The sequence below is a fragment of the Adiantum capillus-veneris genome, chromosome 22, assembly GCF_014529385.1.
Source record: "Adiantum capillus-veneris isolate H3 chromosome 22, ASM1452938v2, whole genome shotgun sequence".
NCBI lineage: Eukaryota > Viridiplantae > Streptophyta > Polypodiopsida > Polypodiales > Pteridaceae > Adiantum > Adiantum capillus-veneris.
In genome coordinates this window covers 20,397,946-20,542,124 of record NC_140952.1, presented here as the reverse complement: position 1 = coordinate 20,542,124, position 144,179 = coordinate 20,397,946, and the positions used below count along the sequence as shown (strand labels likewise).

At 43.1% G+C, this 144,179-nt stretch overlaps 1 protein-coding gene across 1 annotated transcript; it reads right to left on the bottom strand.

The window, feature by feature from the left end:
- Positions 1 to 38,514: 38,514 nt before the first annotated feature.
- On the bottom strand, positions 38,515 to 141,450 carry LOC147429005 (CMP-sialic acid transporter 5-like). Its single transcript, XM_086494934.1, has 14 exons — positions 140,791 to 141,450; positions 113,449 to 113,565; positions 113,123 to 113,179; positions 42,249 to 42,326; positions 41,341 to 41,385; positions 41,157 to 41,216; positions 40,731 to 40,850; positions 40,574 to 40,651; positions 40,425 to 40,494; positions 40,058 to 40,165; positions 39,814 to 39,947; positions 39,659 to 39,723; positions 38,968 to 39,016; positions 38,515 to 38,894 (listed from the first exon to the last, which is right to left on the bottom strand). The coding sequence occupies exons 1-14, from the start codon at positions 140,971 to 140,973 to the stop codon at positions 38,841 to 38,843; spliced, it is 1,218 nt and encodes a 405-aa protein (XP_086351060.1). The 5' UTR covers positions 140,974 to 141,450; the 3' UTR covers positions 38,515 to 38,840.
- Positions 141,451 to 144,179: the final 2,729 nt, after the last annotated feature.

Sequence of the window (144,179 nt, the reverse complement as noted above, 5' to 3'; positions counted from 1 at the left end):
ACATTGCAAGACTCTCCTAGGTCGTGAATCTCGCTCTTCAGACTTCTTTGCTTGTCCCTTTGGACCTACAGCTTGTGCAAGGTGAATTGACAAGCTGCTTAAAGATTCATTTAACTTCTCAATCACTTCCACCGTTACCTCAGGAAGCTCCCTAGATGTCGATGCTTGTGACTTACCTTTGGGTCTAAGACCTTCTATTGGAACCTCCCCCCTTAAGCACTTGAGTTTCCTATATTTCTCAGCAGCCCTAGTTTCAGCTGCTTCAAAGGTAGCAGGTGCACCGGCCTCAACTTTTATCTTAAGGTCAGGAAAGAGTCCGGCTATGAACCTCTCCTTCTTTAGGAACTCTGCACCATCACCAGGGTTAGCAACATTTCTCACCCATACAGCCCAAAGACGTAGAAACTCTTGCTTGTACAAGTAGTAGTCATCTAAGTCTTTTTGCTTATGAGAAACAATGTCTTGCCATAGCTTTTGAGTCTTTTGGGGATCAAAGAAGTATCTCTTGAAATGATTCACAACTTCCGTGTAATTCCCTTTAACTTCCTCAGGCAAAAAGTCAAACCAAGTGCTAGCATCTTTCCTAAGGACCACCTCAAACATCTCTACACGTTCTTGATCAGTTACTATCCTCTTGATACGACAAGACATCTTGAAATTTGCTAAAAATAATTATGCATCCTCTCCAGGCTCTCCAAAGAAAAGAGGATATCTGGACATTTGGCGTTGGGCCTCCATTGAATCGGTTTCAAAGTGACAACACGTTTTTGTTTTTCTTTCTTAAAAAATTTACACAATAATGTTTTCTAAATTGCAATCTATTCTACAACAAAATAAAAATATTCACATCAAATGACCTATGATAATCAATAAGAGGCAGGATGACAGGGTTTGGTGATGCGAGAATTTCTCCTACTCTTTAGGCACCAAACATGAACACCATACGTTGTTGAAAATGGATTTTTCTACTAATTGCAATGTTTATTCTAATGTGTGGAGTGAAATGAAAGGGGAAAACCTCTATTCTTGGGCCATTATCCATGGTCTATGCATGACCTAATTCTTAAAACAAAACAAAAATATAGACGTCCAAACTAAGGTTGTACCTAATGAGAGGCAAAATAAAAGGATTTACTGATGCGTTTATCTCTGCCAACCTAAGAGGACCTAAAATTCTACAAATTACACGTTGAAATTGCAACTTAGTACTAACAATTATGTGTACCTTTTGCCTTGCAATGGAAATGAAGGGATCATACAAATTCTCATGATTCATGCAAGCTACTTGATTAGGCTAAAGGTTGAGCCTTCAAAAAAATACACAATCCGTCCTCAGTGGGGGCACCAATTTGGGGCGGTTCGGGGCGGGCAACAAGAAGAGTGGACTCTAAGCACTCTTGTAGGCTCCCGTGCTGCTCAATTGGGTTGGGGTTGGAAAAAACAACGACCACACACACAAACCCGCAACCTAACCCTACACAAATTTGGGGCACCACCTAGTTTTGGATGCGAACTAGGACGCGTAAAGAGAGAGAGAGAGAGAGAGAGAGATAGTGCTCGGGCTGCTTTGAAATGTATCAGCAATGATCAAGCAAACACAATTGTATATGTAAGAAAGAGAGAGAAGAGGGAGGGGGTGCTTGTTGCATTAATACCTTCTTACAAATCTGTCATGACCGATCAAAGTGAGATTAGTATTTGTTCAACATAGCTTGAGTAAATTTCACCACGACACGTCACAAGAAAAGCCACCCCAATCACTATCTTAAGGCCAGGGGAGTCCTCTCCACCCTGTCGCCCTCTTACAATATGTGGGATTTATGGCTAAATTGATGACAACACCCAGACACAAGCTATCAAGAACTAAAAATATCACCAAGACACTTACACATCATTGTTTTCCATTACTTCACGTTGGAAGAGAGACAAAGTATCCAACCTTAGTCCAAATCCACTCTCCTTGATTCAGCAAATGTTGGGCTTACGCTAGTAGGAAGAAAGATAGATTTTCCACTCTCAATTGAATGATCTCTCTCTCTCTTACAATGGCATAGAGTTCCCGTGCTAATCACCCCTATTACAACACATGCACAAGCATACGACAATGAGCTTCCACTCAAGAGATCCTTCTAGAGAGGTTGAGCTTGGCTTCTCAAGCTATAGCATAGTGCTCTTGCTTATGGCTCTCCCCTTGTGCTAGCTACACCCTCCTTTTATAGCAATTTTGAAGGCTAGGGTTACTCCTCTAACCATGGTTGGGTTAGATTTTCAGCACTTATCTAATTTCTTTTGCTTGGAATTATCAAGAAGTTGGTGGGGATAGATGAAGAAGAGAGAGAGAGGAGAGAAGTGGAGGTGAAAGGACTTTTCATAGTAGGTTAGTGTTAGTAAATTAGTAGAGTTAGTTATTTTATTGATTTACAAATGGAATTGGATATTTACAATGGGAGTATCCAAGTAGGATACAAATAAGGAAGAAAAAACTCTTAATAGGTAAGAAAACATGGATTTCTTACAATGTTGATGCTCCAAGTGTCTTGAGTAGGGTCAATTTTGACGCTTGTTGACGTTCCACTAGCTTTGACGGTACGTTTTTTTCACTCTTGACCTTCCTTTGGGAGCCAAGGTAATTGAATATGAGTAATCAATCACCATGATGCTCTCTTTCAAGAGAAGAGGCTGAATTTTATGGTTTTTTGATAGATATGGGTAATATGGATGAGGAAAAATGAGACTAGGTGGTCAATTTTGGAATGGAAGTGTGTGTAGGAAACATGAGTTCACCATGGTTTCTCTTATTCTTCAAGGTTTAGAAGAAGGTGAGTAGGGTGCAGAGAGGAGTGGTGAGAGAGGTGGGGATGATGAGTGGAGAGGTGTGTGTGAAAGAGGAAAATGATAAAGTGGAAGAGGGAGTGTGGCTGCATAGCATTGGCAAACTGGGGTCCACAAATAAAATCCTAGCTCACATATCATAGCTCAAAAAAATATGAAAAAATTTGAGGTGAAAGTTCAGCTCATGAGCTACAACTTTTGTTTATATCACCTTTTCAAATTCGGGGAGCATGTGATCTTTAAAAATTCAGCAAAACCGACTGTTTTTTCCACTGCACAAGGTCCTTGTGAGGTCCTTCTTTGGATGATTCTTTTGAATACCTCCAAGAGTGAGCTCCCCATGGTGCATGCATGCATTCCACATACCCTTGACCTTATTTGGTAGGTCTATAATTGAATATATTGTTGAGATCATGATATAAGTGAATAGTACAACTAAGAAAATCAAATATTGAGGGGTCTAAAAAAATATGTACATGTCAAATATAAATAATATAGGTGGAAAAAATATAAAGGGGTCAAAATAAATCTCTCTCATTATAAGTCTACCATAAAAAGATGAATATTTTTGGTGTTCTAATTTATGAGAGTAAAAGAGAATAGATGTAGGAAGGAAAAATCACAACAGTGAAAAAATATACACATAAATAAAACTAGTCTTTTTGGATTTTTGTTGGGATGGAGTTACACCAAAAATAAGAGAAGCTTGCATGAAATTATTTTTATATGGAATAAAGAGTATGCAAAATAGTAAGAAAAAATATGGTAATGGTGAGTCAATGTACATAGCATAAATAACACACCATAGGTAGAAATATTTAAATAAATACCAAAATAATTATGAAAAATCCTTTTATTTAGGCCCTATATACAATGAAATATTTACACACAAATGGGCCATAATATACTTATATTTTTTTATTTTTTGGCTCAACTAGCCGAGTGACTAGCTAGCTGAGGGTTTTTAAGAAGATATGGGAAAAGTCCCCTAACTCACACACACCTATATACAGTGAAATGGTAGGGATAGCCACAATGTTTGGATGATTTTGGTAGGGTGGGTTAGCTCACTATGGCAATTACGGAGAGCCGAAAAATGACTATCAATATGAAAGTGTAAATTAAAAAGACCTTTTTTGTCCATATAAAGAGGTGGTTGACTTCACATTGTATATTTGTGTTTCTCTACTCCTTTATTTTACTTGCTCTAAATTCTTTGTTTTTAGCAAAAATTTGAAAGAAATAACTAGCAAATCAACTTAAATCTTATAAAATAATTTTTAGAGTTAGTATGTGCCTCTAATCTTCAACCCATTTCTTTGATGAGAATCAACACGGATGCTTTTGGGACTCTTAATGAAAAGAAAACGGGATGAAGAGAAAAGGAAGGGAGGCAAGTGGTGGAGAGAGAAAAAGGAGAAAAGATTTTAATCGAGGTTTTTGGGTGTTAAATTAGAGGTGGGGGTGGTGGTACAGGAGGCAACCAGTGAGGTTGTCGCACGTCGTGATGCCGTTGTGAAACCTGCGAGGCTAGGGTGAAGCCAGTGATCAGGGGCGGTGAGGATGAGCATAGGTCACAAAGGAGGCGTTCTCTCTCTCTCTCGCTCTGTCTCAGATGGGGGGAAGCCAAGACATTCATGCTGTTGCTATCGAACAGTGATCTGCACAGGCCTGAGGTGGCAGGCGGAGCCAGCGTTTTGCGGTGCTTTGTGTACACATAGTGGGGAAGCTTGAGGTCCATGCGATGGTCGCAAGCGGATCAGGCGAGGGGGACTAAGGTCTCCATTGTGGCTCGTCTTCGGAGGGGGTGTGTGCTGACGTGGTGTGGGATTTTACCTTTGAGCTTTTGATTCCAAGAGGAATCTTGTCTTTAAATTAATCAATGAAAATGTAGATTGACCCAGTATACTCTTAAAAAACAATGATAAAAATATCATAATGAGATAAATAGTTTCACTAATTATTATGCTCTAAATAGTTGAGGAGCAAAAGAGTTCAAATCTTGATGTAGCTCAATTTAGAGATAGTACTATCATTGATGAGTCCACAGAGGAGGTCATTGTTTTTAGCAAAAAGTTAAAGGAGATAATTAGCAAATCAACTTAGAAATGTATAAGATAACTTTTAGAGCTAGAATATACTTCTTAAAACCCATGATAAAAGTATCTTAATGAGATAATTAATTTCACTAATTACTATGCCATAAATTCTTTGTTTTTATTAGCAAGAGTTAGAATATACTATTAAAAGCCTGTGATGAAAATATACATGAATGAGATAATTAGTTTTACTAATTATTATGTTGTAACTTCTCTATTTGTAGCTAAATCCTAAAGGAAATAATTATTAAATTAACTTAAAATTTTATAAGATAATTTTAGAGTTAGAAAGTTGGGATAAATATATCTTAATTAGATATTTACTAACTATTAAGTCCAAAATGCTCTATTTGCTACTATAATTAAAAAGAAAAAATTAGGAAATTAGCTCAAAAGAATTAAGGATAATTGTTAAAGCTTAAATACACCCTAAGAAAGCTAGGATAAAAATATATTCCTCAAATATTTAGTTTAGAAAATTACCTTGTCAAAAGATTCACTATTTTTTATTATAAATCAATGGGAAAAATTAGCATACTAGCTATTGAAATTGTGTGTGAACTCTTATAGATAAATCAAGATATTGGAAACCTATGATGATATCACACAAAAATAAATTAACTACAATACTATAGTCCAATAAAAGGCTTAGACTTCAAAAAGAAAATGGATTAGATTAACTGGTGAAAATGCATAATGAAAACTCTTGTGGTAAGTTTTGAATTGTTGAAGCATCCTTTTATAAGGATAAAGAATATAGCCCCCAAAAGAAATCATAAAAGTCAGCAAATGGAGGATGATATCACCACCAAGAGGGCCACTACCACTCATGACCATGAGTTCAGTCCAAGTAGCATTTTGACAGATGAGCGTGTTCATACCCCCAATCCTCAGCAGATCCCGGACCAATCTTAGGTGGGTCCTTGGTCATGAAATAAGTTTATAAGTAGCATAACTTCTTTTAAAGTTATAACATTACATACATTAAAGAATAGATAGGTACTTAAAAAATATTAAATTGGATGAGAATGGAAGGATACCTTCCAAGAAACATTGTGCATTTGTTTGTTAAACTAAGAAAGAAATGTTTTGGCTGGTTTAGATAAACTAGGAAAGATTTGATTGATCATGCAAATGGAGGATGATATCACCACCAAGAGGGCCACTACCACTCATGACCATGAGTCTGGTCTAGGTAGCATTCTAACGAACGAGCGTGTTCATACCCCCAATCCTGAGCAGATCCTGGACCAATCCTGGGTGGGTCCTTGGTCATGAAATAAGTTTATATGTAGCATAACTCCTTTTAAAGTTATAACATTACATCCATTAAAGAATAGATAGGTACTTAGGAAATATTAATGAGAATGGAAGGATACCTTCCAAGAAACATAGTGTGTTTGTTTCTTAAACTAAGAAAGAAATGTTTTGGCAAGTTTAGATAAACTACGAAAGATTTTATTGTCATCCTTAAGATATCTTGTCTTAACGCCAGCTCTGATTCCTTGAAATATTTAAACTTTAGGTAATGAGCAATGAAGACTTTTCAGCCGATGATAAGTCAGTTACCCCCTTGTAAGAAGAGTCTTTACTCCGTGCATGTATATGTCTGTACATATCTAAGATACCGTTATTATCTTAGGCAAGCCACCCACTTGTATGGACAAGTGGTTTGGCGTATGGGCACCCAGACTTTTGGGTGATGTCTTTTCCACCCCGGATTATGAATAAAGGAAAGGGTGAACTTTTTAACCCATGTATGGGTGTGTTTGAGACAAGAGGAGTATTGGACATGGTTTTTATGTCAATGTTTTATTGATAGTACATTGTCTTAATTTTTAAGATGTTTGTTTGATAAAGACTGTTTTTAATGCTATTTTCAATACTAGTTTTAAGGAATTATCCCTTTTATCGGAAATTAAAAGGAACCATTATTTAAAGTGTAAAAAGAAATGTGGTAGTAATTAGAAAATAAGGAAGGGTTCGTATAAGTGGGGATTGACTAAGGCTATTGATTATGGGATGGATGGACTCGATTAGCCGGGTAACTATTTGTTCCCGCGCATTAACATTTAGTAAACTTCTTGAGTGAAAGAGCATTTCAGCAGTGGATGTGCTCTCACTCACATAGAGGGAGAAAAATCATTGAAAGAGGATTTCTTAGTTTATTTGTAGAGGTTATAGGACCAAAAAAGTTTCATCTCTTTTAAATTTTGTCATGTTTTCGCTTGTGAGATAGGACTAGGCCTTTCTCTAAGGCTATAGTCCCAAGCCATTGTCAATGTTAAGGGTCTATTTCCAAGATTTTTCTTACTTAGAGATTCCAAACTTTTATTAGGCCTAGAGGCATATCAAGGACCCCATCATGACTTTAGAGTCTATGGATTGGGGTCCTCTCATATAGCCAACAATTATTGCTTCAAAATATATCAATAAACTCTCAAATTAATGATATAACATGCTCAATCAGTCCAAAAATACCATCTTTATTTTGAAAATAAATGTTGTAATGTAGTTGCATGTCATTTCACTTAAACATGCTATATTACAACCTACTTGTAAATCCTTGGCAAAATCTAGTTTTAGAGTTCACCCAGTGCCCAGTTTTTGTGGAGTTGAACAATATGTCTTCAATAACATAAGTGTGGTTTCTCAGTGACTCTCTCTCTCTCTCTCTCTCTCTCTCTCTCTCTCTCTCTCTCTCTCTCTCTCTCTCTCTCTCTCTCTCTCTCTCTCTCTCTCTCTCTCTCTCTCTCTCTCTCTCGTGCCCCGTCTGTGTTGGCGGGCTACATAACGATGAGTTCATCCCTATCTCAAGCTTCATGGAATTTTGATGATTCAAACCCCGAGGTCCTATTCCCACAGCCATTGCTTACCCATAAAGGAGCACAACCAAGCATAAAGGATAGATTTTATGTTGCTTTGTGGAGGCTTTCCCACATAACAGAGACTTTGGATTCCCTGTAGGATGTAACATTTAATGGCCTAAAAACTTGTTTGTAGCGGAAATTAACATGAACATAGTGGTCATTTCATTAGAATAGATTCCTAATGAGAATTACAAGAGTGCTTGGGTGGAGAGAGCAACAAAAAGAATAACACCTAGTTAGATAGCATCAACAATACTTTCAAAAGAGAGAGAAATTAAGGTATTGACAACAGTTGAAGACCGGATTTGCATGGAGCCGGTCCCCCCTCCAAAAGGCTTCGTATTATGGTTTCTCCCATCAAGAGAGACATTGTACAATACAATTCTTTGTGTTCCTTCAAGACTAGATAGTGCAATGAAGATGAAAGCTTCATGCACTAAGCAAAACACTTAGTAAACACAACTTTAATTATCCCCGTTCTCAGACCCAAGACCTCACACACCTTCGAAGATGGTGAGAGCTAGCAGGGTATGAGAATAGATTGAGAGGAAGAAGGAGTATCTTACGAGAAAGATGTACATCTTCTCACATAATCACTCATATTAGCATAGCTTTAGCTTAGTAATTAGCTTGATAGAGGAGATGAGCATGCATTGAATCTTGGCTCTTGGTTGGATTTGCATCCACAAGCCAAGAGTGTGTCGATGTAGGCTTCTATCTCACAAGCTTGGAGTAGGTGATGAGCTCTCCATTAAAGCTTGGGAAGAGATAGTCTTCTCTTTATTCACACATGAGATTGTGTGAGTGTGTGTGTGTGTGTGATAATTCCTTGCAAAAATCAGCCCCCTCTCTCTCTTGGGCGAGCCCTCTTGCTATTTGCTCTTGCAGGCTCCTCCCAATTGGACCTCCCCAAGTCAACCCAAGCCAATGGCTATTAAGCAGCATAAGTGATAGCCTTCTGACATGTGTCCCCCTTTCCCCTTTTGTGAGAGCTTAATCAATTAAACTTAATTTATTTAAATGAATTAAATCCCCATTGGACCTTTCCCCATTCTGACCAATAGGAATTGAGTAGCCCATTGGGCTGCTCAATTCCTATTGGACCCCTTCACGGGCTGTCCAATAATCATCCAGGAGACTTAATTTTCATTGTTTCTTTTTATTAAGTGTTTTAAAATTAATTAGGCTAAATTTACTCTAGCCTAATTCTCATTGGTCCACTTCAAGGGTCATCCAATAGGAATTGGGTACACCTTGTGGGGCATCTGGCCTAGGGAGCTGACATGTGTCCCTCATTCCCTTTGTGTAAAGGGAGCTTGTGTGTGTGTGTGCCTGTGGCCTTCTCTCTCATCCCCTACTTGCTAGGCTCGCCCCCTCCTATGTAGGGATATTCAAAGACTTTTTTGGTCACACACAAAGCATCCAATTCCCTTAAGGTTGACCTTTGGACACAACCTTTGAATTTTGGAACCTTAGCATTTTGGAAGTCTTAATGGGCTGAACCTTAGGGTCTTTTTAGCCCATTGTTGCACATGGTTATTCTCCAGATGGACCCCCCCTTTGGATCCCTATTTTCCCTCCTTTGGATCCCTACTGTGGCCGGTCTGCTAGCTTAACCAATATTCTAGCTTTTTCTCCCCTGGCACTTCCCCATATTAAATGATCAGTTTAACATGAGAAAATCATTTAGGAGAATTAGATATTACCTCTCTCTTGGAATCATAGTCTTCCTTGACTATGGTGTAGAGAAGATAAAGAATATTCATGAGTCCTTTTCTTAGCGGGTAGAGGATCCCTATGTTACCCTACGACATCATTCCACAATGGATGACTAGTCCATTTGGCGCTTGAGAGCCTGAGGCTGCCGCAAGCATGTCTGCACATTAGTCCTATCAGTCTTCCATAGTAGAGTGACAAGCTCTACTTGGTGTTTGGGAGACGTCGTCTCCGCAAACTTGATCTAAGCATGCATACTACTTCATTTTTGTGCACAATAAAGAAAAAGAGAGTCTTATAAGACAAAAAACTTTGTTCATATTTAACATTTTGTACATTTGCTTACTCTTGGGAAGCATTGTAAGCATTGACAAGGTTTAGGTTATCCTTTAATTGTATGCCTTGCATCCATCTAGCATCTTCAAAAGGATAATTCTTAAACTTAATAAGATATCGTCGGATAGTCTTACCGCCTCTTAATACCTTGTCTTCATGTCGGAGAATGGACTCGGGCTGTAGCACCTCCTCTTGGTCCTCGATCTCCGGTGGGTCTTCAATAGTTGGTTCTTGAGGTGGCTCTCCTTTGTAAGGCTTTAATAGGCTCACATGGAAAGCATTGTGTATGAGCCAATGGGAAACTTGAGTTGATAGGCCATCTCATTGATTGGCCTAAGAATTTGGAAGGGACCATAGTACCTTTTTGCTAGTTTAGCATAGTACTTTTGGTGGCCCGTAGGATTCTTGCCCGTCGTGTGCCTTAATCGAGCCTCGGGAAACTTTAACAAGACCCAATCATTTTCTTTAAAGGCTTGGGCTCTTCTGTGCTTGTCAGCAGAGCAGCCTTTTGCCTTTGCTGTGAGATAGAGATAGCATCCTTAATCTTTTGAAAAGATTCTTGTAGGTCTCTGCTATACTCATCTGCCCATGTACCTTAAGTAGCAAGGGACTTTTTGATCTTCCCTCAATTACCTCGAAAGGTGCTTTTCCCGTGGAAGTATGTACAGTGTTATTGTAAGCATACTCCACTAAGGGTAAGTACTTCTCCCATTGGGATCTTTGATCTACTTTTGTTACATAGTCTTTTAGTAGATCGAGAATTGTTAGGTTAGCTATTTCACTTTGGCCATCCGTTTGTGGATGATAGGCCGAAGAGAAGTTTAGCCTTGTTCCTAAATTCTCAAAGAGACCCTTCCAGAAATTACTGGTCATTCTAGGATCTCTATCCGACACTATAGACATTGGCAAGCCATGGTACTTGAAAATTTGTGAAATGAAGAGGGTTGCCATTTGATGGGCTTTGATCGTCTTTTTGACAGGTATAAAATGAGCTTGTTTACTGAACCTGTCTACTATCGTCCATATTCCCCCATGGATAGACTTAGGCAATCCAAAGATAAAATCCATGGATATGCTCTCCCATGGTGAATTAGGAATTGGAAAGGGTTGAAGAAATCCAAGTTTCTTCCCGCTATCAAATTTTGTCTTTTGGCAAACCACACATTTAGAAACATACTCTTGTATGTTCACTTTCATGCTAGGCCAATAGAAATATGTTTCAATTCCCTTTAAGGTAGACTAATCCCTCTATGCCCCGCATACGGTGGAGCATGAGATTCATACATTACTTTCTCACTTAGTGAGTTAGTAACGCATAGTCTATTGCCACAGAGAAGATAACCATATTGTAAAGTAAATGGTTCTTCTTTCTTCCCTAATGCAAGGGCTGAAATCACATCTCTAAAATCGGGATCAATAGCGTACTCATCTATCATTGAAGATAGATCATTGTGAGTTGCTATGGAAACCGCATTCACTCTTGGCCGTCTTGAGAGTGCATCAGCTACTTGATTATGCTTGCCAGCAATGTGAGCAATATGAAAATGAAATTGCGAAAGGAAATTTTCCCACCTCATTTGTTTGTCGGAGAGCCTGGTCTGCGTCACGAAGTACTTAAGACTTTGGTGATCCGTTCGCAGAATGAAAGGAGTCCCCAATAAATAGTGCTTCCATGAGTCTAAGGCATGTAGAACTGCAAGGAGTTCCTTTTCGTATATGCCAAGAGCTTGCTCAACAGGGTCGAGCCTTCGACTCTTATAGCCTATGGCGTGCCCTTCTTGGAGCAAAACAGCTCCAAGGCAATCACCACAAGCATCACATTGGACCTCAAATGGTTTTGAGAGATCCGGTAGTGTAAGCATAGGTTGAGAGATAAGCTTTTCTTTAAACTTTTCGAAAGCATTGTTCTCCTTAGCAGACCATGTATACCTAACGCTTTTCTTTGTTAGGTCATGTAATGGTCTCGCAATTTGTGAGAACTTTTCTATGAAGCATCTATAGTATGCACACATACCTAAAAAGCTTCTAAGTTCATGAAGATTCCTTGGTTTAGGCCATCCTCTTATTACCTCTAACTTTGATGGATCCATTTGGATGCCATCTTCAGAGATAATATGACCTAAATACTGAATCTCTTGCAAGAAAAATTCACTTTTCTTTCGATTAACATAAAGTTTATTCTCTCTCAAAACTTGAAATATTACCTGGAGGTGTTGCTTGTGTTCATCTAATGAATTAGAGTAGATGATAATATCATCAAAGAACACTCCAGTGAAGGTTCGCTGAGTCCTGAACAGCTTCTCCATCAAGCGATTGAATGTGGCTGGTGCATTGGTCAAGCCAAAAGGCATGACAATGTATTCGTAAAGACCAAATGTGGTGCGAAATGCGGTCTTTACAATGTCTTGATCAACTATCCTTATTTGATGATAGCCACTTTTTAGGTCAATCCTACTGAAGTAGGTCGATACTTGTAGCTTATCAAATAGGTCTTCTACCCGTGGAACGGGAAACCTATTCTTGATAGTGATCCTATTTAGTGCTCTATAGTCGACACACATACGATATGTGCCGTCTTTCTTTTGCACTAATAGCACAGGTGAGCAAAATGGAGATGAGCTAGGCCTAACCATGCCCTTCTCAACTAACTCATGCAATTGCCGCATAATCTCCTCTTGTTGAGCTTGAGAAACTCTATAAGGAGGTTTGTTAGGCGGTGAACTTCCTGGAAGAAGTTCAATTGAATGGTCATCATTACCTCATTTAGGAGGTAGCTCACAAGGGATGTCCTCAATAAAAACATCTTGAAACCCCTTGAGAAAATTGGATAACTCTAATTCCTTTTGGTTGCTTTTATTTTCTTTTGTTAAAGCATTAGGTTCATTTTGAGAATCTTTAACAAAAATCATGTACATGGAAATAGAGCTCTTTATTGACTTGTTGAAAGATGGTGTATGTACAATGGGAATAGTGTTACCCATTTCCTTAGCATCTATATACATGTCTTTTTCCCTGAACTTAAAGGAGATTCTCCTTTCAGGAAATTTAACATCGGTAGCCAGGCGGTCAAACCATGGTGCCCCTAGGATTACATCCTCATGCTTGAGAGGAGAGATAAAGAAGTCCCCTTTGTCCACATAGCCTTGGACATGAAGCCTCAATTTCCCGATTAAGGGAGTGACTGAAGCTTCTTGCCCCTTGAAGGCACTGTCTACAGGTAGGACATCTCCCATCTCGTAGGATTGTATGCCTAGCTTGGTGGCCAACTCTATAGATATAAAATTGTGAGTAGAACCAGGGTAAAAGAACTAGGGTCAAAGAGAATAAAAGCATCATGTTCTCTTACCTTTCCCCAAGCATGGCATAGAGGAGATCCTTTGTGATGAGTTTGGTGAGTCTCCTCCTCTTGGATTTCAACCAAGGAAGCTCTAGGAGGATCTTGGCGGTTGTTCTTTTGGGGACAAGCGCAGTATGCATGCCCTTGTTCGCCGCACTTGAAACACCGGTTATCCTTGCGATAACGCTCAAGCTCTTCAGGAGAGAGTTTGTTCTTACCTTTGTAAACTCCCTTCTCTTTAGCTTTGTTGGAGTTGCCCTTAGGAGACTTTTGGACGTTGTCCTTCCCCTTAGGCTCATTGGAACCCTTGTTTTCCGGGGGCTTATTATTTCTTTTAGCCCCCGTTTGGAAATTGATTCGTGAGGCCACCATAGTATGGTGTATTACCGCCGATATGGTACGTGGCCTTTGGGAGTTGACATACTCCGCCATTTCTTCGGTTAAGCCTGCACAAAATTGTTGCTTTTGCTCTCCAAAATCCAACTTTTTAAAGACAGTGGCTTTGAGTTGTAGGTCCCAAAACTTGTCTACATATTTGTGGATGGATTCATTGGGAGAGAGCTTTAAGCTTCTCCATTCGGTGAGTACTTTGTCTTTGGCATCGGTGGCCAAAAACTGCTTCAAATGGAAGCTCTTAAAGCTTTCCATGTTCGCGGAGCTTCACCGTTGGCTCGTAGGCTAGACCACCATTGTCTGGCGGACTTTTGAAAGTGCATAGCTACATGGCGTAGCTTAGAGGACTCCGTGAAGCCCTCATCTCCAAACACCGCATCAAATTGTTGGATAAAGGCCAAGACTTTGTCCGTAGCACCAAAGGTGCCATCATAGGTAAGGAAAGAGATGCTCTTCCCTCCCTCTTTGAACTTCTTCAGCTTGGATGACCTCTTCCATGCGGCATAGGATTTCCTATGGCCTCTTCTTTTTGATGGTTCAAAGGTTGCACCATCACTTTCTTCAAAAGGTGAAGAATTTGAAGAAGGTGGAGAAGAGGGTGACCTCTTTCTCGGTTGATCTTCGTCGTCTTTACCATCACTTTCATAAGAGGAAGAGGATGAAGAAGATGGAGAAGAGAGTGTTCTCTTTCTCGCCTTTTTCTTCTATTGCTTTTTATCATCCCTCTTTGAATTATGGCGTGGAGAAGAGTGTGATGGTCTTCTCCACTTTGGTGGTGATGGAGAGCGTTTAGCCCACCGTCTTCGTGGAGCCATCTCCGTCGAGGTGGCGAGAGACTCACTTCTTTCTCGTTCCTTCGGTGGAGGCTCTTGAGTTCTCCTTTGGGAAGGAGATGCATCATCAAGAAGTAAATTCTTGAGCCTTTCGTATGGATTCTCTTCTTCTTCCCGAATCGGAGAGAGACCTCTTTTGGGAGTCTCACAAGGAGGCTTCCTAGGTGTTCTCTCGTCATGGTGATGAGCTTGGAGAATCCCATGAGCACGGAGCTGCCGTTGCACTTCACTTTGGAGAGATGGATTGCCCATGGCTTGTTGAAGCCTAGAAATAAGATAGTTAACAAGCACTGAAGCATCATTACTAGCTTGCTCATGAGCAAAATAAAAGTTATCAACATTAATCTCACTCTCTTTACTATTGTCATCCATTCTAACAACTTCTAGGTGTAAACTTTTTAGGTGTACTTTGGCACTTCAAGCCCTAGTTGTTACTCCTCTTTACCCCTTCAGAAAAAGCACTCAAGCTATTGTACCCGCGGCTCGAATACCATTAATTGCAAGGAATAGAAGAGAGGGTCTTTCGACACCAAAACAGCACCGGCTCCTGTCAAGCTTCTAATAGCTCAATAGTGGTTAAGCCGTAGGCAAGCCCCGTAGGACTCCACTATTAAGACCATAACTCTTGATGGTGATGCCCCGTTAACTGCACAAAGGCAGGCGCACTGCAAGGCTGAAAAATCCCTATTCTACTTACTCACGGGCAATTAATAATACCAACCATTTATAGCTAGCTTGAGGACCTCCCTTCTTGAGCAAGAAAAGAGAAACCTTGTGCTCTGATACCAATGTAGCATTTAATGGCCTAAAAACTTGTGTGTAGCGGAAATAAACATGAACATAGTGGGAATTTCATTAGAATAGATTCCTAATGAGAATTACAAGAGTGCTTGGGTGGAGAGAGCAGCAAAAAGCATAACACCTAGTTAGATAGCATCAACAATACTTTCAAAAGAGAGAAAAATTAAGCTATTGACAACAGTTGAGGACCGGATTTGCATGGAGCCGGTCCCCCCTCCAAAAGGCTTTGTATTATGGTTTCTCCCATCAAGAGAGACATTGTACAATACAATTCTTTGTGTTCCTTCAAGACTAGCTAGTGCAATGAAGATGAAAGCTTCATGCACTAAGCAAAACACTTAGTAAACACAACTTTAATTATCCCCGTTCTCAGACCCAAGACCTCACACACCTTCGAAGATGGTGAGAGCTAGCAGGGTATGAGAGTAGATTGAGAGGAAGAAGGAGTATCTTACGAGAAAGATGTACATCTCCTCGCATAATCACTCATATTAGCATAGATTTAGCTTAGTAATTAGCTTGATAGAGGAGATGAGCATGCATTGAATCTTGGCTCTTGGTTGGATTTGCATCCACAAGCCAAGAGTGTGTCGATGTAAGCTTCTATCTCACAAGCTTGGAGTAGGTGATGAGCTCTCCATTAAAGCTTGGGAAGAGATAGTCTTCTCTTTATTCACACATGAGATTGTGTGAGTGTGTGTGTGTGTGTGATAATGCCTTGCAAAAATCAGCCCCCTCTCTCTCTTGGGCGAGCCCTCTTGCTATTTTCTCTTGCAGGCTCCCCATTGGACCTCCCCAAGTCAAGCCAATGGCTATTAAGCACCATAAGTGATAGCCTTCTGATATGTGTCCCCCTTTCCCCTTTTGTGAGAGCCTAATAAATTAAACTTAATTTATTTAAATGAATTAAATCCCCATTGTACCTTTCCCCATTCTGACCAATAGGAATTGAGTAGCCCATTGGGCTGCTCAATTCCTATTGGACCCCTTCACGGGCTGTCCAATAATCATCCAGGAGACTTAATTTTCATTGCTTCTTTTTATTAAGTGTTTTAAAATTAATTAGGCTAAATTTACTCTAGCCTAATTCTCATTGGTCCGCTTCAAGGGTCATCCAATAGGAATTGGGTACACCTTGTGGGCAGCTGGCCAAGGGAGCTGACATGTGTCCCTCATTCCCTTTGTGTAAAGGGAGCTTGTGTGTGTGTGTGTGTGCGTGTGGCCTTCTCTCTCATCCCCTACTTGCTAGGCTCGCCCCCTCCTATGTAGAGATATTCAAAGACTTTTTTGGTCTCACACAAAGCATCCAATTCCCTTAAGGTTGACCTTTGGACACAACCTTTGAATTTTGGAACCTTAGCATTTTGGAAGTCTTAATGGGCTGAACCTTAGGGTCTTTTTAGCCCATTGTTTCACATGGTTATTCTACAGATGGCCCCCCCCCTTTGGATCCCTATTTTCCCTCCTTTGGATCCCTACTGTGGCCGGTCTGCTAGCTTAACCAATATTCTAGCTTTTTCTCCCCTGGCACTTCCCCATACTAAATGATCAGTTTAACATGAGAAAATCATTTAGGAGAATTAGATATTGATTATTATGACATAGGATCGAAAGCTCCAATGTCCTCCTTCAACACATCAATTTTTAGTGCACTCAAGAGTTTTCTTTCGGTGACAAGTGCACCCAGGAAGGATCCTACCACTCACCAAGATACAAGGATCACGGCCCTAGAGGCTCAGGTCTAAGACCTTATTCTAGAGAATGCTCAACTCAAAGAATGCTTGAGTAAGCTCAAGGATACAAAGGCAAAGGAGAGAAAAAATTTTCTTGCAAAAACACATGAAGTGAAAGCTTTTCTCACTGACATTGTCAAGACAGCTCAAAAAGAAGCCCACAAGGCAGTACATAAGAAGATCAACATCAGAATACAAGCATCTTATAAGAATTTTGACTACAAGAAGCCCTTGGTTTCAAGATTCAAATTGGAGGGCTCTTCTCACCATGGTGTAGTGAGGAGGACACCCTCAAAGAATCCATCACCAAGCTCAAGGACATTCTTAAACCAGTTAACATTGAACTCGACATTGTCTCTCGAATCAACGACATGCATAGGCATGTGCCACTTGGTCAATGCATCCACACTTTCAAAAACAAAGAAGAACGGATAAGGTTACCACATCAATCCTATCCCCTCAGGGGCACAAAGCTTTGGATAATCAAGTAATTGACCACAAATCAACTCAAGCTTAAAGAAAGTGAGCTCAAGAAGATGCATGAAGGTTCTAAACAAGGTAAATGGGTAGTCTATTGTGGCGATAAATCCATCATTCATTTCAAAGTCCCAAGCCAGCTTCACCTCCACCTAACCCTCCTTAGGTTTTGTTCTTGTTCTTTTTCCTTTTCTTCAACATCTGATCCTATAATACCTCCTGCTGAGTGGCATTGACTTGCCACATGCCCTTCAAAGTAGCTAGTTGCACATGCACTGGCAAAATTGCCTCCCTATCATAGGCCATCTCAAATAGAGTGAAATCTATAGCTACTTTGTAAGATGTCTGTCATGTATGCCCATAAGCACTTCTCAAGGTTCACCTTCCATTCTGTCTCCTTCTCATATACATATTTTGTCAACATCTTGATGATCTACCCATTGTCCCTTTCCACTATACCATTACATTAGGGATGATAAGACAAAGAAAATCGATGTTGAATGTCCAACTTCTCGACCACTGCAACATGAGCTTTCTTCTAAACCCCTAACCTCTATAAAAATTGAGCACCCAAGACACTCCAAAACGACAATGAATGCTACCAAAAACAAACTGGGCCATTTTATGAGCACGTATCTCCTTCATTGCTTTGGCCTCGACCCACCTAGTGAGGTAGTCAATGGCTACCACAATGTACTTCTTACCACTCATTGACTTAGAGAGTGGACCGATGCCATCCAAACCCCACTTTTCAAAAGAAATTTTGGCTATGATAGTCCCCTACAACTTGGGTATCAATCGTCTTTCACCCATGGTTTTGCACTGGTGGCATGTCTTGCGCCAAAAGTGCACATCTTGCACTATGAAATGCCACAAAAAAGTGGCTCTTAGAACTTGAAATAGCACTTGGTCTTTACCCCAATGTTTTCCCCCTTCATGATATTGCTCCAACACCATGCCAATCTCCTCTTTTTAAAGCACTCTCCTTAGAACTCTGTCTCGGTTGTATGTCCTTAGGTCTTCACCTACCAACGTGAGCTTGTGGGGTTTTGGAACAACTCTTCTTCTTTGCAACTTGGACAGGCCCTCCAGACATTGGCTTCATCCCAAAAGGTCCTCTATCTTTTTAAGAGTTTCTCCACTTGCATAAGTGGAGAAACTTGGACAAGCCCTCCAGACATTGGCTTCATCCCAAAAGGTCCTCTATCTCTTTAAGAGTTTCTCCACTTGCATAAGTGGTTGGTGCCACATATATACTTGCAATATGCACCTGTAACCTACTACTTGCTATTTGATCCACCTCCAAGTTTTTCTCTCTCTTCACATGCTTAAATTGGACCTCTTCAAAGAAATTTAACAGCTTCTTAATGGAAAAAAGCCAGTGCTTCATGGAATCCTGCTTTACCTACCATCGATCTAAGAGTTTATTAATGACTAGCAACGCATCATCTTAAACCACTAGCTTCAAAATGCCAAACTCTACACACTACTTCAGACCCAAATCCACAAAGTGATACTCCACCTCATTGTTAGTGAGGACATCCTTTAGATCATAGGCCGTTGAGAAGATAACTTTTCCTTGTGGGTCATGTAAGACCACACCAACTCCTGCCCTTTGCACCACTCTTTGATACCCTTCATTGAGTCACATCACAAAAGCCCCTTCCAAGTCTTGCTCCTCTTTAGCCTCATCTTGTACCACCCTTAGATAAACTAGAAAACCAGCACCCTTGTTGACCAAAATATCTGCTAAGTGAGATTGGCTAGTATGGTTGATCTTGAACTCAAACTCGAACTCTTGCAGCTCTAGCACCCACCTCATAATTTGCTTTCTGGGTTTTCAATGCAGCACTACTTTTGGCAATAGATTTTCAGACATCAACACCTAAAATTTGCACACAATCAAAAACACTTTAAACTTCCTGCAAGAAAAAACTAAATCCATTAGCCACTGCTCTGCTTTGGTGTAGGTCATCTCCCCATGACTTATTACCATGCTCTCAAAGTAGATGGGTTTGTAACTTCTCCTTACCTTCTACAACACTGCTCCAATAGACATCATACCTACCATCATAGACACATAGAAATTGTCCTCTTGATTTGGAGAACACACCATCAACACTTGACACAGAACTTCTTTCACGCTTTAAAGGTGTCATGTGCTTCATGCACCTGCTGGGCCCTCTTTTGAAGAGGGTACGCATACTGTGAACGCATCCAAAAAAATGCAACAAATACTTTTACTTATACACATATAAAGCCAAACCTTGAGCACTTGATGGCGGCTCCATCAGCACCAAGGCTATCACCTTCTTTGGATCAGCTTCTATCCCATTTTGTGACACCAAATGACCTAACAGTTGAGCATGATGTTGCATCAACTTGCACTTATTAGGGTTTAATTGACCACCTTCTTCATCAAGCCTTTGAAAACACAATTGCAGCTTTGATAGGTACTCCAACCTAGAACTGTAGCACCCTATATCACCCATGCATATGCTGATAAACATACCCAAGTACTGCCCAAAATTCATCCAGTCTTTGAAAGGTATCATATACATCTACCAAACCAAATGGCATCCTGTGGTGGTAAGCAAAATATCCCCATGGAGAAACAAACATTGCAATCCCTATCTAGAAGTACCCTAAAAACCCATCCATGGTTGATTACCTTTCATGGCCTACTACTTGATTCAGGATCTCATCTTGGAATGGCAAGGGGTTGTGGTTTCACCTAGTAGATTCATTTTGTGGCTTGTAGTTGACACACATTCTCCTTTTCCCATTCTTCTTAGGAGTGATGACCATCAATGAAACCCACTTTAACTCCTTCACTGGATATGTGATCCCTGCATCCAACGCTTTGTTAATCTCACACCAAAGGGATACTTTTTTAATCTCCCCTAACTTTCTAAGCTTCTATGCCTTTGGCTTGTACTCATCCTTGAGTACTATCCTATGCTCCACACATTTTACCCCTAAAAAATCTTTATGCTTTGTCGAAAACAAATTGGGATAAGAGTCACACAATTGAACATAGCTCTCCTTTTCTTGCTTAGTCATATCCTCACTTAACATACTAGATACTTCATCCACACTTATACCATGAACTTAAGGTTGCATATCTCCTTTGGCATGAAAAGCTTCTATGGTGACCCCAAACAAATTGGCATCTATCTTCAACATGTTGTCCCCGCTCTCCTCCTCCTTTGTATCAGTGTAGCCCTCATCATAGGATGTCTCAGTCTCATACTCATAACTTGTTTCCATATCATCTTCCCCTCTGCTTCCATAGGATGAAAACTGCTCTCTTTGGTCTTCAAATTGAGCATTATTTGTCTCCCTTTCTCTTTTTTAGGTAAGGTTAACACCCTGTCCTCCCAATCCTACTTGGAACCTACTGCAAGAAGCCATGGCCTTCCCAACATGATAGGGTACATGTTGTCTCCTGCATTCATCACACCAAAGTCAATTAGGAATTCTATTCCCATGACCTTCATCCCTGGGTGATTCGCCATGGAAAACTTACCGCACCACGTAAGTGTAGGGGTGGGGGTTTTTTTCCCAAGTTACATAAGCGTATAAGTTAGGGGGCAGGCCCCTAATAATTTATCTCCCAAGCTTAAAAATAGGGGAAGGGGTATCATATTTAGGGGGGGCGGGGGGGGGGGGGGGGGATGAGAGGAATTTTTTGTGTTTCAAAATCATGGCTTCCCAAAAGAGTCTTCCCTCAAACTTGTGAGTCAACGGCTACAAATATACATGCAAGAACTAGCATTGCTTTGTATCAATTGCTTGTTTTGTGATTATAGTCCATTCGTTGAGGGATAAAAGCTATAAAGTGCTTGTATAGATGCAAATTACATGGAGAACCTAACACAACTTTATAACCATGTTTTTTGAGTAAGTTAGATGGGTCCAAATTAGACGAGTAGGTAGAGTGCAGGCTGAACGGGCACATAGTCTGAAATTCAAACTAAGACACATTGAGGGTACATCTAGTTATCAAAAGAAGTGGTTCCTTTGTACGTTGCCAATCACTATGCTACACGCTCTTTGACTAGTTTTACTCAGTTAGATCATGTGAAACATACATTTTATAAATAAGATAGGGGTATGATATTTTTCTGTATTGATTATCGTATAAGCGTAGAAAGGGGGGTCATATTCTCTAATATGAGTCGTATAAAGGGGTTTTATCACAGTTGTCCACTCGTTCGCAGGTGGCGTCCCATTTTGTATATAGAGTGAAGCCCCCATGCCTTCATCCTCATGTCCTATGACATCCCTAGACACCTCACTTTCACATGGTTGGAGATCCTCATATGCACATTTGACTTGACTATTTCCTTAACACTAGTTCTGTAATTGGACACTTAACTGTCCTGAGACACTAAAGTGTCATGTTTTTCTACCAAGTTTTGGCAATTTATTTTTCAAGCTAGAAAGAAGTTCTTTACACCTTGCTTCTACCATAGATTGGTTATGAGGGAAAGAAAACGTTGGATTTTTCTCCATATCTAAATACAATCCGTATGGAGAGAATTCTAGTAAGTTCTAAGACATAAATTTTAGTAAAATTTCAAGCTGTTTTGCCTTAAAAATCATAAAATTATTATATCTTTTTGTAGAGATGGCCTTTTTAATGTTTATAGAAGCCAAGTGCTAGCACTTAGTGTTACAAAACAATGGAATGCACTTCAAAGATAATTTTTCAAGTAATATGCAAGTTATAGACATAATTTCATACTTGAGCACGTGCTAAATAAGAGCACAATTTTGGTCTTCCAAAGGTCCCCTCATGAAATTGGTACTATTCTAGTGCAATTTGACAACTACAAATGACTTTATATGTTTAAACCAAAGAACTATGTATTTTTTGGGCTCCCTAACTCAATTAAATCTCGTTGCTTGAACTCTATCTTGAATTTTTTATCGTGCAAAAACTCTTGAAAATCTTGAGTTCTCCCTAGTAGCATTGAAACCAAGGTTTTAGGCACCCCAATTGTGTATGTACCGTGTACTTTGATACATTTAGTTGATCTACATGGAAAGTTTGACATTATTTGAGGTTTGAATGCTCATGTCTCAAGAATGAAAATATGAAAGTTTTCTCTAATGCAGTTTTGAATATTTAAAATGATCCAATAATTGTTGCATACCAAAGCCCTTCTACTTGCCACCTTGAGTGCTCAATGGAAAGAGCAAGCAATGTATCACTTTTTAAACTCACAAATACATCAGAAACATATATTTCTTTGTATACAAAAATATGCTTGAAATGACCATATCAAACACATGGAACTTTCCATTATTTTATATACTCCAAAGTCAATTTTTGGCACATGAAATTTTCAATTATCTATAGCTAAATTGTGGAAGAGTCACCTAAAATTTTCTACAAGGTCGCTTCATTTTTGCTTGAGCTTTTAAAGGCGATTTCTTCAAAGCATCAATCGCAGTCTTATGAGAGTCAACTTGATGAGTATAGTTCTTGATCATGATAGATTCTAAAATGCAAGGTTATATTTTTTAAAGACCCTCTAGCTAACATATTTAAGCATATCAAGAGGGTTTTCTTAAATAAACCGTCTAATGCAAGTAGCATTTAATTTAAATTTGCTAAAAAAGGACACTTAAAGTGTCCTGTTTTGGTACCAAACTAGTGTTAACACCCATCTCCCTTATAGTTGCCTTCTTCATAATGTAAACCTAAGCTCCACTATCTATAAAATAATGTACATGCATCCTCCTCATGATGACAACATCCACAACGGGAAGAACATCCACTAGACTTCCCACTCTCTTGAAGCAAATAACTCAATCACGCCGATTCGGACGGTCCCGCAAAACTTCTTCCACTTAATCATTTATTTTTTGCCTAATCCAATATTGTAAATCTTGAACCCGAAAAAGTCTAATTATTTCCAAATATTTTTGTACTTAATGAAGAGACTAGATAGCCTAGTCCATCACATTTTTGAGGTAATTATCTCTTTCTAGCAAAATACCCAATTTTTAACCTTAGGTATATAAGCCAAATTTTGTCATTATTAGAGATCTGTTTATTTGGAGCTCACGTAGTGAAGAGTATGCCTACAATTGCATGCTCACTCCTCTTTGTACGGGTAAACATTGCTGATGAAATCTCTTGTGTTGCTTCCTCATACTCTTGGCATCATGTACATGCTCAATGTGCTATGTTTATGTGTGTGTGTGTGTGTGTGTGTGTGTGTGTGTGTGTGTGTGTGTGTGTGTGTGTGTGTGTGTGTGTGTGTGTGTGTGTGTGTGTGTGTGTGTGTGTGTGTGTGTGTGTGTGTGCGCGCGCGCGCAATGCAATAAGCGGTTTTAGCTCTAGGATGTGTAGTGTGTTTATATGCTTGTTTTGAGTTGTTGATGGTGTTTTAGGTGAAACTAAGCATGGGCGCCTTAGGAGGAGCCAAACGACCCCTCATTCGTCATTTTTTGTGAAGGTAAGAGGTGGCAAAAATTGTGGTTTCTCACCTACCCGATTGTGAATTTTACAGGTTTTGATGTTGAAAACCTATTGTCTATAGCCTAGAGACCCCTAATCTCAAGCTTCATGTCATTTGGAGTTCATTTGACACCTCTACAACCATTTGGGTGTTAGTTAGACGGATCAAGAGACTTAGGTATTTTCCCTTTTAGTTTCTTTTCTCATCAGTGCAGTGCCATTGGGGAATTTCATTCAACATTTCCATGCACTAGTCAAGTCGGCTACATCCTCGGATTGACATATTTATATTGGTTTGAGTTCTCACTATTCTACTTCCTCTTATCGCGAAGGTCCACCAACATTGGCATCATTCCCAGGGACGTAGAAATTACACTAGAGAGTTCACAATGATTTTCTTCTTTACCCAGTGTCCAAGTGTTACAGTTCATTACATTTATCTTTAGGTAGGAGAGCCAGTGAGGCTTGTTGATTTCTCAGGTAGACCAAAGAGCCATGCGTTCTCTTTTGGTCACCTCTTAGGTTAGGATGACCTTAATAGTTGGCTTTATTGCATTGTGCATTGAGTCTGCACTTTGAGTCTTGTTGTAAATTGGGTTGGTAGGCAGATGGGGTGATTTGGGACTAGATTCAAAAATTTTGCTATCGTCTATCACTTCTTTCTATTCCATTTTGTTTTATATTTTGATACTTTGTTGTTTAGGTTAGATGTAGGAGTAGTAGCTAGGTTAACATTACATTTTGGTGTTGCTTAGACTAGCCAAAGTTACTTTTGGATTCCATATTACGACTTTTGATAGTAAAGTGATTGCACAGGCAAGAAGTGTGCATAACTTGATAACGGGTGTGTGAATAGACAAATTCTTGTCTTTGCACTTGCATATACTCAAGGGGAGCATATCTAAAATTTTTGGCCATTATTTGAGTCCTAAGCTATTAGTTAGAGTAGGTTCTACAATAATTGACTAAGTTGGACTTAAAACTTTGGACAAAGGTCAAAACGTGGTCATTTTGAGCGATACATGGTGCCATTGGAAAGCCCAAAAGATAAGGAACCCATAGTAGATGACTAGCCAAGAATCTAACACCAATGGCAGCTATCGTATCAGTTACTGCCACCTGTCACAATTTCACCTCCAGAGTATACCAGTAGGGTCCCCAAGCCCCATACTTGCCAAAACCACTTTCCACAAGTCAAGAAGGTTCAAAAATCAAAATTGCTTAAGTGAACATGCCCCAAGGGAGTTAACTTGACTTTTGACAGGTCAAATTTCAAAACTGCAAGTGAAACATAGGTGCAAAAGACTATACAGGTGATTGTGAATCCACGGGAAGTGACAGAATTCAAAAATCACTCCAAAGCCAGCTATTGCAATAGTTGCCATATGTGCCAGATTGGGACCAAGTTGAGTCCATTTGATGCCTAGTAGTACAAGGACCCCCCAATATAGCCTCCTTGACTCATTTGGACAAGGAAAAGCCCCTATAATCACCCAAAAATTGAATGTCGAAAGGAAAATTTTGATAATTGACCCAACATGCACCAAAAGAGTCAAAGCACTTCATACAAAGTGTCAAAAGGCCCACAAGGTAGTAGCCAACCAACAGGAATTGACTAGGCTCAAAAAGCTTGCCAGTGTCACCAATCATGGTTGTTGCTATTTAGTCCAACTTGAAAATTTGACCATACCAGTCTGTAGGCAATCTTTCTAGGTTTCCATAACTACCTTGGTTGAACCAAATAGACTCAAGAATCACTCTCAAAGACCTTCTTAAAGATTAGGCTTTGATTTCTCAAATTCTTAACCTAGATCTCAAAAAATTTGCAATTTTTTAATTCAAGTGAAGAGTCCAGAGAGAAATTGGACTAATCACCCAAAGGGCCAAGAGAAGAAGTGCTTGATCTTGTGTACCCAGGTATCCATGTTATCGAGAGAAAAGGCTGCACAAGGAGCTAGCTAACCTCACAGGTAAGAGAATGGGATTTTGCAAGAGTGTCTGTGTTTTTTCATGTATTTGAGATCGAGCACGTATCTTATGAGAGATGGTAGAGTAACTACTGACCAAGGAAGTCTAGTGTCAATGAAGGAGAGTCTAAACCAAGCCAAGATAGATCCCTTAGCTCCAATCATAGAAGAGGGTAGTGATACTGACACCTCTTCTGACAAATCATAATCGGATGGCTAAGCAACTAGGAGGCTTCCAACAACAAGGAGCTATAGGGGGTAGCACCTCCCAAAACCCTTTTGACCACATCGAAATACACGAAAATCTTCCTAAAGGGAACAAACTCTCCTGGATTCCTAGTTTACACGGATGCTCAAGGACGTCAATCCATCTGTATTGAAGAGCTTCCTAGACCTAACCTTCATGGAGCCTTTTACATTCATGACAAGAGAGTGGAAAGAGTGGCTACAATTCATGAAAACTTTAGGATCTACAAGCACGGGATGGGAGGGTCGTCTTTTACTATGTTGCATGGAACCCATGTGAATGAATTAAGAAAAGACAAACTCTGATACTTGTTTTCTTATGACACAGCAACAGAAATTAATATCATTTTTGTTGATAAGTATAGAGACGAGAATATGAGCCAGTCCATCGAGGGGATGTAGGAAGAGTTATGACGCCAAAATTGTTAATAGAAGCTTCCAAAGAAAAGAAAAATCCCACACATACCCCTAGAAAATCCACAATTCTCTTCCTAAAGACTATGACACCACATCGCAAACCACTAGATAGTCATTGCCCAACCCTCAAAACCCACAAACCACACCACTATCATATCAAGCATCGCTTGAATAGTATGAAGCACCAAAGAAGAACGCAAACAGAGGTCATTATCAAGCCATACTAGAGCTAGGAGCACCACCAATACCACCACTCCATCAGTAGTACTAGGATGAGAATAGAACAAGAACGTTGGATCCATCGGGAACAAGAACGAGAAGAAAGGGTCTGAGGAGAGGAATGGCCACCTGCACGACCAGCCAAAAACAGTGGATCACTGTAGCATCAAACCATATTTGAGGTCTAGAAGTGGGTAAACAAAAAATATTCTAAAAATAGATATCCCAGGGACCACGTGGTAGCATCTGTGCACATCATTCGAGCTGAAGAAGTCCTAGACTTTCCAACCCAATTCACAGGATTTGGACTTACCCTTGAAGAAGATGCCTCCACCTCGTTTGATTCCATAGAACAAAGAGATTTTGAGTCTATAGAGAAAGTGTTTGACAAATTTATTGAGGAATTTTCTCAAAGAGGAAGAGCTCATAACACCCTCTTGCAAATCCACAAATTCAAGCACAAAGAAGGGGAATATGTACCAAAAGAAGCCTTACGACTGAAGAGATACGTGAAGTTCTATCCAGTATTGCCAACCCAGTCAAGGTTAATGCTCAATTTTATCCAAGGATTGAGGATCGTAGATCTCCAAAAAGACCTACACATGAAAAATAGCCCTACATTGAATGAGTTGACAAAGAAGCTCTCTACTTGGTAGATAATTGTGTTTTTTACAAGGAAGGAGAATACAAATATTAAGATGATGATTCCTTGTGACAGCATAGTGGATCAAAATCTACCAAGTTAATACAAAAATCCAAATCCTCGCTAGATCAAGAACAACTCATACAACTCCATACCCATACACATACCCATACAAAGCCATGAAGCACCATATAGTGCAGACCGTACATAGAACACGTCCATCTTTGAACCCTTGGGGCTAATAGGGGAGCCACCCCAAGACAAAAAGTAAATCATGACACAAGGAAATAACAGCTAAATAGGGAGTCACCCTCAAAAGATACAAAATGATGTAGAAATCTTGTCAAGCTGCCACCAAGAAGTCCTCATCCTTGCAAGCAATCCACAAAACTTGAAAGATTCAGCCGCATGAAGGGAGGAGCCCGAAGCTCCATCATTGGCCACCTCCCACCAAAATAGAAAATACCAGCATCCGATCAGATATCATATGCCCCTCATGCTCAGTTGGGAGAGCACAATCGCAAGACATCTGGCACCATTAGGCCATCAACTTACAACAAGAAAGACCACAATCTCCACCCACATCAGCTCCCTACCATAGATCAACCAGATAGCACACAAGAGACCAGCCCATCAGCAGACATGACCCAGCTTCCGTTGGGTAATCATCCTCCTCAATGCTTCACCGAGCAGCTAAAAACTTCAAAAAACTACCCAAGTCTCTCCAAGAACCACATCCAATAGCAACCAGACTGTCTAAGCAACTGCCAAAAGAACCTACAGTTGTTGCAGGTAACCCATGCATGCTGTACATACCTCCTGTCCCATAGCAACATCGCAAATAGCTCAGTTGTTTCCATCACTCTATGAGAGACCTGTATGCCATTGCAAAACAAGTTCTAACCTTGATGCAACAAAAAGACGAGCCTTTGAACCGCCTCTGCACACCTCTTGCGACCACAATCGTCTGCACACAAACTTGCGGCAAATCACCACAATCTACAAATCTCAAACTCAAATTAGTGACCTACATCCAAGGAAGGAACCAATCCTTACAACCAAGCCTCACATTCAAACTTCCACCCTAAGCATGCACCACACATCCCTCTCCCTCTGTAGAGACAGCATGCAATGGTCGCCTGAATTCCCTCCAAAGAAGGATGCAGAAGGAGCGACCTCCTCTTGTAGGCCAAACAATTGAGTGGCATGCAAGAGCACGAACACCACCCACCCTACCACAACGCCCCCTACCCCCCCCCCCCCCCCCCAAAGCACTTGGGGGCTCACATGCTATAGAGTGGTGAGCAGTCTCGTAGCCCTCACCTTGCACAACCACTCTTCTGGATAATTCTTCCATTCACACCTAGTCACTTTCTATTCACTACAAAAAGTTTGAGTTGAAAAAAAAAAAACGCAAGCCTCCTAAAGGATCAAAAGTTTGAGTTGAAAAAACGAAAAAGCCAAGCCAAGTTTGAGTTGAAAAAAAAATTGCAAGCCTCCAAGGATCAAAAGTTTGAGTTGAACAAAAAAAAAAGCCAAGCCTCCTAAATGATTTGCACCGGCGAAGATTCAAGAGGGTTTGCAAGACCTGCACAGTGTTGATGTTTGCTTTGTTTACGAGAGTGCTCAGGCCAGGGAGGCTCTACAGCAAGGAGTAGACCCCACACTACATAGTAACGTAGCTAATGGAAACACTACAAAGATGGCTCAGTCGGAGGATCAGGAGATCGGCCCAGAGGGGGATTCCCAGCCACTCCTCCCTCAGTTGTGCTTGTTTTTGCAATACTCCTCGGGTGGGAGTTGGCTCGTGGCAAGGGTGGCCCCCATTGTGGCAATAAAGAGCCAAATTCAAAGGGGAGAGGCCCCTCTATGGCTTGATGCATTGTTTTCTTTTGGTTCGACTTTGGAGATGTCCTACGACTTGCAGGACCGGCCTATTGAGGCAAATGAAACTCTCCTTGAGGAAGGTTTGGTTGGTGCTCAATCTTGGCTTGTGCTTTTGGTCAGAGGTGGAGTGGTTTTTGGGTGGCAACTGGCAACCCCTCCGATTGAATCTCCAACCAAGTGATGGCTATCTTCCTATATTTTTTATGTATTACTAGTTGTCTTGGACTCCTTCAACTCAATGTGAGAGGGTCACTGGTGATGGAATCCAATGATGTTAGCTTGGCTTTATGAGTCTTTTAGTACTAGATTTTATGCAGTTCTTTTTGGATTTAATATATCACTCATTATTAGTGAGGTTTGCCAAAAAAACAAAAAAGTGAATAGAGTCTTCTTTTACTCTCTCTCTCTCTCTCTCTCTCTCTCTCTCTCTCTCTCTCTCTCTCTCTCTCTCTCTCTCTCTCACACACACACACACACATTGTATGTAAAACTAGATACACTTTTCTTTTTTAAAGCTCTTGTGTTATTAAAAAAAAATCCATCAAAGGGTTTGCGTTAGCACACGGAGATGTAAAAGTGAATAGAATTTTCTTTTTTAAAGCTCTTGTGTTATTTAAAAAAAAATTCCCTCAAAGGGTTTGCGTTAGCACAGGGAGATTTTTTTTACTATATAATGAGAATGAGAGAGAGAGAGAGAGAGAGAGAGAGAGAGAGAGAGAAAGAGAGGAAAAAATACATTAAACTTAATTTTTTTTACTATACAAAATTGAAGGTCAACTATAGGCAAGAAGTTTAATGAATCATTTCGTTCAACATGATAGACCATTGGAAACTAAATGGGAAGCTTCTAAGAAAGTTATTTGTTTTTGTGTCGAAGAATTCTTTTCCATAAAGCATGTCCATGGTATCAACAAAAATAGATGACACAAAAGGTTGTTTGATAAAGAATGTCAAGATGTTCAAAAGTCATTATAAAGCTTGATGTAACTATGGACAAAGACAACTATCAAAGTCCTTTTCATACATACAAGGCATTGATTCAAAAGAAGAGAAGAAGATGGGAAGTAAAGCATCATTTTTTTCAAGTCCAAGAAAAGGCATGTGCACGTGGAATATTTTGGAGAAACTTGAGGGGCAAACGGGTTGAGAGTTTTGGCAACTTGAACTGCTTTCATCAAAACTGACGAGTTTATTTGCTTTGAGGCCACAATTAAGATGCCGGGTTGATAAGGCACATTATTTGGTTCTTTGATTTCACTCTTCTTGATTGTGTATCATGCATTCTCTAAAGTCGTCAATTCACCAACTTAGCCAACAATCCTTTTGTGACAAATTTGAGCCCGCTACCAAGGCCCACCAAGCTCGTATATTTTTATGCAAGAGTTGTGGCTTCATCTTTGCTCTGAGCACAATGCCATGATTCACATAGACGTTTATGTTCATCTTGAAAATTTTTTATGCACATATTGACTAGTGTAAATCTGCAAGCTTTGCTTCCAAATTCTAATGACACAGACAAGACCACCCTACATTATCTTGTCAAGTACCATGTAAGCACATTGGTGATTTGCCTTTAACTTTGTAGGAGATCAAAAAAATTTGAAGAACTCTAATGCATAGAGGTTGATGGATATTGTGGTGGATGCCAATTGCAAAGGCGTCATTGAAGGTGGCAGGAGTGGCCAATGTTGTGATGTTCCGCTGACTTGTTGAAACTTACACCATTAAAGTTTGTGTATTTACCTCAAGGAGAGTCCGCCTACATGGCATCAACTACTGCAAGTTGCTAAGAGGACTTTGATAGACTTGTTTTCCTAAAAGGCATGCTACATTTGACATGCCTAGCTCATTTTTTAAAATAGAATACATAAGTAGCCTTCCTTTTTTCAAACAAGCATGCTACCTTTGATGTGCCTATCATATTTGCAAAAATAGGATTTATAAGCAGTAATACAATCAAATCTAGTTCAATTGCATCACCTTCTTGTTCAATCTTCTATCTACTTTCTTGATAAATTCCCACATCTTTTTGTAAAAAATCTTGACCCACGCGACATTGTTCTCCTTCTTAGCATGATAAAGGAATTGCAAGCACTCTTTTGTCATCATCCTTGTCATTTGATATAGCCAAACATACTACAAAACCCACTCAAATTTGTTATGAAATTGTTCCATCTTTGCCCATCCAATATGGGACTCTTTGCTTTGCCTTCTCCAGAAATAAAAATTTGGGACGTTTGGTTGACTTCTATGGCACTTTGTTTTTCTTATATAGAAGTTAGAAGTGCCTAACAAATTCTAGAGTGATAAAGTGCTCCTCGTCACCCACCTCCTTCGTCACCCACCTCCTTCGATATGTTCTTTTCATAGTCTGTAAAAAAGATGATAGCCTTTAGGTCCCCTAGAGCACCAAGATCTCATAATACTTCTCAAGTGTAAGAATCTTTAACCAATGAGCATCTCCTTGTCCCTAAAAATTAATTCGTTGAGGTTAACCCACTCAAAAGACACGATAAGTGTGAAGGTGATGAAGGAACATCAAGGAGTGTACAAGGTGCAAAGAGAGAACTCAAAAAATGCACAAGAGAGCACAAGCAATAGACTAGAGAAACTTGCATGCAAGCAAAAATATGTGTATTTATATGAATCTTCAATCTATATCAAGTTTGACCCCACTTTGAGATTCATCAATAGTTTGTTACGATGCGCTCACTTTGAATTGCAAGCATGCATAAGTCTAGCAATGATTATCCTTCCATTGTGATTCAATAATAGCTGAGATCCATCAATAGTTGGTCTCCATGGACTCACTTTGAATTGCAAGCAATTATAAGTCCAACAATGATTATTTTTCCAATTTGGGCCATTAAATGCTAAATGAGGATGAGAGATCTCAAATTTTTTGCACTTTGAGAAATCTTGTCTTTAAGATTTTGAAATCTATAATTGACATCAGCAAGATTAAGTTTACGAAAACTTTTGGCTCAGTGTTTGCCCATTTTGGTGGTTGAGCTTTCTTTGTCGAGTCAAATGGTTGAGCTTGTTTTTGTTTCACCATGTGACTATAGCAAGGTCATAGCTGACATCCATTGGCATGTTTGACATGTACTATTAAGTTGTTTCAAAAAGAAATGGTTGGCACTAACCACTTCATGAATCCAATACGAACCAATCCATCACGAGTGAAATTTATACAACATTAGGTTGATATGGGTGTTAAACAAAATCATTATTGATCCTTCATTTAATGCTTTGATTTTCAAGTGCCAATCAATGAATTTTTTTCTTGATATTTGAACAATATTACCAACCACTTGGCAAAAAATAATTGGAAATCTTTCACTGGCTGCAATTCCAAGGCACAAGACAATGTATTCCATCAAGATCACTACTTATGTGCTATAAGCCAACAAAATAGCATTATACCTAGTTGTTTCCTTTTTCATAATGTCCACAGTACCACGTGAAGCTTTTCTCCCAATTGGTTTGGTACTGCTCCACTACTTTCTTCAATAGACCCTACAAGATATTAATTGAGATTTTTCATGTCCATTGTCTGGCAAGTAGTACATCACTCACTTCTTGTGCACTATCATATGGGTCTAAACCATCTTTATACTCATTTTCTTTTTTAAATGGTACTACATATGCTCACCAACATTATTGGCCATCAAAACTGTATGATGTTTTTTTTCATAAAGAAGTTTGGCTAGTCATTGAAACCCTCAAACCCAAGGATCACATTGGTCTAGGCATTGAAAACTATTGTTGACTCATTGAGTTTGTTGGTTTCCTAAAATCTTCCCAACACTTTCAACACAACTTCGATTGGTTAAATCAAAATAAATTTAGTAAAATGATTCATTGAATAATCACCACACGTAAAGAAAGCAACATAACACAAGAATCAAAACACAAGACACCATATTGGATGGTTGAGTATTTGTCTTCCGCCTCTTTATTCATCTCATGGAGCTTAAATTACAATAGTATAAATATATGAATTAAATTACAATAGTATAAATATATGAAAGATAAGAGAGCAAGAGATACGCAATCGAGAGAGTATATGCCATGATTAAAAGAGAAAATTAGCATAAAAGAGGGCAAAAGTATATATTTTGTAGGTTTATTCTGATGGAGATGTTGATAGCTCTGTTGGCTTCAAACCTCCTTTGTTTTCAAAAGGTTTCAACCTATTTGACATAGCAACTTGAGGCTTTTACCAAATATGAATTTCCACTTGGGTAAGCTCGTGGCCCTATGAAATCAAGTCCCCATTTTTCAAAGGGTCCAAGAAGCAAAATTGGTTCCATATTCCATCTCTTTGCACCAATTGACCCCAAAATGTTGAAAAAAACTTTGTTGCATCTTTCCAACAGAGACCTGCCAAAATCACCTTTTGGGCTTTGGCATCACCTCCAAAGTGTCCGACTCCAATTTTTTCATGGGTGTGATGAAGCCTCACTTCTTGTCCATGATTTGAGGCACATCGACATAGCATATAGTTTTCCATCTATCTATTCAGATTATTCGCTCATTTGTTTTCCATCTATCTATTCACATTATTCGCTCATTTGTTTCCTTTTGTTCTCTAGTGAATGCTTTGGGAAACCTGTGTTTGCATGTATTTGAACAATTCTTTATACCATTCCTTTGGTTGAACAATAATAACAACGAAATCAACATCAATAGATCATACTCAATTCCTTCACCTTGCACACCATTTGGTAGGTCTCGAAATTCCAAGCCAATTAATTGGCAATTGTATAATTTTTTTTGGCAAGCGCATCACTACAAATCCAGCTGAGCATCTCTCTTGTAGACTTTCTATACGTAGAGTTTTCTTTGCCACCATGTACATGAGGTATGAGTGATCTACATGCAAAAATAAATTTTAAAAAATCTAGTAGGTAGTGCTTAAATGTGCTAATGGAGTAAATGATCCCAAATGCTTCTTCTTTGGTAGCTAAATAATTTCTTGGACCTTTGGCTTGCATGATCCACGTGTGACTGCCACTTTTTCCCTTTTACGTGCATTAAAATTGCACAGATTGACACATCTAGTATCCACAAATACATGGAAAGGAAGATTTCATTGACGTGGTTACATCACCGAGGCTTTGAATAAAATCAATTGAAAATATATAATGGCCTTATTACATTCATCATCGATGCCATTTTAGTTGCTACTACTTCAATTGCACATTAAAGGATGATGCAATGTTTTCTAAGTATCTAAGCATTCGGCCATGCCAGTGCACTTGGGAGAGAAAATGTAGCAAACTCTTGATACTTTTTGGATTCTTTGCAATCCTGATAACTTTCACCTTGCTTGGGTCAATTCAAATACCCACAACAAAAACAATGTGTTCAAGCAATGTTCCATTCTCTATGCAAAATGCACATTTCAATGGATTGAACTCAATTAAGCTTCTCAATATTTCATGAAAATTTTCCTCAACAAATGATTGATGTGCTCGACATAGCTACGAAACACGGTGAAATTAACCACATAGGTCATCATGAAGATAGTGTTGAAGGGCTTCAAAATCACTATCACTACTCTTTGAGATGAGTCTTAGGAACTTTCCAACCTGAACGTCGTCATTTAGTAATAAATACCGTTTTCTCTCTATCTGCATAATCCATCTTGATTTGATTGTATCAAGAAAACACATCCAAAATGAAAATTGTGTAGTAGCAAATTGGAAAAGAATCTACCATTGTCATTTCATTTACCTTTTTGTAGTCTATGACTCTCTTTACTTCTTCTTTTTTGGACAATGAATATTCCTAACAGCCAAGTTGCTTTGTCAATTGGTGTGATGAAATCCATTCTAAGTTGTCTTTCAAATTTCTCCCTAAATCTACCAGCATAATTACGGTCCACTCAATATCAATGCCACACAGAACTGGTGTGGCATCCTTGGTGCGGACTATCAAGTGCTGGAAACTTGATCCAATCCTTTCATGCCAGCATAAGACCAGGTTAAAACATCATTAGGAAAGACTTGGACCCCAAAAGAGGCTTGTAAGGAATTGGGTTAGCTTGCTAGTAAGGGAATGTCACTACCACTCTATGGAGACTGATTCTGAGCCAAATTTTGAAATGCCAAACTATCCATTCTCAGATTTAGAAAGAAGATTTTTATAATTGTTTTTATATCTCAGTAGTGTGGATATTTTTTAATTTTTTAAATGGGAGCTTTCTTTAACGCTTTTAATTAGTATCATTTGAATTGAAGTCATGACCAAAGCATTGACTTTGGATAGCCTTAGCATCAATGGATAGAGTAAAGGGAGAGGCTCAAATATGTGGCCTCTTGGAAATAGAGACCAATTGGCAATTGCCTTGTGTCACCCATGCTTTACACCTTATGGTCCCTCAGTTGTATTTATGTAGTAATGCATGGTAGGTCGTATAGTATGCCGTGCACACACCAATTACCCATGCTTGCAACCATCGCAATAGTTTGGTTCAAGTTTTTTTTGGACATGTTTTCAATTGAGATCTTAGCAAAAATACAAGGAAGACTCATCGCTTTTTCCTAGAACATGTAAACATGGCTGAGAGCTAATCTCAAGTTTCTCATATTATTGGAGAGAAGCTAACATGGGAGAAATGTGTGGACTTATGGGATGGAGAATTTCTTTATGGGAAAAGACTTATGGTATTATGTTACATGTGAGCTTGTGTGTCCAAGGGCTGGAAATGAATCAATGAATAACAATATAGAAAGGTCAAGTAGAGACATACAATAAGTGGATGCAAAATTCCAAAAAGGTAATGCATTGAAATCTATTATGTGTCAATGATATTTTCATAAGACTATCTATAGAAGGCTCAATCACCTAAGGAAGCATGGGAGATTCTTACAAGGATGAATAGCTCATATATAGAGCCACAAGAAGCTCATTTGTTGAAGCAAACGTTACATATCGAAACAAATCTATATCAGATTATGTGACAGAGATACATGAATACCTCCAACATAAATGTCGAATTTTTAGACAAAGACTTAGTGTCAATAACATTAAATGGTTTGTGGTTAGAAAACAAGTCTTTGGGTACTTCAGAAAACATGCTAGATTTGTCTATGATTACAAGAAGAGGTTAAGTAGGGCAAGGCAAACCCTTCTACATCACTTAGCAACTCCAAAGATCCATTTTACTCTAGAGCACACTGTGGAAATCAAAGAGGTGAAAGAAGCAACCATGCCTATGGAGATGGTTATTGTAATAGATGTGGTATCTATGGTCATTTTGAGAGAGAATGCTACACACAACTAAATCATAGTTGTGACCATGTTGGAAGAGGTTGAGGTAGTGTTAGACATGGAGGAAATTTACTGTTAAGAGTCCCCATTATGACAATCTATAACATAAGAGGTCAAGTGAATATTTATTTCCTATGGTGCATATGTTAGAAGTATGGTAGAGCCACATCATTTATACGATTGGTATTTGGACAGTGGTGCCACCAATCACATGACATGTCAGGGCAATTAGTTTGACAAAAAGAGAGGTTGCAAGAGGATGAGTTTGCAATTACAAGTGATGATAAAATGCATAAGATCACACATCTTGATTTCGTACCACTCTTGGAGAAAGAATCACCAAGAATTTGGCACAAATTGGTAGATCAAAAATTACGAGCGATTCAATTGTATAGCTACCACCTTTATAGATGGCTTTAGCAAGATGACATGGATTTATTTCCTAAAGATAGAGTCAAAGGTATTTGAAGTGTTTTTGGAGTTTAAAGCAATGGTTGAGAAGGAGAATAGACGTCACATTAAATGCCTACAATCTACATACAAATGGAGGAGGAGAGTACATGCCACATTATTTTGATGATGATTACTTGCATGGACAAAGAATAAGAAGGCAAATTACTTACAAATACAGTTTAAGCTAGACAAGGCAGGCTCTTCTATGTCATGTAGCAATTCCAAAGATCAAGTTTTTACTCTAAATAAGGTCATGGAAATCAAAGAGGTAGAAGAAGCAACTATGATCCTGAAAATAATGGTTATTAAAATGATTGCAATCACATAATCCAAGATACAACGATTACAACCATAGAGGTAGGGGGAGAGCCCAACCCTATGCATGTGGTGGTGTCAGATTCATGCACCCACAAAGATAGTTACTACAATGGATATGGCATCTATGGGCATTTTGAGAGAGAGCTACACAGCTAAATCATGATGGTGGAAAAATTGATTGCAATCACATAATCACAACTACAATGATTACAACCATAGAGGCAGGGCGAGAGCCCAACCCTGGTGTCGCAAGAATCATACACCCACAAAGATGGTTACTACAGTGGATATGGTATCTATGGTCATTTTGAGAGAGAATGCTACACAAATAAATCATACTCATGGCCATAGCAGAAGGCAAGGAGGGATGGACAAAGGAAACTTTCCAAGCTACAATCCCCGTTACAACAATCTATATGGTAACTAGTTAAACGGGCATTTATTTCCTGAGGTGCATGTTGTTGGAAGTGCAATAGAGCCACAGCAACCAGACCATTGGTGTTTGGACACTACGACATACCATGGTGAATAGTTTAACAAAAAAGAGGAGCTACAACAAGATGAGTTTCTAGCTAAAAGTGATGATACAATGCATAGGATCGCACATGTTGGAGAAAGATGGTGCTTATTGCTTTGGGAGATGTTTTATATGTGCCTACTCTCACAAAGAATTTGGCACCAATTGGACAAATGCCGAATTAGGGGTTACAAGTCCGAATTAACCATTACAATTTCTTTTTGAGAAGTTTAAAAATGCCACACCAAGGAAAATATTAACAAGTGGCAACTAGAACGACTGCTTATTCTCATTGGAAGCAAGAGGTCCATGTTTACATAGTGGCATGTATGCAAACGTCAGTAAGTCGAGATGGTTGGGCAGAGTTATGACATAAAAGTATTGGTCATGTCAACTTTACAACCCTAAAGCACGTGCAAACAAGGCAGATTGTTCACGATTTACATAGATTGCCCCCCATTGGGTTGGGCCAATGAATAAGAGTGATCAAGGCCCTTCATCCTCACTGAACCATAACACCTTCCATTATCTAACATGTTATTATTAGGCAACTTAGTAGCTTTTAAATGGATGTCATAATACACACTAGTCACTGGACTTACAGACATTTCATTAGGACTGCATCACATATATGTTTCATAGTTCTTGATCGAATGCCAAAACATGAAAAAAGTAACAAATTGAATATATGAGATAAGATGTACAAATAAGCTCACCAAATTTCAAAATTTCCAGCCTACATCTACAACCTCACTTATAGGTGCGGTGTAATTTGCAGAAGACATGCTATGTTAAGGGAAGAACTGGATTTTGCACCCTCATCAAGCCCTAAGTCCTATTTTCCCCTTCCAGCATATCGAATGCCCTCGACCATGCAGATCTCTCCCCTTATTTAATTCAGCCGAAACAATGCTGCTCGATGGCCGGCTCAGGGGGTCCTTTCTATGTGTTTGTCAATGACTTCTTAATGTCATGTACCAGTAGAACCAGTTAGGTTGGAAGAAGCGGCTCACGTTCATTTCGCATGTTTATCTTGTGAGAGGCCTGTAGAGGAATGCCATTATTTTACATATTTGATGTAAAAATAGAGCTGCAATTTAGGGGTCAGCTGACTTACTTCTTCAGTGGCACCAGCAGCCATATCAAGTAACGACGAATCTTTTGACCTGCATCAAAATTAGATTTTGAGCTCAGACCTCTCTAGTGATCAGCATAATTTCGCAATTTTTATCTTAGGGATTGCACACTCAAGACATTTATATAATAGATGGGTGTACACGTGTGTGTCATCTGAGTATCCACAAAAAACAAAGGACGAGTGCTAGGGGGGAAAAAAGCTACAAAATAAAATAGACTGATATCAGGGTGTGTATGTACATGCATTTGAGGGATGAGAGGGATGGAGCTCTAACTCTAATGGATGCGGAACAATATGCATAGGGGGATACAACCATCATATGCAAGGCACTAGCAATCTCCACCCGGTACCAACTTGGATGTAGTATTGGGGGGGGGGGGGGGGGGGGGGGGGGGGAGAGAGAGAGAGAGAGAGAGAGAGAGAGAGAGAAGAAGAGAAGAGAGTTTTAACGTCGTAGGAAACTATCCCAAGAGACCTTAAAGATCTAGAGAGAGAGAGAGAGAGAGAGAGAGAGAGAGAGAGAGAAGAAGAGAATTTTCACGTCCATCCCAAGAGACCTCAAAAATCTATGAGACAAGTCTTGAACTCAAGACCTGTCATTCAAGAGGGAAATGGCATAACCAATCTACCACACGAGAGAGAGAGAGAGAGAGAGAGAGAGAGAGAGTACATTGTATTTAGCTGGCTGGAGCCTTCACGATGACCATCTTTGGGCTTTGCTAGTGATGAAAAGAACTGCATTAATTGTGGAAAAAAATTAAAATGTTGACGGAAACATCTAGGAAAGCTTAATGAAAGGGGTCTGGTAATTGCTCAGGCTCCTACCTGATGCATTGAGATAAAAACAATTGAAACACCTAGAATGAAATTGATGGTCAAGGTGTGTCCAAACAGAGCTGCAGAAGCCAATCCAGTGAAGATAGTGGCCACCGTTGAGGAGTATTTCTTCAGAATTGTATCTGATATCTCAAGAAAGACTATGTTAGAGATGATGAAAACTTTTAACAGGCTCATTTCACTGAAATTTAATTTATAGCTCCTCAGGAAACAAAAGAAACCAGCTATATACCTGCATATTTAAAGAAAAAGGAAGAAAGTATTCCTTGCGCTGCATTATTGAGAATGAGAAACATGGTGGCTTTGGAATGCCCATGGAAAATATCAAGATGGTTGCCTCCTGAAAACAGTACAAAGCATAGACACAAATGAGAACACCATTAGTAAAACCTAATTGAAAGCATACGTTCAAACATATCTTTTTGCTGGAAAAGTAGGGTTATTAAACTTCCCACGTTCACCGACTTAAGGCCAAATGCTATCGCCATCACCCAAAATTATTAAAAACCCTCCAAAATACACACATTTCAAAACCTGAATCTAACTCTCACTAAGTAAGTCCAATGTGTTGAACAGCAGAAGAGTTGGAAGCTGCAAACCTTTGAAAGCTGTAATGACAACAATTGCAACAAAATTGAAGAATGCCCCATAACCATATAGAAACAAGTTCTGCACAAGGTAATCACCCACTTAGAACATCATAAAAGATAGCGAGAAAATTTCAGGCAGACATCAAAACACAGCTCACCTGTAGATATATGCTGGTGTCAAACTGACTCTTCAGGGCATACTCGTTGAACACAGACGCTAATGATGGTACAGTAATCTAAAATTCAAACTAATGGTCACCCTCTTACTTATTATCACAAAATCTGAAAGGCCTGAAAGATAATCACAAGCCTTACAAAGAGAAGTGTATAGACATAGGCAATTTGAGCTTCTGGGAGGCCAAAGGAAGCGCCTGTAGGTGTAGCTCGCAGTTGATTCACGCTGATTCCAATCAATAACAACCCTAATGCTTCCCACTGAAAATTGAATCATCAGTTAGATCATAAAAGAGAAACCAAACAATGCTCGTAGACTGCCCTCCCCCCCCCCCCCCCCCCCACCCCACTCACACACACCCCACCCGTCTTCCTTGCCTATTTGAACAAATCAAACAACTAAAAAGGGGAAACAAGAAGATAAATTCCAAACTGGGGACACAGATGCCCAGGTCCTTTCCAGTCAATGGGAGTCTCTAAGCCTTCCAATTTGCAAAACTATGAACACAAGGGCACTTCAAGCATAAAATTCAATGATGCTAATTGTAACTGTTTTTAGGCACCCACCTGCATCACACTGAAGCGTCGTCTCATTATAAACTTTAACAGCAAAGCTATCATAAGGACCTGTTTACCATAAACAGAAACCAGAATATACTTAATTTATTTTTTTCGACATCTGAAACAAGGTCTGAGTTGCTACGCTGAAGAAATTTATATCATTGAAGGAAAACAGTTCAGTGAGACTCGCCTTCAAATTGCTGAGCATTTTTGTGGTTGCAGGATTAAAATAGAGCTGCAATTGAAGAAAAATTATAAAGCCCGTATCAGTAAGTATTCCAAATGACAAACCACAAAGCAGGTACCTAGAAACCTCCGAGCAATTGAGTTTTAATGAACCGCTTTTCCAATCAACCAAATAATGTATGTTTTGCATACATTGAACAAATCTGAAGATGGAAAGAAAGCAAGAAAGTAATAGTGTGCTTCGAAGTTCAGTGGTCCAGAATGACTCATGAGATGAAGGTTATGTACAATTATCATGTGGAGTTAATAAACAGCTTTTCCAATAAAGGAAAACATATATGTTTTTCATACGCTGAACATATTTGAAGAGAGAAAGAAAGAAAGAAATTAATAGTGTCCTTCAAAGTTCAGGTGTCCAAAATGACTTAGAAGATGAATGTTATGTACAATTATCATGTCGAGTGGGAGAGTGGGAACAAAAAACTTAACCATGGCATCCAAAGTTTAAAAAATTTAAGAGACAGAGGCAAACACCTTCCAATGAACACAACAATGATACTAGTACAAACAAAAAGAAGAAATGTTGGAATCTATCAAACACTACGTGATAAGACCACAAAATGTTGATGCAGTAAATCGACCAAGAAATTGGGACGCTTTACTTCTTATTTCAAACTCCATAATTGAAAAGAAGTAGAGATAAGGTTCATGACAATATAACGGCATGATAATGTTACCAAGAAAAAAAAAAATCAATCCATCAATGATAACTACTCCAACACATTTGATCCATTATGAATACGACACATTTTACAGATTACTCCAAAAACAACAAACACAAGATGCTAAAGAATTGACTTTACTATAAAGAGTCCGATAACAAGCATTCAAGCAGGACCAAACGAAGCCTACCTGCATGATGAACTTCAGGTAATTGTTGATTGCGTACAAAAAGGCTGGAATTGCAAGTAGATAGTTTGATCGGGCTGCCTGCAGAGCAGAAAACTTTTAAAATGCCCAAACCATACATAACTACGGACGAGAATACACTTCAAAGCATAGTCAGGCACATTTATTCGCAACTCTGTTATTAAATTCCACGAACTCTTGCTGCATTTTTTGCTCATCGACAAGGTAGGCATGTTCATCAGCGACTCAATGACAAAGTAAAAAGCGAAGTAAAAGACCATCCAACCTACAGCAAGTTTATGAGCTAACACAGTTGCTTCCACATGCATACAAAGTTCAATTGCTGCAATTGAAATAAAAGACCAAGGAAAAGAGTGTGAGGTAATCCACCTACAATGAGTCTTTGAGCTGATAACCAGACTACAGGCATCCACATGCATACCTTGATGAGCTGCCCCAACCTAACTAGTTGAGTCCCCATCAATGCCCCAGCCTAGCTCATTGGGTTTCCATCAATGTTTCCATTTTCTATGGAGCTTGGCTGCTAGTTCAGCACATCATGACGTATATATGAGCAATTTACCATGCATACATTCCAGGTGACAAATGAGTGCACATGTTTCTCTTCTGAGCTGCACCTTCCCAAAGCTAGCCTCTCAAACCTGCCCTTCCACTTCACCAGAAACGCTGCCCCCCCCCCCCCCAGCACTGGCTTTGTATGCACTTTCTGTACGCGGGAAAGAAAACTTTTTTTTCGGGGCTAGGGCCTCTTCTACAGCTGGTATATGAACCTGAATAAGTGGGGTAGCTCAAGTTACCTGAATGTATCGAGAATCCCCGCTTAGCATGTCCCATCAGTTGTTGCATGGACTCTGACTTTTGCTCAAGGCAGTAATCTCGGATCTCTTTAGGGAGTCCGCAGCAAAACCGCTCAATCTGCTCTTTGAAAGTGACGACCTTGAACGAAGAGGTAGGTAGAAAATCTTTCCCAATATGCATCCAAAGTGTCACCCTTGGTCATCCGAAGATGGTTCCAAGCGGTTCTCACATCTCGTTCGTACTCCTAGGTCAACTAAGAAGAAATAAAGAGCCGTTTGAACTTAACCACTTGTTCGGGGCTTCTCTCCTCATAAGAAGAGTGGACCACCATGTTCGTGCATTTCCCTTCAAGAACGATGATGCCCTCTTGATCTTGGAGTGCTCTGAGTAGTGCCCTCCAAAGAATGCTATATCAAACTGCTGAATAAAAGCCAAAGCCTTGGGAGCATCTCGGAATCCGGAAAAGGATTCAAATTTCACGAACCGTCCCCCCTCTTTAAATTCCTTAGTCTTTTTGTTCTTATCTTTGAGGAAATCATACTCGTTGGCTCTGTAAAGTGTTTTTTCTTCGCATAAAACATGTGATCATTGGAGTCCGAATTGTCAGAGGATGACTCCTCAGTAGAACTGTCAGAAACGGTTCGGAATCTGATCTTCTTTGCCTTTTTCTTGTTCTTTCCAAAACTTTGATCCTTGCTTCGCTTCTTGCGCTATCTGTCCTCCTCGCTCGAGTCGGACGAGGAAGAGCTAGAAGAACTGTCAGGAGAAGAAGAAGAAGAAGAACTGGGTAGTCCTTCGAAACGTACATGCTTCTCTTTTCGTGCAGCTGCTCAGCTAGGTTGCGACAGCAACAGCTTTAGGGTTTGCTTGCAAGATGCCAACAGCAGACGAGGTCGAGATGGTTACGACAACAACTCAGTTAGGGTTGCGACAGCAGCAAGTTTAGGGTTTGCTCGTAAGACACGCCTCGACAATTTCTCTCTCTTCGACGTATCCTCTTCTCTTCTTCGTCTTGCAAGGTAGCACGCAGGTGTGAAGACCAGTGCTCAGAGCTCAGCAAAACCATGAATGTGCGGCAAACTGCTACTTGACCCAACTGTGTTGTTGTTCCGCTTCACCCTGCCGACCTCGACCTCGATCCAACTACGTGTCGATGCTCTGCCGACCTCGACCTCGACCCACGGGTGTGCTAGTGATCTGCCGACCTCAACCCAACTGCCTTTTGTGTCGATTCTCTATGAATTGGAGATTCCCACATAAGGCCGCTTAACACAGAAATCCCATTCTCACAGAAGCTTGAGCCTTATAACACAGAAACACCACAACTTTTTTGTTCGACCCTCTGTGAATCGATGCCTCCAAACTTTGAGTTGCCTCTTACACAGAAGCAGACTCCCACATAAGCTTGACATTAAGGAGCTTCCTAACACAGAAAAAGCTTTCCATAGGAAAGATGACGACCCCGAAGACCCCTGCAAAAACACGGCCAAGTTTTGCCGCCATTTTAGCAACTCCGAACAAATCCGACCGAATCGAGCGCCTCCAAACAACCCTTGATCGGGTCATGGAAGAGAATCGCAACCTCAAAGCTCGCCTCAGCAAGCTCGAGGCACGATTCGATTCCATTGGATCTCGCCGCCAACAAAGTGAAAGAAGTCGAAGCCAAGGCCATCGAAACCCACTCGGCAACAATCCCGAAGGTGAAGACGTGTGTGACAATAGAGCTTCGAGAACGACGACTCCAAGAAAAAAATGCCCTCAAGGTCCGCATTGGTGGGCTACCTCAAGCATGGAATACGACCGAGAGAGACTTCTCGGCGCACATCAATTTCCTCAACGAAACTCTCCAACCAATCAAGATCGAGTACAACGCAATAGATTGTATCACTTCGGGAGGCCCTGACAAGCCCAGCCGTGGGGACAAAAATCTCCATTTCTAGTGGAGTGTGCTAAGATGGATCCACTTATGGATGAAGAGGGTGATGACTATCGGACTCCACCCAAGGCGACGGCCACCTTGCGGCGGAAGTAGCGGGATAGTGTGATGTCACTGAACTCTACGAGAGCAAGCAAGCTCAACAATATCAAGGATGAAACCATGTATGAAAAGGTTCAGATGATGATTTGGGTTGAACTCAACCTCATGAGAGCAGACATGGAAGTGAACTTGTCAAAGCCAAGGAGGCATGCAAAGTCCAGTGGTATAACGAACTGACATCAGAAATGCTGAAAAGGATGAGGGCAGAAATAGAGGTAGCACAAGTCCTTTGGAGAAAGGAATTGGATGCAACAACCACCACTTTTGCGGTTTGGAAATCAGAGATGGCGAAGCTCATGAATGAAAAGGATGCCCTGATTGAAGAACTCAAGAGAGAACTTGCAGAGTGTAGAAGTAAATCAGAAAAAGCTAAAGATGACCAGCCCAAAGTGATAGAGGAATTGAACAATATCAAAGAGTAGGTAAAAACTCGTAAGGAGGAGGAGCAACAAAAAACACAGGAAGCTTCCTCGTGGGCAAATAGGCTCTTCCAAACGCAGAAGAAGGCGGACGAAGCTGAGAAGTGGATTGAGACTGCAAAGAAAGGAAAAGGTGGAATGTCTACTACCACACCCCCATCTACCATCATTAATTTGACCTTGGAGGAGGAGCAAACGAGGAAGACAATGTTACCATATACTTGTGGTAGTGATGTGTGTGAACACACTATCCCCCGTGCATTGTATATACGCCCATCACTCTAGGGCTATCTATCTTTCCATTGCACACCAAGTAACACACTCTCTATTGTGTGCCTTAAGCTTCCTTCGTCTTCTCCAAGTTGTGTGTGTTTCTCTACAACCCTAATTCCAACAATTAGTATCAGAGCAGGTTACATCCTCCTAGGCTTAGTCGCCAGCTGCTTCAGCACACGCCTGCTCACTTTATCCGATTACAGTGAGGTTTGGGAAGCGTTCGCAGGTCAACAAATATTTCGGGTAAGCTCGTAGAGCTCAGTCTGCTCAGATTTCTGATTAGGGCTCATTTCGGTCTTAATTTCCACTACAGGCAGGTCTGCACAGGCAATTTCGTCATTTTGTACAGAATTTCTGTCAGTGTCGTTTTCTACATAACAGGTGCCTTACAGTCTTCTACTGTTTGTGCTATATAGCACGTGTTGTTCCCACTCCGTTTTTCCTATTTCCGAGCAGTTTTCACATCAGGTGCAACATTTACCATGGCTACAACAACACAGATGTCTTCAAGATGTTTGCTGCTAAGGACAGGTTGGATGGAGACAACTACCCTATGTGGGCTTATATGATGCAACACGTTCTTGTGTCAAAGGGCGTCGAGAATATTGTGCAAGGCATTGATGTACATCATGGTTCTGAGGATGTAGGCGATGTTGAGGATGTTGCAGGTCTTGCTGCAAGGATTGCTACCATTAGATTTGTTTTGCCTACGGGCAGAACAAGCTCGTTGGGATGTAAAGGATGCGCAGGCTGATGCATTGATTGCGTTGTCTGTGAAGCGCACCATTGTTCCTCACATCCGTTCAGCAAAATTTGTAAAACAAGCTTGGGATATTTTGGCAGGTCTTTATGCAAGTCGCGATGAGGCTAAAATTGCTTTACTGCGTAAAGAGCTGCAGTCGAAGATTATGCATGAGGAAGATGATATGGACACTTTCCTTGCTAGTGTCAAGGATATCAATGAGCAACTTATTTCTGCAGGTCAACTCATTTCAGACAGTTCCCTTGTGCAGACTGTTCTTGATGCCTTACCAGATTCTTACCAGACTTTTGCTAGTACTTGGAGACTTATGACCCAAGGAATTCCAGAAGTTGTCAAGTTTGATGCATGATGCACATTGTTGTTGCAAGAGTCACTTTCCGGAAAAAACAAGACTAAACAGTGTGCAGTTAAACAGGCTTTTATTGCTTCTCAAAGAAAGGGTGGTAGCAGCAATACAGTCACTTCTTATGGTTCTGCTGCGAGTGGCAAAACTTTTGTTCCCAATGCATCTACTGGCAGCACATCATCTGGCAATTCTGGTGACAAGGGCAAAAGAAGATGCGTTGTCATTATTGTAAAGCTAATGATCACTTGATCAAGCAGTGTCCTGAGTTAAAGGCCAAAGAGGCTAAGAAGAAAGAGGGTGGTTCCACTGCAAATGCTAGTTCCACTACAAATGCAGCCATTGTTGAGTCTTCTGTAAAAGGAGACTGTAATGCTAATGTTGATGCATAATGGGCTTTTAGTGCAGAGAGCACTTACAATCCTGCTGTCCATGATGCATACATGTCAGTTGCTGCAGATTCACATGTGTGGTATTTCGACAGTGGTGCTACAAAGCACATTACCTCACATCGTGAATTGTTCACCTCTCTCGAGTCTGTCCCTCATGGGAATTCAGTCACTTGTGCCAACAATGCCTCTTATCCGGTTCAAGGAGTTGCAAAGATTGTGCAAACTGATGCTAATGGCAGTTCTTTCAAACTTGTTGATGCACTTTTTCATGTGTCTGGGATCAAGAAGAATCTTTTGTCTGTATCTGCACTTGCTAGACTTGGACTTGTAGTTAAATTTGTGGATAACAGATGTACAGTTCATGATCTCAGTTTTGGTGTTGAAATCGTTGCATCTGGGCTTTTGTGCCGTGGGCTGTATAAGCTCACTTTGTATGACAAGTGTGGACAAAATTTTGCAAATGCAGTTGCAGATTCAAGGGCTATTTCAGATGCAAAACTTTGACATGCACGTTTTGGTCATCTGAATTTTACCAGTTTGCTGCGTTTGCAGAAATCTAATATGGTTGCTTCTTTGCCGCCTCTTGAAGCACCTGTCAAACATCTTTGTGAAGGCTGTATTTTGGGTAAGATGCAGCGTTCTAAGTTTCCAAAGGATGGTTCAGTTCGGGCCACATGCACGTTGCAGCTTGTGCATAGTGATGTTTGTGGGCCCATGCAAACTCCGTCCTTGGCAATTACCTTTACTTCGTGACTTTCATTGATGATTACTCCAGGCATGCATGGGTATTCCCGCTTAAAGCGGAGTCCGAAGTTTTTATGTGCTTCAAACAATTTCTCGCTATGGCTGAAAATGTCTCGAAATGTACTATGGGCATTCTCCGTTCCGATCGAGGGGGGGAGTATATGTCTCATGAATTCAATGCATTTCTGGCTAGTCGTGGGATAAAACACCAATGTATAGTGCCTTATACACCTCAGCAAAATGGTGTTGCTGAGAGGAAAAACAGATCACTTATGGAAATGGCACGATGTATAGTCAAAAGTCAAGCTTTGCCGCATTCTTTTTGGTTTGAGGCCATCATGTGTGCCACTTATGTACTAAACAGGTGTCCTACGAAAGCTTTGCAGTCTATTACTCCATATGAAGCATGGCATGATAGAAAGCCTTCTATTGAGCACATGCGTGTTTTTGGCTATTTGGCATATGCTTTGGTGTCAAAAACACAGCGCAAAAAATTGGATGATAAGGCTGTCAAATGTATTTTTGTTGGTTATACTGTTGAAAGCAAAGGTTACAGGTTGTATCATCCGCAAACAAAACATATTTGTGGAAGATTTTGTTCAGCCCTTGATGTCATGTACTAGAGACAGTAATGTAAGCTCACAGGACATTTATGACACTTTGTTGCCTCTTTTCAGTGGTAAATGTACAGTCTATGGGGGTTTCTGAAAATGTTACAGAACAATCTATACTGGTGCAAATGTACATGTACTTGATGAGGAAAGGGCTGAAAATGAGCAAGCTAGAGGTATGCCAAAATGGCTGGTGCACACTTTGCGTGACAGTAAATTGGATGCACCTTTCTCTAGTCGTACTCGTTCAGGCCCTCGCCATGCATCTTATGCATCAGATTGTTATGCTTTGGCTGTGTCTAGCTTAGATGATGTTGAGGAGCCTCTGTCTTTTGATGAAGCACAGAATTCAGAAAATTGGATGGCTGCCATGCAATCAGAATATGAAGCACTTATAGAAAATGACACATGGACTTTATGTGATTTGCCTCCTATCAAAAAGGCCATTGGTACGAAGTGGGTTTACAAGTTGAAACGCAAGCCGGATGGTGAGATCGATTGCCACAAGGCTCGACTTGCTGCAAAGGGTTATGCACACCAAAAAGGCATAGATTATGAAGAGACCTTTGCTCCCACTTGTCGTATGACTACTGTGCGTTTTCTATGTGCATTGGCAGCTCATTTTGGTTGGGATGTACATCAATCAGACATTGTTACTGCTTTCTTGAATGGTGACATATTTGAGGAAGTTTTTGTAGCGCAACCTCGCGGTTTTGTCAAGAAAGGATTAGAAGGCAAAGTGTGCAAATGTAACAAGGCTTTATATGGGTTGAAGCAATCTCCTCGTGCATGGTATGAGAAAGCTAACACTCATTTGGTCAAACAAGGCTTTCATAACAGTCCAACAGAAAGCACATTGTATGTAAAGCGTGAGGGTGATGCACTTCTCATTGTGGTTCTTTATGTAGATGATTTGTTGATCACTGGACCAAATGAGAGACATTGCTGAATTTAAGGTTGATTTGAATGCTACTTTCAAGATGAAAGATTTGGGGTTGTTGCATCATTATTTGGGCATACAGTTTAAGCAGTGTGATGATGGTATTGACTTGTGTCAGAAAAGTTACATAGAGACATTGCTATGTAAGTTTGGACTTGAGGATTGCAAACCTATTGACACTCCCATGGAAACAGGTTTGAAGTTGAGTCTACATGATGCTTGCGATCCTGCTGATGTCACTCTTTACCAAACTGTTGTTGGCTGCCTCATTTATGTATGCAACACGAGGCCAGATATTCAGTTTGCAGTCTCACAGGTCAGCAGATTTATGCATAGTCCATGGTCTAAGCATTGGCAGGCTGTCAAGAGGATTTTTCACTACCTTAGTGGCACTTTACATCTTGGATTGTTTTATCCCAAGGGGGGATCATTGCCGCCAGATTTACATGCTTTTTCAAACTCAGATTGGGCTGGTTGTTTTGACACGCGAGTGTCCACAAGTGGTTTTTGTTTCATGCTTGGCAGTTCATGTATATCATGGTTGAGCAAGAAGCAACCTACTGTGGCCACTTCGAGTTCTGAGGCCGAGTACAGGGCAGTCTTCACAACTACGGTTGAGTGTGTATGGCTCAGACGCCTTATGGCGGATTTGGGTGTTGGACAAGACACTGCCAACACTATCTACACTGACAGTCAGAGCGCATTAGCAGTTGCGAGGAACCCAGTTTTTCATGCTCGCACAAAGCACATTGAGGTGCATTACCACTATGTCAGGGAGAGGCTCTCAGCGAGAGAGATCATCTTGGCTTATGTGCCAACATTGGACAACCTTGCAGATCTTTTCACAAAGGCATTGTCTCGTGAGAAGCTCGAAGCTTTCTGCAAAGCTTTGGGCTTACTCCCCTTTGTGCATTGATCATGTCCTCAGGGCATGGCACTTCCCTTTACTCATGTGCTAGCTCTCGTTCATCGTGTAACAAACTGTTGACGTGTCGACCTACTGAAGAACGGAGCTACCGGCCGAAGGGCCTAAACCCTAAGAAGAACAAGTAACAGAAGAAGTGTCACAAAGTGATGACGTGGTTGCCCGAGAGCAGAAACCCTAACCCTAAAACTACAGAAACCCTAACCCTAACCCTAAAGGCAGATTTTCCGAAAATTGCGCTGGCTGATGACGTGGCAGGCTATACGGATTTCCGTGATTTACGCTAGCAGCTTTTTGGCTTTGCTTTTGGACCAGAAGCTTTTGAGTTTTGAAGGCTTTTCACTGTAATTGCTTTTGAGGCCAAGGGCCTTTAAATATGAGGTTAGGGCTCATTCTCTGGCATGCTTCTTGGAGAAGGTGCAGAGTCTGGAGTACCGGCTTGTACTGTGTTGATGCAATATAAAGAAATACCGAAAGGGGCGCCAAGGTTTGGGGCCAATACTCACTGTGTCTCTGTGTCGCGTGTTGTCTCTCTCTCACAGTTCAGTTGTTATTTGAAGTGCTTAAAGTTGTTCAGTCTGTTCTTTCCTATGGGCACGTGGTGCCCGCCTCGTGACACACCGCATCACTCCAGGGGGGTTTTGTTACCATATACATGTGGTAGTGATGTGTGTGAACACACTAGGACCGTCGAGGCATTTTTTCCCTCTTTAGGAGGTTTTTTCCCCCGTGCATTGTATATACGCCCATCACTCTAGGGCTATCTATCTTTCCATTGCACACCAAGTAACACACTCTCTATTGTGTGCCTTGAGCTTCCTTCGTCTTCTCCAAGCTGTGTGTTTCTCTGCAACCCTAATTCCAACAGACAAGAGCTCTTCATGTACATGGCACTGGTCTCAAAGACACTAACAATGTGGAAGAAGTTAAGAAACTTCTGAAACGAATGAACATCCTCGAGCCTAGTGGGGAAGAAAGGGAAGGATGGGTCAGGTAGCTCCAAAAAGCGCTCATTATGCACTTTCCGTCTACAGAGATTTCCAGCATCAAGTGGGTTCACTTGTTTTCCTCACAGACATGGGGCTACCACAGTGAATTATGTTTTGGCTCGACCCAGTTTTAGACCCTCTATTCAGGATTTTACAGTCGGGCCCAAGCCTATCGGTGTACCGGTAGATTATGCCCTTCTCACGTTTACCGTCTCTTTTCAGTTCAGCACAGCTCAATTGACACAAACATCCACACATACCCGATGCAGTTTCACGTCAGAGACTGCTTCTGTCTACATAAATGGCATATACAGACGCTTAGCTACTGAGGAGTCGGGACTTCCATTAGAGGAGCTTACCCAGATACTAACGGAGACATTACATGATGCAATAGCAGAGGCATACCCACACAGCCAACCTGAGCACAGACACCGTTCTGGGAGCATGCGCCAGAACAATTGATATGATGAGGAGTGTAGAGAAACGAGAGCCAAACTTCAGAGAGAGGTGTCTTTGGGAGTCATTACTCATAGACAATCACAGATTTCCTTTCGACGGCTTGTGCAACAGAAGAAGAGGGCTTATCTAGCTCAAATAGAGAAGGAGTTGTATAAGCTATTTTTGAGCCAGGACTCAGGTGAGGCATTGAGATTCTTTCATGAGCACTCCCCTCCACTGGCTATCACATCCATTGAGGCTTGAGGTGAGTTGTCACATGCACATCTAACCCTATGTGTACGTGGACAAGCTACTTCATGGCAAGGGTTCAGTTCAGTTCAGTCGGCCTAGATTAGGAAGTGTTCTGGCACTTTTGTGAGTCAGTTCGCAAACCGTGAATGTCCAGACACTTAGATTAGATGCATATCCTCTGGTTAGACACAACATGACCATTAGATTTCAGTCAGAACCTATCAGGAGCATTTTTACAGTGCATAGACCTATTTTCCCTATTTTTGACATTTTTCACTTATTATTTTTAAGTGACTTTTATTGGGAACTGGGTAGGGCAAATTCAGTAAGCCAATATATAAGAAAACCCCGCGCTAGTGTATTCTGGCAAAAGAGGCAGCAGGAACACAGCGTTCAACAAGCACCTTCTCAGTAAGATCCCCCCCCCCCCAGCAGACCCTAGCGTTTTGCAACAAGCAAGGCCTAGCGTTTTTGCATGACAGACCAGCCTTGGCATTTTGCATAGCAGATCAGCTCCGACAATAGCAGAACAGCAGATCAGCCCTAGCGTTAGTAGATTTCCACAGCAAGACAACATTCAACCCTAGCGTTTTTGCATCAGCATAACCATCCAGTGTTTTGCAAATTCTTCGCGACAGAACCTCAGTTAGCATCAGCGTTTTCAGTTTTCAGCAGCTGGACACTGCAGGAGAAGTTCCAAACCTCGCAGATCTCACCTTCCCGTCACAGATCCTCGCCGCATGGTCAGATCCACCGAAGTTTGCAGTTTCAGCCTGGAAAACGCAGATTTCAGCATCTGCGTTTTCAGCGCGTGGTCGTCATCGCCGTGGTCACCAGCATAGAGTCAAAATTCAGCAGATAAAGATTTGCAGATTTCAACCCTTAGAGTTTTCAGATTTCAGCCCGTCTCGTCATCTTCCTCATCGTCGTCAACATCGACGGTTAGATTTGTGCAATCAATAGTAGACCGCTCTCGCCATAGAGAGTGGGGCCTTCGGAGGAGGTTTTTGACAACATTCTCGTGTCGTATTCTTCTCTCTCTATCTCTCAGTCTCAACATCTTCATTCACAACGTTTATCCACTTGTTTGTGATCATTTGCACTCTCTCATTAAAGGAATGGAAGGCTCTCCCTTCCGTAAGTAAAAGGAACCCTTGAGCACAGTTCGGAGCACTCATCTTGAGCAAAGTTCAACATTCACTTCCGTTGCACCTTACATTGGTATCAGAGCTTTGGCAGTGTTCTGTATCACTCAAGGAAAGAACCACAAGAACGACAAAATTATTTTTTTGCTTGTTGCGGTCGCACGTAACCCAAGACCTCTTGGGCGTGTCGATTCCTAATCGTGGTTTTGAAGAGTGACACGAAACCCAAGAAAGGAGGGCTTGTCCAGCCTCCCCTTGCTCTCTTCTCATTCATTCCGAGCGGACCGTGCACTTCGCGGTCGGCCAATCAACGTGAGGTCCGAAAAAACAACCTTGGTGTGAGCGCAAGGCCGCTAAGGGGTGTGCCCGCAAGAAAGAGCATTGCTCCGGTTAGAGAAGATCCTTCTCTAACACAGATTGCAAGCTAAAGAAGAACCTCAAGACCCTCAAGAACCTCAAGAACCCAAGACCCACAGAACCCAAGTTCCTCGGAACTTAAGAACCCAAGACTTCCGTGTATGGTCATTACCTGAAGCGGAATGGATACTTCGCATGGAGGTGATGAGCATGGCAGTGGCGAAGAAGAATTTTCCCCACCAGGAGGTTTTTCTGACCGTCCCGCTTCCCCATCTACGCCACGGATTGCACCAACTCCTATGGAGGCTTTGGTCAAGTCGATGATGGACATGATGGCACAACAACAAGAAGTGAATCGCGTTGCGATGGCACAACAACAAGAAGTGAATCGTGTTGCGAAGGAACAACTAGAAAGAAAAGCAGAACGACAAGAAGCCGTGGAGCGTGAACACCAAAACAGACAAGAAACCTTGGATCGCGAAGCACGCTTGGCGGCCGAGCAACAAAAAGAAAGAAAAGCAGAAAGAAAGGCAGCTATTGAGCGTGAGCGTGAGCAAGCGCGCTTGGCGGCCGAAGAAAGACGAGCGGCCTTGGAGGCAGAGCGTGAGGTGCAGAGAGACCTACGCATGCAAGAGTTAGTCCGACAGGTTCTCACCTCGAAACCCGGGCCGGCCACAGATGTTGGTGGTTCATCAAGTGGCGCAAGCAGAGATTTGGACTCCAACAACCCCGTCACTGAGAAGTTGACTTTCAGTAAATATGATGGTAAGATGGATGCTATTGTTATTCATTCTTGGTTGCATCAATTTAATGCTTATGTTGCGACAACTAAGAAGACAGGCAATAGCAAGGTTTTGACGGAAGCCATGTACCTTGCCGGTGATGCCATTAATTAATACCACGCATGGCAAGAGGCACAATTGGCCGCGCACCTAGAGGAAGCCGACGAAGGCACACCCCTTTCCTTCAATTGGGCCAACTTCCAAGACAAGCTCAAGGCGCGGTTTATGCCCCCACAGTACCTAGCACGGTTGAAAGACGATTGGCACAGTCTCAAAAAATGGTATGCCAGTTATGTTTTTCCCTGATCTTGTTTTGCAACTCGGCACCCAATTACGCAAATCGGATGATGAGCGCAAGGAGGCTTTCATTTTCGGGTTGGAGACTATCAGGTTTGATGTCGAAGTCCTCGACCCAATCGATCTCAACAAGGCGGTAGCGATTGCTCTCGCACAAGAGATGAAGCACAACAAGGGAAAGCCTAAGAAAAACAAGACTTCCACAAGTACCTCTCAGACTTCTCAGAACCACAGAACGGTAATAACAGTAAGAATGGTAAGAACGGTAACTCTTCTAACCAATCTTCCAATAGTCTCTCAAAAAAGAACTCTCCAAATGAACCTAAGGGTAAAGCTAACACAATTGCTAGACCTAAGCTCACTTCAGATAAAAAGGCCAAACAAGGAATTTTAGGAGGATACATCACGTCAGAAGAACAAAGCATTTATTCTAAGGAAGGTCGTTGTTTTCATTGTCACATCAAGGGTCACATAAAAAGAACATGTACTAAGCTTGAATCTAATGAAACTAAAGAACCCACAAAACCCACTTCCTCTGTCAATGCAATAAATGAGAACACGAGTGTGACCCAAGTCTCTCATGATCCTCTCATTGATGAGTCTCTCATTATGTGTTATGGTCATGTGAAGGGTCAACGTTCTGTCATATTGTTTGACCCAAGCAATATGCATGATTTGATTAGTGACTCTCTTGTCGAAAGAGCCCGTTTGGAGGTTCGCAAGACATCTCCTTTCGAGGTGTCTGGCTTCTCTCCCAGTATGGACTCTCTCATCACGCAAGAGTGCCTTGATGTTTTGTTCACTGTTCAACGAGTATCCTTCCGCAGAAAATTTGTAGTCTCTCCTCTTTCAGGATGTGATATGCTTTTGGGCATTCGATGGTTTCATGAGCATAACCCTCTCATTGATTGGGCGGAAAATACATTCATTTTCAATGACAAAAGTGACTCTCCCCTTGTCATTCGTGGAGAGCAAGTTGTTCATTCTTCATCTCTCATTTCAAATGTGCAGGCGAAGATGGCAAAGAATTCGGAAACAGAGACTCTCTCAATCTCTTCTTTTCCAAAGCATTACGCACATGATTTGCATGATAATGATAAGCATGATGATTTGCATGATCAAGATGTGATTTCTCACGAGTATGATGATTTGCATGATCAAGTGTGATTACTCACAAGGAAGATGATTTGTATGACAAAGATGTATTGTTCACAAGGATGATGGTTTAGTTGATATTTTGTCTAGTGAAGCTAACCTCATTGCAGATTCGATCAATCACGAAGAACCGATCTTGGCTCTCGAGTCGAGGTCCAAAGAACCCCCACATGAAGTATTATGTGTACGAATGATTAGTCAGCATGCATTGTTCGAGTGTTTCATTCATGATGCATTCCTGTATTTTAGTCACCATCCTTATGTGATCCCTTTTCACAAGCATGACATATTGCACGATGAACACGACTCACTCATGAATGAGCACGGATTACTCATGAAAAGATAAAATGTTTGCACCCAAGGAATTCACATTCCATAGCCCTTCCTTGGTATGACACAGTATCTGAAAGAGCACAAGAAGGATTGAGCATCAAGCATCGGCATTTCCATTGTGTTTTGCCACAGTTGATTGACTTAGATCTGAAAGTCAAGATTCGACCCCATTGTTTGCGTGTGTTTGATGAACGGTTTGGCACTCCGTCACTTTGTTCATCTGCATTGCATGCACAGTTTTTTCGAAAGAATAGGTTTTTTCCAGTCACTTTACATGGAATGGGTATGTTCATGTTTCTGTGTTGGAAGTGGTTTCACGAATTTTCATCCTCGGAGATTCTTGAAGAAGGTAGACGCATGACTATCGACGAAGTTGAAGCATTGAAGGAGCCACTTATGACTTTGTGTCGCTTTCGGCACAACCCAAAGAAGCAAGCGTTGCAGACCTTTATGAAGTTCAAGTATCGCATGACCCACGCATCACAGTGGGCCAGCGAAGAGTCCTTTCCAGGATTCCAGACGCTGTTGGCGATCTCCCTCGACGCCATACAGTTCGGTACCAGTACCTCACTTTGAAAAGGAGGGGATGTAACCTGCACATCTAGCACTATGTGTACCTGGACAAGCTACTTCATGGCAAGGGTTCAGTTCAGTTAAGTCAGCCTAGATTAGGAAGTGTTCTGGCACTTTTGTGAGTCTGTTCGCAGACTGTGCATGTCCAGACACTTAAATTAGATGCATATCCTCTGGTTGCACACAACATGACGATCAGATTTCAATCATAACCCATCAGGAGCATTTTTACAATGCATAGACCTATTTTCCCTATATTTGACATTTTTCACTTATTATTTTAAGTGATCTTTGTTGAGAACTGGGTAGTGCAAATTCAGTAAGCCAATATATAAGAAAACCCAGCGCAAGTGTATTCTGGCAAAAGAGGCAGCAGGAACACAACGTTCAACAGGCACCTTCTCAGCAAGATCCCCCCAGCAAACCCTAGCGTTTTGCAACAAGCAAGACCTAGCGTTTTTGCATGACAAACCAAGCCTAGCATTTTGCATAGCAGATCAGCCCCGGCAGTAGCAGAACAGCAAATCAGCCTTAGCGTTAGCAGATTTCCAAAGCAAGACAACATTCAGCCCTAGCGTTTTTGCATCAGCATAACCTTCCAACGTTTTTGTAGATTCTCTGCGACAGAACCTCAGTTAGCATCAGCATTTTCAGTTTTCAGTTTTCAGCAGCTAGACACCGCAGGAGAAGTCCCAAACCTCGCAAATCTCACCTTCCCGCCGCAGATCCTTGCCGCACGGTCAGATCCACCGAAGTTTGCAGTTTCAGCCCGGAAAACGCAGATTCAGCATCTGCGTTTTCAGCGTGTTGTCGTTGCATCGTTGTCATCGCTGTCGTCACCGACATAGAGTCAGAATTCAGCAGATAAAGATTTGCAGATTTCAGCCCTTAGCGTTTTCAGATTTCAGCCCGTCTCGTCGTCGTCAACATCGTTGGCAAGTCCAAAGCATTGTAGAGATTTGTGTAATCAATAGTAGACCACTCTCGCCATAAAGAGTGGGGCCTGTGGAGGAGGGTTTTGACAACATTCTGGTGTCGTATTCTTCTCTCTCTATCTCTTAGTCTCAGCACCTTCATTCAGAGTGTTTATCCACTTTGTTTGTAATCATTTGCACTCTCTCATTAAAGGAACGGAAGGCTCTCCCTTCCGTAAGTAAAAGGAACCCTTGAGCACAGTTCAAAGCACTCATCTTGAGCAAAGTTCAACATTCACTTCCGATGCACCTTACATGAGCATGCAGCATCTCTTTACACAGTTCCACGACAGTCGCCTCTACCAGACCCCCCAATGCCATGTCCAGAGACATGTATTTTCTTTACCACTCAGATGGTGAAGAAAGCTATTGACAGGATGAGGACTAAGAGAGTATATGATCACGATGGATTGGTAGCGAAGCACTTTATACATGCCCGAGATATGCTTGTAGAACTTCTAGCACTGATGTTCAATCGAGCCATGTGTGAGGGTTTTCCTGATACTTGGAGTATGTCGACTGTTGTGCCTATTTTCAAGGCAAGAGACCCAATGTTGCCTGGGAACTATCGCACCATTATGATTGGGCACACACTGGCGAGGTTATATGCTTCTATTCTTTAGCAGCAATTGAGTAGATGGGCACAGAGAGCAGGCATACGAGCATCAGGGCAGGCAAGTTTTAGGAGAGGTTTTTCCACTCTTGATCACATATTGACACTCAGAGGTATAATTAAGGAGGGCAAATCACATGGTAGGAGGATTTACTGCACTTTTGTGGACTTCCGCAAAGCATTTGACACAGTCCCTAGAGCTAGATTGATGCACAGTTTACAGGAGATAGATGTACCCACAGAGCTGATTTGGGGGATCATGGCCCTGTACAAGACAGTTGTGGATCAGGTCCACACTCCCGAGGGGGTGTCTGAACTTTTTCACTCCACTATTGGGGTGAAACACGATTGTCCACTCTCCTCTACTTTATTTAGTATTTATGTGGATGAGGTTTTAGAATACATTGAGAGGGAGAGGCCAGAGGAGCACAGTTAGTAGGGACCTGGATCTCATTGCTACTATATGCAGATGATATTGTGTTGATCTCAGATTCACCAGAGAGAATGCAGCGACATTTGGATACATTGCACACATTTGCCAGTGATAGCGGCTTATTGGTGAACCTTGGCAAGACCAAGGTTACAGTGTTCAACACCACACCACACTGAGTCAGGCGATCTACACCTACCTTTGCATATGGTCAGGAGACAGTGGAGTATACAGATGCATACACTTACCTTGGTGTGGTCTTTAGTGGCCCAGTGTTTTCTTTGAGGAGAGCAGCAGAGATTAGGCTAACAAGAGCGTATGCGGCTTTAGAAAGATGGAGAGGATATGTTCGCAGGTTCAGTTTCAAGAACCTCGAACGAAACTGTGGCTTTTCGATACTTTGGACACATCAGCTGTGCTTTATGGGTTGCAGATTTGGGGGCCATCAATGGACTACCATAGCTGGGCCTCTCGTATCTAAGATTTCTCGGATGATTAAAGCCAAGCCCTTTGTACCACATGAGATAATCCGTGCAGCGTACGCTGCTCTACCACTGGTCATCGAGCCATGCTATGTGCAACCAGAGGATATGCATCTAATCTAAGTGTCTGGACATGCACGGTCTGCGAACAGACTCACAAAAGTGCCAGAACACTTCCTATTCTAGGCTGACTTGACTGAACTGAACCCTGGTCATGCTGTAACTTGTCCACGGACACATAGGGTTGGATGAGTCACGTGACACTTTAAGTTGGTAAATACTTCTTTTGCTTCTTCCATTACGTTTTAGGCCCCTCGCAAGTTTTGTCAGTTAGGCCATGCCACGTCATCAATTTGTGATAAGAGGAACTTTTGGGAGCTAAGAATGGGGGGGAGTTCATAGATGCCTACCACATGGCACAAGGGAAAACCCATATCCAAGAGCAAGAAGAGTGTTTTCGGGGTGTCAATAAACAAAATGATTCACCTTATTAGCATCACAAGAGCTAGAAGCTCTCTCTTAAAGCAGCTCCTTGAGCTTTGGACTATGGCATGGCTATTCAGGCATGCATGCATGCACACAAGTGTGGGCAACGCTACCATATGGCAGTGTGCCACCGGATGGAGATGTTGTGTTATTGTTGGTATTGTTGGACGACGATTGTTGTCTGGCGGCATTGTCATCCGTTCTAACGGTTTCATATGAGGGCTTATTGGTCGACCAATGGTCCCTGTCACCAGCATGTGACTACTATCTATCCTTTTTGTTGATTTCTTTCTTATTATTTATTTATTTTCACTTTTTGGAAACACCCCTCTAGAAATCTAACTGCCCTGCATTGCATAGCTAGTGTGGAACTGTTCAGAGGGAGTCCAGGCCTGAGGGCAAGAGAGCACTAAGGTTGGACAAGGACTGGTTAGCCAAAGTGGGGTCATAGACTAGCCAAAGTGGAATCCTTTGCTACATAGGCTACATTTCAGTTCTTGGTGTGGTTGTAGTGTACAAAGAGGGTCAGATGACCTAGAAAGATACAATGGAAGCATCTCCTAAAATTTAGGGAACTGCTATTTTGGACCTGAAAATGTGTTCGCATCATTAGCTCTGGAATGACAAGAGGAACATTTTATTGCTCTGCTGCCAAGTCAACTGACGCACCAGTTGAGATATTTTTAGCCAAGTTGGCCAAAATCGGAAACTCGACGAGGTGTCACTCTGTGAGCACTTCTACCACTTTGAGGGGAGTCTACAAGAGGAAGGGGGCGCCATTTTCAGCTGTAGGTGGATTGCAACAGGTTGCAAGAGCTATGGAGTGCTTCCTTTCCCTCTTATGTACAGTGCGGTGCCAGGAGTGATGCCCTGCACGCTACGTACTGCTCTCTCTCTCCCCTATGAGCAGTATGTTATGCCCCTCTACTGGGCTTTTCATTTGACCAATGTACAGTTATGTGGGTTCATGCGCGATTGCCAAGGCAAGAGCCTCTTGCACAGGTACTGGATTAGCTAGCGGCTAATCCCCCGCAGGTACAGGTGAATTCGGAGAGGTTTCACGTGCGAAATTCCGTCCGATTCAAAGGGCAAGTAGCCCTACAGGTGCGGGAGCTCGAGGACTTGCTACGGATGCGACTGGCACGCGAAACGGAGCCGAAACAGTGAATTACAGCCTGCTGTCTATTTTTGCAGGTTTAGGGTTTCGGCCCTAAACAGACCCTAATACCCCCCGGAGGTTCGGGGACGTGAGGGGACCGCTGTGTAGGTGATCTGGCACATTTTCGGGGCAGAAAACAGAGAATTCAGCGTGCTGCAGATTCTCGCCAGGTTTTGCAAAGTGTCCGTATGCGTCGGGAAAGTCATCTAATGCGTGGGGATATTGACTGTGAAGGGTCCTAGTACAGTTATGCTGCCGAAATCGGGCCAGAACATATGAAATTCAGCCCGGGCAGCTGGTAGGGAACCACAGCTTTTATTCCCACTTTTAAAGAATAAAGAAATACCGAAAGGGGCGCCTATTTAGGGGCCAATCTGGTGTCGGTCTTTTCATACAAGTGCAATCTAGCAACCTATATCCCTTTCCCCTTTGTTATGTCTTGAAAGTACAGGTAAAGTGGGCGACAAATTAAATGGGTGAAAGCAAATAAAGTTTAAGTCTAAGGTCTACCGTCCTTTTTGGATTAAACAGGCCGGTTTCATGGTTCCATCCCCGGGATTAAATCACTTTTTCCCATAGAAGTGAGCCTTGTTCAGTTTGGGCTTGAAGACACAGGGGATCATAGACCAGACACAGGGAATTGCAATTATGGCTGACAGACCAGATGATGTGACTGAAGAGGTTTCCTCTTCACAAGGTCAACAGACACATGAAGTGGGTGAGTCTTCAAGACCACCACAGACGGATGATGATATATTCAGGACCCAGTTGGTTACTGCTGTGACTATGTTCACGCAAGTAATGCAGAACCCGAGGTTTTTAGCCTTTCTGCAACCTCCTCTTCCATCTCAGCAAGTTGGGTCACTGGATAATATTCAAAAGCCTGTTAAGGCTCAAGCACAGGTGATTCATACGGCAGAATCAATGGAAACACCTGTACACTTAACGGAGAACATGCAGTCTCCAAAACCTGTGCCTAAGGTGCAAGAACAGGTGGCTGAAACGCCAGTCTTTCAAGCTATACCAGTTCAGCCAGCCACCTTTCAGCAGCCTATAGCTGGTTCTTATGTGCAGGGAAGCAACCTACAGGCTATGCAACAAGTCTTCCCACCACCTGGCTATTTTGGAGGTGGATCAGTATTCCAGAGCATGGCTGGTCATGCACCTGGAAATCAGTTTTACAAGCCAGGAACAGTGTTCGGGGGTGCTCAAACGATGATGCCTAACCTCATGTATGGTGGCATTGGCATGCAACCAAGGTTTCAAAGCACTCAGGGCCAATTTGGGATGCCACAGGCAAATTCTGGTATGGCTGGAATTACAAATCAACAGCCAAATATGGCATCTCCAGGTCAACTTAATAGAGGCCAAGGAACACAGATGAACCCTAACAGTGTTCCCATGTTTCAGTCACTTCCATATGACAACTTAACGTCGTTGGAGAAGCCAACTCCGTACAAAGAAGGTGGCAAAGGTGTGACATTCACGACCTTTACAGGGTTTGATGACAGGAAGAAGGCTCTCTCATTCCTCCAACAGTTTGACAAGGTCTATGCAGAAGGAAACTTTACAGAGGCTTCAAAGGTCCGCAAGGCAGCTACCTTCTTGACAGGGAATACGGGACAATGGTGGACAACTTTATTGCTTCAAGGGCAAGCTCCGTCCACATGGATTTACTTCAAGCAGATTTTTGCGTCAGTATGGTTATCTGATGACTTTGAAGCAGATGTCATGACACAATGGCACCAGCTTAATGCTGCCACTTGCAAGAATCTAGATGACTACAATCGGAAGTTTTGGAAAGCTCTACTTCCAGTAACTTCTTATAGGTTTGTGCCATTGACAGAACAGATTGAAAAATACTGTTGTGGCCTACCCAAAGGATTGAGAAAGTACTGCACGAAGACCAAAGTCACTACTTTGACGCAACTCATCGAGGTAGCAAACACTGGCAATGGTTTGCTCAAGGGAGAAGATTGTGAATTCAATACTGGCGTCAAGGAAGGATCAGCCAATAAAAATTCAGCGTAGAAGCACGTTCCCAATGAGGTTCCTAAAGGGACTCAGGAGCCAGCCAATGCAGGGAAAGGCAAAGCTACGGCTGCATCAGAAAAGGGACCAGCGAAGAAATGGAAAAGACATTTTCCTCGCAAGTCGGAAGAGCAAAAGAAGGTCTTGAGGTCAGAGAACAAATGCTTTATCTGTGAGCAGCCTGCCACATTGCTTACAACTGTCCTACAAAGAAAAGGCCAGCTCATTCTGAAGACAAGGAGGACAGGAAAGGAAAGAAGCCCATGGCTGGTCTAGTGCCAGATATGGTGGGCGACAAGCCAAATTCAGATGCAAGTGAGCTTTGCAGAGCATGGGGAAAGGTCACGGATCAAACAGTGCTTATCTTCTTTGATCCACGTGCCAAAGCCAACTTCATTTCCCCAGAATTGGCTTCAAAGTTGGGAATCAGACCTGAAGAGATGGGGTATACAGTAGAGGCAGGTTTGGCATGTCCTTGCCATACAGAGGCAGTGACACCCATCATCGGAAAGTTGCGCCTACATATCCAGTCCTATGTAGATGCTGAAGAATTTTACATCATACCACTGGATGGATGTGATGTGTTGCTAGGCATTCCTTGGTTGTTTCATGTACAGGGAATCATGGATGCCTACAACAAAAAGATCACCGTACAGAGCAAGGGAAAGACTCACATTCTGGATGTAAAGCTTAAAGGGGAGTCTATTCCCACTGTATCAGCTTCTGCTATTGCTTCTGTAATGAAAAAGCATCTTTTTGCGTACTTGGTTTTTGCACGTGAAGTGTCAGATTGTGATGAATCAAATTTATTTGTGTTAGATAAAGAAAGGTCAATGTTTTTACAACAGTATAGTGACTGTTTTTCCGATTCATTACCGTCTCAATTACCGCCTGAGAGACCCGAGGACCATGCGATAGATTTGGTGCCAAGCAGTAGCCCACCAAATAGGCCTCCGTACAGGGTTAGTGCGGCTCAGCAGAAAGAGATAATGAGCCAAGTTCAGGAGTTGTTAGAAAAGGGGCTTGGGCTGATTCAGCCCAGTTCATCTCCATTCTGTTCTCCAGTGTTGTTGGTGCAGACAAAGGATGGCTCATGGCGTATGTGCATTGACTACCGTGCACTGAACAAGAATACCATCAAGAATAGGTTCCCTATACCTAGAATTGATGATATTCTAGACAAATTAGAAGGAGCAGCTATGTTTAGCAGGATAGATCTAAAGAGTGGGTACCATCAATTCCGCATTAGATCAGAGGACGTGCACAAGACTGCTTTTAGAAGGACGTTTGGCCTTTACGAATTTTTAGTAATGCCCTTTGGTCTCACAAATGCTCCTGCTACGTTCAATAGGATGATGGACAGAATTTTCCGTCCACACCAGCAGTTTGTTGGTACATTCTTTGACGACATGATAGTCTACTCAAAGAATGAAGAGGAGCATAGGCATCACTTGGCCATTGTGTTCAAAGAGCTACGCAGCCATAGGTTGCTCATCAATGCAAAGAAAAGTGAAGTTTTTTTGAAAGAGATTCACTTTCTAGGACACTTTGTCTCAAAGGATGGTGTCATAATGGATCCTGCTAAAGTTGAAGCAATCAAGTCATGGCCAGATTTGAAGACGGTGCACGATGTCTGAAGCTTCTTGGGACTATGCTCCTATTACAGAAGGTTTATCCGAAATTTTGCTGAGATTGCTTCACCTTTACATGCTCTTCAAGAGAAGGCAGTCACCTTCAGATGGACACAAAAAGAGATTTCAGCTCTTAATCTCTTTAAGGAAAAGATGACTTCAGATCCAGTCACACTGTGTTGCCAAATCTTAGGAAGTCATTCGTGGTCCAGTGTGACACCTGCGGTAGTAGCATTGGTGCAGTGCTAATGCAAGATGGCAAGGTAGTAGCCTATGAGAGTAGAATCTTGCAAGGGCCAGAAAAGACTATGCAACTCTATGAAAAAGAATTGCAAGCTGCGATTCATGCGCTCTTAAGTTGGAAACACTACCTGCTAGGTGCAGATTTCGTTGTCCAAACGGATCATCAGACCTTGCAATCATCAGATAACACAGGCAAAGTTATCTGAGAAGCATATGCGATGGGTAAATATCTTGTCCATGTTCCATTTTCAGATTGTGCATGTGGAAGGCAAGAAGAACGTTGTGGCTAATGCCTTGTCAAGGAAGCCACAAATTTCAGCTCTGTCAATTCCTTATCATCATGAGCTTGATGATATGAGGGAACAATATGCAAATGATGAAGATTTTGCGAGGGTCTTCAAGCAGCTAATGGATGGACAACGTCATGAACACTATCTTCTCAAAGATGGCTTATGATGATGCATGGCAGATTGTGTGTCACAAAGCCATTGTGACGCAAAGTTATGAAAGAGAGTCATGTCCCACCGTATGCAGGGCATCGTGGTATCGATGCTACAGTTAAAGCGATCGAGACATTCTTCTACTGGCCTACATTGAGAAGAGATGTGGATGCCTTTGTGCGAGAATGCCCAATATGCCAGAAGGTCAAGTTTGATAGGCAAAAGGCACCAAGGTTATTGCAACCACTGTCTATTCCAGATAAACCATGGGAAAGTATTGCTATGGATTTTATCTTTGATCTTCCGAGAACGCAGACAGGACATGATGGTATTTGGACCATCATTTGCAAATTCAACAAGCAGGCTCATTTTATTCCTGTCAGGAAGAAGATAAAGCCAGATCAGATGGCACGCTTGTTTATGAGCAATATTTTCAAGTATCATGGCATGCCACAATCGATTGTTAGTGATTGTGATCCACGCATGACAAGTTTGTTATGGAGAGGCTTGTTTGAGAATATGGGCACAACGCTCAAATTCTCTTCGTCATTTCATCCTCAAACAGATGGGCAGTCAGAAGAGGCAAATTCTATTGTCCTAGATCTGCTGAAGTGCTATGTGTCACACCATAAAGGAAAGTGGGAGCAGTATTTGCCATTAGTGGAGTATGCATACAATAATACAGTGCATTCATCAACTGGCAAGGCACCTTTTGAGATAGTTGAAGGTGGCAAGAAAGTTCCTCCCATACTGCATACAAAGGACAGATGTATGTATGTATGTATGTATGTTTATGTTTACGGAAAGATGAAGAGTACTCCGTCCCCAATGGAGACACAAAAAGAACCAACGAAGATTCAACGGAAGCAAACCTCCTTTCAAGGAATCTGAAGAGGACAACGGCAAGTTTCCGACGAGCACAAAACGCATTACAAGCGTCAACTTCAGGTTCATATCGGTGCAAAACGAATAATCAAGTACTCCAAGGACCCGAATCATGTGAAGCATCTGAAGAATCATCTACTTCTTGAGACTCACTCTCGATGGCAGAAGACAATCCACTCATCTATCAAGTGGGCCATGAAGACTAAAGCAAAGCTGGGTGCAGAAAAGCAAAAATTGTACTCGCACAAAGAGTTTGACGAAGCTCTTGAGCAAAAGATCGGTCAAATTATAAAATCCAAAAAGCACTCTCAAAAGAAAGGCAAGTCAAGGATTTTGAAATTACTTGGGCCAGAAATCGACTTTTGAGGCAGCTAATGGATCCAAGAAGAGTACTCGCTTCGAGGATGATCCAAGTTCTCGTCTTCAAAGAGTTCCAATAGCTCCCTTTCCTCTAGTTCCAGTAAGGATAAGAAGAGGCTGTGTCACGTGACACATCCCAACCCTATGTGTCCGTGGACAAGCTACACCACAGCTGGGTTCAGTCAGTTCAGTCAAGTTAGATTAGCAGTGATCTGGCACTTTTGTGAGTCTATTCGTAGACCGTGCATGCCCAGTCACTTAGCATAGATGCATATCCTCCGGTTGCACACAGCATGATCATCGGAATTCCCATCAGAATCCATTAGCATCAGTTAGGGGAATTTTCCCGTGCATTTAGCCTATTTTCCTATTTATTGGGATTTTCACTTTTTATTTTTAAGTGACTTTCCAACAAAAGTAGGTAGGGCAATTTTGCTAAGTTTCTATATAAGCAAACCCAAGTTAGCACTTTCTGGCAGAAGAGGCAGCAGGAGCTTCCCGCTCAACAGGCAACTTCTTAGCAGTACCCCCCTTATGACCCCGCGCCATCCTCCCACTCCCCTTAGCGTTTTCAATCCACAGCAAAATCTCAGCTTCATTAGCGTTTTCAGCCTTGGAATACCTGCAGATCCCAGCGTTTTCAGCAAACCCTAAAAAAATTCCAGCGTTTTTGGATTAGAAATTCAGCAGTCAAAACGCAGGTTTTCAGCCTTAGCAAAGGTAGCAGATCAGCCCAAAAAGGTTGCAGATGGTTCCCCATTTTCAGCCATAAGAACACAGCCCAAAACAGTCATTTTCAGCCACCGAAACAGTCCCAGAAATTCAGCATCAAGAAGATCCCAGATTTCAGCCCAAGTCGCCATCGTCGCCGTCGTCGTCATCGGCATAGACCAAGTTGCATAGTCCATTGCATACGCATTGTACACCTTTGTGCAATCAGAGAATAGACCACTCTCGCCGACGAGAGTGGGGCCTTCGGAGGAGTCGTATCTCTTCTCTCTCCTTCTCTCAGTCTCATTCACTTGCACGCACAATATCTACCCACTTTGTCCGTGATCATAGCATTCTCCATAAGACGGAAAGCTCTCTCTTTCCCTAAGAACTAAAAGGAACCTTGAGCAATAAAGATCACTAATCTTGAGAAAATACAACATTCATTCCGCTGCACCTAACAAGGCGGAAGAACTGAAGAAATACCAAGAAAAGCAAATCCAAAAAGAAGTCTAGAAAGCATAGAAAGCATTCCAGTGGTTCTGAGAAGGACACCTAGTCCTCTTCCAACAGTTCTGACAATGGTTTTCGCACTTTTGGTACCATCTATGGTCGGAAGCAAAATCACTTGTTGAGAGCCACTCAATACGACAACCTTGATAAGAAGAAAAAGAAGACTAAAGAGTTCAAGGATGGGGGTCAAGCCGTAAGGTTTGACACTTTTTGGGGCTACAAGGATTCCCCTCACGCCCTTTCTTACATACGGCAGTTTGACGCTGATCTCTTTGGGGGCAACTTCTTTGAAGCCTCCAAAGTACAAAAGGCGACATCTTTCTAAAGGGCGGTGCCCAAACATGGTGGTCAATCCTGCTTCTCTACAGTTAAGCTCTGAGAACGTGGGTGACATTTAAGAAAGTGTTCACTTCAGTTACCAGTATGGTTCACCACGCAAACAGGATGTAAATACAGCTTGGAGCCATCAAAAGATGCGGAAAGGCGATACCTTGGCTACGTATTGTCAATAGTCTCCAGTTGCTTCTTTTCAGAACATCCCTTTTCTGGAGCAAATGGATCGTTTTGTTGCAGATTGCCTAAAGAAATTCAGCGATACATCTTGAAACATAAGTCCAAGAGAATTTAGAGATCATGGAGCACCCAAATGACGGTTTCTCAATGCACTCAAGCTCCTTGATTGATAGAAGAGTGACATGTTATGTACTTCACACATGGTAAGTGCCCTGATGGGGTGAACAAGGCCACATCTTTGCAAGTGTCCAAAGAAAGAAACAAAGGAGATACTTGATGATAAATCTTAAAGTTCTGAAGATTCAGAATGTTTCAGTGGACAGGGAGCCGAAGCAACAATCATCACATCCAAGGCACAAGGAAAAGAAACAAAAGGGTAAGCTGGTCCACCAATAATTTGGTCAAGGACAAGAACTATCCGGTTCTCGATGCAAAGTGGATGGAGGAGAAGGACCTAGCGGATTCTCCTTGGTTATTAGAATTGTACCTTGAGGCTTTTGGTTTAGCACAATCTATTCCTTAAGTGCACGTCCAATTAGCGGGTTGAATCTCGTGCAGTGCATGCTGCACGAGAGGGAAAGACTCCAATCCTTTGTCATAGATTGCCTAAATGAAATAAAGTCACTAATTTCTCCATGAGATTTTAAGGGTACTAAAAGCTGATGTTATTCTGCCGAATGACTTTATAAAAAGATGTACATTGAATTGGGGATTTCCTAGAATGAACTTGTTACATGTGCTCTTTCATGTGTCTATTGTTTTGAGTATGTGTTGAAAAGATGAAAATATTTGTACCATTTTGTATGATGATTGATAAGATGAATTTAATGCATCTCAACGTCTGCTTAGAGATCGATGAGATCTGGATGTTATGGCTAAATAAGTCATGACTGTGATCCTGATGCATCCAGACTTCTATCTGGATGAGATAATTGGATACGGATCTTAGTGCATCAAGAGTTCCGAAAGGATGAGATGGCTGGATAGTGATCTATGTACATCAACAGTTTTGGACTAGATGAGATGACTAAATTAAATGTTTGCATCTGTATGTTCAGTGTAAACTGTATGACTGATTTGTGGAATACATGCTTTGTGAATGTACTAGCTTGTGGGGATGGGCATTGGCATGTCTGCATGAAATGTGAGAGAGGATGTAAAACCGATCGTGAAGAAATTATAGATAAAGGCATTTGTGAACAGATCTGCTCACTCTGGATGTGATTGCTAAAAAAGTTACAATGATCATGATTCATAACTGAGATCTTGATGGAAATTTGATGTGATTGTTTTGATGGAAATCTAATGTCTTTGTGCAAGTGCTACATGTGTGCAGTTTGGTGCATGGGAGCATAGAGTCAATGTCTACTCAGCTAGCTTTTGGTCTTATTGTTTTGCAAACGTAAGCGAGGGCGATTACTCTTCTTTCAAGAGGGGGTATGTCACAAGTTGATGATGTGGCATGCCCCTAAAAAGGGAGTAGGCCATTACAATGGACCCTAGCACGACAAAAAACCCGGAACGTTGCCAAAACTGACAAGTGACAGTGGGAATCGCACCAAGAATCATGCTAATGATGTGGCAATCCGTACGAGCAGTGATCTGGCATATTTGCATATAAATTTTGGAGAGATTTTTGAGGCTCTGCTTTTGGGCACAAAAAGCACTGTCACGATTGTGACGTATTCTGTCTATGCATTACCTTCTTCACTTGATTCTTTTGCAGATACAAAGATGTACCAGATCAGTGACCCCTGTTCACGAAAGGATAAGTCTCTTCACACAAGAGTCGCATCTGTTCAGCGAATAGCCATGCCTCTTCAGCGAATGGCTGCACCTTTACACCGAAAGGTCACGACTCTACAGCAAAAGGACACGACTATTGACCTAGAGTCATGTCTCTTAACCTATGGTCACATCTTTTCATCGTGTCTCTTCGGTTTCTATATAAGAACACTCTTGGAACAGATTTCAATCAAGCAACACACATTCAGTCTTTTGAGTCTTTGTCTAGTTCACTTTCAGTTTTTATCAAAGTTCAGTTATGAATATAACACACATAGTAAGAGTGTTCTTCACAATGGTATCAGAGCAATTTTTTCTCCGGGCCTCTGGACTTGGCATCTACCTAACCTCGTCGTTGCTTACCCTACCCACTGTCACAAGACGGGCACCACGTGCCAATGGAAAAGGACAGACTGAACAGACTTTTAGCACTTCAATAACAATTAAAACTGAAAGAGAGAGAGCACATGCGACATGGAGTGCCGGAATTCCACCCCAGAGATTATTGGCCCCAAAACTTGGCACCCCTTTCTATATTTCTTTATATCGCATCATCAAAGTACAAGCAGATACTCCATCCTCTTCACCTTTGTCCATAAGCATGCCAAAGATTGAGCCCTCTGCAAATATTTAAAGGACCTTGGCCTATGAAAAGCAGTTTACATGAAAAGCCTTCAAACTCAAAAGCATCTATTCCAAAGTCAGATGCCCAAAAGCTTCTAGCGTGATTTACGGAAATCCGTACAACTGCTACATCAACAGCGCAAATCACAAAAATACGTACAGACTGCCACGTCAACACAACGTAAATTGCGGAGCGTCCATACTGTTGCCATGTCATCAACTGCTTTATTTTAATGTCTTTGGGTTACTTGGGCCCCATGGAACGGGGTCCCATAAGTTGGCGGGAACTTCTCTTTAAAAAATAGTCCACTCGGCAAGACTTTGCAAGTTGGTAAAACTTCTTCTGTTGCTTCTACTTCTTCACTTAGGGATTAGGCCCCTCGGCCGGGATCTGCAAGTCGGCTTCGTTCTTCAGTGACTTGATACGTCAACAGTTTGTGACACCCGCAACCCTCACCTTGCGTGTTGCATGGAAGCAGAAAAAAGATAGAATTCAATTGTTCTCCTGACGATATGAGCCCTCTCCCTCTCTCACCTCGTTGCAACCCGTGCATACACTGCTCCTGAACTGTACCAGTCATCCATACAGTAACAGTGTTCCTCTTCCCGAGCCGGCTCCTCAGGACCTATTACCACCACCACATGTAGACCACATCCACAAAAAGTATCATGTGTATGTAACACCTTATCACGCCACAAGATTCCAGTTACTTTCTTTGAGCTATTAGCATGGCTCGATCACAAGGTAAGGACGACCATATTATGCCCAAAGATCGGATAGCAATTCTAAAAGAGCATATCCAGCAAGCTATCTCTATTGTTACATTGATGGCATCACGTTTGGACGTGCTTCAGGATTATACTTCTTCGCGCTCCGCGAGGCCTACACAGTCGGTTCTTCTTCCAAAGCTTCAATGGCCGACCAGGAAGAACCGCTCAAATTAAAGTTTCACATCCAAAATGTCCTCACCCAAAGCATGGTTTCTCAGAGACAACTAGACAAAAGTATTTTCGTGCGAGCAGCAAAAGTCTCAGCATGAATATTCTTGGAAATGTTACAATTCTAAGCAACCTACTTCTTATTGGAATCATCAACAACAGAAGCAGCAACATGAAGCTTCCAAAGGATCTCATTTTAAAAAGAAATCAGCCACATCAAGATGGGCTTACTTAGTGGCACATATATCCGACCCTAGTCGAGTACTCGGTCGTGAATGCCGCGACGCAGGATAAGTTCCCCCTCGCGAGCCATGCCCTACATTTAAGACTTTCTTATCTGATGGCGGTACAGTTGAAGATTTATTGATCATTTCCTTGTGCAAGAGGATCATTCAAAGGTCTAAGAGGCAACAGCTCCCTCAACCTGTCCCTAGAAGCCTTAAATATACGTTGAAACAGCTGAAGATTCAAAAGATTCCGATTCTTGTGCTACAATCAAGAAGCACATGACTCCTTCGGCCCTGTTCTTGGCAGAAAAATTCGCCTCATCACCACCGTTGCAGAATAAAGTCTTTATTTCTGAACAGATACCAAATGTAGTGGTGAATGATAATTCTTCAAAGTTGCAGACTCCATTCGTTACCTTTAGCGGTGCAAAGGATAAATCAAATGCAGAATCTTGCAGCACGACTTCAATCGCTGCAATTGAATCTTTAGACACGACTTGTTATATTGATAAACCTTTACAGATAGATATACCTATAAACACTACTCTGTCTCAATCGACGACATCCCTTTAGGAGGATTTGTAGCAGGGCTACAGTGTCGCAAGCACTGGACAGACAATTAGTTGCAGTTGGGCTGAGTCCACACTGGACGGACTTTTGCATGGGCTGTGACACATGGCTGGCATACGGGTGGTGGTCTAGCGGACGCGGAGCCAAACCACCACGACCACAGTTTTGAGAAATTGAGATAGTCTTAGCTGGATTAGATATTTGTGAGCCGTTGGTGACTCTTTTTAGTTGTACATATCCGTAGTTGTTTGGGTTTTATTGATCATCCACTTTGTATGGTCTAGCATTAGTCTCGAGTCCTGAGTCTAGAGTTATGCACGCCACTGGCACTCTCCCTGCACATTGGAGCCTCGACATCCCATTGTACCTTGAGTCTTGAGCTTGGAGCTATGTGTGCTGCTAGCCAAAGTTGTATGGTTCTTTGAGCTTGTCGAGTTCCATTGAGTTGAGTCTGTAGTTGTGTTTTGAGTCGTGTCGTGTCTCGAGTCATATTCCACTTTTATGTTTGAGTCATGTTCATGTGTGATGTTTCTTCTATTGGAGTGAGGCTTCATGCATACTGCATTGAGGAGCACCCACTCTAGAGAGCACGACACCTTTTCCTCGCTACAGGTGCTCTTATTTTGGCACGCCCGCTGGGACATCAACTGAAATCTCACTCCATGGGAAGTCCAATCCAAGAGCTATTGGGTTTCACCTCTCTGTTTTGGTTTGTTAGTTTCATTTGGGTTGGGCTGCTTCAACTTGGTCCGGTCGATTTTCACCTTGTCTCGCGTAGTCTAGACGTGCTGGTCTAGTCTCTCGTCTTGGTCTAGTAGGCTATCGACCTGGCCTAGTCCTCTCTCGTCCAGGTCTAGCCAAGTGGTCCAGTCACTCGCCTTGGTCTAGTGGTGTGTGGGCCAGGGTCCAATAAGTTACAGGTCTTCGTGCCCAAGGCTTGGGTGGGCTTCCGGTTATTGTATGACTTATACAAGGCAGTCAAAAGAGCGACAAAGCCCACTACTAAGTCCTCTAAAGTACTACCACAGGAAGCGTCAACCCTTCGTGCCAAGCAGAAGTCCACTAGCCCCATTACCCCTACCTTCCCCCTCAACCAGTTCTACACCTCCCCAATCACCCACATCAATAAACTTCTCATCCCCTGTGTTACAGCAAGCTCTAGTGCAACAAGCTGTTGCACAGACAGCCATGGAGGAGCTCACAAGCGTTCTAGCTAAGGTGGATATTGAATTTCCCGACTTTCAAGGGTCTCTCCACAGAGGATGCCAACGAACATGCCGGAGGTTCGTCTCTCTCTACAAAGGTCGTGGCCTCAACCGAGAAGATGCCTACTTAGTACTCTTCCCATTTACCTTGGATGGCTTAGCAGACAAGTGGTACAATCAGTTTGCTGAAAACCACTTTAATACTTGGGCCACATTAAGACAACAATTTTGTGAAGCTTTTAGACCAGGGGACTTCCAAGAAAAGGTTTTGATGAGTTGGCCAACCTGATGCTTCAGCCCAAAGAGACTTTTGCAGAACTAATGACCAGAACAAAGTCTCTAGTCCCCAAGCTTCCTCAACAACCAGGTGAGTTTATGGTCAAGAAATGGGTAGAGAAGGCTCTTCCAAAGACTTCTCAACAAAAACTCAGAGAGAATCTCCGACCTCACGCCAACTTGGAGGAGTTTGTTGCTACTGCTACTAGGATAGAGGGGCAAGGAAGTTGTTTACCGACTCTTCTCAGGTCGAGATTGCCTCTGTACTCTTGGAAAGTCCATCTGACCCCTTGACTTCTTTACAAAGGGAACTTGAAGCCCTAAAGTTACAGCGCGCTCTTCAGGAGGAGAAATCAGTCTCTCTTAGACAGGAAAAGCCTCCGCATCACGAGGCTTTGGATCAAATCAAGTGAGAGCTAGAAGAGCTTAGGTCTCACCAGAAGACTAAGGCTATGGTATGGTGTAGCTCATGCAAGTCTCCAGGACACCCTCCACAGGATTGCCCCCTTCGCGCTTATTGCGACTTCTGCGAAAAGTCTGGACATGAAGACAAGGATTGCTACTATATCAAGGGATTGCGGCAAATACAACAAAGTCTCCGTCCTTCTCTCCAACAGGGGCTAGCACGGACATCCAATATGCTTTCCCCCTATGGCCATCCAAACTACATGCCACCTTTGCTCAATACTCCTACTGTCCAAGGTATGTCAAGTACTTTTCCATCTCAAAATTTTTATCATACTCATGCTCCCTCAATGCTTCTACAACTCAGCCTCCAACTCCATGCAACAGGAGAAACCGGCCTGTTCAATCCAAAAAGGGCGGTAGACTTTACTTTAAACCTTGATTTAGCTTTCACCCATTATTAGTCGTCTATTATACCTGCGCTATAGTGACACAAGAGAGGGGAATGGGATACAGATGCTAGAATGTACCTGTATGAGAAGACCGACACCAGATTGGCCCCTAACTTAGGCGCCCCTTTCGGTATTTCTTTATTCTTCCAAAGAGGGAATAAACGCTGTGGATCCCTACAAGCTGCCCCGCACAAACTTGGTTGAATTTCAACTGTTCCGGCCCGATTTCGGCAGCATAACTGTACTAGGACCCTTCACAGTCAGTATTCCCACGCATTGAGTGACTTTCCCGACGCATACGGGCACTTTGCAAGACCTGGCGAGAATCTGCAGCACGCTGAATTCTCTGTTTTCAGCCCTGAAAATGCGCCAGATCACCTGTACAGCGGTCCCCTTGCGTCCCCGAACCTCTTGGGGGTATTAGGGTCCGTTTAGGGCCAAAACCCTAAACCTGCAAAAATACACAGCAGGCTGTAATTTACTGTTTCGGGCTCCGTTTCGCGTGCCGGTCGCATCCGTAGCAAGTCCTCAAGCTCCCGCACTTGTAGGGCTACTTGCCCTTTGAATCGGACGAGATTTCTGGAGTGAAACCTCTCCGAATTCACATGTACCTGCGGGGGGATTAGCCGCTAGCTAATCCAGTACCTGTGCAAGAGGCTCTTGCCTCGGCAATCGCGCATGAACCCACACAACTGTACATTGGTCAAATGAAGAGCCCACTAGAGGGGCATAACATACTGCCAAAGGGGAGAGAGAGGGCAGTGCGTAGCGTGCAGGGCATCACTCCTGGCACCGCACTGTACATAAGAGGGAAAGCAAGCACTCCATAGCTCTTAACCTGTGACAAAACTGAAAATGAGGCTCTCCCCCTCCTAAATTCAGCGCCAACTCTTGTTGCATGAGGCAAGTGCACCAGAAGGTGCCACTTGGCACATTTATAAGCATTTTCCGGTTTCGGGGTTGCCGTCTAAAAATATCCCAACCGGTTGCCCAGTTGACTTCACGGCAGAGTAAGAAAATGTTCCCCTTGTCATTCCGGAGGTAATGATGTCAACACATTTTCAGGTCCCAAAATAGCAGTTCCCTAAATTTTAGGAGATGCTGCCATTGTATCTGTCTAGGTCATCCGACCCTCTTTGCACACTACGGCCACACCCAGAATTGAAATGTAGCCTCTGTAGCAAAGGATTCCACTTTGGCTAGTCAATGACCCCACTTGGCTAACCATAGTCCTTGTCCAACCTTAGTGCTCTCTTGCCCTCAGGCCTGGACTCCCTCTGGACAGTTCCACACTAGCTATGCAATGCAGGGCAGTTAGATTTCCCGAGGGGTGTTTCCAAAAAGTGAAAGTAAATAGATAATAAGAAAGAAATCAACAAAAAGGATAGATAGTAGTCACACGCTGGTGACATACCCCCTTCTTGAAATCTCAAACGTCCTCGTTTGCATCTATGTCGTGCATGCTTACAGTCAACACTGATGCATTCAACACCTGTCGGCACATGTACGACGCATACATGCTCATTGTCAAACGTGGTGTATTCAACACCTTGTCGACTCATGTATTGCCTGCGTGTGAACCCTGTCCCAATGACATAGTGGTAGCTTCGCACTCTGCCATTGCTTTGAGTCACTAACTTTCCAATGACAAAATGGTAGCTGCACATTTTGCCACTGTCTTATAGTACACGTTGGATCCCGTAACACTTTCGAGCATACCCAAACCGACAGTTTAAGAATGCAGTTACACATGTACTCTTTAATAGAAGCAATCACTGTATCCTTGACAAACTGACAAGAAATACTCACTTCTATAGCACTAACCAAGCTTTTGGACATTCCATAAGAGCAATTGCCAAACTGACAATCTGTACAGCTCTAATATTCATGTAACAGGTATTTCATTTGAGCTCACTTTAAATACCATGTACATCATTTGTTTCAAAATCCATTGTCACACTGACAATCCATGTAGCTCTGAAACTCAAGGGGTCAAGGTAGGTTGCAAACCGAAGGCTTCCAGGTAAAGTGATAACACAGTTGGTGACTCTGCAAGTTCACCTTCTTCCATCCACTTAGCATCCATTGGTGGATAGTTTCTGAACTTTACCAAGTAACGCCTAGCAACCTTGCATTTCACTTTCCTTTCTTTATGTGCCAAAATCTGTTCAGGGACCAAGATCATGCTGAGCTTTGGAAATAGTCTTTCCTTTCCCTTCATCTTCTTTAACCTTGCCTTTTCAAAGCGTAGAAGCACCCAATCACCAAGTGAAAATACCACTTCACGACGGTGACGATCAGCTGCTTTCTTTTGCTTTGCCTGAGTCTTTTCTAAGGCCACTTTGCCATCTTGTACATTTCATCCATGTCCTGAACATACTTATCTGCTTCAAATATCTTGTTCTTTGTATGCAGTATGGGAGGAACTTTCTTGCCGCCTTCAACTATCTCAAAAGGTGCCATGCCAGTTGATGAATGCACTGTATTATTGTATGCGTACTCTACCAATGGCAAATACTGCTCCCACTTTCCTTTATGCTCCGACACATAGCACTTCAGCAGATCTAGGACATTAGAATTTGCCTCTTCTGACTGCCCATCTGTTTGAGGATGAAATGACGAAGAGAATTTGAGCGTGGTGCCCATATTCTCAAACAAGCCTCTCAAGAACAAACTTGTCATGCGTGGATCACAGTCGCTAACAATCGACTGTGGCATGCCATGATACTTGAAAATATTGCTCATAAACAAGCGTGCCATCTGATCTGGTTTTATCTTCTTCCTGACAAGAATAAAATGAGCCTGTTTGCTGAATCTGCAAATGATGGTCCAAATACCATCGTTTCCTGTCTGCGTTCTCGGAAGATCAAAGATAAAATCCATAGCAATACTTTCCCATGGTTTATCTGGAATAGGTAGTGGTTGCAATAATCCTGGTGCCTTTTGCCTGTCAAACTTGACCTTCTGGCAAATTAGGCATTCTCACACAAAGGCATCCGCATCCCTTCTCAATGTAGGCCAATAGAAGAATGTCTCAACCGCTTTAACTGTAGCATCGATACCACGATGCCCTGCATACGGTGGGACATGACTCTCTTCCATAACTTTGCGTCGCAATGGCTTTGCGACACACAATCTGCCATGGATCATCATGAACCCGTCTTTAAGAAGATAGTGTTCATGACGTTGTCCATCCATTAGCTGCTCGAAGACCCTTGCAAAATCTTCATCATTTGCATACTGTTCTCTCATATCATCAAGTTCATAATGATAAGGAATCGACACAGGTGAAATTTGTGGCTTCCTTGACAAGGCATCAGCCACAACGTTCTTCTTGCCTTCCACATGCACAATCTGAAAATGGAACATGGACAAGATATTTGCCCATCGCATATGCTTCTCAGATAACTTTGTTTGTGTCAAGAAGTATCGCAAGGTCTGATGGTCCGTTTGGACAACGAAATCTGCACCTAGCAGGTAGTGTTTCCAACTTAAGAGCGCATGAATCACAGCCAGTAACTCTTTCTCATAGACCTGCATGGTCATCTCTGGCCCTTGCAAAATTCTGCTCTCATAGGCTACTACCCTGCCATCTTGCATTAGCACTGCACCAATGCTACTACCGCAGGCGTCACACTGGACCACAAATGACTTCCTAAGATCTGGCAACACAATGACTGGATCTGAAGTCATCTTTTCCTTTAAGAGATTAAAAGCTGAAATCTCTTTCTGTGTCCATTTAAAAGTGACTGCCTTCTTTTGAAGAGCATGTAAAGGTGAAGCAATCTCAGCGAAATTTCGGATAAACCTTCTATAATATGAGCATAATCCCAAGAAACTTCGGACATCGTGCACCGTCTTCAAATTTGGCCATGACTTGATCACTTCAACTTTTGCAGGATCCATTCTGACACCATCCTTTGAGATAATGTGTCCCAAAAAGTGAATCTCTTCCAGAAAAAACTCACTTTTCTTTGCATTGATGAGCAACCTATGACTGCGTAACTCTTTGAACACAATGGCCAAGTGATGCCTATGCTCCTCTTCATTCTTTGAGTAGACTATCATGTCATCAAAGAATGTACCAACAAACTGCTGGTGTGGACGGAAAATTCTGTCCATCATCCTATTGAACGTGGCAGGAGCATTTGTGAGACCAAAGGGCATAACTAAAAATTCGTAAAGGCCAAACGTCGTTCTAAAAGCAGTCTTGTGCACATCCTCTGATCTAATGCGGATCTGATGGTACCCACTCTTTAGATCTATCCTGCTAAACATAGCTGCTCCTTCTAATTTGTCCATAATATCATCAATTCTAGGTATAGGGAACCTATTCTTGATGGTATTCTTGTTCAGTGCACGGTAGTCGATGCACATACGCCATGAGCCATCCTTTTTCTGCACCAACAACACTGGAGAGCAGAATGGAGATGAACTGGGCTGAATCAGCCCCTTTTCTAACAACTCCTGTACTTGGCCCATTATCTCTTTCTGCTGAGCCGCACTAACCCTGTACGGAGGCTTATTTGGAGGGCTACTGCCTGGAACCAAATCTATCGCATGGTCCTCGGGTCTCTCTGGCGGTAATTGAGATGGTAATGAATCGGAAAAACAGTCACTGTACTGTTGTAAAAACATTGACCTTTCTTTATCTAGCATAGATAAATTTGATTCATCACAATCTGACACTTCACGTGCAAAAACCAAGTACGCAGAAAGATGCTTTTTCATTACAGAAGTAATAGCAGAAGCTGATACAGTAGGAATAGACTCCCCTTTAAGCTTTACATCCAGAATGTGAGTCTTTCCCCTACTCTGTACAGTGATCTTTTTCTTGTAGGCATCCATGATTCCCTGTACACCAAACAACCAAGGAATACCTAACAACACATCGCATCCGTCCAGTGGCATGATGTAAAATTCTTCAGCATCTACATAGGACTGGATATGTAGACGCAATGATGGGCGTCACAGCCTCTGTATGGCCAGGACCTGCCAAACCTGCCTCTGCTGTATACCCCATCTCTTCAGGCTTGATTCCCAACTTTGAAGCCAATTCTGGGGAAATGAAGTTGGCTTTGGCACCTGGATCAAAGAAGATAAGCACTGTTTGATCCCTGACCTTTCCCCATGCTCTGCAAAGCTCACTTGCATCTGAATTTGGCTTGTCGCCCACCATATCTGGCACTAGACCAGCCATGGGCTTCTTTCCTTTCTTGTCCTCTTTGTCTTCAGAATCAGCTGGCCTTTTCTTTGTAGGACAATTGTAAGCAATGTGGCCAGGCTGCTCACATATAAAGCATTTGTTCTCTGTCCTTAGGTCCTTCTTTTGCTCTTCAGACTTGCGAGGAAAACGTCTTTTCCATTTCTTCGCTGGTCCCTTTTCTGATTCAGCCGTAGCTTTATCTTACCTTGCGTTGGCCGGCTCCTGAGTCCCTTTAGGAGCCTCATTGGGAACGTGCTTCTTGGCTGAATTTTTCTTGCCTGATCGTGCCTTGACGCCAGTGTTAAATTCACAATCTTCTCCCTTGAGCAAACCATTGCCAGTGTTTGCTACCTCGATGAGTTGCGTCAAAGTACTGACTTTTGTCTTCGTACAGTACTTTCTCAATCCTTTAGGTAGGCCACAACAGTATTTTTCAATCTGTTCTGTCAATGGCACAAACCTATAGGAAGTTATTGGAAGTAGAGCTTTCCAAAACTTCCGATTGTAATCATCCAGATTTCTGCAAGTGGCAACATTAAGCTGGTGCCATTCTGTCATGACATCTATTTCAAAGTCATCAGATAACCATGCTGCTGCAAAAATCTGCTTGAAGTAAATCCATGTGGACGGAGCTTGCCCTTGAAGCAATAAAGTTGTCCACCATTGTCCCGCATTCCCTGTCAAGAAAGTGGCTGCCTTGCGGACCTTTGAAGCCTCTGTAAAGTTTCCCCCTGCATAGGCCTTGTCAAACTGCTGGAGGAATGAGAGAGCCTTCTTCCTGTCATCAAACCCTGTAAAGGTCGTGAAAGACACACCTTTGCCACCTTCTTTGTACGGAGTTGGCCTCTCCAGCGGTGTTAAATTGTCATATGGAAGTGACTGAAACATGGGAACACTATTAGGGTTCATCTGTGTTCCTTGGCCGCTATTAACTTGACCTGGAAATGCCATATTTGGCTGCTGATTTGTAATTCCAGCCATACCAAAATTTGTCTGTGGCATCCCAAATTGGCCCTGAGTGCTCTGAAACCCTGGTAGCATGCCTGTGACACCATACATGGGGTTAGGCATCATTGTTTGAGCACCCCCGAACACTGTTCCTGGCGTGTAAAACTGATTTCCAAGTGCATGACCAGCCATGCTCTGGAATACCGATCCACCTCCAAAATAGCCAGGGTGTACTGAAGGTGGTGGGAAGACCTATTACATAGCCTGTAGGTTGCTTCCCTGTCCATTAGAACCAGCTATAGGCTGCTGAAAAGTGGCGGGCTGAACTGGTACAGCTTGAAATACTGGCATCTCAGCCACCTGTTCTTGCACCTTAGGCACAGGTTGTGGAGACTGCATGTTCTCCGTCAAGTGTACAGGTGTTTCCATTGACTGCGCAGTATGAATCACCTGTGCTCGAGCCTTAACATGCTTTTGAATATGATCCAGTGACCCAACTTGCTGAGACGGAAAAGGAGGTTGCAGAAAGGCTAAAAACCTCAGGTTCTGCATTACTTGTGTGAACATAGCCACAGCAGTAGCCAACTGGGTCTTGAATATATCGTCATCTGTCTGTGGTGGTCTTGAGGACTCACCCACTTCATGTGTCTGTTGACCCTGTGAAGAGGAAACCTCTTCAGTCACATCATCTGGTCTGTCAGCCATAATTACAATTCCCTGTGTCTGGTCTATGATCCCTTGTGTCTTCAAGCCCAATCTGACCAAGGCTCACTTCTATGGGAAAAAGTGATTTAATCCCGGGGATGGAAAGGTGAAACCGGCCTGTTCAATCCAAAAAGGGCGGTAGACTTTACTTTAAACCTTGATTTAGCTTTCACCCATTATTAGTCGTCTATTATACCTGCGCTATAGTGACACAAGAGAGGGGAATGGGATACAGATGCTAGAATGCACCTGTATGAGAAGACCGACACCAGATTGGCCCCTAACTTAGGCGCCCCTTTCGGTATTTCTTTATTCTTCCAAAGAGGGAATAAACGCTGTGGATCCCTACAAGCTGCCCCGCACAAACTTGGTTGAATTTCAACTGTTCCGGCCCGATTTCAGCAGCATAACTGTACTAGGACCCTTCACAGTCAGTATTCCCACGCATTGAGTGACTTTCCCGACGCATACGGGCACTTTGCAAGACCTGGCGAGAATCTGCAGCACGTTGAATTCTCTGTTTTCAGCCCTGAAAATGCGCCAGATCACCTGTACAACGGTCCCCTTGCGTCCCCAAACCTCTTGGGGGTATTAGGGTCCGTTTAGGGCCAAAACCCTAAACCTGCAAAAATACACAGCAGGCTGTAATTTACTGTTTCGGGCTCCGTTTCGCGTGCCGGTCGCACCGTAGCAAGTCCTCAAGCTCCGGCACCTATAGGGCTACTTGCCCTTTGAATTGGACGAGATTTCTGGCGTGAAACCTCTCCGAATTCACCTGTACCTGCGGGGGGATTAGCCGCTAGCTAATCCAGTACCTGTGCAAGAGGCTCTTGCCTCGGCAATTGCGCATGAACCCACACAACTGTACATTGGTCAAATGAAGAGCCCACTAGAGGGGCATAACATACTGCCAAAGGGGAGAGAGAGGGCAATGCGTAGCGTGCAGGGCATCACTCCTGGCACCGCACTGTACATAAGAGGGAAAGCAAGCACTCCATAGCTCTTAACCTGTGACAAAACTGAAAATGAGGCTCTCCCCCTCCTAAATTCAGCGCCAACTCTTGTTGCATGAGGCAAGTGCACCAGAAGGTGCCACTTGGCACATTTATAAGCATTTTCCGGTTTCGGGGTTGCCGTCTAAAAATATCCCAACCGGTTGCCCAGTTGACTTCACAGCAGAGTAAGAAAATGTTCCCCTTGTCATTCCGGAGGTAATGATGTCAACACATTTTCAGGTCCCAAAATAGCAGTTCCCTAAATTTTAGGAGATGCTGCCATTGTATCTGTCTAGGTCATCCGACCCTCTTTTCACACTGCGGCCACACCCAGAATTGAAATGTAGCCTCTGTAGCAAAGGATTTCACTTTGGCTAGTCAATGACCCCACTTGGCTAACCATAGTCCTTGTCCAACCTTAGTGCTCTCTTGCCCTCAAGCCTGGACTCCCTCTGGACAGTTCCACACTAGCTATGCAATGCAGGGCAGTTAGATTTCCCGAGGGGTGTTTCCAAAAAGTGAAAGTAAATAGATAATAAGAAAAAAATCAACAAAAAGGATAGATAGTAGTCACACGCTGGTGACAACAGGAGCAGAGACCACGTCGTCCCCCGTTTCGTCCATCAAATCGGCCCATCTTATGCTACAGATATGGAAAATATGGGCAATACCAAAGCAAATGTCCTTTATTTGAAGGGTCTCCTCCTTGCCGTCATTTCCCGGAGTCTAAGGACCACTACAATAAGGATTGTCCCAAGCAAATGGCATCCTCATCTTCAGGCTCAACTCAGATCCAGCAAGAATTCGCATTCCCGAAGATCAATCTGATCGCAGTGAACACCATCCCTCAGCCATCACCTACTACTCATGCGGTTAGGCCACAACAAGTGGGGGAGCTACCTAGCGTCCTGACTCAAGCACAAAGAGCAGCTCTTGGTCTCAGCTTGCCAACGGGCCATCTCGTCCATCTTCACTTCCACAACCTGGCCTACCTGACCCAACTGACGAGCCCTTCCTTAGTGCTAAGAGCAAGCCAACCTCCATGCTATTTGGCATTGATGGAGCCTTCTTGGAAGCAGTGGCTGACTTGCAACAGGTCAAAGTTCCAAATGAAGCCCATATCGAAGGTGCCAAGCCCACAGCAGAAGCCATCTTGAAGAACACCTTTCAGCAAGTGTCACTTTACCATATGCTCCGGCTCGATGCAAACAAACCCCTCAAAAGTGACACCCTCTCACTCATTCAGTCTCTGTACCCGAATGCAGGGCCTAGTGGCGGGCACCTCCCTGTACAGTCCTCAGAGTCTTACATGATTTCCTATCCAGCTGCTCCCCTCACAGATTACAAAAGTCCTCTCACTGTATCTATTCTTGGACACCAATTATCCGAGGCCATAGTCGATGGTGGATCTGGGATCAATCTGATGCCAGAGTTCATCATGTTGGCTCTAGGTCTGCAGCCTACCCGCTCTGCTCCATTCACTGTTACATTGGCCGACCAGCAGTCTATCTAGTGGGCATAGTAGACAAGGTGCCTCTCAAGGTACAAGACTTCACCTTTAGCTTGGATTTTGTGGTGGTCAATCTTCCCCAGGTGGAGGGAGAATTTCCTTTGCTCATTGGTAGACCATGGTTGCGGCACACTAAGGCACTTCATGATTGGGAAAACGACGCCATGTGGATACACACTCTTGGCTCCCCTATACAACCAATTCGACTCGAAGGAGGTATGGATCCAGTAGTTCATCACAGCTCTTTGTTAGTACAATCCAACCGTTACCTAGAGCAGCCTACCCCACCTGACAGGTCTAACGAAGACCTACTGCAGTGATTGGAAGCTACCACATTGATGCCATGCTATATGGTCTCTCTTCAAGCCTTGCCTGTGGATACACCCTCTTTCTGGATCCTCACGCTGAAACAAGTGACCAAAGTCACTCAAAAGAAAGTGTGCCAATCCCAGAAGCAAGTGTGTCACTACCTGATGATCATGCTTCAAGTGTTCCCTTGATGGAAGTCGTCGGTCTTGGTGAACCTATAACACACCATAGAAGGGGTAAGAAATCTCCTTTGCACGAGTTCGCCAGCATCCCACCTCTTCCCTTAACCTCCCCAGGGTCTGACGCCCCGCCCACTCAAAAGCACTCTACTGTGTCTGGACTCTGAAGACTTACCCTTCAAGGAGCTTCCACAAGGATGGTTACAAGAAGAATATGCGGAGTTTCCAATCGATCAGACACCAACCCATGATGTCTCGAAGCTCAAAGAGGCACCTCACTCTTCATCTTCTGGTGCACCCTCCCCACCTACACCTCTTGACCCGGTCAGAGAAGTCAACCTGGGCGACCCTGACAACCCTCAGCACATCCTCTTGGCCGCTTGGTTATGGGAGCATCCCACGCTACTCGAGCAGGTAGTCTCTTTCATGCACTCTTTTAAAGATATTTTTGCTTGGTCCTACAAAGATTTGGAAGGGATCCCACCCGAATTGGGTGTCCATACTATCCCTCTCGTTGAAGGGGCTAAGCCGGTCAGAGGCCGAGCTTACAAGCTCAACCCAAAGTATGCAGAAGCTGTCAAGTCAGAGCTAGAGAAAATGCAAGAAGCAGTGATCATCATACCTGTGGATCACTCTAAGTGGTTATCACTCATAGTGATAGCAACTAAGAAGCAATCCAATAAAATCCGTGTGTACGTTGATTACCGCGCTCTGAACAAGGTAACCATCCCAGACGGTTTTTCCACACTCTTCACTGAGCGTGTGCTCGAGGATGTAGCAAGGCATGTACTGTACAGTTTCATGGATGGGTTTAGTGGATACAATCAGTTGGGCATCCATCAGGTGATCAGATCAAAACGGCTTTTGTGACTCCCTGGGGTATTTTCATCTACACTAGAATGTCTTTTGGGTTGAAAAATGCTCCACCTTCCTTCAATCGCACAGTATATCTCATATTTTGTCCTTTACTTACAGATCATCTTCGCATCTTCATGGACGATTTTTCAACCTTCTCGGGTGTTCAATGTTCAACCCCAGTGGAGAATCTAGAGGAGCACCTCGCTCAGCTCTTTGCCATCTTCCTCAGGTGCAGAGAGGCAAACCTGAAGCTCAATCGGAACAAATGTCATTTTTTGGTCACTGAAGGTACACTTTTAGGCCATGTGGTGTCTGCTAAAGGTTTAGCACCTGACCCAAAGAAGATTGTAGCTATCTTGAAGTTACCTCCTCCCGTCAACCCCAAAGGTGTTCAGAGCTATGTAGGCCACACTGGCTATCATCACAGGTTTATAGGCATGTATGCACAGGTGGCTCACCCATTGACCCGACTCACCAGTGCTATTGTACCCTTTCGATGGTCAAAACCCAAGGCTGAAGCCTCAAAAGGTGCCTCACTGAAGCACCTATTCTAGTTGCCCCCGATTGGTCTCTCCCTTTTCATGTGCATACGGATGCAAGTCAGTTGGCTGTGGGTGTTGTGCTGACTCAACCTAATAAGGAGTTCAACCTGGATCACCTTGTTCACTATTATGCAAGTCGATTGCTCACCAAAGCAGAGCAAAACTATAGCACCACAGAAAGAGAAGATTTGGCTATTGTGTATGCTCTACAAAAATTTCGTCACTATTTATTAGGGGTCCACTTTACAATTATTACTGATCACCATGCTCTACGCTATATGCTTAATAAGCCGCAAGTTACAGGTCGCGTATGGCGGTGGCTACTCTTATTTCAAGAGTTTGATTTCGAAGTGGTACTCCGACTCGGCAAACATCATGTCATTGTTGACCACCTCTCTCGAATTCACAATGGTGAAGAAGCTATTGGGGTTGCGGATGACTTTTCAGATAGCAGTCTCTCTGAGGTGGATACCACTCCGAACTGGTACAGCAATGTCTTGCATTTGCTATCTATTGGCTTGTACCCAGAGAATGCGTCTCCACTACAAAAGAGAAGATTGCTATTGAAGTCTAGGCCATTCACTTTGATTAGAGGCAAGCTTTACAAGTCAGGACCAAATGGTGTTCTGAGGCGATGTGTCTTCCCTCATGTAGTTGAGCATATTCTAGAGGATGCCCACAATGGTCCCACTGGTGGCCATTACCTTGGTCACATCACCCCCAAGAAGATTCTACAGAGCGATCTATGGTGGCCCTATGTTTTTCGGGATGCAATTGCCTATGTGAAAGTCTGTGATGTCTGTAAGCGCTGTGCACCTAAACCAAGCAAGCAGTCAACCCGTCTTCTGCAGGTCTCTGGAAAGTCTGTGATGTGTGTCAACGTTGTGCACCTAAACCAAGTGTTAGGTGCAGCGGAATGATTGTTTGCGCTTTGCTCAAGATGAGTGCTCCGAATTGTGCTCAAGGCTCCTTTTAGTTCTTATGGAAGGGAGAGCCTTCCGTTCTTAATGAAAAGTGCTATGATCACAAACAAAGTGAATGGACACTGTGCGTGCAAGTGTATGAGACTGAGAGATAGAGAGAGAAGAGAGATACGACACCAGAGACGTTGTAAAACCCTCCTCCGAAGGCCCCACTCGTCGGTGAGAGTGGTCTACTTATGATTGCACACAGAGGTACAATGACGATGCAATGGATTGATACAACCTGGACTATGCCGATGACGACGACGGTGATGACGAAGTCGACCTAAGGGCTGAAATCTGCAATCTTTCTACTGCTGTCCAAAACGCTATGGGCTGAAATCTGCAAATCTTCTATCTGCTGATTTCTGACTCTATGTCGGTGACGATGTCGATGACAACGATGCGACGACGACGCGCTGTTCCAGGCTGAAACTGTAAACCTTGCGGAAATTGACCGTGCGGCGAGGAACTGCTGCGGGAAGGTGAGATCTGCGAGGTTCGGGACTTGATCTGCGATGTCTAACTGCTGAAAACTGAAAAAGCTGATCCTAAGGCTGATTCTGTCGCGATAGATCTGCAAAACGCTGAGGTTGCTGGCAGATGCAAAAACGCTAGGGCTGAAAATGGAGTTTTTGTCGCCGGGATTCTGCAGATGCAAAAACGCTAGGCTGATCTGCTGTGGTCTTGTCGCCGTGGCTCTGCAACTGCAAAACGCTGGCTGATCTGCAATGGTCTGATCCAAAAACGCTAGGCTGTTGCTTGGGAGCAAAAACGCTTGGTCACTTGGGGGATTCTGCTGAGAAGGTGCTTGTTGAGCATGTGCTCCTGCTGCCTCTTCTGCCAATTAGTGCTAGCTCTAGTTTTCTTATATACAAACTTAGCAAAATTGCCCTACCTACTTTTGTTGGAAAGTCACTTAAAAATAATAAGTAAAAAATGCCAAAAATAGGGAAATAGGCTAAATGCACTGGAAAATTCCCCTGATGGAATCTAATGGATTCTGGTGGGAATACTGATGATCATGTTGTGTGCAATCAGAGGATATGCATCTATACCAAGTGACTGGGCATGCACGGTCTACGAATAGACTCACAAAAGTGCCAGATCACTTCTAAATCTAGGCCGACTGGACTGACTGAACCCTGATCATGTTGTAGCTTGTCCACAGACACATAGGGTTGGATGTGTCACGTGACATCCCCTCCTTTTCAAAGTGAGGTACTGGTACCAAACCAAATGGCGTCGAGGGAGATCGCCAATAGCATCCAGAATCCTGGAAGGGACTCTTCGCCGGCCCACTCGGATGTGTGGGTCGTACAATACTTGAACTTCATAAAGGTCGGCAACGCTTGCTTCTTTGGGCCGCGCCGAAAGCGACACAAAGTCTTTTGTGGCTCCTTCAATGCTTCAACTTCGTCTAGAGTCCTGCTTCTTCCGTCTTCAAGAATCTCCATGGCTAAAATTTCCTGAAACCATCTCCAACACAAAACCATGAACATACCCATTCCATGTAAAGTGAAGGAAAAAAATCTTATCTTCGTTAAAGACCGTGTATGCAATGTAGATGAACATAGAGACGGAGTGTCAACCCGTTCATCAAACACATGCAAACATTGAGATCGAATCTTTCTCTTATGATCTAGGGCAATCAACTGTGGCAAAACACAACGGAAATGCCCATGCTTGGTGTTGACACTTTCATGTGCTCTTTCTACAACTGTGTCATGCCAAGGAAGAGACATGGAATGTGACTTCCTTACATACATACTTTTCAGCTTTTCACGAAAAATCCGCATACATTCGTGCTCATCCATGAGAGAAACGTGCTCAACATACAGTATCTCATGCTTAGGAAAAGGGATCACATAACGATGCTGACTAAAATACAGGAAACGATCACGAATGAAACACTCGAACAATGCGTGCGTATCAATCATGCGAACACATAATACTTCCTGTGAGGGTTCTTTGGACCTAGGCTCGAGAGCCAAGATCGCTTCTTCCTGAACGATTGAATCGTCCAGTGGGGGTTCTTTGGGCCTCGACTCGAAAGCCAAGATCGGTTCTTCGTGATTGATCGAATCTACAACGAGGTTAGCTTCGCTAGAAAAAGCATCCACTAACACATCATCCTAGTGAACAATCACATCTTCTTCATGCAACTCATCATGCTCGTGAGAAATCACATCTTGATCATGCAAATCATCATGCTTGTCATTGTCATCCAAATCATTGGCATCCAAATCATCATGCTTATCATTGTCATTCAAATCATCATGCAAATCATTGCCAATCAAATCATCATGCTTGTCATACAAATCATCATGCTTATCATCATGCAAATCATTGTCAATCAAATCATTATCATGCTTCACACAATCATGCAAATCTTGTGTGTCATGCTTTGGAGAAGAAGAGACTGAGAGACTCTCCTTTTCCCGAATCTCTTGCATCTGTGCCTGAGCTTGAGAAAAGAGTCGCAAGAACTCTTCCCTTCTTGCTTTGATCTCGCGATCAAATTCTGCTTGTCTTGCTTTGTTCTTTGCTTGTCTTTCTGCTTCGTCGTCTGCATGTCTGCGTTCCATTTCTGCTTTTCTTTCTTTGCATTCACGATCCAATTTGGCTTGTCGTTCTTTGGCTTCCAAGCGTGCTTGCTCGCTCTCACGCGCTATGGCTACCATTCTTTCTTGGTATGAGCGTTCTATGGCTGCTATTCTTGCAGCATTTCTTGCTTCGCGTTGTAAATTTTGTTCCATAAACAACAGCTCCAACTCCTCCATTGGAGTTAGTGCAATCGGTGTCGTAGATGGGGAAGAGTCAGAAAAACCTCCTCGTGGGAAAAATTCTTCTTCGCCTCTCTCATGCTCATCACCTCCAAGCGAAGTATCCATTCCGCTTCGAGTGATGATCATGCTGAAGTCGTGGGTTCTTGTGGGTTCTTGAGGTTCTTAAGTTCACGAGGAACTTGGGTTCTTGAGGGTCTTGGGTTCTTGGGTTCTTGACGTTCTCGAGGTTTTCTTTCGCTTGCAAACCGCGTTTGAGAAGGATCTTCTCTTCACCCGAGTTCTACTCTTTTCCGCGGGCGCACCCCTTGGCGGCCTTACGCTCACACCAACGTTGCTTTTTCCCACCTCACGTCGATTGGCCAGCCGCTAAGTTCCCGGTCCGCTCTCAATGAGTGAAAAGAGACACAAGGGGAGGCTGGACAAGCCCTTCTTTCTTGGGATTCCTGTCACTCTTCAACAGAACACGATTAGGAATCGATACGCCCAAGCGAACTTGGGTTCGTGCGACCTCAACAAGCAAAAAAAAATTCTTGTGGTTCTTTCCTTGAGTGATACAGAACACTGCAAAGCTCTGATACCAACGTTAGATGCAGCGGAATGATTGTTTGCGCTTTGCTCAAGATGAGTGCTCCGAACTGTGCTCAAGGTTCCTTTTAGTTCTTATGGAAGGGAGAGCCTTCCGTTCTTAATGGAAAGTGCTATGATCACAAACAAAGTGAATGGACACTGTGCGTGCAAGTGTATGAGACTGAGAGATAGAGAGAGAAGAGAGATACGACACCAGAGACGTTGTAAAACCCTCCTCCGAAGGCCCCACTCATCGGTGGGAGTGGTCTATTTATGATTGCACAAAGAGGTACAATGACGATGCAATGGACTGATGCAACCTGGGACTATTCCAATGACGACGACGGTGATGACGAAGTCGACCTAAGGGCTGAAATTTGCAATCTTTCTACTGCTGTCTAAAACGCTATGGGCTGAAATCTGCAAATCTTCTATCTGCTGATTTCTGACTCTATGTCGGTGACGATGTCGATGTCGATGACAACGATACGACGACGACGCGCTGAAAACGCAGAGGCTGAAATCTGCGTTTTCCGGGCTGAAACTGTAAACCTTGCGGAAATTGACCGTGCGGCGAGGAACTGCTGGGGGAAGGTGAGATCTGCGAGGTTCGGGACTTGATCTGCGATGTCTGACTGCTGAAAACTGAAAAAGCTGATCCTAGGGCTGATTCTGTCTCGCGATAGATCTGCAAAACGCTGAGGTTGCTGGAAGATGCAAAAACGCTAGGGCTGAAAATGGAGTTTCTGTCGCTGGGATTCTGCAGATGCAAAAACGCTAGGCTGATCTGCTGTGGTCTTGTCGCCGTGGCTCTGCAAATGCAAAACGCTGGCTGATCTGCGATGGTCTGATCCAAAAACGCTAGGCTGTTGCTTGGGAGCAAAAATGCTTGGTCACTTGGGGGATTCTGCTGAGAAGGTGCCTGTTGAGCATGTGCTCCTGCTGCCTCTTCTGCCAGTTAGTGCTAGCTCTAGTTTGCTTATATACAAACTTAGCAAAATTGCCCTACCTGCTTTTGTTGGAAAGTCACTTAAAAATAATAAGTGAAAAATGCCAAAAATAGGGAAAATAGGCTAAATGCACTGGAAAATTCCCCTGATGGAATCTAATGGATTCTGGTGGGAATACTGATGATCATGCTGTGTGCACCAGAGGATATGCATCTATACCAAGTGACTGGGCATGCACGATCTACGAATAGACTCACAAAAGTGCCAGATCACTTCTAAACCTAGACCGACTGGACTGACTGAACCCTCATCATGATGTAGCTTGTCCACGGACACATGGGGTTGGGTGTGTCACGTGACACCAAGCAAGCAGTCCAACCGTCCTCTGCAAGTCTCTGTAGCATGGCTGCCCTCTGAGAGATGGGGCATGGATTTTGTGGGTCCAATTGCTCCCCTGGCCCAACCAGGTAACCTGAAGTATTTTTTGGTGGCTACAGATTATGCAACCAAGTGGGCAAAGGTACTGGCGACAACTGATTGCACTGGCAATATTGTAGCCAAGTTTTTGTATGAAAATATTTTGTGCAGGTTTCGATGTCCCTTGGAGATCACCAGTGATAGGGACAGTCACTTTGTTAATGAGATGATTTCAACCTTGCTCACCAACTACAAGATTTTTCATCGTAAATCTTGTGCCTATTACCCTAGAGCAAATGGGCAGGCTAAGAGCACCAACAAAGTTCAAATAGCCCTCCTGCGAAAAGCATGTCATCTCCATCCGACGTCTTGGGCTCAAGCTATCCACGGCACCCTTTGGGCATACCGCACTTCTTTCAAAGCCACAACCAATCACACCCCATTTCAGTTAGCCTTCAGTTTGGAAGCCATAGCCCTGTTCGAATTCAACTCAGGATCTCCTCGAGTAGGCAAGCTGCATGCCAATGGGGGTATGGAGTCTACCTCTGTCTCTCGTCTCTCCCTATTGGAAGAAAGCCGTCGTTTGGCTTCTCAGGCTCTTGAAGCAGAGCCGCTTCGTCGCAAGGCGTGGCATGATCACCATCTCCAAAAGCCAAAAATTATGCAAGGCTCACTCGTGCTACTATATCAAGCTAGATATCAAAAAAAGGGGAAAAAGTTGGTTCCAGCATGGCAAGGACCATACATGGTACAACAAATTTTGCCACAGGGTGCGGTCCAGCTAGCGACTCTGGAAGGTGTTTCTTTACTGCTGGTAAATGGTTCCAAGATCAAACGCTGCCACCTCTCACCATAAACCATCACAGTAATCATACCTTGACACTCTCTCCCCACTAGTACTTAACCTGCAACGTGTCTTCTTCCTCATTCAGTCTAGAAATAGACGCAGTGTGCTCCCTACCAACCTGCTAACGATTCACCTCATCTCTCATTGTCTTCATCACAGTCTTTGCCCCACTTTTCTCCTAGCCCTCTGTTTCAACAATGTTCTTCTGATGACTACATCTATCTTTTGCTCCGAGTGTTTTTCACTTGATTCCCGCTCTGTTTAATAAATGTATTGTGTTCTCTCATGAAACATTCTCCCTTTTATTCAGTGGAATTGAGGTCTCTATCTGTTTAATTGGGTACTTCTCTCTTTCTCATAAAGCCTACTCATCTGATTTACCACTTCCCTTCCTAATGTCCCTTTTTTAAGCAATATGCCTAGCTGTTATTGTACTGTTCTTTTCCAAATTGTGATCTTCACTTCACATGCGAATTAAGTTTCGGTTTGTTCCCCTTGTGCACTTAGCAGTGTATATTCATCTGCCAAATGTTGTCCCACCCCATCTATCTCTCAAAGAAGTTCCATCCCCACGTTAAATCTGATATTCACTACTGTCCTCATCTTCTCCACTCAACTCAATAGCTGGGGCTTTCCAGAGTGCTGAGGCTCATCATTTCCTCACCATGCTTTAGTTTACCAATGAAATGTCTACTTCGTTGTTATTCTTCACCAGTTGTTTCGTTTTTTGTTGTTCTATCATCTGAACGTCTCAATGGTGCCTGAAAGCCCTTTCCTTTCCTCCCTATCTAACTTCCTAGGCCCTAATCTTACTCCCTCGCACCTCTCCAAACTCCCTCGTCCCTACCCTAACCCTAACCCCCTCGCCCCTACCCAATATCACTCAACCCTACCTTAATCTAACCCCCTCGCCCCTACCCTACCCTAACCCCCTCGCCCCTCCCTACCCTCAACCCTCGCCCCCTCCCTACCATCTCTCGCCCATAACCTACCACCCTTGCCCCTCTCTACCCACTATAGCCCCTACCCAGTCCACTCGCCCCTCTCTATCAACTCCTCACCCATACCTACCCCTCTCGCCCCTACCCTCAGCCCTCGCTCCTATCTTGCTTCTCCTCGCCCATATCCTGTACTGCAATTCCCTCGCCGCTACCCTACTCTTCTAGCCCCTACCCTATCAACCCTCGCCCCTATCTGTAATTCCCTAGCCTTACCCCACTCCCCTCGCCACTTATCTCTAATCCTTGTCTGTTTGTCCTCAGCTTCCTTGTGTCTCAACATATCGAGTGTAGAGGTAGTTCGTCTGCGTTTTGCATTCTCCACACGACCCGACTACCTCCATCAATCTCACGCCTTTCAAGAACTGCTCTTCAACATCGCTCTGTGTTCAACAGCTCTCTGTGTGTGTACGCTTTTGTGGCTATGTAAGTTTCTAAACAGACACACAACGAGTACGTGGCAGTTCACAACAACTCACTATGGCTGGTACAAGCAAGCAATCTCGTAAGAAGACCTTGTCACGACAAACGCCCTCCTCTACTAAATCTCGAAGTTCTGCTGAGGAAGACGCAGAAAACTCTAGCCATGGCCTCACAGATCTGTCCTCCAATGATCATAGTGATGAGAGTTACAAAGCTTCTCTGGAGTCCTCGTCAGCGTCATACTCCGGCTTTGCATCTGCCTCTGACTCAGAGTCTTCTAGCCAACAGGAAGAATATGTGAAAGACAAGAAGGCTAGCACTCAGGTGCTCAGCCATCAAATCACTAGGCCTCCTTTCTCCAAAAGTCAAACTACATTCACTTTGAACTTCCGTCTGGAGCCACCTCATCCTTCCCTTCAAGGCAGATCTCCTTACTCATATTCCCGTGGATATGGTCCATGAGGTTCTCAAGCTTTCCTAAAAGTACGAGGGCACACACTGATTGCTACACGCATAGGTCATGCTTTGGGGATGACAAACTTTCCTTCAGTAAAACCGGCTACGAGAACCTACTCACAACTTTTGAAAGATTGACCATTTAGGCATGCCAGGAGCTACTTAGTGCTGATCACGCTGACTATGAAAAGAGTAAAAATCTCTCGGCCATTTTCACGTTTTTTTTCTTCCCGAGAAAAAGATCCTTCTATTAGTTAATGAAACTGTCCATAGGGCTACAACCACCTCTTTAAGAGAGGGCTACAACAACCATGATGGGGAGACTCCCAATGAAAAAACAGCATATGTACAATGAGGCTAAATCAAGAGATGGGAGGAGGGAAAAGCCACACAGGTGGACGATAGTGCCATCTGAGTACACCCTACCATGGTGAAAAAGGGCCCAGGATGCCAGAGTCGAAGAAAAGCCTCTTTGCGCTCCCGCATGCGGTCGGAGCTGCCCTGGAGTCTCTCGAGCTGTCCTCTGAGAGTGTGGATCATCTCTAGCCAAAGATTGCGAACAGTCTCTGCTGGTGGTACAGAGCGAGCCTCAAAGATGCGGAAGCAGTGGGCCCGCCATATGAACCAGAGTGTCAGGCCACTCATGAGCTCCCAACACTCCTCTCTCTCACTGCACCTCTTGTGGAGTAAGCTCTGTGGCAGGATAGAGTGTAGGTCGCCCCCCTGCATCACTATCATCCTGCTGGTGGAAGATAGCTCAAACGGAAGTGAAGGGCTTGTGAGGGTGGACCAAGCAGCTGCCCCCCAAGTGTACTGCTGAGCCGTGGAAAGAGCAAGCATCAGCCGAAGAACACGAAGCCACACTTGATGTGCCAAAGGACAGTCCCAAAGACAGTGACGCCGACTCTCCACAAGATGGTCACAACTTGCACATGCGGGCGAGAGACCACTATGTACAAGCCAGCTCCCAACTGTTGTAGCTCTATGTGTGAACAACCACTGAAACAAAGTGACTCGCCTCGGCTGTCTGGGAGTCCCACAACCTCTCCCAAAAATCTGCCAAGAACTCAGTTGTGAGACCCTCCTCCTGCCAATGAGGTGCTGCAGCAGGGCGAGCCTCTCTCTGTGCTGCCAGTATGTGACGTCCCAGTCGAACAGTGTACTGAAGAAAGGAACACCTGGGTGGAGGGTACAGTCTCTGAGCAAGCCCGAACTGAGATGAGAACCTCAAGTCGCGTGAAGGCTCCCATCCATCTGGGCGTTGCTGGCTCGAGAGGTGTGAGTCACTCAGTTGGTAATGCCTTTGAGATGTCCTGGCACATGCTATGCACCCCTCTCATGCCTTGTAGCTAACAGCCCTGCAGCTCCTCTGACAAGCCTGAAAACTGTAACCAGTCACCTAAAGAGCGTGCTGGACCCGCTCCCATGGGACCCTAGGAAACATGAGGCCGAGTACCAACCAAATGGCCTCTCTGAGTGCTAGCCATGGGGTTCCAAACAAGGGGCTGTCTCAGGCGCTCCTCCCTGCAAGTAGGCTAACGCTGCTCCAGGCCTCGCCGCAGAAGCTCCGAAGATCGAAGCAAACTCATAGCGAAGCGGTCCTCCAGTCTCCTGCTAAAGCCAACTTTGCGCATCCCCTTGAAGATTCATCTAGTCGAAGGTCGCCGGGGGCCTCCAACCTGAGGCACCCTAGCACAAAGCTGCTGTAGCAAGAACTCATTCTAGGGCTCCTCACTTGGAAGAAGTCCTCTGTTGGTGAACTTCCCAAGAAGGGCTCTGCTCTACTGTGCTGGGTCTATGATCCCAAGCCCTCCCTGAGAACAAGGAAGCGTGATGACCTACCAAGCCACTTTGACCCGGGCTATCTGCGTGTCCCGCCCTGACCAAAGGAAGTTCCTGATCAGCCTCTCTACTTGGCTGATACAAGAACTCGAGAAGATCCAGCAAGAAGTGATGTACCACATAGTAGCCAACAACTAGTCAGAGTTGCTAAAGTAGGCAAGGCAAATGTGATGTGCCTACTATGTGCTCTCACTACGATGGCCTATACTACCTCATCAACACCATCCTGTGTGGCTTTCGTCAAATTCTCTTTACCTCCTTACAGTCCCGGGCCAAAAGATTCCGAGCTCAGGTGCAATCTGTGCAGTCTAGCTTTCAGTGCTTTGCAACTCCTATGTTGGCTTGGGTCATTAACATACATGTTAGCCCCATGGATGTGGATACGGATATGCAACGTAAAAACTCAAAGGCAAAAAAGAAATTTATTGTACAGGCGATTGATCTACCTGAGAAGAAAAAGAAGAAGAGGGCTAGAGTAGTGAAGGACACAATAGAATCTCTAATATCACTGCCAGTATCTAAAAGCCCGCAGCTTCGGGTGAAGCACCCTGTACAACGCTCCTCATATACTCCCGCTACTTGTTCTGTGGTATGCTCGGGTGTTTCGGATCACACTATGCATGTTCCAGCTGTGGCTTCTACAGTGTGTGTGCCTCTCTCTACTTCTGCCATCTTCACTCCTACCACAGTGACTAGCTCCTGCGCTCCGCTTGCAGTTGCCTCTTCTCCTATACCTATCCCTGTTGTAGCCACTCCACCCACCTCTACTCCACGAGAGAGGCATGCTACCGGTCCACCGCCAACAATGCCACTTGCCAGCCCTCTTCCACCGGACACTACTGCGGGATCTTCCAAAGTTTCGGACTCTACATCACTTTTTCGGCTATCTGAGGACATATTACAAGAGTCCAAGCAGGCCATTGCTACCATTGAGAGTGGGGCAGAGCGGTTAGTGGCTACTCACCAACGCCAATCTGCTACATACGCAACTATTGAGGGCTCTCTGTGTGTCGCAGAGAGCGCGATTGCGGATAGAGACGCCACTATTTTTGCGTTGCGACACGCATTGCAAGAAAAGTTTAATCATCGACGACCTCCGAGCTCGGATGCAGGGACTTCGGGAAGTGCTACTCCACAATGATATGGGATTTCAGGCTCCAGTGAGTAGGGGATATGGCTGGACAAGGCAAGGGATAAAAGTACAAACTCCTGTTGGCTACGTACAGCCAAGTTCTGCCCATTTCACGGGACCCTCTACACACACTTCTGTCGGGTATAGCCAGCCTCAACACTTTACCTACTATCCTCAAGGGCTTCAGCCATCGGCTTCCCTACCCGATATGCAGCCGACACAGAGCATTCCTCGCGACAGCTATGCTAGTGCACACTGACATGGCTGTGTTAGTCGACGCCGTTAGTAAAGTGCGGGCCAGGTGCTTCCATCAGCTGCGCAGTAGGTGGCAACTCTCGTCACCCGGAGCCAGTTCATCCAGAGCAATAGAGCTCATCAACAGCAGCCTCCCACTATCGATTTGATGGCTCCTTCCCCAGAGATGAATACTTCACGTGCAGCAGTAGCGACGACGGGACAGGACCGCACTACTGTGCTCAGTTTTCTTTTGTACATATAGTGACTTCTCGGTTCTCTTTGCAACATAGTGTTACTCTCACCGAGACGGTGAGTGGTTTTTTGGCGGGCAACCTGTAGCACGGCTACAGTGTCGCAGACACTGGACAAACAGTTAGTTGCAGTTGGGCTGAGTCCACACTGGACGGACTTTTGCCTGGGCTGTGACACGTGGCTGGCATACGGGTGGTGGTCTAGCGGACGCGGAGCCAGATCACCACGACCACAGTTTTGAGATAGTCTTAGCTGGAGTAGATATTTGTGAGCCGTTGGTGGCTCTTTACGGTTGTATATATCTGTATCTATTTGGGTTTTATCGATCATCCACTTTGTATGGTCTAGCATTAGTCTAGAATCCTGAGTCTAGAGTTATGCACGACACTGGCACTCTCCTTGTACATTGGAGCCTCGACATCTCCGTTGTACCTTGACTCCTGAGCTTGGAGTTGTGTGTGCTGCCACCTAGAGTTGTATGTTTCTTTGAGCTTGTCGAGTTCCATTGAGTTGAGTCTGCAGTTGTGTTTTGAGTCGTGTCATGTCTTGAGTCATATTCCACTTCTGTGTTTGAGTCGTGTTCCTGTGTGATGTTTCTTCTGTTGGAGTGAGGTTTCATGCATACTGCACTGAGAAGCACCCACTCTAGAGAGCACGACAGCTTTTCCTCGCTACAGGATTTTACTGTTCCAACCAATGGAATACCTTGCAGATTTCCAACCAGTTGTCATTACTCGACAGAAAACTCAAGTCAGGTTACCAATAATTTCACTTGAAGCAGATAAAGGTTCAAGCTTTTCTTAGACAAAGCTCGAAGTTACAAATGACTTTGACAAAATCACTAATCAAGTTGCAGATGTGATACTTATACTTTTGACAAAGATGAAACAAGTTGCAGATATGATCAGTTTTCAATTTGGCAAAATAGCTATGGTCAATAATAGTGCCATGACGTGGGACTTAACAGTAAGAGCTTTGGATGCAGAAGCAAGCAGAAATACATTTTCCTTCTCGCGGAGTTTCTGCAACTATCCCAGGGTGTCACCTGACACATCCAACCCTATGTGTCCGTGGACAAGCTACAGCATGACCAGGGTTCAGTTCAGTCAAGTCAGTCTAGAATAGGAAGTGATCTGGCACTTTTGTGAGTCTGTTCACAGACCGTGCATGTCCAAGCACTTAGATTAGATAAATATCTTCTGGTTGCACACAGCATGATCATCAGATTACAGTCAGAACCCGTCAAGAGCATTTTTACAGTGCATAGACCTATTTTCCCTATTTTTGACATTTTTACGTATTATTTTTAAGTGACTTCTGTTGGAAACTGGGTAGGGCAATTTGACTAAGTGAATATATATAGAAACCTAGCGCTAGCATTTTGTGGCAGAAGATGCAGCAAGAGCACCTTGCTCAACAGGCAACTTCTCAGCGACCCCCCAATCAAGGCCTAGCGTTTTTTGAACACAGCATCAACACTGGCGTTTTTGCATAGCAGATCAGCCCCGGCAACCACAACAGACAGCAGATCCACTAGCGTTAGTAGATTCTACAGCAGTTAGCAGATTTCCACCGCAGCAGAAGATTTTCAGTCCTAGCGTTTTTGCATTTGCAAGACACCTCAGCGTTATTGCAAATCTTCACGACAGAATCAGCCCTAGGACCAACATTTTCAGTTTTCAGCAGCCAGTACCCGTAGTAGAACCCCCGAACCTCGCAGATCTCACCTTCCCGCAACAAATCCTCGCCGCACGCTCAGATCCATCGAAGTTTGCAGATTCAGCCCGGAAAACGCAGATTTCAGCATCTGCGTTTTCAGCGTGTCGTCGTCGTACCGTCGTCATCGACATCGTCACCAACATAGAGTCAAAATTCAGCAAATAAAGATTTGCAGATTTCAGCCCTTAGCATTTTCAGATTTCAGCCCGCCCTCTCGTCGCCGTCCTCATCGTCGTCGACATCGTCGGCAAGTCCAAGCATTGTAGAGATTTGTGCAATCATAAGTAGACCACTCTCGCCATAGAGAGTGGGGCCTTTGGAGGAGGGTTTGACAACATTCTGGTGTCGTATTCTTCTCTCTCTATCTCTCAGTCTCAGCATCTTCATTCACAGTGTCTATTCACTTTGTTTGTATCCATTGCACTCTCTCACTAAAGGAACGGAAGGCTTTCCCTTCCGTAAGTAAAAGGAACCCTTGAGCACAGTTCGGAGCACTCATCTTGAGCAAAGTTCAACATTCACTTCCGCTGCACCTAAGATTGGTATTAGAGCTTTGGCAGTGTTCTATATCACTCAAGGAAAGAACCACAATGTCACGATTGTGACGTATTCTTTACCTTCTTTACGTGATTCTCTTGCAGATACAAAGACGTACCAGATCAGAGACCCCTATTCTCGAAAGGATGCGTCTCTTTGACCAAGAGTTGCACTTGTTCGGCGAATAGCCATGCCTCTTCAGCGAATGGCTGCACCTTTACGTCGAAGGGTTACAACTCTACAGCAGAGAGACACAACTATTGGCCTAGAGTCATGTCTATTGGCCTATGGTCATGTCTCTTGATCGTGTCTTTTCAGATTCTATATAAGAAACCCTCTTCTAACAGATTCAATCAATCAAACACACATTCTTCTATTGTGTCTTTGTCTCTAGTCTAGTTCAGTTTTCAGTTTTTATCTAAGTACAGTTATGAATAAACACACTTAGTAGTAGTGTTCTTCACAGTGGTATCAAAGCAATTTTTTCCCGGGCCTCTGGACTTGGCGTCTACCTAACTTCGCCGTTGCTCACCCTACCCGCGACAATCTACGTGTTGTATGGCAGCAGAAGAACGGTGGTACACACATGAATCTGAGTATGAGGTAACTTAAGTGTTTTCTCCAATTCATACTTATACTATACTACAGCATACAGTGATGTGTGTGTGCGACATGTGTGTGTGCAACGTACCCGGCAACTTGCGAGTCCTTGTTCAAATTGGCCGCTCGCACCCTTTCGCATGAAAAGTCTTTCCAACAGATACACCCTTTGGGCACCAAGAGACAAGACTCTCTCCCAGCGGTACTACTTTCCAAGCGATTGACCCTTTGCAGCATTTCACACATAGAATTCGCTGGCTGGCTGTTTTTTTTTACGTACTGCACACAAATTACGTGGCTGAAATTGCCCTTTATCGCTGGCTGAGTTATTCGCTGGAGTTTATTCGCTGGCTGAGTTTTTTTACTACGCTGGTTAATAACCTTACGCTGGCTGGAAAGTCTTTACCCACTTACATTTATTAAAAAAAGGTTCTGCCCGCCAAAAGTTGACCGGCCACCCAAAGCCACTTGGTTTAATTTACCAAAGGTTACATTAAAAAAAAAAAAAAAATGGACAGCAGCGCAACCTTCTTACGGGAAATCTACAGCGCTGGCTTTCCGACACACACACTCCCTTGCGGTGATTCCTGTGCGGCAATCCCGCACTCCTCATGGAGAATGACGCTTACGATGTTCCCGTCCCGTACCTGTCTTACGTAGACGAAGTGCCGGAAGAAGTTCTCCCAAAGAATCCTCTTCTGCCAGAACCTGCTCCTGCGCCTCTTCCCGAACCCATTCCAGTTCCAGACATTCCCGCAGCCATTCCATCGCCGGTGTACTCTCCTGAACCACCGAACCCGCTGGAACGTGAATACTTGGTACACATTTGTCAGCGCCGCTTTGGCTTCTAGCGTTGGTCGATTTGGAAAGTGACCATACAGTGTCAACAAGACGAGTTACAGCATTACGAGTTCATCCTTACTCGTTTTCCGCACTTGGCACACCATATCCCAGCATGTTTCGTTGATAGTCTTTCGGAGATTCAGACTGCGCACACGTTGGTTCCTTTTCATTCGGAGGAAATTGTGCCAGATTATACTCCTCTTACCCCAGAGCCCGACGAGGTCGAGGATCTCACAGAGGACGATCCGGCGTTTGCAGAGTTCTTAGAGCCAGTTCACACACCGCCAACTTTGGCTACAGGGTGGAGTTTTTTAGCTTCGCCTCGATACGAACTCTGACTTCATCATGTCAGAAACAGACCCAGGACAGGGACAGATGGATGCTACAGCACTCTTGGCTGCTATCCAGCAGCAATTCGCAGTCCAAGCGTCACGTCAAGAGCAATTTGAAACACTACTTCATTCCTTATCAGCAGAGGTCAAATCATTGAAGCAATGGACTTCTCCGCCAGATTCTAGTGCTGCTTCTTCCATGAAGGGCGGAAATCATTCGATGCCAGATCAACCAAAACAAGTTAATAATCCTGAACTTCAATATCTTTTTCGCTTACTCACAGAATCTAATAAAAAGAAAGTAGACATTAAACCGCCAGAACCCTTTGATGGCCGCCGTAATAAGCGAGTCATTGACCAATGGCTGTTCAAAATGGACACATATTTCAATAATCTTGAATTGCCGGATGACAAGAAAGTGGCCTTAGCTGCTAGTCTCCTTAAAGATAGCGCCTTCCTATGGTGGCAAAATCGGGTAACCTTAGGCAAACACACATCGACGTGGGCAAAATTCAAGCGAGCGTTGTGTCAGGCTTTCGTGCCAACTAGTGCCGATTTCCATGCACGCTCTGCTTTGCGTCACCTATGCCAGACAGGCTCAGTGGCTGCATATGTATCTCAGTTCCAAAGGTTGAACTTGGAGGTAATGACATTCAATCCCGAGGACAAATTACACTATTTTGTCGATGGATTGGAGCCCACCTTACGTGATGATGTACATAAGGCTAATCCCTCTACACTTGAAGAAGCCATCAGTTATGTGGAAAGACTAGGAGACTATCGTAGAGAAAATTTTCCGTCTGGTAGAGCCGGTGATCGCCCATCTGGTCGCGGACCCCGTGCTTCTTTTCGCAACCAACGAGAAATCTCTTATTCAGGCAGCAGACAACAAAATGGCCCTAATTCTATGCAGTCACAATCAACTGCTAGTTCTTCATCCAGGTCTAATGTTTGGAGTTCTAGAGCGTAGAATGGTAGACCTAATTTCCAAAATGATCGGTCTCTTTTCAATCGACGTCGTCGAAGCCGTCAAACTTTTCGGCCAAATTCATATTCAGACAGACGTTCGTATGGCAATCAAGCTTCAACTTCTGTCGCTCCTCCTCAGCAGTCTACTTCACAACAATCCAAAGATGGATTGTGTACAATTTGTGGTGGACCACACAGATGGTACCAATGTGATAAGCGACCTCAACCGTCCAATTTGCGACGCAATGCTAATGCAGAGACACCTTTAATGTTACCTTTCACTTCTGAGCAATCTACACCACAGCAAGATAAAGGCAAGCGAGTGGTTAATACAATTCGTGTTTCTAAGGTGGCTACATTTCTTATGAAAAATGCCAGTAATGCTAAGCCCGTTCCGAACACCTTGTCTAACCAAGTTTTAAGTCTTCTTGGCTTCATACATGGCAAACCGATTAACATTTTGGTCGACAGTGGTTGTTCTAATAACTTTGTGAGCACCAACATAGTGCATCGACTTAAATTGCCTACGGTTCAAAGTATTCAACCATATTATGTTGAATTAGCTGATGGTTCATTTTTGACATGTAACACAATTGTTCAACACTTGCCATTTGACGTCCAAGATTATCAAGACAGCCTTTCTTTTGAAGTAATGCCATTATCAACTTATGATATGATTCTTGGCCAATGTTGGTTATACCAATACGATCCTCTTATCAGTTTTCGAGGACATTCAATAACACTTTGCAAGGATGGTCAACTCATTACGATGAATGGCTTATTTCAAGTACAACCAGTAGCTGTTGTTTCTGCTTTACAAGTTAAGCGGATGGTAAGAAAATCTAAGAATTTTACAGCACTCTTAATGATACGTAGCACAGATGATGCTTCATTGGAAACAATTCAATCTACACCAAAACCCAATCCTACAGCTTATCTTGAGCAACCATTCTATAAACCATACTTGGACCTCTTTCCTGATGAATTGCCGAGCACCTTACCTCCTCGTAGACCAGTGGATCATCCTATTGATTTAATTCCTGGCAGTGCTCCGCCTACATGAGCTCCATATCGAGTCTCATATTCCGAATCTCAGGAAATTCAGCAACAACTCGCTGATTTGCTTGATAAAGGTCATATTCGTCCAAGTAAAAGTCCTTTTGGTGCTCCAGTTTTGTTAGTAAAGAAAAAAGATGGTTCTATGCGCCTGTGCATAGATTACCGCGCGTTAAATAAGCTGACAATCAAAAATAAATTTCCTCTTCCAAGGATTGATGAACTTTTTGATCAACTTTTGGGTGCTAAGATATTTTCGAAGATTGACTTGAAGTCTGGATATCATCAAATCAGAATAAAAGCAGGTGATGAGTATAAAACTGCATTTAGAACAAAATATGGGCATTATGAATTCTTGGTAATTCCTTTTGGACTAACCAATGCTCCTGCATCGTTTATGACATTGATGAATCAGATTTTTGGTCCATATCTAGATAAATTCGTCATAATTTATTTGGATGACATTCTCGTTTTTAGCAAGAATATTGCAGAGCATAAAGAACATCTTCGTTTGGTGTTTTTAATATTGCGGACTAATGTGCTTTATATCAACAAGAAAAAGAGCGAATTTTTCAAGGATCGGATCGATTATCTTGGCCATGTTATATCAGTTGATGGAATAGCAATTGACCCTCAGAATATCAAAGTTATTGTCGAGTGGCCTCTTCCAACAACAATATCTGATGTTCGCTCATTCTTGGGTTTGGCAAATTTCTACCATACCAAGGTTTCCAAGTTTTCGGACATTGCTGCTCCTCTTTCAGAGTTGACGAAATTTGAAAAGCTTACATGGTCCACAGAAGCAGAAAAGTCTTTTAATGATCTTAAACAGGCTTTGACTACTACTCCAGTCATGGCCATTGCAGATCCTCTCAAACCATTTTTAGTAATGACAGATGCTTCAGATCGTGCTTCTGGTGGAGTATTAATGCAAAATGACAGAGTTATTGCCTTTGATAGTAAAAAGTTTACTGCTATACAGATACGTTACCCAGTCTATGACAAAGAGTTCCTCGCCATTATCCATGCCTACCGTACATGGAAACATTACCTTTTGGGAGCCGACTCTATTGTCAAAACGGATCATCAATCATTGCAGTATATTTTTACACAACCAGTTATGAATCCTCGTCAAGGTCGACGGGTGGAATTCTTGGCAAATTTCCACATGACTATTGAATATGTTCCAGGACTTCAGAATTCGGTAGCAGATGCACTCAGTCGAATGCCACAAGCTACGAACATGGCAATATCTATAGTTACTTTTGATATTCCTGATTGTTTCAAGAATGAATATTTGACGGATCGAGATTTTGCTGAAGTATTTCGAGTACTTCGCACAAATACTCCCACACAAGCAGAAATGAATCTAGTTCCAGCATATACAGTAGAAGATAATCTGTTATATTATGAAGACCGAATTTGCGTACCACACAATTTACGCATGAGGAAGATGATTATTCAAGAGCATCGTGAAGTTCCTTATACAGTTCATCCTGGAATCAATAAAACGTATAAATTATTGGCAGCTGTATTTTATTGGTCTCAAATGAAGCAAGACGTAGTGAACTTTGTTAAAGCTTGTCACTCGTGCCAAACTATGAAGGCCTCAAGACAGTTACCACAAGGATTATTACAACCTTTACCAATTCCAAATGAACGCTGGGAAAGCATTAGTATGGATTTCATTACAACGTTGCCTAAATCATCAAAAGGCAATACTCAGATATTGGTGATTGTGGATCGATTTTCAAAGATGGCACATTTCATACCTTGTAGAATTACTGCTTAAGCACCAGATATTGCTTCGTTATTTGTGCAACATATATTTCGAATCCATGGACTGCCAAAATCAATAATTTCAGATCGAGATCCCAAGTTCACAGGACATTTTTGGACTTCCTTATTCAAGTCATTGGGAACGAATCTTTTATTCAGTTCAGCTTATCATCCACAGACTGATGGACAAACTGAACGAGTGAATCAAATATTGGAGGAAATGTTGCGACATTACATACAAACCCGCCTAAATTCTTGGGAAGAATATTTGCCTTTGGTGGAGTTTGCTTACAATAATTCTTTTCATTCAGCGATTGGAATGACTCCTTTCCAAGCAGCATTTGGACATACACCATTGATTCCCGCAAACTTTGTGATTCAACATAAAGTTGCTTTAGCGGATCAATTGGTAAATGAAATGCAAGATATCCTTCTTCAGATCAAGGATAGATTGGCACATGTTCGACAGACTTATCAAAAGCAAGCAAATAAACACCGTCGCCATACAGAATTTCAAGAAGGAGATTTGGTGTTACTATATGTTGCCTCGCATGGATACAAAACAGTAAAGTCTGTTTTTCCCAAGTTACGACCTAAGTATTATGGTCCTTTCAAGATTTTGAAGAAGTATTCTACAGTTAGTTACAGAATCGAACTTCCAATAGCATGGAGAAAGATTCATCCAACATTTCACATTTCTTGGTTAAAGAAATATATCCCAGGAGATTCAATTATTCCAGATGTCTCATCCTATGTTCCAGAAATTGAGGAAGAACACTTGATTTTAATCCCAGAGATTATTCTTGATGTTCGACAAAAGGAGACAAGAAGGAAGATTATTACCGAGTTTCTAGTCAAGTGGATGGACCTTGAAGAGTCAGACTCTACTTGGCAAACGGATGAAGAAATGCAACAATACCCTAACCTTTTACAAGAATTTTTTGATAAACGCATGACAATTATTTAATAACAGGGTTTTATTTTAAATGGGAGGGAATGTCACGATTGTGACGTATTCTTTACCTTCTTTACGTGATTCTCTTGCAGATACAAAGACGTACCAGATCAGAGACCCCTATTCTCGAAAGGATGCGTCTCTTCGACCAAGAGTTGCACCTGTTCGGCGAATAGCCATGCCTCTTCAGCGAATGGCTGCACCTTTACGCTGAAGGGTTACAACTCTACAGCAGAGAGACACGACTATTGGCCTAGAGTCATGTCTATTGGCCTATGGTCATGTCTCTTGATCGTGTCTTTTCAGATTCTATATAAGAAACCCTCTTGTAACAGATTCAATCAATCAAACACACATTCCTCTATTGTGTCTTTGTCTCTAGTCTAGTTCAGTTTTCAGTTTTTATCTAAGTACAGTTATGAATAAACACACTTAGTAGTAGTGTTCTTCACACACAAGAACCACATAATTTTTATTTTTTTTTGCTTGTTGCGGTCACACATAACCCAAGACCTCTTGGGCGTGTCGATTCCTAATCGTGTTTTTGAAGAGTGACAAGAATCCCAAGAAAGAAGGGCTTGTCCAACCTCCCCTTATGCCTCTTTTCACTCATTAGAAGCGGACCGTGCACTTAGTGGCCGGCCAATCGACGTGCGGTGGGAAAAAGCAACCTTGGTGTGAGCGCAAGGCCACCACGGGGTGCCCCTGCGGAAAAGAGCAGAACTCGGGTGAAGAGAAGATCTTTCTCTAACACAGATTGCAAGCGAAAGAAGAACCTCAAGAACCCCAAGAACCCAAGTTCCTCGTGAACTTAAGAACCCAAGACCGCACGAACCCACAAGAACCCACGACTTCAGTGGATGGTCATCACTCGAAGCGGAATGGATACTTCGCTTGGAGGTGATGAGCATGATAGAGGTGAAGAAAAATTTTCCCCACCAGGAGGTTTTTCCGACCCTCCCCCTTCCCCATCTACGCCAAGGATTGCACCAACTCCTATGGAGGAGCTGAAGCAGTTGTTTATGGACAGGAAGTTAGAACGCAAAGAAAGCAAAGCAAAAAGAAAAGCAGAAATGGATCGCAAGCACAAAGAAAGAAGAGCCGAAATGGAGCACGAACACCCAAGAAAGAAATGCAGAAATAGCCCGCGAACACAAAGAAAGAATGGCAGTCATAGCCCGTGAAAACGAAGAAAGAATGGCAACCATAGATCGTGAGCACAACAAAAGGAAAGCCGCCTTGTTCTGATTCTTTTTTCAAGTGCAGGCACAGATGCAAGAGATTCGGGAAAAGGAGACTCCCTCCGTCTCTTCTTCTCCAAAGCATGACACAAGATTTGCATGATGATAAGCATGATGAATTGCATGATAATGATGAGCATGATGGTTTAGATGATAAGGACAAGCATGATGATTTGCATGATGATCAAGATGTCATTTCTCACAAGCATGGTGATTTGCATGAAGATGATGTGATTGTTCACAAGGATGATGTGTTAGTTGATACTTTCTCTAGTGAAGCTAACCTCATTGCAGATTCAATCAATCACAAAGAACCAATCTTGGCTCTCGAGTCGAGGTCCACAGAACCCCACAGAAAGATTCAATCAAACACGAAGAACCGATCTTGGCTCTCGAGTCTAGGTCCAAACACAGGAAGTATTATGTGTTCGAATGATTAGTCAACACACATTGTTCGAGTGTTTCATTCGTGATCGTTTCCTGTATTTTAGTCAGCGTCTTTATGTGATCCCTTTTCATAGGCATGCCATATTGTACGATAAGCACGATTCACTCATGAACGAGCATGGATGTATGCGAATTACTCATGAAAAGATGAAATGTTTGCATTCAAGGAATTCACATTCCATGTCTCTTCCTTGGCACGACACAGTCCTCGAAAAAGCACAAGAAGGATTGAGCATCAAGCATCGGCATGTCCATTGTAATTTGCCACAGTTGATTGATTTAGATCACAAAGTGGAGATTCGACCCCATTGTTTGTGTGTGTTTGATGTACGGTTTGGCACTCCATCTATATGTCATCTACATTGCATGCACAGTCTTTAGAGAAGACAAGAGCTTTTCCAGTCACTTTACATGAAATGGGTATGTTCATGTTTTTGTGTTGGAAGTGGTTTCAGGAATTTTCAGCCTCGGAGATTCTTGAATAAGAAAGAAGCATGACTCCGGACGAAGTTGAAGCATTGATCCACAGAAGCAAGCGTTATAGACCTTTATGAAGTTCAAGTATCGCACGACCCACGGATCAGAGTGGGCAGGCGAAGAGTCCTTTCCAAGATTGCGGGTGTTGTTGGCAATCTCCCTCGACACTATAGAGTTCGGTACCAATACCTCACTTTGAAAAAGAGGGGATGTCACGTAACACATCCAACCCTATGCGTCCGTGGACAAGCTACAGCATGACCAGGGTTCAGTTCAGTCAAGTCAGTCTAGAATAGGAAGTGATCTAGCACTTTTGTGAGTCTGTTCGCAGACCGTGCATGTCCAGGCACTTAGATTAGATGCATATCCTCTGGTTGCACACAGCATGATCATCAAATTACAGTTAGAACCCATCGAGAGCATTTTTACAGTGCATAGACTATTTTTGATATTTTTCACTTATTATTTTTAAGTGACTTTTGTTGGGAACTAGGTAGAGCAATTTGACTAAGTAAATATATATAGAAGCCTAGCGCTAGCACTTCCTGGTAGAAGAGGCAGCAGGAGCACCTTGCTCAACAGGCAACTTCTCAGCAAGACCCCCCCCATCAAGGCCTAGCGTTTTTGCAACACAGCATCAACACTGGTGTTTTTGCACCATAGACCAGCCCTGGTGTTTTTGCACAGCAGATAAGCCCCGGCAACCACAGTAAACAGCAGATCCACTAGCGTTAGCAGATTCTACAACAGTTAGCAGATTTCCACCGCAGCAGAAGATTTTCAGCCCTAGCCTTTTTGCATCTGCAAGACACCTCAACGTTTTTGCAGATCTTCGCGACGAAATCAGCCATAGGACCAGTGTTTTCAGTTTTCAGCAGTCAGTACCCATAGTAGAACCCCCTACACTGGGTTTTATTTTAAATGGGAGGGAATGTCACGATTGTGACATATTCTTTGTGAGAGTGCGCGTGTGCGGAAGCGTGAGAGAGAAAAGAGAGAGAGAGAGAGAGAGAGAGAGAGAGAGAGAGAGAGAGAGAGTAGACCACAAACGCAAGGTATGGTGGAAGAGGGGGCGATCAGCCCCCCATGACTACCATGAGCAAGAAGACCCTCAATACAATCAGTATAATGGAAGGGGGTACCCCCCTGCCCCTATAAATAGGTGCCCAAGGGGGAGGTAGGGCAATGCTTGGAAAAATCCCCCACGACCAAACAAGAAAATAAATATATATCAGGACACCCAAACAAGGTGGCCGGCCAAAAGTGGGCGGCCAGACAATGCAGTGGGTGGCCAGCACACAGACATACTAGCCATACATGTATGCCCTAGACCTATGAAGCAGCAGAATGATGTAAGTCTAACACCCCCTCTCAGCATTGGATGTTGAACAAACTGCATGAAGCTGAAGATGTGAGGCAAATGATGAAGATGGTTGCTGCCATGTCCACTGAAAGACGAACTCCGCAAGTGTAGCAGCAGTCTCGGGTGTCCCGACCACCAAGAAATCTCCATGGTAAAGTGCCATCACAAGTAGTGTAGCAAACTGATGTACTCCGCCGATACAGAGTGAAGATACTGTGTGAAGGTCCCGAATTGAGTATGAAAACAACTCCTTGTCGTGAAAGAAGTGCCAATAGACCTGCAAGTGTCTTGCCCAATAGGATCTGTGATGTCTGTAGTCAAACCATCTGGAGAAAATGGGGAAGCCCAAGAATAATCATGAGAATGACCGGAAGCTTGTCAATGCATGAACGTGAAACCCAATGTTGCCAGGTGGCTAAGCTGTATAAAACTCCAAGAAAGCCATATATAGCAATCTACGCCATAAACGTCCTTCGAATCAAGGAAAGCCAGACTAAACAATCTGCACTGTAGAAGCTAACCTGAGAGAGAGAGAGAGAGAGAGAGAGAGAGAGAGAGAGAGAGAGAGAGAGAGAGAGAGTAGACCACAAACACAAGGGATGGTGGAAGAGGGGGCGATCAGCCCCCCATGACTACCATGAGCAAGAAGACCCTCAGAACAATCACTATGATGGAAGTGGATACGCCCCTGGCCCTATAAATAGGTGCCCAAGGGGAGGTAGGGCAATGCTTGGAAAAATCCGCCACGACCCAACAGGAAAATAAATATATATGAGGGCGCCCGGACAAGGTGGTTGGCCGGCCCAGAAGTGGGCGGCCGGAGAATGCAGTGGATGGCCAGCCCAAAGACATACTAGCCGTACATGTATGCCCTAGACCTATGAAGCAATAGAGTGGTGTAAGTCTAACATTCTTTGTCTTTGTATTACCTTCTTCAATTGATTCTTACGTACCAGATCAGAGATCCCTGTTCTCAAAAGGATGCGTCTCTTCGCCCAAGAGTCGCACCTGTTCGGCGAATAGCCATGCCTCTTAATGTCACAATTGTGACGTATTCTTTGTCTTTGTATTACCTTCTTCACTTGATTCTTTTGCAGATACCAGATCAAAGACCCGAGACCCCTGTTTTCGAAAGAATGCGTCTCTTCGTCCAAGAGTCGCATGTATTCGGCGAATAGCCATGTCTCTTCAACAAATGGCTGCACCTTTACGCCGAAAGGTCACGACTCTACAGCAGAAGGACACAACTATTGGCCTAGAGTCATGTCTCTTGACCTATGGTCATGTCTTGTCATCGTGTCTCTTCGGTTTCTATATAAGAACACTCTTGTAATAGATTTCAATCAAGCAACACACATTCAGTGTTTTAAGTCTTTGTCTTTAGTTCTAGTTTAGTTTCAGTTTTTATCTAAGTTTAGTTATGAATAAACACACATGGTAAGAGTGTTCTTCACAAGCACAATGTGGACGCCCTGTTTTTAGGAGCCCTTTTACCTTTCAATATGAGCCTAGGGCTCTCTCTCTTTGGTGGATGAGCTTGGGAGCATTGGAGACAAGAGCGACCCGCCGCAAAGTTGTTCCTTTTGATCATCAATCAAGAAAGAAATATCGAACGAGGCGTCAATCTTTGAGGCCAATGCATTTGAAATCAAAACTCCACTTCGTGTGGACTCTATCTATCTATCTATCTATATATATATATATATATATATATAGATTGCAGTTTCTCTTTTGTGTGTTGCTAATAATTTCTCGCTTGGGTGTCCAAGCCTGTTACACAGACATGCACGCACGCATACATCAAATCAAAGATCTGCGTATTGAGTTTCTGTCATAACTCAAAGATCTGATGTATGCACATGCGCATACATCAAATCAAAGATTTGAGTACTGAGTTTTTGTCATAACTCTAGAGATGCAGGGCAGACTCAAGCCATAATGAAGCTTAGCACTAAAAGAGGCATTAAATAGGAAAAACTAGTAAACTAGTAAGGTAGCTGATAGGGTATATGCACAACAAAAGATAGACAGAATTAACACCATATCAACTGCTCGTAACTTTAGTACAACAATAAGGTAGTTAAAGGGCATATGTACCACAAAAGATAGAAAGAATTAACACGATATCAACTGGTCATAACTCCTACAAAGGCAAGAACAATTTAATAATTATTTTTATGTGTCTAAAAGCGTAAACAAAACAGCAGCTACTTACAAATGACAGGCGGACTTTTTATGAAGAGGCTGACTTTTGAAAAGACAAATCTTTTTCAAGTGCCTCAACAAGCTTGACGTATTCCAAAGTGGCTTAGCCTAAATATGTTCCAGTTACTATATACACATAGAATCTTCACTATGCAATCGTCCCCTTCACGGCACACCATTAACAAATGGAACTGTCCCATTTCGAGCAAATGGGTATTGAACAACCTTCAATAAATGTGTTCTTCTTGTCCTCATTCCTCTTTACCCATTAGCTTTCTTGCAGTTCAAACAAACCAGAATCAGTGTCATCTACAACCATTTCCGATATGTCTTCTATGCTCTAGATTACAGACTCCTACATACCCAAATCAAAATCCTCTTGAGACACTTTACCAGAATGTTTACCAAGATTATCATCTGAGATTAACCAACTAAACAATCTTTTCTGATAAATACGGTCCCTCATGAAACAGTACAAACAAGAATATTTTAATACGGAAGCTGCACATGCAATGACTCGATTGATTGCTACCCAGATAATATTTTTTGCTAAGCAAACTGAAACTTATAGTTATATCCTTTACAGTCCTTAAAATAATCATAGCATTCTGGATATTTTTGAAAAACCAAAGCAGCACAATAACTACTACCTAAAACTAGCTGTTTTCACAAAAGACTGCTCAACCTGGAAAATATTAGGAATTGAGATTAACGATTTCTCTCCCTGCCGCTGACTCCTAGCCTGTGAAACACGGTACAGAAAAAAAAATAACCAGTCATAATCTATGCTTTTACTCAATAACATATGCCCAACAGACAACAGAGCAACAGAAGAACAAAAATCAAGCTATGATTTTACATGCTTGAAATTTTTTACAAGATCCTAAAAATTAAACATGAAAAATGCTCAAACCACAATATAGCTGCAACCACAAGTGGATAAGACCTTGAAAGTGTGGAAACGACGGTGATTCAGTGTGAGAGACGCTGCTAGTAGTCTTGCAGACTAACCTGAACAATGAGCATGACGACAGCAAAAATAACCTTCGTGATCTCCGTAAGAAAATTCACGCTTACAGGGCTGAATAAGAACTTCCCATCTACTTTTGACATGTAGACCAAGATCGGCTGCATGATAAAAACCAAAGAGAAAAGACTTGATCGATAATGTGAATTTGAAGCATTACAATAAATCCAGAAGTTTCAAGACTAACATATGCTCTTTCAGCATGAATAGACCAGACACAAATTTTAGTTGAATTACTTTAAAGGTCTAAATACAAAATTGCATTAAACAGATTCAAGCATTATAAGACCCCTGGCAATTCAGATAGTTGGACAAAAAAATAATCAAAAGTTTGCACAGTTCAAATTGCAGAGATTTCATCACTTGAAGAATATCAAGCACCACGTTTTGCAACTTAGCATAAAATTAACCCAAACTGCACATAGTTGAGTCTAATAATGGTACCATCAAGAACATTGCAAAGACAGTCCTTCAAAAGTGTCACGTGACACATCCAACCCGATGTGTCCGTGGACAAGCTACAGCATGATCAGGGTTCAATTAGTCCAGTCAGTCTAGATTTAGAAGTGATCTGGCACTTTTGTGAGTCTGTTCGCAGACTGTGCATGCCCAGGCACTTAGTGTAGATGCATATCCTCTAGTTGCACACAGCATGATCATAAGCATTCCCACCAGAATCCTTCAGGGGAATTTTCCAATGCATTTAACCTATTTTACCTATTTTTGACATTTTTCACTTATTATTTTTAAGTGACTTTTGTTGGAAAGTAGGTAGGGCAAATTGAGTAAGTTTGTATATAAGCAAACCTAAACTAGCACTAATTGACAGAAGAGGCAGCAGGAGCACTCGCTCAACAGGGAACTTCTCAGCAGAACCCCAAGCCCTAGTGTTTTTGCTCCACAGCAACCACCTAGCGTTTTTGGACCAGATCAGCCGGCGATTTACACTTGCAGATTCCGGCGACAGCAGAACATCAGATTAGCCTAGGGTTTTGCATTTGCAGAACAACCGGCGACAGATTTGCAGACTTTCAACCCTAGCGTTTTTGGTTTGCAGATCAACCTCAGCGTTTTTGCAGATCTTCGCGACAGATTCAGTCCTAGAACCAGTGTTTTCAGTTTTCAGCAGTTAGACATTGCAGAACAAGTCCCGAACCTCGCAGATCTCACCTTCCCGCAGCAGATCCTCGCCGCACGGTCAAATTCCGCAAGGTTTACAAATTCAGCCCAGAAAAGCAGATTTCAGCATCTGCGTTTTCAGCGCGTCGTCGTCGCATCGTCGCCATCGACGTCGTCATCGACATAGAGTCAGAATTCAGCAGACACCAGATTTGCAGATTTCAGCCTTAGCATTTTCAGATTTCAGCCCTTCTCGTCGTCATCATATCGTCGTCGACATCGTCGGCAAGTTCAAAGCATTGTAGAGATTTGTGCAATCATAAGTAGACCGCTCTCGCCATAAGAGAGTGGGGCCTTCAGAGGAGGGTTTTACGTCTCTGGTGTCGTATTCTCTTCTCTATCTCTCAGTCTCATACACTTGCACGCACAGTGTCCATTCACTTTATTGTGATCATAGCATTCTCTCATCAAGAAAGGAAGGCTCTCCGTTTCACAAGAACAAAAAGGAACCTTGAGCACAGTTTGGAGCACTCATCTTGAGCAAAGCACAAACATTCATTCCGCTGCATCTTACATTGGTATAAGAGCTTGGGCAGTGTTCTGTATCACTCAAGGAAAGAACCACAAGAATCACAAGAATTTTTTTTGCTTGTTGCGGTCGCACGAACCCAAGTTCGCTTGGGCGTGTCGGTTCCTAATCGTGTTTTTGAAGAGTGACAGGAATCCCAAGAAAGAAGGGCTTGTCCAGCCTCCCCTCGTGTCTCTTTTCACTCATTGAGAGCACCGTGCACTTAGCGGCTGGCCAATCGACGTGAGGTGGGAAAAAGCAACTTTGGTGTGAGCGCAAGGCCGCCAAGGGGTGCGCCCGCGGAAAAGAGTAGAACTCGGGTGAAGAGAAGATCCTTCTCAAACACATATTACAAGCGAAAGAAGAACATCAAGAACCTCAAGACCTCAAGAACCCCAAGAAACCAAGACCCCCAAGAACCCAAGTTCCTCGCGAACTTAAGAACCCAAGAGCACAAGAACCCACGACTTCAGTGGATGGTCATCACTCGAAGCAGAATGGATACCTCGCTTAGAGGTGATGAGCACGAGAGAGGCGAAGAAGAATTTTCCCCACCAGGAGGTTTTTCCAACCCTCCCCCTTCTCCATCTACGCCAAGGATTGCAATAACTCCTATGGAGGAGTTGGACCAGATGTTTATGGGAAGGAAGTTAGAACGCGAAGCAAGAAATGCAGAAAGAATGGCAAAATTTGATCGTGAATGCAAAGAAAGAAAGCAAAAATGGATCGCAAACACGCAGAAAGAAAAGCAGAAATGGATCGTAGACACGCAGAAAGCAAAGCAGAAAGAGAAGCAGAAAGAAAGGCAGCCATAGAGCGTGAGCAAGAGTTCTGGCGACTCTTTTCTCAAGTTCAGGCACAGATGCAAGAGATTTGGGGAAAGGAGACTCTCTCAGTCTCTTCTTCTCCAAAGCATGACACACAAGATTTGCATGATTATGAGAAGCATGATGAATTGAATGATAATGATGAGCATGATGATTTGGATGATAATGATGAGCATGATGATTTGCATGATCAAGATGTGATTTCTCACAAGCATGATGATTTGCATGAAGAAGATGTGATTGTTCACAAGAAGGATGATGTGTTAGTTGATACTTTCTCTAGTGAAGCTAACCTCATTGCAGATTCGATCAATCACGAAGAACCGATCTTGGCTCTCGAGCCTAGGTCCAAAGAACCCCCTCAGGAAGGATTGATCTTGGCTCTCGAGCATAGGTCCAAAGAACCCTCACAGGAAGTATTCTGTGTTCGCATGATTGATACGCACGCATTGTTCGAGTGTTTCATTCGTGATCGTTTCCTGTATTTTAGTCAGCGTCTTTATGTGATCCCTTTTCCTAGGCATGACATATTATACGTTGAGCACGTTTCACTCATGGATGAGCACGAATGTATGCGGAATTTTCATGAAAAGCTGAAAAGTATGCATTCAAGGAAGTCACATTCCCTGACTCTTCCTTGGCATGACACATTCGTAGAACGAGCACATGGAAGTATGAGCACCAAGCATGGGCATTTCCGTTGTGAATTGCCACAGTTGATTGCTTTAGAACAAAAGAGACAGATTCGATCTCATTGTTTGCGTGTGTGTGGTGAACGGTTTGGCACTCCATCTCTTTGTTCATCTACATTGCATGTACACTCTAGGAAGACAAGATTTTTTCCACTCACTTTACATGGAATGGGTATGTTTATGTTTTTGTGTTGGAAATGGTTTCATGAATTTTCAACCATGGAGATTCTTGAAGAAGACAGAAGAATGACTCTAGATGAAGTTGAAGCAACGAAGGAGCCTCAGAAGACTTTGTGTCGCTTTCGGCGCGGCCCAAAGAAGCAAGCATTGCAGACCTTTATGAAGTTCAAGTACCGCACGACCCACACATCAGAGTGGGCCGGCTACGAGTCCCTTCCAAGATTCCGGATATTATCGGCGATCTCCCTCGACGCCATACAGTTCGGTACCAGTACCTCACTTTGAAAAGAAGGGGATGTCACGTGACACATCCAACCCTATGTGTCCGTGGACAAGCTACAGCATGATCGAGGTTCAATTAGTCCAATCAGTCTAGATTTAGAAGTGATCTAGCACTTTTGTGAGTCTGTTCGCAGACTGTCCATGCCCAGGCACTTAGTGTAGATGCATATCCTCTGGTTGCACACAGCATGATCATAAGCATTCCCACGAGAATCCATCAAAATCCTTCAGGGGAATTTTCCAGTGCATTTAACCTATTTTACCTATTTTTGACATTTTTCACTTATTATTTTTAAGTGACTTTTGTTGGAAAGTAGGTAGGGCAAATTAAGTAAGTTTGTATATAAGCAAACCTAGACTAGCACTAATTGGCAGAAGAGGCAGCAGGAGCACTCGCTCAACAGGACTTCTCAGCAGAACCCCAAGCCCTAGCGTTTTTGCTCCACAGCAACCACCTAGCGTTTTTGGACCAGATCAGCTAGCGATTTGCACTTGCAGATTCCAGGGACAGCAGAACATCAAATTAGCCTAGCGTTTTGCATTTGCAGAACCACCGGCGACAGATTTGCAGACTTTCAGCCCTAGCGTTTTTGGTTTGCAGATCACCCTCAACGTTTTTGCAGATCTTTGCGACAAATTCAGTCCTAGAACCAGCGTTTTCAGTTTTCAGCAGTTAGACATTGCAGAACAAGTCCCGAACCTCGCAGATCTCACCTTCCTGCAGAGCAAATCCTCGCCGCACGGTCAGATTCCGCAAAGTTTACAGATTCAGCCCGGGAAATGCAGATTTCAGCATCTGCGTTTTCAGCGCGTCGTCGTCGCATCGTCCCCATCGACATCGTCATCGACATAGAGTCAAAATTCAGCAAACACCAGATTTGCAGATTTCAGCCTTAGCATTTTCAGATTTCAGCCCTTCTCGTCGTCGTCGACATCGTCGGCAAGTTCAAAGCATTGTAGAGATTTGTGCAATCATAAGTAGACCGCTCTCGCCATAGAGAGTGGGGCCTTCGCAGAAGGGTTTTACGTCTCTAGTGTCGTATTCTCTTCTCTATCTCTCAGTCTCATACACTTGCATGCACGGTGTCCATTCACTTTGTTGTGATCATAGCATTCTCTCATTAAGAACGGAAGGCTCTCCCTTTCATAAGAACAAAAAGGAACCTTGAGCACAGTTCGGAGCACTCATCTTGAGCAAAGCGCAAACATTCATTCCGTTGCATCTTACAAAAAGTTGTTACAATGAAGACACTGGAGTCATAATGCCTCGTCGTGCTTCAAATTGAAGAACAAAAAGAATAACCAAAGCTCGGAGGAGCTATATATTCAAATAAAACAATAATGGTCAAGCAGAACTATGCTAAATTGAGGTTGGATCCTCTATAATCAAAATAAAACAGTTATAGTCTAGAAGTACGATACCAAACTGAGATAAAATTATGCTGAGTGAAGCGTTGCTTTTATAGCCTCCACGGGTTGCCTTGAAAAGAGGCCCCTCTGCCAAAAAACAACACACATACACACCCCAAAAAGCTGCACAAATCAGCGCACGCACACACACGCATCCCCCCCCCCCGCCCCCGTTTTACTTTCAAGTGCTGGCTGGTTTTTTCTAGAAAGACAAGGGAAACTGCTCCTTTTAAAAAAAAAAACCAAAGAGAAACTGATTTAGAAACCAGTTTTACAGAGAAATATTGCAGATTTCAAGAAAGAGAAAATCAACAGATTCGTTAACCGTCCCCTAAATTCAAAGCAATCGTCCTTGATTGCAAAATATAGCAAAAGAGACAAAGAAATAAAGAAAATAACGTCCACACATCTATGTTTCCTCAAATTTAATCCTAAGAGTAAACATTCATGCATCATGTGTTGTGGTGGCAGTGTGCATAACAGGATTAAACTAGCTACAGACACCTGGAGTGCGTCTGAAGATCTATCACTCGCCAAAAATTTCATACCCCTATCTGTCAAAGGTGCAACGGAAAAGGTGATCAGATGACAATCAAGTTTGCAACAACCATAGTCACAAGGGACGCGTCCCGAGGAGTGGGGACAGGGGATGGGGGAAAATGGATTTTGTGTAAAAAAGAGGGCGGGACGGCAAGTGGGGATAGGAAGCCCAAAAATGGGCGTCCCTTGTGACTATCCTCTCAACACGGGCAGCCACCAGATCTTCGATTTGTCACAATAGAGCCTTCGATCAAGGGCAGCCCACCACACTCGCCTAGGGCAGCCTAAGATCTGGAGATGCTGCAAAACTATAAAACGCAAGAGAGAGGGTAGCGTTAGAGGTGTGGATTAATACGTTAGAGAGAGAGAGAGAGAGAGAGAGAGAGAGAGAGATGGAACCCAAAAACGTGGGCTCTCTCCATTTGGCACTTGTACAATACAATACAACGAGGGGCAGGGATCCCTATGTAGGAAACCTCATACATGCCCAACCAAGACAAAAAATACCGGAGGACCCACCAAGAATGGGGGCGTCCCTAAAAAATGACACCTCGTTATAAAAATGGCATTGGTCCAACTAGCCTAGAAAGTGCACTTAGGCTACCTACTAATGCACAAAAGGGGAAACATGCAAAAAATAGAGACTTACGTCGGGAAACCCTAGGAATAGGGGTCTTGCCTCATGTTGGCCTATCAAAGTTGCATTCCAAACCCATGTTTATCAATCTTCCCATGCCGTACCGTAAATACCGTACCGGTATTCAGTTCTTTACATATTGGTTGTCATTTATAAGCTCACATAAATAGACATACATGCGTGTATGCATGCATGTATCTAGGGTTGTGTACATATGATGTATATATGCATGTTACCCATGTGTATAGTTGATACATGCATTTACATGTATGCAAGCATGCATAAGTAGACATGTAGGTCTATTTGTATCCAATATGTCCATACTGGTAGTGATTACCCATATTGCACAACATTTTTTTTGTAATGTACTTATGGTACGTATCCATCTTGTAGCCTATTGGGAGGGCACATACACCCTCTCAGCTCTTGGACAAGAAACCAATCCAAGGGAGCTAGCATGAGGGGATCGTCATGTGCACATGGCTATGTATGCCATGTGGACATGCTTCATCGACTTCCAGAGCCAGTTTTCCACCGCTATGAGTGCCACGTGGACATGCTTCGTCGACTGCCAGAGCCAGTTTTCCACCTAACCCTAGGTAGGAGTGTGTCTAGAATCCTAGGACGATTAATTTTGTGAGCCTGTTCGCACGACCTGCATGTCCGAACGGGTTAGATTAGGTTTTCCAGTTTTGGAACCCTCTTGCATAGAGGGATTGTTCCAACATTTTGACAGATGCTATTACATTACAGTGGACATCTGGCATGACATGCATGTAGTTTTAGGTTAGAGGAATCCAATGAGCCATTCCCTGCGTCAATCGGATTCTCGGGTGGGCAAATGTGCAACAGTTTCACCCAAGAACTTAACCTGGTCAAACTTCTTAATGAATCATTTTAATGATTTATTTTATAAGAATTTGAAAGAGATTTTGCCCTACCTAAGCCTTAAGGAGTTAAAAATGTCCAATTTCTCACCTATAAAGGGATTAGAGCTCCATTGATTTCGAGCAGATTCAAGAGCGCTAGTAGCAGAAGACCAGCTTGGTGTTTTTGCAAGAGCAAACCAGCCCTAACGTCGTTTTAATGATTTATTTTATAAGAATTTGAAAGAGATTTTGCCCTACCTAAGCCTTAAGGAGTTAAAAATGTCCAATTTCTCACCTATAAAGGTGATTAGAGCTCCATTGATTTCAAGCAGATTCAAGAGCGCTAGCAGAAGACCAGCTTGGGTGTTTTTGCAAGAGCAAACCAGCCCTAACATTTTTGGTGGCAGATAAGCCAGCGATTTGCAGTTTTCAGCCTAGCGCTAGTAGAATCTCCTCAGATCAGCCAGCGTTTTCAGTTTTCAGCCTGTCCCTCGCCGGAGGTGCACAAGATCAGCAAGCGCCAGCCATCCAGATGCGGTCCGGTACTTCGGCAGCCCATTCAACCTCTTCCCAGCCATTCCCTCGCCGCATAGAGTGCTCCCATTGCTGCCCAATCATCAGCATCGTCGAGATCTGCGTTTTCAGCCCTTTATCTCTCTCACATCAGGAGTGCAATATAGCCCCAGATCTACCTCTTGGCGGCCATCCACAATCCCGCATCAAGAGGGATCCAAAGGTGCCTTAAATCAGCCCCGGAGGTGCTTCATCTTGAAGCGTTACCACGGCTACATTTTGTAAAACGGACCACGTGCCAACGGAAAAGAACAAATTGAACAGCTTTAAGCACTTCAAATAACAATTGAACTGAAGGAGAGAGAGTGCACGACACACGAGGTGGGGAGTGGCGGAGTTCCATCCCAAGAGAGCACTGGCCCCAAAAGCTAGCGCCCCTTTGGAATTTCTTTATATTGCTTGAACTCAATACATCGTCGGTACTCTCTCCTTTGCACCTCCACGTGGGAACGTGCCAAAGAATGAGCCCTTGGCTCATATTTCAAGGCCATGAAAAGCAGTTACATGAAAAACTTCAAGTTCTAAAAGCAATCAGCACAAAAATCTGCAAATCCATACAACCTGCCACGTCATCAGCTACCAGCATGAAACGCGAAATTTCGTACACCTACCACGTCAGCATGTCAACGCAAATTGCGGGCTGCCCGTACAGTTGTTTCCACGTCATCACTCCTCCACACAAGAGTTTTAGAGAGAGTGTGTGTGTGCGCGCGCGCTTGCCCTGCTTTATTTAATCTCTTTAGGTTATTTGGGCCCCATCGAGACAGGGTCCCATAAGTTGGTGGGAACTCCTCTTTACACATAGGCCCCTGATTGGATGAGATTGCCTGGGTATGTAATTTCAGTGCATCAAGACACCCATTAGAGATCAGGGCGGTCTGGGTGTGATGCCCAATTTTACTAAGCCAAAATATCAAGAGCTCCGATTTGGAATGAGAATATACTCCTTATTGGATGAGATTTTTTTGGAAAGCCAACTACCCAAGATATCAAGAGCTTCAATTTGGAATGAGAAAAGTAATTGTCCCACGGAATGTCCCTTGGAAATTTTTGAGCTAACTTGAGTTGTTTTGTAGATATGATGTAATCGTTCGCGATTACAGCATATCTGTAATTGTGGACGAGTACTTTTTTTTTCAAGAAGGGGGGATGTCACAAACTGCTGACGTGTCAAGTCACTAAAGAATGGAGCCAACCTGCAGATCCCGATCAAGGAGCCTAAACCCTAAAGAAGCTGTAGAGGAAGAACAATAGAAGAATTTTTACCAATGCCGAGTAATATTCAATGGTTGACACATCACAATGCAACACAAATGCTCACATATGCATGTTACAAGACATAGAAACATATAGTCGCCGATGAACACTCCCCCTGCAAATAACCATCTAGGTCCAGGCCATGAGCTATTTAACGACTCCCTCATCATTCCTCCCACAAATGACCAAAAAAGGTCCAGGCCATGAGATATAGAGACCTTTTACAACCAAACGCTCCCAAGACCGCAACCTACGTCTTTTGGAGGTGCTGAGAGTAACCATTGCTCGGACTTCTTAATACTCCCCTTGTAAATAACCACAAGGGTCTGTGCCATGAGTAAAAGCAGTACTTTTCAAACATTCAATACCCCCCCCCCCCGGCAAATAACCACAAGGGTCTGGGCCATGAGTATGTGCAAGCATTCTCAAACATCATTTCTCACTACTCCACCCGGGAGTAAATCACCAATCATTGAAACTAATATTAAAACCAAAGTCGAACAATTCAAATCAGCACCAAGACAGGTTCAAACAAATACCATCCATTTCAAACAAATACCAAACAGTATTTCAAACAATTTCCCTGTTGGAATTAGGGTTGCAGAGAAACACACACAGCTTGGAGAAGACGAAGGAAGCTCAAGGCACACAATAGAGAGTGTGTTACTTAGTGTGCAATGGAAAGATAGATAGCCCTAGAGTGATGGGCGTATATACAATGCACGGGGGAAAAAACCTCCTAGAGAGGGAAAAAATGCCCCGGCGGTCCTAGTGTGTTCACACACATCACTACCACATGTATATGGTAACAAATCCCCCCTGGAGTGATGCGGTGAACGAGAGCTGGCACATGAGTAAAGGGAAGTGCCATGCCCTGAGGACAGGATCAGTCCACAAAGGGGAGTAAGCCCAAAGCTTTGCGGAAAGCTTCAAGCTTCTCACGAGACAATGCCTTTGTGAAAAGATCTGCAAGGTTGTCCTGTGTTGGCACATAAGCCAAGCTGATCTCTCCTGCTGAGAGCCTCTCCCTGACATAGTGGTAATGCACCTCAATGTGCTTTGTGCGAGCATGAAAAACTGGGTTCCTCGCAACTGCCAATGCGCTCTGACTGTCAGTGTAGATAGTGTTGGCAGTGTCCTGACCAACACCCAAGTCATCCATAAGGCGTCTGAGCCATACACACTCAACCGTAGCTGTGAAGACTGCCCTGTACTCAGCCTCACAACTCGAAGTGGCCACAGTAGGTGCTTCTTGCTCAACCATGATATACATGAACTGCCAAGCATGAAACAAAAACCACTTGTGGACACTCGCGTGTCAAAACAACCAGCCCAATCTGAGTCCGAAAAAGCATGTAAGTCTGGCGGCAATGATCCCCCCTTGGGATAAAACAAGCCAAGATGTAAAGTGCCACTAAGGTAGCGGAAAATCCTCTTGACAGCTTGCCAATGCTTAGACCCTGGGCTATGCATAAATCTGCTGACCTGTGAGACTGCAAACTGAATATCTGGCCTCGTGTTGCATACATAAATGAGGCAGCCAACAGCAGTTTGGTAAAGAGTGACATCAGCAGGATCGCCAGCATCATGTAGACTCAACTTCAAACCTGTTTCCATGGGAGTGGCAATAGGTTTGCAATCCTCAAGTCCAAACTTACATAGCAATGTCTCTATGTAACTTTTCTGACACAAGGCAATACCACCATCACACTGCTTAAACTGTATACCCAAGTAATGATGCAACAGCCCCAAATCTTTCATCTTGAAAGTAGCATTCAAATCAGCCTTAAATTCAGCAATATGTCTCTCATTTGGTCCAGTGATCAGCAAATCATCAACATAAAGAACCACAATGAGAAATACATCATCCTCACGCTTTACATACAATGTGCTTTCTGTTGGACTGTTACGAAAGCCTCGTTTAACCAAATGAGTGTCAGCTTTCTCATACCAAGCACGAGGAGATTGCTTCAACCCATACAAAGCCTTCTTACATTTGCACACTTTGTCCTCTTGTCCTTTTATGACAAAACCGCGAGGCTGCGTTACATAAACTTCCTCAAATATGTCACCATTCAAGAAAGCAGTAACAATGTCTGATTGATGTACATCCCAACCAAAATGAGCTGCCAATGCACATAGAAAACGCACAGTAGTCATACGACAAGTGGGAGCAAAAGTCTCTTCATAATCTATGCCTTTTTGTTGTGCATAACCCTTTGTAACAAGTCGAGCCTTATGGCGATCGATCTCACCATCCGGCTTGCGTTTCAACTTGTAAACCCACTTCGTACCAATGGCCTTTTTGCCAGGAGGCAAATCACATAAAGTCCATGTGTCATTCTCTATAAGTGCATCATATTCTGATTTCATGGCAGCAATCCAATTTTCTGAATTCTGTGCTTCATCAAAAGACAGAGGCTCCTCAACATCATGTAAACTAGACACAGCCAAAGCATAACAATCTGATGCATAAGATGCATGGCGAGAGCCTGAACGAGTACGACTAGATAAAGGTGCATCCAATTTACTGTCACGCAATGTGTGCACCAGCCATTTTGGCATACCTCTAGCCTGCTCATTTTCAGCCCTTTCCTCATCAAGTACATCATGTACATCTGCATCAGTAATAGGCTGTTCTAAAACATTTTCAGAAACCCCCATAGGCTGTACATTTGCCTCATTGGAACTTACATTCGTATTTCCACCACTGAAAAGAGGCAACAAAGTGTCATAAATGTCCTGTGAGCTTACATTACTGTCTCTAGTACATGACAGCAAGGGCTGAACAGAGTCTTCCACAAACACTACATCCCGTGAAACCAGAATACGTTTTGTTTGCGGATGATACAACCTGTAACCTTTGCTTTCAGCACTATAACCAACAAAAATACATTTGACAGCCTTATCATCCAATTTTCTGCGCTGCACTTGTGGCACCAAAGCATATGCCAAACAGCCAAAAACACGCATGTGCTCAATAGAAGTTTTTCTATCATGCCATGCTTCATATGGAGTAATAGACTGCAAAGCTTTCGTAGGACACCTGTTAAGTACATAAGTGGTACACATGATGGCCTCAAGCCAAAAAGAATGCGGCAAAGCTTGACTTTTGACCATACATCGTGCCATTTCCGTTAGTGACCTGTTTTTCCTCTCAGCAACACCATTTTGCTGAGGTGTATAAGGCACTGTACATTGGTGTTTTATCCCACGACTAGCCAGAAATGCATTAAATTCATGAGACATATACTCCCCCCCTCGATCGGAACGGAGGGTGCCCATAGTACATTTTGAGACATTTTCAACCATAGCCAAAAATTGTTTGAAGCACATAAAAACTTCGGATTTCGCTTTAAGCGGAAATACCCATGCATGCCTGGAGTAATCATCAATGAAAGTCACGAAGTACAGGTAATTGCCCAAGGACGGAGTTTGCATGGGCCCACAAACATTACTATGCACAAGCTGCAACCTGCATGTGGCCCTAACTGAACCATCCTTTGGAAACTTAGAACGCTGCATTTTACCTAGAATACAGCCTTCACAAACATGTTTGACAGGTGCTTCAAGAGGCGGCAAAGAAGCAACCATATCAGATTTCTGCAAACGCAGCAAACTGGCAAAATTCAGATGACCAAAACGTGCATGCCAAAGTTTTGCATCTGAAATAGCCCTTGAATCTGCAACAGCATTTGCAAAATTTTGTCCACACTTGTCATACAAAGTGAGCTTATACAGCCCACGGCACAAAAGCCCAGATGCAACAATTTCATCACCAAAACTGAGATCATGAACTGTACATCTGTCATCCACAAATTTGACTACAAGTCCAAGTCTAGCAAGTGCGGATACAGACAAGAGATTCTTCTTGATCCCAGGTACATAAAGTGCATCAACAAGTGTGAAGGAACTGCCATTAGCAGCAGTGAGCACAATCTTTCCAACACCCTGAACTGGATAAGAGGCGTTGTTGGCACAAGTGACTGAATTCCCATGAGGGACAGACTCGAGAGAGGTAAACAATTCACGATGTGAGGTAATGTGCTTTGTAGCACCACTGTCAAAATACCACACATGTGAATCTGCAGCAACTGACAAGCATGCATCATGGACAGCAGGATTGTAAGTGCACTCTGCGCTAAAAGCCCATTCTGCATCAACATCAGCATCACAATCTCCTTTCACAGAAGACTCAACAATGGCTGCATTTGTATTGGAACCAGCATTTGCAGTGGAACCACCCTCTTTCTTCTTAGCCTCTTTGGCCTTCAACTTAGGACACGACTTGATCAAGTGATCATTGGCTTTACAATAATGGCAACGCATCTTCTTTTTGCCCTTATCACCAGAATTGCCAGACGAAGTGCTGCCAGTAGATGCATTGGGAACAAAAGTTTTGCCACTCGCAGCAGAACCATAAGAAGTGACTGTATTGCTGCTACCACCCTTTCTTTGAGAAGCAATAAAAGCCTGTTCAACTGCACGCTGCCTAGTCCTGTTTTTTCTAGAAAGTGACTCTTGCAACAGCAATGTGCATAATGCATCAAACTTGACAACTTCAGGATTTCCTTGGGTCATGAGTCTCCAAGTACTAGCAAAAGTCTGGTAGGAATCTGGTAAGGCATCAAGAACAGTCTGCACAAGGGAACTGTCCGAAATGACTTCACCTGCAGAAATGAGTTGCTCATTGATATCCTTGACACTAGCAAGGAAAGTGTCCATATCATCTTCCTCATGCATAATCTTCGACTCTAGCTCTTTACGCAGCAAAGCAATTTTAGCCTCATTGCGGCTTGCATAAAGACCTGCTAGAATATCCCAAGCCTGTTTTGCAGATTTTGCTGAACGGATGTGAGGAATAATGGTGTGCTTCACAGACAACGCAATCAATGCATGAGCCTGTGCATCCTTAACATCCCAACGAGCTTGTTCTGCCGTAGGCAAAACAACTCTAACAGCTGCAATCCTTGCAGCAAGACCTGCAACATCCTCAACATCGCCTACATCTTCAGAACCAGGACGTACATCAATGCCCTGCACAATGTTCCAGACACCTTTTGACACAAGAACATGTTGCATCATATAAGCCCACATAGGGTAGTTGTCCCCATCCAACCTGTCCTCAGCAGCAAACATCTTGAACACATCTGTGTTGTTGTTGTCAGCCATGGTAAATGCTGCACCTGATGTGAAAACTGCCCAAAAATAGGAGAAATGGAGCGGGAACAACTTGTGCTATATAGCACAAACCGTAGAAGACTATAAGGCACCTGTTATGCAGAAAACGGCACTGACAGAAAATCTGCACAAAATGACGAAATAGCCTGTGCAGTACTGCCCGTAGTGGAAACGGAGGCCGAAATGAGCCCAAATCAAAATTCTGAGCAGACCAAGCTCTTTGAGCTTTCCCAAAATATTTGTCGACTTGCGAACGCTCGCCAAAGCTCACTGAAATCGGAGAAAGTGAGCAGGCGTGTGCTGGAGCAGCTGGCGACTAAGCCCGGGAGGACGTGACCTGCTCTGATACCAATTGTTGGAATTAGGGTTGCAGAGAAACACACACAGCTTGGAGAAGACGAAGGAAGCTCAAGGCACACAATAGAGAGTGTGTTACTTAGTGTGCAATGGAAAGATAGATAGCCCTAGAGTGATGGGCGTATATACAATGCACGGGGGAAAAAACCTCCTAGAGAGGGAAAAAATGCCCCGGCGGTCCTAGTGTGTTCACACACATCACTACCACATGTATATGGTAACAAATCCCCCCTGGAGTGATGCGGTGAACGAGAGCTGGCACATGAGTAAAGGGAAGTGCCATGCCCTGAGGACAGGATCAGTCCACAAAGGGGAGTAAGCCCAAAGCTTTGCGGAAAGCTTCAAGCTTCTCACGAGACAATGCCTTTGTGAAAAGATCTGCAAGGTTGTCCTGTGTTGGCACATAAGCCAAGCTGATCTCTCCTGCTGAGAGCCTCTCCCTGACATAGTGGTAATGCACCTCAATGTGCTTTGTGCGAGCATGAAAAACTGGGTTCCTCGCAACTGCCAATGCGCTCTGACTGTCAGTGTAGATAGTGTTGGCAGTGTCCTGACCAACACCCAAGTCATCCATAAGGCGTCTGAGCCATACACACTCAACCGTAGCTGTGAAGACTGCCCTGTACTCAGCCTCACAACTCGAAGTGGCCACAGTAGGTTGCTTCTTGCTCAACCATGATATACATGAACTGCCAAGCATGAAACAAAAACCACTTGTGGACACTCGCGTGTCAAAACAACCAGCCCAATCTGAGTCCGAAAAAGCATGTAAGTCTGGCGGCAATGATCCCCCCTTGGGATAAAACAAGCCAAGATGTAAAGTGCCACTAAGGTAGCGGAAAATCCTCTTGACAGCTTGCCAATGCTTAGACCCTGGGCTATGCATAAATCTGCTGACCTGTGAGACTGCAAACTGAATATCTGGCCTCGTGTTGCATACATAAATGAGGCAGCCAACAGCAGTTTGGTAAAGAGTGACATCAGCAGGATCGCCAGCATCATGTAGACTCAACTTCAAACCTGTTTCCATGGGAGTGGCAATAGGTTTGCAATCCTCAAGTCCAAACTTACATAGCAATGTCTCTATGTAACTTTTCTGACACAAGGCAATACCACCATCACACTGCTTAAACTGTATACCCAAGTAATGATGCAACAGCCCCAAATCTTTCATCTTGAAAGTAGCATTCAAATCAGCCTTAAATTCAGCAATATGTCTCTCATTTGGTCCAGTGATCAGCAAATCATCAACATAAAGAACCACAATGAGAAATACATCATCCTCACGCTTTACATACAATGTGCTTTCTGTTGGACTGTTACGAAAGCCTCGTTTAACCAAATGAGTGTCAGCTTTCTCATACCAAGCACGAGGAGATTGCTTCAACCCATACAAAGCCTTCTTACATTTGCACACTTTGTCCTCTTGTCCTTTTATGACAAAACCGCGAGGCTGCGTTACATAAACTTCCTCAAATATGTCACCATTCAAGAAAGCAGTAACAATGTCTGATTGATGTACATCCCAACCAAAATGAGCTGCCAATGCACATAGAAAACGCACAGTAGTCATACGACAAGTGGGAGCAAAAGTCTCTTCATAATCTATGCCTTTTTGTTGTGCATAACCCTTTGTAACAAGTCGAGCCTTATGGCGATCGATCTCACCATCCGGCTTGCGTTTCAACTTGTAAACCCACTTCGTACCAATGGCCTTTTTGCCAGGAGGCAAATCACATAAAGTCCATGTGTCATTCTCTATAAGTGCATCATATTCTGATTTCATGGCAGCAATCCAATTTTCTGAATTCTGTGCTTCATCAAAAGACAGAGGCTCCTCAACATCATGTAAACTAGACACAGCCAAAGCATAACAATCTGATGCATAAGATGCATGGCGAGAGCCTGAACGAGTACGACTAGATAAAGGTGCATCCAATTTACTGTCACGCAATGTGTGCACCAGCCATTTTGGCATACCTCTAGCCTGCTCATTTTCAGCCCTTTCCTCATCAAGTACATCATGTACATCTGCATCAGTAATAGGCTGTTCTAAAACATTTTCAGAAACCCCCATAGGCTGTACATTTGCCTCATTGGAACTTACATTCGTATTTCCACCACTGAAAAGAGGCAACAAAGTGTCATAAATGTCCTGTGAGCTTACATTACTGTCTCTAGTACATGACAGCAAGGGCTGAACAGAGTCTTCCACAAACACTACATCCCGTGAAACCAGAATACGTTTTGTTTGCGGATGATACAACCTGTAACCTTTGCTTTCAGCACTATAACCAACAAAAATACATTTGACAGCCTTATCATCCAATTTTCTGCGCTGCACTTGTGGCACCAAAGCATATGCCAAACAGCCAAAAACACGCATGTGCTCAATAGAAGTTTTTCTATCATGCCATGCTTCATATGGAGTAATAGACTGCAAAGCTTTCGTAGGACACCTGTTAAGTACATAAGTGGTACACATGATGGCCTCAAGCCAAAAAGAATGCGGCAAAGCTTGACTTTTGACCATACATCGTGCCATTTCCGTTAGTGACCTGTTTTTCCTCTCAGCAACACCATTTTGCTGAGGTGTATAAGGCACTGTACATTGGTGTTTTATCCCACAACTAGCCAGAAATGCATTAAATTCATGAGACATATACTCCCCCCCTCGATCGGAACGGAGGGTGCCCATAGTACATTTTGAGACATTTTCAACCATAGCCAAAAATTGTTTGAAGCACATAAAAACTTCGGATTTCGCTTTAAGCGGAAATACCCATGCATGCCTGGAGTAATCATCAATGAAAGTCACGAAGTACAGGTAATTGCCCAAGGACGGAGTTTGCATGGGCCCACAAACATTACTATGCACAAGCTGCAACCTGCATGTGGCCCTAACTGAACCATCCTTTGGAAACTTAGAACGCTGCATTTTACCTAGAATACAGCCTTCACAAACATGTTTGACAGGTGCTTCAAGAGGCGGCAAAGAAGCAACCATATCAGATTTCTGCAAACGCAGCAAACTGGCAAAATTCAGATGACCAAAACGTGCATGCCAAAGTTTTGCATCTGAAATAGCCCTTGAATCTGCAACAGCATTTGCAAAATTTTGTCCACACTTGTCATACAAAGTGAGCTTATACAGCCCACGGCACAAAAGCCCAGATGCAACAATTTCATCACCAAAACTGAGATCATGAACTGTACATCTGTCATCCACAAATTTGACTACAAGTCCAAGTCTAGCAAGTGCGGATACAGACAAGAGATTCTTCTTGATCCCAGGTACATAAAGTGCATCAACAAGTGTGAAGGAACTGCCATTAGCAGCAGTGAGCACAATCTTTCCAACACCCTGAACTGGATAAGAGGCGTTGTTGGCACAAGTGACTGAATTCCCATGAGGGACAGACTCGAGAGAGGTAAACAATTCACGATGTGAGGTAATGTGCTTTGTAGCACCACTGTCAAAATACCACACATGTGAATCTGCAGCAACTGACAAGCATGCATCATGGACAGCAGGATTGTAAGTGCACTCTGCGCTAAAAGCCCATTCTGCATCAACATCAGCATCACAATCTCCTTTCACAGAAGACTCAACAATGGCTGCATTTGTATTGGAACCAGCATTTGCAGTGGAACCACCCTCTTTCTTCTTAGCCTCTTTGGCCTTCAACTTAGGACACGACTTGATCAAGTGATCATTGGCTTTACAATAATGGCAACGCATCTTCTTTTTGCCCTTATCACCAGAATTGCCAGACGAAGTGCTGCCAGTAGATGCATTGGGAACAAAAGTTTTGCCACTCGCAGCAGAACCATAAGAAGTGACTGTATTGCTGCTACCACCCTTTCTTTGAGAAGCAATAAAAGCCTGTTCAACTGCACGCTGCCTAGTCCTGTTTTTTCTAGAAAGTGACTCTTGCAACAGCAATGTGCATAATGCATCAAACTTGACAACTTCAGGATTTCCTTGGGTCATGAGTCTCCAAGTACTAGCAAAAGTCTGGTAGGAATCTGGTAAGGCATCAAGAACAGTCTGCACAAGGGAACTGTCCGAAATGACTTCACCTGCAGAAATGAGTTGCTCATTGATATCCTTGACACTAGCAAGGAAAGTGTCCATATCATCTTCCTCATGCATAATCTTCGACTCTAGCTCTTTACGCAGCAAAGCAATTTTAGCCTCATTGCGGCTTGCATAAAGACCTGCTAGAATATCCCAAGCCTGTTTTGCAGATTTTGCTGAACGGATGTGAGGAATAATGGTGCGCTTCACAGACAACGCAATCAATGCATGAGCCTGTGCATCCTTAACATCCCAACGAGCTTGTTCTGCCGTAGGCAAAACAACTCTAACAGCTGCAATCCTTGCAGCAAGACCTGCAACATCCTCAACATCGCCTACATCTTCAGAACCAGGACGTACATCAATGCCCTGCACAATGTTCCAGACACCTTTTGACACAAGAACATGTTGCATCATATAAGCCCACATAGGGTAGTTGTCCCCATCCAACCTGTCCTCAGCAGCAAACATCTTGAACACATCTGTGTTGTTGTTGTCAGCCATGGTAAATGCTGCACCTGATGTGAAAACTGCCCAAAAATAGGAGAAATGGAGCGGGAACAACTTGTGCTATATAGCACAAACCGTAGAAGACTATAAGGCACCTGTTATGCAGAAAACGGCACTGACAGAAAATCTGCACAAAATGACGAAATAGCCTGTGCAGTACTGCCCGTAGTGGAAACGGAGGCCGAAATGAGCCCAAATCAAAATTCTGAGCAGACCAAGCTCTTTGAGCTTTCCCAAAATATTTGTCGACTTGCGAACGCTCGCCAAAGCTCACTGAAATCGGAGAAAGTGAGCAGGCGTGTGCTGGAGCAGCTGGCGACTAAGCCCGGGAGGACGTGACCTGCTCTGATACCAATTGTTGGAATTAGGGTTGCAGAGAAACACACACAGCTTGGAGAAGACGAAGGAAGCTCAAGGCACACAATAGAGAGTGTGTTACTTAGTGTGCAATGGAAAGATAGATAGCCCTAGAGTGATGGGCGTATATACAATGCACGGGGAAAAAACCTCCTAAAGAGGGAAAAAATGCCCCGGCGGTCCTAGTGTGTTCACACACATCACTACCACATGTATATGGTAACATTCCCAAACAGATTCCGAGACAAAGTTCAATCTTAAAAAGCAATCTCGACATCAGTTGAGCTCAAAGAGACGACTGGCTTTCCATTCTGAAACCTGCACCAAAATCAGGGTTAGATTTCTTCTAGAAGATTGTAACCGACTGCAACATGGTCCATAAGCTCATGAATGGTCGAAAGAAGCCTGGACAGTGTTCTTGTGGGCGGTGATGGTAGTCCCAAGACATAGCAATCACATTGGACCTCCAAGGTTATCAGCACGCGAAGAGACACCTATTGCGAGATATATCTAGATGAATCCAGGATAAGCCCAAATTCACCCTTAAAGGAAAGTGCAAGGTATAGACCCATGGTAGTCACCCAGAAGACAATATAACCATCATCTCCATCATGCATAGTATTGACTAAATACTAGGACATCCCCACTAACGTCGTCAATGCCCAATTGCGAGATGTCCAAAACTTTCAAGTTGTAATCTGCTAGGGTTTCCATGGCAAGCATTTCAAGATACCCCACTCTACCAGAAGTTGCACTCCAAAGGAAGATGTTTGAAGGCATGTAACTTCGGGCGAAAAAATTTCTTGAAAGCTTACCAAGTCCTTGGAGTGTACGGCTTGGTAGCTATAGACATTCATCTCCTCATAGCACTATCTCTCTAGAAACGGTGGCTTCAAAAATTTTGATCCTTCTCGTGCAAGTGCTCATTCATGAGTGAATCGTGTTCATCGTACAATATGGCATGCCTATGAAAAGGGAACACATAAGGACGGTGACAAAAATACAGGAAACCATCACAAATGAAACACTCGAACAATGCGTACTAACTAATCATACGCATACACAATAGTTCCTGTGGGGGTTCCTTAGATCTTGACTCGAGAGCCAAGATTGGTGCTTCGTGATTGATCGAATCTGCAATGGGGTTAGCTTCACTAGAAAAAGCATCAACTAAACCATCATCCTTGTGAACAATCACATCTTTATCCTGCAAATCATCATTATTGTGAATAATCACATTTTTATCATGCAAATCATATGTGTCGTGCTTTGGAGAAGACAAGGCTGAGAGACTCTCCTTCTCCTGATTCTTTTCAATCTTTGCATGCACATTAGAAATGAGAGATGAAGAATGAACAACTTCCTCCCCATAAATGACAATGGGAGAGTCACTTTTGGCATTGAAAGTGAAAGTATTGGTTGCCCAATCAATGAGAGGGTTATGCTCACAAAACTATCGAATGCCTAAAAGCATATCACATCCTGAGAGAGGAGATACTACAAATTTTCTGCGGAAGGATGCTTGTTGAACAGTAAACAACAAATCAAGGCACTCTCGTGTAATGAGAGTCCATACCGGGAGCAAAGCCCGACACCTCGAAAGGAGATGTCTTGCTCACCTCCAAACGGGCTCTTTCGACAAGAGAGTCACTAATCACATCATGCATACTGCCTAGATCAAACAATATACCTACATGAATCCAAGATAAGCCCAAATTCACCCATAAAGGAAAGTGCAAGGTATAGACCCATGGTAGAAATGACCATAACACTGAATGAGAGACTCATCAATGGAAGGATCATGAGAAACTTGGGTCACACTCGTGTTCTCATTGATGGCATTAACAAAGGATGTGGGTTCTGTGGGTTCTTTAGATTCGCTTAATTCAATCTTAGGACATGTTTTCTTTATATGACCCTTGACGTGACAATGATAACATCGACCTTCCTTAGAATAAATGCTTTGTTCTTCTGACGTGATGTATCCTCCTAAAAATTCCTTATGCTGCTTTTTCATATGGAGTGAGCTTAGGTTTAGCAATTGTGTTAGCTTTACCCTTAGATTCATTGTGTGAGTTTTTTTGAGACACTAGAGGAAGATTGGTTAGAAGAGTTACCATTCTTACCGTTCTGAGGGTTCTAAGAAGTCTGAGAGGTACTCATCCAATCCATAAAGGAATGCCTCCTTGCGCTCATCATCCGATTTATGTAAATTGGGTACCGAGCTGCAAAACACGATTAGAGAGACATAACTGGCAAACCATTTTGCTTGAGACTACGGCAATCGTCTTTCAACCGTGCTAGGTACTTGGTTGGCATAAACCGCGCCTTGAGCTTGTCTTGGAAGTCAGCCTAATTGAAGGAAAGGGGTGCGCCTTCGTCGGCTTCCTCTAGGTGCGCCGTCAACTGTGCCTCTTGCCATGCGTGGTATCAATTAATGGCATCACCGGCAAGATACATAGCTGCCGTCAAAACTTTGCTATTCCCTGTCTTCTTAGTTGTCGCAAAATAAGCATTGAATTGATGCAACCAAGAATGAATAACACTAGCATCCATCTTACCGTCATACTTATTGAACGTGATCTTCTCTGGGACGGGGTTGTTGGAGTTCGGATCTCTGCTACTTGATGAACTATCAACATCTTTGATCGGCTCGGGTTTCGAGGTTAAGTACCTGTAGGACCAACTCTTGCATGCGTTGGTCTCTCTGCGCCTCATGTTCTAACTCCAAGGCCGCTCGTCTATCTTCGGCCGCCAAGCGCGCTTGCACGTGCTCACGCTCCAAGGCTACCCTTCTGTCTTCGGCCGCCAAGCGCGCTCACGCTCCAAGGCTAACCGTCTTTCTTCGCGCTCGCGATCCAATTCAACCTTTCTTTCTTTGCGCTCGCGATCCAATTCTGTCTTTCACCGCCAAGCGCGCTTGCTCGCGCTCATGCTCTAAGGCTACCGTTCTTTCTTCGCGTTCACGATCCAATTCTGCCTTTCTTTTCTTTCTTCGCGCTCGCGCTCCAAAGCGGCACGTTGCACTTCTTGTTATATCATGATGTCCATCATCGTCTTGACCAAAGCCTCCATAGGGGTTTGGTGCAATCCTTTGCGTAGATGGGGAAGGGGGAGGGTCGGAAAAACCTCGTGGTGGGGAAAATTCTTCTTCGCCACCTCCATGCGAAGTATCAATTCCGCTTCGGGTGATGACCATACATTGAAGTCTTGAGTTCTTGAGTTCACGAGGAACTTGGGTTCTTGTGGTTCTTGGGTTCTTGAGGGTTCTTGAGTTCTTGAGGTTCTTTTAAGCTCGCAATCTATGTTAGTCTGTGTTAGAGAAGGATCTTCTCTTACCCGAGCTCTTCTCTTTCCCGCGGGCGCACCCCTTGGCAGCCTTGCGCTCACACCAAGGTTGCTTTTTCTCACCTCACGTCAATTGGTCGGCCGCTAAGTGCACGGTCCGCTCTCAATGAGTGAAAAGAGAAACAAGGGGAGGCTGGACAAGCCCTTCTTTCTTGGGTTTCTTGTCACTCTTCAAAAACACGATTAGGAATCAACACGCCCAAGTGGACTTGGGTTAGGTGCGACCGCAACAAGCAAAAAAAAATTCTTGTGGTTCTTTCCTTGAGTGATACAAAACACTGTCAAAGCTTTGATACCAATGTAAGGTGCAGCAGAAGTGAATGTTGAACTTTGCTCAAGATGAGTGCTCCGAACTGTGCTCAAGGGTTCCTTTTACTTACGGAAGGGAGAGCCTTCCGTTCCTTTAATGAGAGAGTGCAATGATCACAAACAAAGTGGATAAACATTATGAATGAAGGTGCTGAGACGAAGAGATAGAGAAAGGAATACAACACCAGAAACGTTGTCAAACTCTCCTCCAAGGGCCCCACTCTCTATGGCGAGAGAGGTCTATGCTATTGATTGCACAAATCTCGTACAATGGTCTAAATGCAATGGACTTGCCGACGATGTCGACGACGATGAGGACGGCGACGAGACGGGCTGAAATCTGAAAACGCTAAGGGCTGAAATCTGCAGATCTGGTATTTGCTGAATTCTGACTGTATGTCGGTGACAACGGCGATGACGGCGCGAGATGATGCACTAAAAACGCAGATGCTGAAATCTGCGAATAGCGGGTTGAATCTGCAAACGTTGGCATGGTCTGTTGTCTGCTGCAAAAATGCTAGGGAATCTGCTACAAACTGCTAACGCCAGGCTGATCTACAATTGTTGAAAACGCTAGGCTTCTTGATGGCTGAAAACGCTGGGGATTCGTCTCGTCTTGCTGAGAAGGTGCCTGTGAGTTGGACTCCTGCTGCCTCTTCTGCCAGAAAGTGCTAGCGCAAGTTTTCTTATATATATCCTTCGCCAATTTGCCCTACCCAGTTACCCAACAAAGTCACTTATTAATAATAAGTGAAAAATGGCTAAAATAGGGAAAATGAGTTCGCACTGTAAAATGCTCCTGATGGGTACTGACTGTAATCTGATGATCATGCTGTGTGCAACCTGAGGAAATGCAACTACTCTAAGTGTCTGGACATGCACGGTCTACGAACAAACTCACAAATGTCACAAATACGGAAGCGTAGCTGCTCACTCAGATAAATATCATGCGGAATTTAAGAGAGACAGTTCATCATGACGAGTAGAGAGAGAGAGAGAGAGAGAGAGAGAGAGAGAGAATTGACACAATATTGGGGACCAGAAGATGGGCTGGTCCCCCCCCCCGTCAAGAGTATTCTTTATTCAGGGAGAGTCGTATACAAGCACAAGAACCCGAGGAAACCCCTCCGTTCTGTAGTCCTAGACCCGAAGCTCATTCTTTCGCGTAAAGGGCTTGGGCACAAGGCCGTTCCTTCCCGTAAGGGCTTAGGCGCGAAGCCGTTCTTTCCCGTAAAGGACTTAGGCACGAGGCCGTACTTCCCGTAAAGGACTTAGGCACGAGGCCGTACTTTCCCGTAAAGGACTTAGGCACAAGGCCGTACTTCCCTTGCTGGGTAACTCAGGCATCAGTTCACTTCCCTTGCTGGGAACTCCGTCATCAATTTCCTTACCTTGCTAGGAACTCGGTCATCACTCCTGCATCATCCAAACACAAGGACTTCATCATAAACAAAGCTGAAAATCGTTACCTATCACTTCTCGGACGTGGAGGAGAGTTTCTGTCGCGATAGATTTCTTCTGGAGCCCGTTCTTCGCGATGAAAGCTTGCTGAAATTGCAGGACAGCAGGATAGGAATGTGGGAAAATCGTTACCTATCACTTCTCGGACGTGGAGGAGAGTTTCTGTCGCGATAGATTTCTTCTGGAACTCGTTCTTCGCGATGAAAGCTTGCTGAAATTGCAGGACAGCAGGATAGGAATGTGGGAAAATCCTCTTGCAACTGCATTCTGGCGACGAGATCTCTTCACGTGAGCAGTAGGGCAGCGTGAGGGTGCTTTTGCGATCTCTTCCATGGCTGAAATCTGCTAGCGCTGGCTGCTTTTTGCTACTCCTACGAATTCTACCTCCCAGAGATGAGAGCGCTGGCTGCTTTTATAAGCCCTACAGGTCGGCCAGAATAGGGAGGGTCGACTGCTTTTCTGCCAGAATAGTGGGCGCTGGCTTTTTCTTGCAGGTTTAGGAGGCACTGGCCTTTTCTGCTTTTTGGAGAACGTCCTGCATCAATTTTAGTACTTGGCTACCCACTTATTAAGTGGGCGGCCGGTCACTTAATAAACTTATTAAAAGTTAGTCTGTTCACTTAAAATTGACTGGCCGGTCAATGTGAACCTGTTTAAACTCAGTTTAAACCTTATAAACTTATTCCAATGCTTGCACTTATTCCTTCCACACGTCCCCGGATATAAACTCAAGCATTCTCTCGCGGAAAAACATCCGCTTCTCGTCTTGCTTTTTACCAAAGCTTCTTAGAACCCATCTTTATCCATGCTTGCATTCTTACGCGTATTTTCTTACTCAGTTCGGATTTCCTCCTTAGACCCTTAGTGTGTCCCCTTACCGATGAACCTGTCACCCATCTTGTGACTCATCAGGGACCACCATTACCTGGTCTTCTCCCACCGAACTAACAGGTCAACTCCTTCACGGTGCTTCTTGTCACCCATCATATGACACACTAGAGTTGTCTGTTTCCTGATGGCTTTTCTTACAGATCTGTGATTCCTTAACTTATTAGTTAACTTGTGCACATTTCTTATTAAAGTCCTAATTCTAGAAAATAGAAATTAGAAACAAAATAGTCAAATTAGTTTCACAAAGGTGCCATAACACTTCTTAAGCTAACTGAACCCTTGTCATGAAGTAGCTTGTCCACATGCACATAGGGTTAGATGTGCACGTGACACAGGTAGAGAGGCAAAGAAGCGATACCCCCTCAAAGCAGAACACTCTAACCAAAGGAGAAAGGTTGCCAAGGTTGAGAGCGAGCCAGCAACACTCCTAAGACCAAAGAAACTGACATAGTAGGCAAAGGGAAAATGAAGAGGTTAAAGGGCGAAGCCAACAGCAAATAACTCCGCTGAGGCATCAAGGGTAGCAAGGGGAGAAGCTATCCCGATCGCAGAAGAACCACCACCACCTGCATCTCTACGACGTTCACACCGCCTCCGATAACATCTAGTTGTTGTATGTCCATGTCTCGCACGATATGTACAAGTAACATCAGGTGGATTTTGTTGGGGAGCAGTGCCAGGCTGTCCTTGCTAGGTAGTGGTCTATAGCTGTAAAATCTCCTGTAGCTCTCCTGAAGCTTCTTTAGTGATTCTTACAAAATCAACAAGCATATCAATGCATTCAACACTTGTAGATATTCAGCCTTGTCCATGGCTATGGGCCAAATCGGTGACAGTTGCAAATCAGCACTGCAATGGCCGAAATCGGTGGTAGCACCTGCTTTTCAGACACAACATCTCTACGAGAGAGATCAAGGTTTCCACAGAGGCGCTACGGAGAGACTCACTCGATTGAGAGAAAATCCAAGGAGCTGCGGACACACCTTTCATTGATGTAGAGAGATCAAGGTTTCCACAGAGGCGCTGCGAAGAGACTCACTCGATTGAGAGAAAATCCAAGGAGCTGCGGACACACCTTTCTTTGATGTATACCATTTTATATCCGAAGGATAGTACTAGCTAGACCGCATATCATGATTGTATAACCGACACATATTAGCTTTTTATTTTGAGCCCCTAGCAATAAAGCTCCATCCCCCCCCACCCCCTCATGCCACTCATTGTACACCCAGATTCAGCCCTAGTATCTGCTGATTACTTAGCTATAACTTTTCAGTTCAGTTCTTTTTCATGTTGGGATGACAGAGGATACCCCACACATGTACACTAATTTGTCTCATAGGCGAAGTTAAATCTTTTGGAAGACGTTAATAAAATCTCTCTCTCTCTCTCTCTCTCTCTCTCTCTCTCTCTCTCTCTCTCTACAATTCGCTGCCATATTTGTACCAATTCCTGCTGTGTTTCTCATGCATGCACATAACACGCCACTAACTTACTCATACTACTGCCTTTTGAAACCTAGGCTTGTCTCTCCTCTACATGTTTGCTGTGCTCACACATTTACAATAGCAGTGATCCCTCATGTGATTGAGGCCTCAAGAGGCAGTGCACTCCCTGTATTGCAACTAGTCCCAAACATCAATTAATGGACTAAGTAAGAAAAACAAATTTGAAAAAATCATTTAAGAGTAGCTTCATGAAAATAGTGGATCATAGACTTCATTGCAAGTTAAACAAATGGATACATATAAAACACAAAACTCATGGTATAGCATTGCTGATGGGGCTATTCGAAGGCTACTTTGTCAAGTTATGAACTGGTATATATTTCATTAAATCCAGAAAAAGGAAGGAGAAACGTGTTTAGCATCAAGTACCTGGAGGCCAAGCAAGCAGCAATCTGAGACCACAAGTAACACATTGAGGAGGCGAAACTTAGATGACAGATCATTCCGGTGACGATCATATGCTTTATCGTATGCTTTTGACACCGTACGCATAGAAGGAGATGCATCCACCCTCGATCCACAAACATGGCATTCAACAGCCCCATTCCTCATGTTTGTGTCCAATGCTGGATGCAATCTACCAAATTATGCTGTCATGGCGGGTGCAAATGAGCTAAGTTCCATAACTTCTGCACAATCGGCAGTGGAGCTGAGTTAGAAATTGGACTTTGTGAGTTTCTGAGGGATCAGAAAAATGGGAGCTTGAATATGAGAATCACAGAGGCGATCTCTGCTTCCGAGCTATGGACAAGTTTGGTGGCTTGGAGGTGCAGCACTCCACGATCGCAAGCCCGTGTCACTGCACATTAAGAATGAACTGCAAAACAGATCTCGCTCGAGTAGAAACGCGTCTGCTCGAGCCTCTGCAGCAGTTCAGTTCAAGCAAACACCATAACCGGAAACTTCGTGTGATCAAGGCGCAAGCCTTCGAAGGCCTTGTACAATCGCTGTCGGCCAGAGCGCAGTCACACGACACACACACTCACACCACAGCAAATTAAGGCTACCCACACTTTCAAACCGTGCGCGTGTCGTGATCGACCCGTAAAGTTGGAACATCTTAGCCAACAGCAAAACGTTTTTTTTCACATGTCAGGGGATTCGGGAAAATTCATTTTCCAAACCTTACGCAATTCCTTCCCATGGGTTTTTGAAAAATTGAGCTAATTTTTAATCTTTTTACACTATTTTTGACAAATCTTATGCGGGACTTTTCCTCTTTCTCTTGCTCTCTAGCGGCATCTTTGAATTTTGAGACACACTTTTCTCAAACATTGGGGGAGATGTAAGTGCAGCCAATGCTTCCACCCCAACAAAATGTACAATATCTTTGACATTTTATTTGTGGGAAGGCTCGTAAGGTGGATTTTCATAAGATGAAGCTTTTTTAGACCAAGCGGATTCGCAAGTTTACTAAGAATTTATGCAAAGATAGTTGTATTTATGACAAACCCATTGAAGGGTCAAAGTCATCATTATAAACCGAGTACCATCGTAGTTTTCTCATCGACCCAACAAAACCTTTTGTTTTGGATATGGATGCTAGCAATAAGGTCATTGGTATAATTCTACTTCAAAGATAGATTGTTGCCTTGCAAAGTAAGAAGTTAAATTGTATGTGTAATTATTATGTATATGAGCACGAGTTATATGCCATTATACATGCATTTCGCTAGTGGTGGCATTATTTGTATGGTGCACAATTTGAGATTGTGTTTGACCATGAGAGCATTAAATGGTTTACAATTTAAACTGATTTAAAAGGTTGTAAGGTGCCAAATTCTTTTTGAGTGTCATGATAGTCCCAGTGTAGATCAACATGGTATTTGGAAGACTTATGCATTAGTTTAGAAGGCAATTTTACTAGCCATGTTTACAAAACGACGTACATCATTATATGTTGCATTGCCAAAAATGTCAAGTAACAAAAGTAGAGCATCTCAAGGTAGGTGAACTTTTACACCCTTTAAAGATCCCAAGCCAAAAGTGGGAGAGCATTCCATGGATTTTATTGTTGTTTTACATATGATAATTTGTGGCCGCGTCTCTATTTGGGTAGTTGTAGACCGTTTGACGAAGATGCGTAGGTTTATTCTTAGAAAGACTACAGTCAAAACTTTAGAACTTGCAAGGTTGTTCATATAGCATTTGTACAAGTTATATGGCCTTCCCTCTAAAATTATTAACAATCAAGACATAAAATTTGATGGCCATTTTTAAGGATTCCGCAAGTTAGAAACTACTCTTAATTCCAATACATTTAATTATCCTCAAATTGATGGATAAACAGAAAGACTAAACTAGATACTAGAGGATATGCTACGATATGTCAGGAAGAAGCACGTAGATTGGGAAGACTATTTGCCCATTTCAAAATTTTCTTACAACATTGCAAAGCATGTTTGCATTATATTTAGTCCATTTATGCTCGTGTATGGTTATCAACCTCAGTCTCCTGTTACCGTAGGTTTGGCCAATGAACACATACATTTGGCTAAGTATTTTTAACAAGAACGTTTTGCTATGTTACTTATTGTTAAGGACAATGTTAAGCAAAGAATGTTTCCACAAGATTTAGTCCATTTATGCTCGTGTATCGTCATCAACCTCAGTCTCCGGTTACTGTACGTTTGGCCAATGAATGCATATATATTTGGCTAAAGATTTCTTACAAGAACACTTGATATATTGCATATTGCTAAGAGCAATGTTAGGCAAGCTTGATCGTTACAAAAGGTTTGCTGATGAGAAACACAAATAAGCGTCCTTCATGTTGTCTTCATGGAGTTGGTATTTTTGAAGATTCCATAACATTCAAAAAGTTTAAAAATTGGACCTACGCTTAAGCTTTCACAACGGTGTTGGGATGCTTTCAAAATTCTTAAGAAGATTGGTTGGTGTGCTTATAAACTGAATTTGCCAACACATTTTTGCGTTCATTTTGTTTTCATGTTAGCCATTTATGCAAGCGATTAAGACAGGAAGACAATCTTGTTGATCCAAATAGTTTTGTTGACATGATTAGGTCACCTTCTTAATCTCATGAATCAAAGAAGATTTGGATTATCACATTTTACGAGCAAGAAATCATGTTTGTCAACAAGTTTTACTTAAGTGGAAAGGTAGGCTTGAAGAAGGTCCCACTTGGGAAAACATTGGTGCTCATTGTAAGAGGTTAATAGGAAAGATTCTTAGCTTCGCCATCAAATCCTAAGGCTTTCTACACCCAAAAAATGGAGTCTTGCAATTAGAAATTACATGGGTTTTGATAACTGGGCTCTACTAATTACAACTTATAGTGGATTTTGGGAAAAATTATGCAAAATTGGTGGTCGTCTTTGGATCCTCATTGTCTCCTTTAGCTTGTTTCTTTAATCATTGGACTAGTGATTGTTGCATGTCTTGGTATACACTTCAAGCTGTGTGCATTTGCAAGCATACGGATACGCAAAAAAATATAACAATAGACCAAATCTTACATATCCTAACAATTCACCCCTTTGGACGTGGGTTATTACATAACACACTCCAATATAGGAGAAAAAAAGATAACATTCCCAATCTAGGATACCATCCCCGATCCAATATAGAAGACCATCCCCAATCCAGGAGACAAGCTGTTATATTTCTTTGATCCAGCACAGAAAATGTCTATAATCAAAGAAACGAACTACACATTTGAGACAAGCTAAAAACACCTCCCATTGAACAATGTATATATGATCAAGACCATATATGATCAGGACCAAGGTAGTCCA

Coding starts and splice junctions, on each gene's coding strand:
- LOC147429005 (XM_086494934.1), bottom strand. CDS start 140,973: ATGAGGAATGGGGCTGTTGAATGCCATGTTTGTGGATCGAGGGTGGAT. Junction 42,327..113,122: donor CAATTCCTAATATTTTCCAG/GTTGAGCAGTCT, acceptor TCTGCTCTGCAG/GCAGCCCGATCAAACTATCT. Junction 41,217..41,340: donor AAATGCTCAGCAATTTGAAG/GCGAGTCTCACT, acceptor TATGGTAAACAG/GTCCTTATGATAGCTTTGCT.